Source organism: Canis aureus, chromosome 19 (assembly GCF_053574225.1).
Source record: "Canis aureus isolate CA01 chromosome 19, VMU_Caureus_v.1.0, whole genome shotgun sequence".
NCBI classification, from domain to species: domain Eukaryota; kingdom Metazoa; phylum Chordata; class Mammalia; order Carnivora; family Canidae; genus Canis; species Canis aureus.
Window position 1 is genome coordinate 43646860 of NC_135629.1, and position 142298 is coordinate 43789157.

The following is a 142298-nucleotide window of genomic DNA, read 5'->3' on the forward strand; positions in this document are numbered from 1 at the left end:
TTAACTTTGATGTTGATGATTTCAATAGTCTCCTTTTTTTTTTTTCCAAAATAATGCTTACCATTTGTTGAGCCAATAAGTGGCAACCAGTGACCAATGTCACATTTAACCCATCAACTCTGCAAGATGAGTGTCTTTTCCATTTTACAGCTATGGGAGCTCTAGGCCCCAGTGTCTTCCAGACTTGCCGGAATTTCAGGATTATCTGGAGTGATTGTTTGACTTACAGTATCTGAACCCATAGGCAGTGGCTCTCAATCTTGGCTGTACTTGGCGGGGAGGGTGGGAGAGGGGCAGAGACTTAAAAAAAAAAAATCCCAGTGGTCCAGGCCTACACTCTGGGCCAATTAACCTGAAATCTCTGGCTGTGAGGCTCAGATATCAGCATTTCCAAACTCCCCCAGTAATTCAGTATAGCCCAGATTGAAAACCACGGACTCTGAAGATGCATTCCTTCCTGGTTCTGGATCTGACCAGTCCTTAATACTATGCCTGGAACATTTTTGCAAGCTGCTCAGGGGCACAGAATTGAATTGGATGTTTTCCTCACCATGGCATGCTGCAGGCATCGGCCTATACCAGGTTCTTCTATCTCTTTCTTTTATTTTGTTATGTTTTCTCCATTACTCAATCCCAGCCCATTCCCTCGTCATTCCTACGTGCTTCTCTCTCTGGTGTATTAATGTATATTCTTCTCATCCAAGTTACATATGAAATATATATTTATAGTCTTAAAAACCCCAGTGTGCATGCATTTAGTTTATGTGAATGACACCATGCCATAAGTATAATTTAGAATACTTCTTTCTATTCAATGTCTTCAAGCTACAGCCATGCAGCTGTCATAAATCTATTTCTAGTTGCTGCTTTGTATTACTGCAAGTGCATAGACCAACATTTTATATATCCATTTCTTAGTGATAGACACCTGGGTTGTCTTCAGTCTTCATCATCAAGCACAACACTGCAGCGAGCATCTCCTCACTTGTCTCCTTATGGCCTGTGCAGTTTCTCTGGATAACCACCCCCCAGAGTAACACTGAGGGATCAGAGGGTATATGCAACCCTAACTCCTCACGGGTTGTCCTCCAGGTGCTACATGGGTTCACACTCCCACCAGCCTTGCCCTGAGGGTCCTCATGTTCTCCCTTCTCGTCAGCCTTTGATATTATGAATTTCTAATTTCTGCCAAAGACATGGGTTAAAAAAATGATGTCTGTAGCTTACATTTGCAAACACCAGATCACTATTGAAATCCCATGTTCCTAGAGCCATTCTGGACTTGAATTCAAAGAGCTGTACAAAGGGGAGTTTCCACCGAGAAACAGTAAAACGAAACAGATGGCTAGCACTTGACCGGGTGACTGCATCTACCTGCCTGTATGTGTGGCTTCCACCAGCCCTAGTACGTTCTCACAGCAGATGAGGGAACCGAGACTGAGAGAGTGAAGTGGGTTGTCCACAGTTATTGCTAGAACCAGCATGAGGATCCAGGTGTCCTGACTCCTCACCAAGGTGTTTCCCACTCAACTTGGGTGGTACCTGGAGCCCATGTAGAAGAGAAGGCCTTCCCTCCAAACCCTAGGATTCAAATGTGTGTGAACAACTGGGGTTCTGTTTGTGTTTCTGTTTTGTCTCTTTAACCAGCTACACGGAGATCTAGAATTCACATATGATAAAATGTACCCACCTTAAACGGACACTTCTGCAAGCGCACACCAGTGTAACCACCACCAGTCAACATATGAAACAATTGCAATGCTCCAAAAAGTGTCCTTGTAAACCCCCCACCTTTCGACAAATCACGACCGCAGGCACTTCCTGATCTGCCTTCTGTTAGTATAAATTAGGTTAGTCTCTTCCAGAATTTCTATTACCGTGGGTTGGATTTGTCTTTCCTAGAGTTTCCCAAGTTTTGTTCAGGATGTGTACTCTTTTATATATATATGATTTTATTTATTTATTTGAGAGAGAGAGAGTGCAAGCAAGGGGAGCTGCAGAAGGAGAGAGAGAAGCAGACTCCCCACTGAGCAGGGAGCCCAACGTGGGATTTGATCCAGGATCCTGAGATCATGACCTGAGGTGAAGGCAGACAGTTAATCAATTGAGCCATGCAGGTGCCCCAGAATATGTCCTCTTTTGTGTTACTCAGCATACTGTTGCTGAGAGTCACACATATGGTTTGCATGTATTAGTAGCTTGTTCCTTTTCATTGCTGACCACTATTTTGTCATATGACTATACCACAATCTGTTGGTCCATCCACTAGCTGCTGGACATTTAGTTGTTTCCCGTTTGGGGGTATAATGAATAAAGCTGCTACAAACCTTTTTGTCCAAGTCCGTGAATGGGGAGCAGAGCCAGGACCAGGGGTGGCAGCTAAGGTACAGAGTTTCAGCAGGCGCTCACTCTCAGATTCAGGAAGGTGCCAGCTCTGGACTTGCATGGACCTGAGAGTGAGTGCCTCCTTAAATATCACACCCTCAGCTCCTTGCTTGCCTTACCCTGGTCCTGGACCCGGGGAGCAGGGGCTCTGTTATACAGCAGAGTTTTTACTGCCAACCAAGAGCTCAAGAGCAAAGCCAGAGTCTGAGATTCTCAGCGTATGAGCTCAAGACCCCTCCTGATTACCTGTTGAGCTCATTAGACACATGGATCCCTGCCCTTCCCCACTACCTATTACATTGGAATTTCTGGGCCAAGGGCCTGGGGATGGGCACGTTTAGTGCAACAGAAGTGATACACAAACTCTCTAAAGTTGCGAGCCACTGCTGTGGGCTGTACATAATTGTTGAAGCTTGTAAAGCCAAGCAGTAGCAGGATCATTGCTTCTTTGTTTGTTTAACTTTGAAGTAACTGAAGAGTCACAGGAAGTTGTAAAAATAGCATAGAGAAATTCTGTCTCACCTTCATTTTCCACCAATGGCCGCATCTTCCACAGCTCTAGTGCCACGGCAAAACCGGGGATTTGACATTGGTACAGTGCATATGTAGTTCTGTTCCATTTTATCAGATGTACAGATTCCTGTAATCACCACCTCAATCAAGATGCAGAACTGGGGCAGCCCGGGTGGCTCAGCGGTTTAGTGCCGCCTACAGCCCAGGGTGTGATCCTGGAGACCCGGGATTGAGTCCCACATCAGGCTCCTTGCATGGAGCCTGCTTCTCCCTCTGCCTGTGTCTCTACCTCTCTCTCTCTCTCTGTGACTCTCATGAATAAATAAATTTAAAAATCTTAAAAAAAAAAAAAGATACAGAACTGTTCCCTTGCCACCGCACCATCCCGATATCCCCTGGCAACCACTGGTCTGTTTTCCATCTCTACCATTTATTTTGTCATTTCAAGAATGTTATGCAAATGAAATTGCACAGCATGTGACCTTTTGAGATTACAGGTTTTTTTACTCATCATAAAGCCCCTGCAATCCAAATCCATCCAAGTAGTTGAACACACCAAAAGCTTGCCCCTTTATATTACTGAGTAGTAGCCCATGACGTGCAATGGAGCCATTTGCCCTTTAAGAGACATTTTGATTGTTTTTAGTTTGGGATTCTTAAGAGTTAATCTTCTATAAATATTCATGTATAGGTTTTTGTGAGAACGGAAGTTTTCATTTCTCTGGGATACATGCCCAAGAGTGTATGTTCAGTTTGGTGAGACACTGCCCTACTCTTTTACAGAGTGGCTGTGTCCTTTCACATTTCCAGCAGCAATGTATGGAAAACCTAGTTTCACCACATCCTTGCCAGAACTTGATGTCGCTGCTATGTTTGATTTTATCTACTCTTATAGGTATGTGGTGGTATCCCATCATAGTTTCAATTTATATTGCCCTCATGGCTAGTGATGTTAAACATCTTTTTGTGTCCTCTTTTGCCATCTGTATATCCTTTTCAGTATGATGTCTCTTCAAATCCTTTGCCAATTTTTAACTGAATTGTTTGGGGTTTTGTTTTTTTGTTTTTGTTTTTTTTTTTTTACTACTGACTGTCAAGGATCTTATTAATATTCTGAACATATATATTGAGAATCCTTCGTCTCATACGTGGTTTGCAAGTATTTTCTCCTGTTTGGGGCATGTCTTAACAGGGTCATTTGCAGAGCAAACATTTTTCATTTTGATGAAGTTTCATTTATCTGTCTTATGCTTATTACACTTTGGTGTAATGTCTGAGAGTTCTTTACCAGACTGTGGATCCCCAAAATCATCTCTTATGTTTTTATAATTTTACATATACATGTGTGCCCATGATACATTTTGAGTTAATTTTTTGTATAAGGTCCAACATTTGGATTGGGGTTCTTTTCTTTTCTTTTCTTTCTTTCTTTCTTTCTTTCTTTTCTTCTTTCTCTTTCTTTCTTTCTTTCTTTCTTTCTTTCTTTCTTTCTTTCTTTCTTTCTTCCTTCCTTCCTTCCTTCCTTCCTTCCTTCCTTCCTTCCTTTCTTTCCCTCTTCCTTTTCCTTTTCCTTTTCCTTTCCTTTCTTTTTTTTCCCCTATAACTATCCAATTGTTCCAGCACCATTTTTTGAAAAGATTCCTTCCTCCATTGATTGAATTCCTTTTGCTTGCTTGTCAAAAATCCATTGGCCATCCTCATGAGGGACTATTTTGCATTTTCTGTTAATCTTTGTGTCCACCCTTCTACTAGTAGCACGCAGCCTTGACTACTCTCACTGCATGAGAAGTCCTGAAATAGTGACTCTTTCCCATTTCTTTCTTCTTCTTCAAAATTTGTTAGCCATCTACTTCCTCTGCTTCCCATATCTACTTCAGAATAAACCTGTGTATGCCTATAAAAAAATATTAGGGCATTTCCATAGGAATTGCTTTGTAACTATATCATTTTGGAGAGAATTGGAACTTTTACTGTGATGAATCTTCAACCCATGAACATGGGATGGCACTCCATTTATTTAGATCTCCTTTGATATATCTCATCCATATTTTGTAATTTTCAGCCTACATGTTCTCTACATGTTTTGGTGATTTATGCACAAATATTTCTTTCTTGAGAGAGAAATCATAGATGGCATTGTATTTTAATTTTGCTTTCCATGTGTTTATTGTTAGTATAGAGAAATACAATTAATTTTTATATGTTGACCTTGTATCATGCAACTTTCCTAAGCTCCTTTATTGTCTTAGGAATTGTTTCAGTCTTGATTTGTTTTTGGATATTCCTTGGGATTTTCCAGACAGACCATCATACCATCTGCAAACAAGTACAATTTTATTTCTACCTTTCCAATCTGTATGCCTTTTATTGACTTTTCTTGCCTTGCTGTACTGGTAGGGCTTCTAGTACTATATTGAATAAGCGTGGTGAAAGCAGACACTTTTCCCGTTCACAGTCTTAGTTGAAGCATTCAAGTCCTTTACCACTCGTGTGATGTTAACTGCTGGTATTTGTGGTGGATATTCTTTATCAAATTGAGAAAGTCCCCCCATCCCTAGTTTTTCTGAGAGTCTTATCATGAATGGGTGTTGAATTTTTTCAAATGCTTTCACTCACTCAGTTGTTATGATCATATGATTTTTCTTTGTTAGCCTTTTTATATAGTTAATTACATTGGTTGACCTTGAGTATTGAGCCAGTCTTGCATCTCTGCAAACCCCATATTCTGTTTGCTAATATTTAAAAATTCTTTTTTCAGTGATATATGTAAGTGATATTGGTCTGTAGTTAGATTTATGTGTCTTCTGTATATTTTTGTCTAGTTTTGGTATCAGAGTAATATTGGTCCCACAAAATGAGTTGAGAAATGTTATCTTCTGTTTTCTGCAGCGGATTATGTAAAGTTAGTGTTCATTCTTCTTTACACATTTGGAAGAATTCTCCATTCAAATTATCTGAACTTGGAGATTTCTTTCTCAGGAGTTTTTAAGTTATGATTTCAATTTAATAGGTATAGGGCTAGTCGAGTTACTTCCTTTTGGGTGAGCTATAGTAACCTGGGCTCTCTGTGTAATCAATCTACTTCATCTAAGCTGTAGAGTTGTTTGTAGAATTTGATTACTATCCTATGATGTCTGCAGGGTCTCTAGTGATGTCTCCTATTTCATTTCTGATATTAGCAATTTGTGCCTTTCTCCTTTTTTATTTTGGCCAGTCTTCCTAGAAATGTACCACTTTTATTGATCTTTTCAAGGAACAAACTTTTCTTTCATTGCTCTGTTGTTTTTATGTTTTCAATTTTATTAATTCTGCTTTTTTTTCATCTACTTACTTTTAGTTTATTTTTGTTTTTCTTTTTCTCCAGCTCTTAAGATAGGAGCCTAGATTATTTATGTGAGAGTTTCTTTTTTCTAATGTAAGCAATTAGGACTATAAATTTCCCTCTCAGTGCTCCCTTCCTGACTCATTTTTATTCCATTCAGTGTGTTTTTTTAAATTCCCCTTGAGACTTCTTTTATCTTTGGATTACTTTCAAGTATACTGTTTCTTTTCCAACAACTCCCTTAGTGAATTTTCAGGCACTGGAAGTTGGTTTACTATTTTTATTATATTCTTTCAGTCATTGGTTTCATAGTAAGGGTGCACTGGAAGGAGAGCCACATCTTTATTTTTGAAGGAGCCCAGAGCTTTTTTAGCTAACTTGTGTTGACATAGAAAGATATAGAAACATAAATGAACCCCCACACACACATGAACACATGAATGCATACAATCCCATAGTACACTTATACCCACACCTAATCAGCAGAGCTCATTTTCAAAACCAAGGCAAGCGTGAGACACCATGGTAAACAAGAAACAGGAAAAGGAAGCAGTTTAGGGAAAAGGTATCAAGTCAGCATTGCATTTCTGAAAGAACTAGGTCAAACCAGAAACCTCCAGCGGAAGTATCAGGGTCTGGGTTGATGGTAGACAAGGTGTATTTCTCGTATATTGGCAATACCTGCCTTCAAAATCCATCCCCTTCTCCACTCCCACCATCACTGCCCATATCATGACAGGTCAGTCCAACTTAACTCTGTTTTGAAAAATTGAAAGGAAACAGAACACTACATTTAATACAACATTGGAATAGAAATTCTGGCAACTAAAGATGTATCAGGCAGAAAGAAAGCTAAGTCCTGCAAAACAACAATTCAGTGTGTGACAGATAATAAAGCCCTTCTCAAATGGCTTATGCTGAGGATCACAGACATACTGTATTTATGATTTTATGCAATATATATATAAACATATAGGTAAGTCTTTCCCCATCCATCTGATAGCTATTTCTGTTTTCCAGGTTTTATGCTTTAATTTCCTACATTTCAGTCTATCCGGAACTTCATGGGGTTGTAGCTTGATCATTCACTTATGAATCTAGCAGTGTCTAGGATGTCTCAGCAGGGAAGCCATGAAACTAGATCTTTGGGCTCCAAGCTCCCCATGTACAGTGAGAGGAGGCAACTTCACCTCCCCATATAAGCCAAAGGCACCCTATCAGTTTAGACCAGGGTTTCTCAGCCTTGGTGCTCTTGCTATTTGGGTAATTTTCTTTCATGGAAGTGTGTTCTTTTTGGCAGCGTCCCTGGCCTCTACCTACTAGATGTCAGTAGCTTCCTCCCAGTTGTGATAACCAAAAATGCTCCCAGCATTGCAAAATTATTCCCAATGAGAGCCACTTGTTTAGACATGTGCCTCCTTATTACCTGCTCTGGATGCTGTACAAAGCATCTGGATGATGCTTTGTGCCACAGCATTCATTTTGTAAGCATGAAGAATGATTCTACAGAGGTGTTGAGATAGAAAGGGCTTTGGTTCTTGATGACATTGCTGAGTTTTTGCACCCATCCTGGCATTACCTTCCCATGGGAAATTAACAGCCTCCCATTACTCAAGCCACTTTAAGTGGCTTAAAGTGTACTCTGTCACTTGCAGCCAAGAGCATCCAAGTGAATCTACTGATCACCTTATTCCTCTGCTTAAAACCCTTCACTGGTTAGGATGAACTTCAAACTCCTTACCTTTGCCTCCCTCTCCTATCTCATCTACCATGGCTCCTGCCAGGACACAATTTCTCCTCCTGAGCCATAATTAGAGTCCTTTGAAGCAGTCTTGAGGCTTCCTGCCTCCTGATTTCTACATGTGCTGGTCCCCAAATGTCATGTTCCTCGTCCTCCTCTCTCTCTTCACTCCTACTCACCTTTCCAGACTTAGCCCATGTCATCACCTCCAGGAAGTCTTTCCTGAATCTCCATGTGGTAGTTTTGAAACAAGGACCCCAAATTATTTAACACTCCTCCATTTGAAGGGGATCACATGTTGCCTCATGTGATCGAATTTAGACCTCTGTGACTTTTCATACTCTGAGCACCAAAACATACTCTGACTACTGATTGACTAACCTAGACAGAGTGCCATTCAGTGACACACAAGGTGACTTTTAAATTTTTTTTATTTAAATTCCAGTTAGTTAACATAGAGTATAATATTAGTTTCAGGTGTATGATATAGTGATTCAGCATTTCCATACATCACCCAGTGCTCATCACAAGTGGACTTCTTAATCCCCATCACTTATTTTACCCATTCCCCCAGCCACCTCCCCTCTGGTAACCATCAGTTTGAGCAAAGGGGGAAACAGAGAGAAGGTGACTTTTGTGGTAAGGATGCACAGTACATGAGATGAGCTAGCCAGAACTGAAGGCTTTGGGCAACCAACTCAACCCACCAACTGATGCTGCTCATCTTGCAAGCCACAAACCCTGATAGCCCTGCCTCTTATGCACGTACCCCACTCTGAATCACTGGGTGGTCCAGAATGTGCACTATTGTATAAGCGTCCCCTACACCTGGTGTTCAGCACCCTTTCCCTGGATAACTTTTATTCATCCTCCAGATCTTCCTTTGACATCACCTCCTCTAGGAAGCCTTCCTTGCCTTTCCAAGGCTGGTGTACCTAGAGCCTGTCCGCCACCTCACACTTTACACATTGCACCCATTTCCACATCTGTGAGCCCATGAGCATCTCAAGGGCAGGGACCAATGTGTTCCTTTAGGAACACCCAGCAACTGGGCACTGGGGTGGTTCAGTTGGTTAAGTGTCCAACTCTTGATTTTGGCTCAGGTCATGATTATCAGGGTTGTAAGATCAAGCTCCGAGTCAGGCTCTGTGCTGAGCATGGAGGCTTCTTAAGATTCTCTCTCTCCCTCTGCCCTTCACCTGCTTGTGCTCTCTCTCTCTCTCTCTCTCTCTCTCTCTCTTAATTAAGCAAATATATAGGGAATAATGCCAGGGCTGGCTGCAAAAATAAATGCTCATGGCATAATTGTGCCAATAGGGTGGCTAAGTACATTTTGCTTTTGTCCTCCACTCAGACATGCATTAAGATCTGACCAGGCACTGAAGGTGTAGCTTCCTGCCTTGCATCTACTACCACCATCCAGGTAGCTGGAACTAGCAGCTACTGAGCATTCACTGGGCATTGTTTAAAGTCCCTAACCCATTTACTTGATTTAATCCTCATTACAAGCCAGTGAAATTGATGCTGTCATCATCTGCAATTCATATAGTTGAACCGAGGCACCAAAATTACATGGCCCCTGTATCCTGGGACCCAAGTTTGAACCCTACAGTCTAACTCCAGAGCCCATTATACTAATTTCTACACTGCTGGCTTCCTTCTCCTGACCCACCTAGACATTTGTTACAAATGCAGAGGCCAGATCTCACCCAAAGAGCTTGTTTCCATAGGTCTAAGCAGGGCCTGGGAAATTGCATTCCTCATGAGTCCCGCATACTGCAGTTTCCACATTGACTTCCCACTAAGAAGTGATGGCTGTGCCCTGGGAGTATCAAGAAGTGTCCAAGACTACAAGCTCTGGGCCTGACATGCATGTCTTGCTACACATCCAGTACTTACTCTTCTCCAGTCTCTGTGATCTCTACCAGGAATGCTGTCACCCACGCCCCACCCACCCATGTGTATTTGAAGAGCCATGAGGGGGTGAGGAGAGGGTGGATTTCCTGCTCGGAATGAGCTGGCAAATGCCCCACGCCCTAGGGACATCCCCACACAGTGCCTTCCAGAGGTACTAGAAAAGCCAAGAGCCCTCAAGCTTCTTAAATGTCTGTTGAGGGGCACCTGGGTGGTTCAGTAGCTGAGCGTCTCTCTTTGGCTCATGGTGTGATCCTGGGGTCCTGGGATCAAGTCCCACATCAAGCTCCCTGTAGGGAGTCTGCTTCTCCCTCTGCCTGGGTTTCTGCCTCTCTCTGTGTGTCTTTCATGAACACATAAATAAAATCTTAAAAAAAAAAAAAAAGTCTGTTGAGTCCTTGGCACTACAGGAAACCTTCAAAAAACTCCATCCAGAACTCTTTATGCTGTCAGAGCACACCTACCAGGCTCTAGCTTCTCACTGCACCCTATATCTGCCCTCTGAAGCTCCTCACAAATCCTGGCAACTCCAGCAGGGCTTTGCTCCTCCTGGGACAGGTCCAACCAGGGAACAAGGCAACAGCAGAACCAGGGGTGGCCCGAGCCAGCTGACTGTGCTTCCCCAATTCTCAGTGTGAAACCACCTAACAAGACTCAAGCCTGATCAGGTGGGCACAGCAGATTTCAAAGGAATAGAGCCTCCACCTGGGAGTCGGTGATTTCACTCTCCTCTGGGGTTGAAGAGGGCCATCTGATGATGTGGTAGGACAACGCAGCTATTGGAGCTTTGCCACAGAGCAAGGCAGGTCTGAACTTAAGGGTTTTCCCGGCAGTGTTGCAAATGGAAGCTAAGTAGAAAAGGTACCTCTCTGCAAGCCACATCAAAGGTAAGTTGCCGGAGAGTTAGCAAGACCCCGGTGGTGGCAGTCCTCAAGGGGAACCCAAGGGCGTGGGATGAGTGAAGGTGAGATGGAAAATCAGCCTGGGGATTTCCCCCTAACCACAATTGTGTACTTGACTAATGTTGTATAATGAAGCACCCCAAACAGAGAGGCCAAAATAAAAGCCCTTTAATTCTATCTCATAATTTTGTGGCTCAAGAACCTGTGCAGGGTTTCTTTTTCATGTGGCTTCAACAGAGACTCCTTGGTGCTGTTGAGCTGGCTGATGCTCCAGGGCAGCTTTCCTCACGTGTCTGGACCTCAGCAGAGAAAGCTGGATAGCTGAGCTCAGCTGGAACTACCACCCATCACACACACAGCCTCTCCAGCATGGCAGCCTCATGCAGTTGAATCCATAAATGATGGTTCAGGGTGCCCAAAGAGAATGTTCCAAGTGACCTCGCTGGAGGCAGCAAGGCTTCTCATAACCTAAAAATCCCAGAATGTCACTTCCAGTACATTCTTTTAAGTAAGTCACCAAGACTGACCCACATTCAAGGAGAGGGGAATTAGACTTCACCTCTCAACTGAAGGAACAGTAAAAGTAAAATCTTTGCAGCCATAGTTAGTCTAATACTACAAAAGCACTAGGGGACACTTGCTAGGCTTTTTGTGGGGATTTTTACTCTATACTTGTTTGTTGAGCTTCTAGTATATTCAAGACACTGTCCTAGGCCCTGGAGAGATGGAGACACAAACACAACAGGGGATGAACCCTGCTCTTATAGAGACTATAATCTAGAATAAACTCTAACAAATAGTTAACACGGTGCTTGGCATGTGGTAAGTGCTCAGTAAATATTGGCTGCTGGCATTATGATTATTAAACAAGTCACTATTGGATAAAAATGTTGCCATAAGAGAAATGCCTTGGTACAAGACAACACAATCAGCAAAGAGCCTGATATGTTCAAGAGGATGAAGTTTATGCCAAGGAGGGGTGGTAATGAACTGGGAGAGAGGAAAGCAGGAGAGCATTAATGTAGAGGAAACAGCATGTGTGGTGGAGTGCAGTGGGCAAATGCAAGCATGCTTCAAGGGAGGCTGGACTGGGATGGATCACCCAAGGCTCTGAAGGGGAATCTCATGTTTATCCCTCCAGGTCCACATTTGGTCCTCCACCTGTATGGGCACCAAGCCACCCAGCCAAAGACAGGATGGAAGTTCCAACAGAGAGGTAGGTGGGCCTTCTAAATACTGTCAGACTCCTCATCCTGCTCCTCTCCCAGGGCCCCATGCCAGACTTGAAACCCTCAGCTGGCCTGTGAGGTCCTGTTCTCTTGGAATTTCAAAAGCAGACACCAAGTGAGGATCAGACATACAAAAGATGTATTGGAGGAAATGCTTGAAAGGATAAAGGGAGAGGGGGCAGGGGTTAGCTGGGAGAGCCCTTAGATCATGACACACATGCTTCCACATGTGACACATCACAACGATGATTCCATTGAACCAGAAGTTGAAATGACCACTTTGGCCACTTTGGCATCCTCTTGCCTCTGAATCAACAGACAAAGAAGGGAGTCACTGTGCTGGCTGGGTGATTGATCCTGGCCACCAAGAGGAAACTGATGTGTTACTACATCAGAGAAGAAAGAATAAGTCTGGAGTAGAGGAGACCATATCTCTTAGGGAGTCTCTTACCATGTATTACCATGTCCTGTAATTAAAGCCTGTAGGAAATCACAACAACCCAATTCAAGCAGAAATGCTAATGGTCCAGGTTTTAGATATGAAAGTTTGAGTCACCCACCAGGCAAAGAACCATGACTGGCTAAAGTACTTGCTGAGGGCAAAGGAAATATGGAACAGGTAGTGGAAGAAGGTAGCTGTAAATACAAGCTTATGACCACGTGACCAGATACAGAAATGAGAACTATAATTAATATGAGTATTTCTTCCTTGTTTTGATATGAATGTTTATATACATATATATGTTATAAACATATTTTAAGCAAATATTTTTATTTTTCTCCCTCTCTTACTCTCTTATCTTCTAACATGAGGTGTCACAATAATAATAATTAACTTTACATCACATATTCAAGTTACAGAGTTTCAAGGAAAAGAATGAATATCACCCAAAGACTTTGCAACCTGCCCAGGGAAAGAGCATATTTGCAGTTGCATGCAAGACAGTTGTGTCATGTCACATGGAGGTATGACTTTATTATTTTAAATGTATGCACATATGTTATTATAAATATATATATTAGTAAATGTACAACATACCTTACAACACCTCATAAAATTGTATCAAGGGAAAAAACCTTGGGAGGGGACGTTGGTTGTGAGTACTCAGACCTTAGCCAAGTGGAAGTGAAAAATGGCCAAGCACCCTTTCCTCTTTTCGGTAGAAGTAGGAAATGAACCTGTAAACTGCATGTTGCATAAAAGTGACAGAGTTCTTTACCTCTCTAACCCCAAATGTGGAAATCAGGGATGTAATATTTTCTTTCTGAAGTCAACTAGCAAATTTGCTATGTACAGGACAAGGTCTGTATGGACTGAACTCAGAGGCTGTCTATAAATAACAGTACGTGGCATTTGAGTACCTATTTCTCCTTCCAAGCAAAATCAGCAACCACGTGCAATGTTCAAAGATTTTGCTCACAGGGAGGATTTGCCCTCAACACTGTCATTTGGGGATTCCCAGGGAGGGATGTCACCATTTGTGGGTGGTACCTGCATGTCATACAGAACCAGCCTTAAACCAGACATGAGTTCTTTTCTTCATTCAACTGGTCCTCGGAAACTGCTCATGAGGTTATAAGTGTGGGGCTGGAGAGAGAAGGCAGTGTAGCAAGAATAGGGGCCCTGGGCATTTGGGCTACTTCCTCATATGTTATACTTGTGCCTTCAAGGACGGCTTAAGCCTCATTTTATATATACCACATCCATTTGATGATGGCTTGTCGATTCAGACAGAGCTGGAAGGACTGCTTTTGCTGGCAAAGAAGATTCAAGAGGATGTAGGGATTCTATATCCTCAGATTCCTTGAGATCTTCCTATATGTCCCCACTTCAATTTTCAGAATCCCATGCCTTCCCAACCAATGCCCTCACTTGAACAGAAGACACTTTGCAATACTGTGGATTCGATTTACATTGTAATTCAACTACTTGAAGGTTGAGAGTTGGTTTGGTGTTCAGAAATCTCAGCTATGTGGCTATAGGAAATAAGATTTCTTTAAGGATAGATACAGAAGTTTTCAGGTCATTAATACAGAGCTTGAGCTGGTAAATGAAAGCCCTGAGCTCATCCTTTTCTTTGTCCTCTTTCACATTATATACCTTAGTTTGACCAAAATGTCCTAAGATATCAAATACATGATCATCCAGAACTTTACCTGTGTTAAGTATTTGATTAAGAGTATACATTAGTGGGGCACCTGGGTGCTCAGCTGGTTAAGCATCTATCTGACTCTTGATTTCAGTTCAGGTCATGAATCAGGGCCATGATCTCAGGGTCTTAAGATTGAGCTCCACATCTGGCTCCACACTCAGCAGAGAGTCTGCTTGAGAGTCTTTCCCTCTCCCTCTCCCTCTGCCCTCCCCTACTTGTGCAGGCATGCTCTCTCTGTATATAAAATAAATAAATAAATCTTTTAAAAGAATACACATTAGTCACATTTTGCATTTTTTTACCACCACATCAGCTAATGCCATTTTTACCACTGAAGGTAGAGTCATCAAAGTCTTTAAATGTAATTGTATTGGAGAACTAATAGAAAACCCAGCACCAATTCAGAAAATTCTTCCCTTAGAATCTGTTCCCTTAGAACCACTTCTATTACCAAGATCTATATATAAGTCAGGGTTCCACCAAAAGGATAGAGGAGAGGGGTGGGGGAGAGAGAGAGAGAGAGAGAGAGAGAGAGAGAGAGAGAGAGAGATGATAGATTTATTGCAGGAAATTATCTCACATAATTGCAGGTACTGACCAGGTAAATCCAGCCCCTGAGGGACAGGCCATCAGGAAGGACAGGTCGGAGACTCTAGCAGGAGCTAATGTTCTAGCCCACAGGCAAGTTTTCCTCAGGGAAACTTTAATTCTGCATTCAGTTCTTTCAACTGATTGGATGGGACCCATCAGGTATCAAGGATTATCTCCTTTATAGAAGTCAAACTGACCATAGATGTTAATCACACCTACATCACCTAGCTTAGTGTTTGACTGAAAAACTGAGTACAATAGCCTAACTAAGTTGACACATAAAACTGACAATTGCAAGGAATAATTAAAGAACAATGACACACACGTATTTAAAGTGCACCATTTGTTCATTTTGACACATGTATAAACTCATTAAACAATCACCAAAATCAAGATAAAACCCCCCAATTTCCTTTTTTGACCTTTGTAATCGAACCCTCCCTCCATCCTCATCCCAGACAACACTGGTTTGCTGTTCCCATGTATTAGTTTGCATTTTTTATAACGTTATATACATAGAATCACACTGTGTGTACTGTTTCTCACTTGTTTCACTCAGCATCATTATCTTGAGATTCATCTGTGTTGCAGCATGTATTAATAGGCTGCTCCTTTTTATTGCTAAGGGTATTTTGCTGTACAGATATTCCACAATCTACCCAGTCGCCTGATGACAGATGCCTGGGCTGCTTCAAGTTTTGCGTTATTGCGATAAAGCAGCTATGATCATTCATGAACAAAATTTTGCCTGGACACTGTTTTGGGTTATCTCGAGTAAATCACTAGGGATGGAATAACTGGGTCATGTAGTTATGTGCTTAACTTTTTCAAAACTACCAAACTGTTTCCCAGAGTGGTTGTGCCTCCCTTCAAGTTTTAAAGGTGTCACCAAATAATCTTTTGTTGTTATATGGGTCATAAATTTTGTATGAAAAGAAAAATTCATGTTGAAATGAAATCTTGCAATGCTAGTCTGGCACTATAATGAAGGCTACATCTGTGGCAGCATTTTAAGGGCTGCTGGAGGATGAGTGGAGGAGGACTATCCACCCCAGCCTGCAGAGTCAGGACGGTGTCACATACCCACTCCGGACCTTGGACAGCAGTGTGGCTTAAGCCAAGACTTCTCCCAGAAACCTGAGACCTTGGAGCCAGATAAGCTGGGTTGAAGCCCACTTAGCTACTATTTTCTTGCTCTTTGTCTGTGGGCAAGTGACTTCACATCTTGGTACCTCTGCTAGCTCCTCTGTAAAATTTGAATATTAATAATACCTTCTTCAGGATGTTCCTTATGATCAGGTCAATACTTGGCCGAGTAATGGTGGCTCCCTAAACGGATGTTTCTCTATGCAAACCCTCCCACTGTACAGGTGAAGATTCTAACTACCTTAGGCATCTTGAAGTAATGGAATCAGAGTTTCCAGAGGGGCGTCTGAGGATCTCTGTTTCCTTCTTGCTGGCCTGAGCCCCATGCTTCAGAAGGCACCAAGGAATACAACTTAGGAGAAACTCTTTTTCGCACTCCAAATTACAGATGCCTTGGCTGCCTCATTTCTTTAGGTTGGTCATTCCAGCTTTTGGCTGATTATCAGCTCCCAAGATTTGCTTGATGAGTCATGTCTACAGACCACTGCTTTAGATGGGCCTGATGCTTCCTGAGATGAACCAGAAGAGCTGTGGGTCCCTTGCCTCCACGGGAAGGAGAAGGCAGGATGTCATCATGATTTGGCATTTGTTATTGCTGACTCAGCGAAAGGGGGACACTCCTGCATGTTATGCTGATAACAAAGACTAGTGGAGAAATTAAAAAGGAAGACCCTATAGGTGTGGCTTTATGAGAGGCTGAAAAAAATCTCTAGATTGTGACATTAGGCAAAAATAACCTGAGCATAAATATCCATGCTTGCCTGTGCTTGCAAAATGACACTTTAGAAGGAAACACAAGGAATTAATACAAATGGTCTGGGAGTGGGGGCAGATTGGAAGTAAGATTTTACACAGCATACGTTTGTTTTTTAAAAGCTTCTTCGCTATTCATTTGAAAAATAATTTCAAACAGAAAAAAATTGACAAGTATAAGGACCACATCAACAGCACCTCCAAACTCTTCTCACAAATTCACTTATTATTAACATTTACCACACAGGCAGTATCATGTGCACTCGGTCCAACTCTCCTGAGCTATTTGAAAGTAAACTGTAGAACTCATTACTCCTACATATTTGTGTGCGCTTCCAAAGAATGGGAACATTCTCTTATGTAAACTACGTAACTGCACTGTAGTTATCAACATCAGTTGGCTCAGTGTTGACCTAGCACTTGTATCTAATCTGCTTATGGGTGTCCCAGCTTAGTCGGTTGATGCGATCATGTTCTGCATCAACACTTTTGCCTCTAGCACAGGATCCAATCTAGGGCCATGCACTGCACTCCTGTCCCTTTACCTCCTTGAATCAGAAACTTTCCTCAGCCTTTTTCACCTTTCTTGACATTGACATTTTTGAGGAATAGAGCTCCCTGCTTTTTAACAGGACATTCCTCACTTGAGTCTGTCTGATGATGATTCACCATCTTCAGATTCAGGTCATGCATCCCTGTCTGGAATATTATGTGAGCCATATTGTATCCTCCTCAGGACATCACATCTTGAAGCACATGGCATCCACCTGCCCCTTGTTGGGCATGTTGAATTTGATCATTTGGTCAAGGAGTTGTCCAATACCTCTGCTATATAATTACAATTGTTACCTTTGTAACTAATAAGTAGTCTGTGTGGAGACACTTTAGAACCATGAGGATATCCTGCCCCTCCTTAAAAGTTTCCAACCCTAGAGTTAGCAAAGAGGCTCTTGCCCGAACCAACCTTCTCTGTGGACAGTTGCAGTGATCTTCCAACCCTAGCTCCACCTCCACATTTACCTACTAGCTTCTCCTGTAAGCAGAGCCCTCCTCGCTCACCTATTTACTTATCTACTTGTTATTAATTGGAGTTGTGAGTTCTTGTTTTTTTTCAATATGTATCTTTGATTTTGATCTATGATCCGCACTGACTCCTGTGATTCTTTTACCTATTCAATAATAATAATATAATTAATTGTAAAAAATAACTTTGAAGCCCTATTGCACGGTGACATACTGTGACCTTCATGGAGTTATGTCTGTCTATAATTCTTGAAACTAAGACTGTTTAATTTCCTCCTGTAGATCTAACTCTGCCTTAGACTGGTATAACTAGAGGGACCCCCAAGCTCTTCAGCCTGTTTCAAATAAGATCATGCTAACCTCAAAGCCCAGATTACAGTGGCTCTAGCACACACTCCTCTCCACTGACAGGACCTCAGCACTTGTCCTCCCAACCCCACAATGCCGACTTCAATTAATGATGAGGTACATGAAGTGGTCTCCTGTGTTGTCATCCGCAAACTCCAGTGTTCTTTCCTTCTAACCCTTCCATGAGATCTTTAGCCTCTGTGGCTACTCAAAGTGGCCCTCATCATTTTTGTGACTGAAGATATTCCCTGTGAATGTACCACCCAGTGAGGCCCTTGGAATGTACTTCCAAGGGCTCCCAAAGTTGCAAGACCTCCGATGTACATATGCTTATGCCTGGTCTCCTGTGTGTGGACTCAAACAGAATCATCTATCTTGTATGTGATCCAGTTAGATTATGAGACCCAGGGGATCTAGAGTCAGCAGTTCCTGTTACAGCAATTAATACCTGTCAAGGGTCCCATTTTGATGCTGATGCAAAAGACCTCTGATGCTAGTCTCTGCCCTGAATCCCACTTCTCTACACTTGAGTCCAGACTCTAACTGTGGTGGCCAGGCCCCTATCTATGTTGTGCTGTCTCCAAGACTGGACTTCCCCCTTCTGCGTCTCAAGTCTATATAAGGCTAGAACTCAGTTCCACCTTCATCCAGCCTGAAACCAAATATGAGGAATTGTGAACATCTTAGTTTCAAGTTGTGTCTTCATATTTAGGGAATAAACATTTGTCGAACACTTCCTATATGAGTCCTCTCGATAATTATCTACTTTGGCAAAGAAAAATCACACACACACACACACACACACACACACACACACACAATTGGCCAATAAAGCTGTGGGAAAGTATGCCCAACTAAAAATAATATAAAGTTTGAATCAAAACAACATGATACTTCTATACTCCTTTCAGAATGACTAAAACTTTTAAAGTTAGTAATGTCCATTCATGAGAGAAACAGAGAGAGAGGCACAGAGACACAGGCAGAGGAAGAAGCAGGCTCCATGCAGGGAGCCCGACGTGGGACTCTATCCCGGGACTCCAGGATCACGCCCTGAGCCGAAGGCAGGCACTCAACCACTGAGACACCCAGGCGTCCCAGTAATGTCCAATTTTGATCAGGTGCATGGAAATGGGGACACCATCAAAAGATGAATGGATAAAGAAGATGTGGTATATGTATACAATGAAACATTACTCAGCCATTAGAAACGACAAATACCCACCATTTGCTTCAACATGGATAGAACTGGAGGGTATTATGCTGAGTGAAATAAGTCAATCGGAAAAGGACAAACATTTTATGGTCTCATTCATTTGGGTATAAAAATTAGTGAAAGGGAATAAAGGGAAAGGAGAGAAAATGAGTGAAAATATCAGTGAGGGTGACAAAACATGAGAGGCACCTAACTCTGGGAAATGAACAAGGGGTAGTGGAAAGGGAGGTGGGGGGGGGGTTGGAGTGACTGGGTGATGGGCACTGAGGGGGGCACTTGGCGGGATGAGCACTGGGTGTTATGCTAAATGTTGGCAAATTGAACTCCAATAAAAAAAATTTAAAAAGGAAATGGGGACACTTGCACACTATTGTGGAAATGTAAATAAATACAACCATAATAGAGGACAGTCTGGCAATATGCACCAAAGTGTAAAATTCACATATGACCCAGAAATCCATCACTTCTAAAAATCCATCCTATAGAAATATCAATACCAGTGCATTAAAGGTATATAGTCATTGATGTTCTCTATATCATTGTAATTTTAAAACTTGGAAGCAAACTGAGTGTGCATTGACAAGAAAATAAGTAAAATATGACACCTCAATGCAGTGAAATACTTTTCAGCTGCTAAAAAGAATAAAATAGGCTTGGAAAGATGTTCATGCCACTTTGTTTAAAGGAAGAAGGATAAATAAGTGTGCATAATATGATTCCATTTTTGTAGAGAAAATCAACAAAACCAAAGATGGTTCTTTGAAAAATTTAATAAACTTAATAAACTTATATACTCAGACTAAGAAAAAGAGGATTCAAATTTCCAATACCAGAAATGAAAGAGGAGACATTACTACAAACTCCATCAACATGAAGAGAAAATAGGGGAATATTATGCCCACAAATCTGATAACCTATGGACCAATTCCTTCAAATACATAACCTGTCAAAACATACAAGAAGAAACAGACAATACAAACAGGCTTATAACTATTAAGAAACTGAATCAATAATTAATAACTTTCCAAAACAGAAATCACCCAGACCCAGTGAATTTAAAGAAGAAATTACATCGATTCCCTACATTTTCTTCCAGAAGGTAGAAGCAGAGGGAATACTTCCTAACTCATTCTGTGAGGCCAGCATCACCCTAATATAATTTATCACAGGAATGAAAAACGTATATATAAAATGTATGTATGAATTAAAAGCTTTTGTGTATGAAAGGACACTATCAACAAATTTTAAAATTACTCACAAAATGGGGAAAGCTATTTGCAAATCAGGTATCTGAGAAGACTCTAGTTTCCAGAATATATAAATAATGCTTACAACTTAATAATAAAAAGCCAAATAACCCAAACTTGAAAAAGGCAAAGTGTCTGCATAGATACTTCTCAAGGAAATACCAACTGACCAATAAGCCCATGAAAAGATACTTAACATTGTTATTCATTAAGGAAATGTAAATCAAAATCATGGTGAGCTACCATTTCATACCCTATGATAGAAAGAAAGAAGAAAGAAAGAAAAGAAAGAAAGAAAGAAAGAAAGAAAGAAAGAAAGAAAGAAAGAAAGAAAGACACTTAACAAGTGTTGGTGAAGATATGGAGAAACTGGAACCCTCATGTACTGCTAATGGAAAATTAAAATGGTACAGCTCTATGAAAAGCAGTCTGGCAGTTCCTCAAAAAATTTAAACATAGAGTTACCATATAACCCCGCAATTCCACTTCAGTACATACACAAGAGAAATAAAAATGTATGTCCATACAGAAACTTTTACATAAATGTTCAGGGCAGCATTATTCATAATAGCCCCAAAGTAGAAACAACCCAAATGTCCCTCAGCTGATGAATGGGTAAATGAAATGTAGTATAACCATACAGAGGAATAGTATTCAACCATAAAATGGAATGAAGTAGTGATACATGCCGCAATATGGATGAGCTTTCAAAACATTATAGTAAGTGAAAAAGGCCCATCACTGAAGGTCACGTATTGTATGATTCCACTTGATGAAATGTCCAGATTAGGCAAAACCATAAAGACAGCAAGTGGATTAGCAGTTGCTGGAAGATGGAGGGAAACGGGAAAGGGATTGACAGCTAACAAGTATGGGATTTCTCTTAGGGGTGCTGGAAATGTTCTGGAATTGAATAGCAATAATGGTTGTAAATATTGTGAATATGCTAAACACTATAGAATTCCACAACTTAAAATGGACAATTTTTTGTTACATGAATTTTATCTCAATTTAAAATCATCATCATCATACATGACTGATATGCTAATAAAATATAATTTTTGCTAAAATACAAATACAACTTTTAAAAAATTTATCCTTTAAGATTCCTTCCAACTCCAAAATTATCTCACTCTATTCTCAGTGGGACGCAGGGGCTCAGATGACCCTTAAATTGTTGACCCCACCGGCCTTTGGAGACAGGCCAGGTGACCAGTGTTGGGGCCAGGTTCTGACCTGAGATCTTGGATGGGAGTAGGGTTGGGGCGGGTCAAGCCTGGAAGCCAGGAGGGAAGTAGAGGGATCAGTCAAGGTTCCCTGTCTCCCTCTGAAACTGTACACAACAATCTTCCCCTACCTTCCTCTAACTTTCTGGGCAGGGCAGGTGTTTCAGTTTCTTAGAGCACAAATATACAACAGAGAAGCACCATTTCTGCCTCAAGACGCACGTAAAGAGGTGTAGATGTAGGTGAGTTCCTTAACAAATATTTCTGTTTTCCTCTCATGTTAATAGCTTGTACCAGGGGTTCTTAAACTCTAGGTGGGCATTAGACAACTGGAGAGGTAGTAAATATATGGAGTCCTGAGCCCTACATCCAGAGGTTCTGAGTCCCCAAGTCTGGGGATTCCCTCAAATCTGCATTGCTAAAAACCTGGTCTGTGTACTTTGAACAGACCTATCATGTACATGTTTTTCTTTTCCTTCTACTGAAGAAAGTATAGGGGGTTATCTGGTTCCAAGCCTTTAGGTAAGACACTGTTATTATTGGTGGTTGGATAATTTAGACCTGGGTGTCTTGATCCAGAAACATACTGTGGACTGGAAAGCTAAATTTGCTGTCTTGGTGTTGAGGTGGGCGAGCAGAAACAGAGAGGGAGAGCAGTGACAGGTGAAAGGGACCCAGGCTTCTAGAATGTAACTCACAGTGGTTTGGGGTTTGGCACCATTCTCTCTTGTATCCCCAAGACCTCCCAAGCCTAGGCCAGAAGTGCCTGTGACATTTTGCGTAAAGGAACAGAAAAGTGGAATAGCTTTTATAGATGTCCAACACCCCTTTAATTTCTGATTTGCTGAGAGTTTACATCATGAATGGGTATCGGGTTCTGACAAATACTTTTCTGCACGGGTCAAAAAGTGTCAGATAGTTTTTGTCTTTATTCTGTCAGTGTGGTGACTGATTAAATTGCTTGATTTTGCAAATGTTAAGCCATACCCATATTTCTGGGATAAACACCACTTGGTCGTGATATATTATCCTTCTAAAATATATTGCTGGATTTGACGTGCTGATACTTGGTTGAGGAATTTTGTGCCTATGTTCACAAGGGATGTTGGTTTTGTAGTTTCCTTTATTGTGATGTTTTTGTCTGGTTTTGGTATCAAGGTTATGCTGGCCCCATGAAATGATTTGAAGTATTCCATCCCATATCTCGGATTGTTTGTATACGATTGATATTATTTCTTCCTTAAAAGTTTGACAGAATGCACAAGAAAAATCACCTAGTCCTGGGGTTTTTCTCTGTAAGAAGATTAAAAAAATAGTTAATCAAATTTCTCTAATAAAGGCAGGACTTTACAGATTTGCTGTTTCACCTCATGTCAGCTTTGGTAGGTTGAATTTTTAAAGAAATTTGTCCATTATTTAAGTTGCTGAATCTAATGTAAAATTGATAATATTTCTTTGTTAGTCATTTAAAATCAGTAATGCACATTCTTTCATACCTGCTATTCAGAATTTGTGTCCTCTCTTTTTCTGCTCTCAATCTAACTAGAGTTTTAAAAAACTTTAAAAAAAAACATTTTAAAATACTTTTTCAAACAACTGCTTTTAGTTTTGTACATTTGCTTTCTTTTTGATTCCCTGTTTCTCTATTTCTTCTTTTATATTTATTTCTTTCCTTCTACTTTCTTTGGGCTTAATTTGCTTTTATTTTTCTAGCTTCTGAATCGCTGATTTAGGTAATTAATTTTAGACCTTTCTTCTAATAAAAGCATTTGAAGGTATACATTTCTAAGTATGTTTGGGTTGTGTGCCATGGATTTCGATATGTGCTATTTTCATTATTATTCCATTCCAAATATTTTACAATTCATTTGTGGTTTCTTCTTTGACTCAGATTCTTTAGAAGTATGTTGTTTTACTTCCAAATTGTTTTGGCTTTTCTATATATCTTATTGTTATGGGTTTCTACTTCCTTTTGGGTCTTTCATACGGTTTGTCTTTCTCTGCTGAGATTTATCTTTCCACTTATTAGGGATATATTTTCCTTTAGTCCCTTGAGCACAGTGAAAAGAATTGCATTTCCATGCTTATTTCCAAATTCTAGCATCTAGGTCATCTCAGGATCAGTTTCTTGACCATTTTTTTCTTTTGAGGATGGGCCATGTTCTCCTATTTGTCCACATGCCGAGGGGTGTTGTATTGTAGCCTGATCATTGTGGATGCTATGTTGTGCAGACTGGATTATTTCTTTCTTTTGAAAAGTAATGATTATTTTATATACTGTTCACGTTATCACACAACTAAGATGCCCAGCTCAGACTCTAAACTCTGCCTCCCCTGAAGTGGGCAGCAGCTCAATTTCAATTGAGTGCCTCCAGCATTCACAGGGGCATTCGTGATTCAGAGGTCAGCCAAGTATTTGGGCAGAGTAAAAATACAGATTCTGGGGCTCTCACTCTCTAGCCCTTTCCTCCCTGTGATCTCCCCTCTTCCCCTGTCCAGTGGCTGTAGTTACCCTAAACTCAGCCCTCTGGTTTTTCAAGACCAAAAATTTGTGACTTTGCTACTGGAATTTTAGTTGCCCCTCATGATTGGCTCCTGCCCCAAAGCCAAAGACATAAAAATGGGAATCCTACCATTCCATTCAGCTGCCCTCCTCTTTCAAATGCCTGGTCTCTTCCAGGATTCACCATCTTCTCGTAGCTCAACAGTTCCCAAAAGAAGGTTCTGGGGTTCTGTTTTGGTTTCTATTCCAGAGTTTATGGGGTTTTTTGGGGGGTGGGGTTTATGGTTTTTATCTGTAGAATGCTTGGTTACATCTGAGCTTACTCAACCGTTACTGAGAAGTGACACCCACTTACATTATCTTCTCCATAGTAAATAATTCAGTATTTGCCAGTCCCTGGCAGAGCAGGAATTAGAAAGTCCTCTTAGCAACTCAGTCAGGCTGCATTATTCAGGACCACAGATCAGAAAAAGACTAGGTAAGGTGGAAGAAATGGAAGTCGAGTAGATTGGTCACTGGCTCCCTGTCATCTCAGACCAGCACAAGGACTTCTTTTATTCTGCAGATATGGGGAGAAAATGTGAACTACACTAAATGTAGAGATGTGTGATTATTCTGTCTTGGCGATGCAACACAAAACATCGGCCAAGGAAGCCAAACCATCTCCCTGTTGTTTTGTTCTGTATTCTTCAGAGATGTTACAACACTGAGAGTATAAACCTACTTGTTTCTAGTAAATTCAAATAAAAGAGGGACAAGATACCTTCTCCGTCAGGAGAAGCCATTTAATTTTGAGAAATTTCCAACCACGCAGCTGAGGTGTTGATGTTAAGAAGATGGGTCAGCCCTACACTGGCTCTGGGTCAGGGGAAGACAAGAGCTACACAGCAGACTTTAGGGATCACCTGTATGATATGAGGGGTTCTTACAAGGCCCTGTCCCCAAATATCTGCATTTCCAACTAGGCACACTACAGGAAATCCCAGACATTTGTACAATTTCTAATTCATTCTAAACTATAAGGCTCTTGCAGATAGAGACTATTTATTAGTTATGTTTCCACCCTAGAATCCAGCATCTGTCACACGGCCTGGCATAGGTCAGAGGTCATCAAGCACAATTGGATTGAGTCAGATGAGCTCCCCTTTAAAATATAAACTCTCACTTTCTAAATGTCAAAAAGTAAATAAATAAATAAATAAATAAATAAATAAATATGCATGGACAGAATTAAAAGCTAAAAAGCACAACAGGTTGACAAGACTAAAATTTTTCCAAGCAGAAAAATAAACAAAATCCATAAACACTTTCAAAATAAGAAACACAAGTAGACAGTAAACATACAAAAGTATATGTATTCTTTGTTGGGAATCAAAAGAATACAAAAGAGACCAACAATATGTAATAGTTGCAATCATCTCCACTTTGGTCTTTGGAGACATGATTGACTTACTACCCAAAACAGGACTCATCAGAGACCCCCTTATTATTCTTTCCACCCAAAACTAGGTAAGTGAGAAACTCGGGCTATTCTTCTGATTTTCCTCCTCCAAGCACAAGGCAGGAGAGCCTATGTTCGGCTCCTAGCTTGGCTCTCTCTCCTTCCTGCTTACTGTCTTTATTCAGTCAAGAGGGTCACTTCACCAGTCTGAGCCCTGGTTTCCTCTTCTGTAAAATGGGAGCGGCTGTGCCTTACAGACAGAGGACAGAAGGAGCAGGTGTGTAGCCTACGCTAGCACAGTGCCTGGCACGTAGTAGGTGATGAGAAGGCTCTTACGTGGTGAAGACAGCTCCTTCACCCAATCTCCTATCTTTTTTCCCAAGGGCCCTATATCTTCACTCACCTCTTTCAACCAGAGTTCCAGCTTTTCAACCACTTTCCGTCTCCTCCCCCTGGTTTTGTAATCTCACCATTTCCCAAACCTCACTAACTCAGGGGATTGAATCAATGTGACTCATTGTAATATAGTTTTCTTACCTACTCCCCTCTAACTGGATGCTTAGGTTATTGCCATTTGTTTGCCTCTATAGGATGTTCTGTGAACTAAACTCCCAAATAAGACAGCTTTCTGCTCAGAGAGTTAATCCTCTGTGTTAGTGAGTGTATGTAGCAGCCTGATGCCATCTTGGACAAATCCATCATGATGACTGCTCTGTGACCTGGAGCCCTCTTGAGCACGGTCCTCCCCCCCACCACACACCACCACCACCACCATCATCATCCTTTCCTTTTGTCTAACCAGTTGTATAATAAATTACCCTTAAGGGTACACTTGGGGCATAACATCCTTGGTCTGCTCTGGAGATATGGCTATGACACACAACTATTCTCAAACATCTCCTCCCAGTTGTCTCCCATTACACATTCCTTAGCCTCTAGGGCTATAAAATCAGGTCTTATGGGAGGTGGGGTGCAGAGAGCTACTCATTTTGCAGTCACCCAAAACACACCTGTGTCCATAAGCCCCTTTATTAAACCATTCTTGGCAAGCTGGACTTGGTCAGCCTTTTTCTTTGGCCTCATGGTTTCTTTGGCCTTTGGAAGTCACTTGGCATATACTTCCTTTTCAGGGATCATCTGTGTTAGTGACGACTTGGTCTCCCAGAGTAGTCTTGAGATTATTTCATACCTGAGTTTACATGAGAAATGCTTGCTCCTTTCTTTTTCAGACCTGTTCCAAGAGACAGCAAGTTTCCTGCCATCAGGATTTGTAGACTTTATGGAAGGAAGAAAAGGAGGGAGCAGAGGAAGAAAGGAACAGAGGGACAGAGGGAGAGGCAAAGGAAGGGAGGCAGGCAGGCAGATGCTCACGAGATATTTGTTAAATAAATGAAGGAGCAGTTTGGGGATCATTAGTCCTATTCTATAGATGAGGACCTTAGGTTCAGGAAGGGTAGACAGCTTGCCCAGAAATATAGTAAATTTGACTTGAGTTCTCTGAATCCAGTTCCATTGCTCTTTCTTGTACACCTACTGGGAGAACGGTCTAGCTTAGTGCTACTCAAATGCCAGTCCCAAGGGGCATATGACCGAATGTAAATGAATGTGCCACTTCCTTCATCAAAAGAGCTTTGCTAAGAAGAAATGCTCCCCAAACTAAACAGTATGTTTTGTGACTTCGTGTTCTGGCAAATTTCCCAGTCTCATTACATATAGTTCATCACTGGTAGCTAGACCACGGACCACACTTTTTTTTCTGATCCTCACCTAACCACATGGTTTGAAATTCTGCATCTCTGTCATTTCAGATGCTCTCCATGTCTAGATGGAGCCCTCAGGCACCCCAGAGTCCATCACCATTTATTATGATTATCAGAGCCTTCTGTGTGAGACCAAGTCCTTCACCTTTGCCACCTTCAGCACCACCATCTTGTACTTCCTGGTGTTCCTTCTCAGCCTGGTGGGCAACAGCCTGGTGTTGTGGGTCCTGGTGAAGTATGAGAGCCTGGAATCCCTCACCAATGTCTTCATCCTCAACCTGTGCCTCTCAGACCTGGTGTTCTCCTGCTTGTTACCAGTGTGGGCCATGGGGTACCACTGGGGCTGGGTGCTGGGGGACTTCCTCTGCAAGCTCCTCAACATGATCTTCTCCATCAGCCTCTACAGCAGCATCTTCTTCCTGACCATCATGACTATCCACCGCTACATATCAGTAGTGAGACCCCTCTCATCCCTGCGCGTCCACACCCTCCAGTGCCGTGTGCTGATGACCACATCTGTGTGGGCAACCAGCATCCTGTCCTCCATCCCTGATGCCATCTTCCACAAGGTGTTTCCCGAAGGCTGTCACTACTCAGAAAACAAGTGGTTCCTCACCTCGGTCTACCAGCACAACATCTTCTTCCTGCTATCCATCGGCATTATCCTGTTCTGCTACGTGGAGATTCTCAGGACCCTATTCCGCTCAAGATCCAAACGGCGCCCCCGGACAGTCAGGCTCATCTTCACCATCGTGGTGGCCTACTTCCTCAGCTGGGCTCCCTACAACCTGGTCCTGTTTCTACAGACACTGCTGAAACTCGGGGTCATCCAGAGCTGTGAGCTCAGCCAGCAGATAGATTATGCCCTGCTCATCTGCCGCAATGTTGCCTTTTCCCACTGCTGCTTCAACCCAGTGCTCTACGTTTTTGTCGGGGTCAAGTTCCGCAGGCATCTCAAAAGTCTGCTCCAGCACTTCTGGCTCTGCCAGCAGCAGGCACCCAGCACTCCCCCTCACTCCGCAGGTGCCTTCAACTACGAGGGTGCCTCCTTCTATTGAAAAGGAGTTTGGTGGTGCCAATGGAGGTGGACAGAGCTGCTAGAGTGGGAGCAGGAAGAAGCATCATGGAGGGCACGCTGGGGAATGCCATGGCCATGGCGATGGGGTGAGAGAAATAGCTTCCACCTGCAGAGGTTTCATGTCCCATCTCCTGCAGACAGTGGCTCCCACCTGGAAACTTTAGATCACCATCCAGAAAAACACTTCTTGGATTCTGAGTTCACCATCCATTCCTTCATGAATTCATTCATTCGGACATTGCTTAGTCCAGAAGACTTCCAAAACTTGGAAGGATTCCCAGAAAGGAGGGTCCTTCAAGACTTTATGAGGTCTGAGACTCAATGTGTGTGCTAATTGTACAAATGCAGGCTGCTGGCAGATGATCTGTCCCCTGCTCCACTGCAGGGTTGTGCCAGCTGACTTTGGAGGGATTGGCTCTGCACTCCTCAGTGACTGCTGGATGAGACTATTCTGCAAGGCCAAGATAAACACATCCTCAAATAACAAGTCAGGACGCAATCAGGATTCTGAAAACCCACAATTAGATGGGAGACATGTCCCATATCATAGCTCCAGTGTCTGCCACATGAACTGGCACCTGCATATTCAGTCTATAAATCTTTTGTGGAAAGAATGAATGCAATAAGTGCCACCTTCCACATGAAGCATTTATCTGCAAGACATAAAGATAATGAGATACTATTGTAATCCTCCAGGTACCAACAGTCCACCTCTGAAGGTCCAGATAAAGAAGTACCCGCCTTGGCTAAGGCATCCAGGGTAAAGAGTCCTCTAACATCTTATCCTCTCTAGTTGGATATTGAGCTGATGCTTTAGCTTCATCACTGTCCACCTAAAATGTTCTCCACCTGCTTGGTTGATGGCACCAGCTTCCTCCAGCCACTAATGCTCCAAACCTGGGTCATCCCTGAGTCCTGCATTTCCCTTCCCTCTACTCCCACAGCCCAGTCCTGTGGACTCTGCCTTCTCCAAGGCCCTCAGAGATATCCTTGCCTGTGTTCATCACATGCCTGTGGTTCCATCCCCAATGGCCTTACTTCCTCAGCATCGTCCTACTGTTCATCTCTTTTACCACCTAAATGGCCAGTTCCTCAGGAAGCCCTCCTCTATCTGTAAATCAGAAGAGCACTCTCTGGGGTGCTGTGGCACTCTACTTGTCCCCTATAAAATAGCATTTGTCACTCTCCACCATGTGTCATAGTTACACTTGTACATGTCTTATCATCCTGCCCCATTGGACTGCAAACTGTCTGAGGGCAGGAACCTGGTCTTTCTTGCACTCTGCCAAGCACTGGCCCTGGTGTTCTATCACTATATATTGCATGGGAGCGAATAATGACAATTGTTATTATTCTTCTAATTTATGCATTTTGGAGACCCGTGCCTAGGGAATACAGTCTACCTTTCCTGCCCCAGGCTGCTAGTTTATAGATATTTATCTTTCTTCTTTAGTCTATACCCTCAGAGCACCTTGTTTATCCCTCTCAGTGGAAATAGCTATACTTGACCTTGCTTTTTAGTTAGTGGTACACATGCCTGCCTCTTACACTGTCCCATAGTGTCACATCCAAGGACATAGATAAAACTCACCTTCTAAACTTTCCCATATCACACAGACCTGGTCCCAATCTGACTTAGCTCTGGAGTGGAGCCTTTGGAAAATCTCCCCAAGTGATTCTGACCTGCATTCCACTTAGATATATTTGGCTATAGGTCCTTGAAAATGAGAATTCCAAAGTCTTCCATAGGTCCTTGAGCAGGGCTTTACACAGAGTAGGCACTCAATATATGCTTACCAAATAAAGTAGCTACTATTACAGCCCTCAGCTAGAGCCTAGAGAGCACAAAAGCATCCACTCCTTCAGCTCCAGCTTCAATTATGCATTTGCATTTGGGTGGCCAGCCTTGGAGGCATTTTACTTGGCTGGGAAAGACAGAGGTCTAGTTTTAAGAATTAGGCCAGTAGCACTTGCTGGAGAGAACTAGGTGGTAACCAACAAAGGGATAGAGCTCTTATGGACTTGCCAACTAATAGCTGGGGACATCACTTACCACAGATAGAAAACAGCAAAAGGAAGGAGATGTGAGGTAGTAATGGGCTCAGAGCTAAGCCCATAGGCTTCCGATTGGGGTAATCATTCAGTGCCCCTTTCAAACTAATATTATTAAAACTCCATTCAATGTTCATTCAGAAGGTGGGATGAGCCCAGGGATGAGAAGAGCAGAAGACTCTTGCTCACACCCTCCAAAACCAAAGCAGTGTAGCCTTAATCCCACTCTTCCTAGAAGGCAGGTTTGGAGGTCTTACATCACTACAGAGTATGCCTTTTGAGAGGTGTGCTTCATTAGCTCCTCATTCCAACCCATACCTTCACATCCAAAGATGCTTATCTAAGTATTTCTTTCAACACATTTACCCATACCCCCAAGAGCATATCACTAAACACTAGTGTATCCATCTTCTTAAATTTCTAGTGATGTTTTGTCATTCCCTAGAGTAGAGAGTAGAGCATCTTCTCCCAGTCTAGTTCCTTGGGAAGACAAGGGAAGAGGCACAGAGAAGGAAATGTATGAATGGGATGACAGAGGAGCATTTATCAGAGAGGGAACTGTGGGTAAGACTCCTGAAAAAAGCAGCCAGAAAGCTACAGGCTAGTGGCTACTCCCTATATACCTTGACCACACCCTCCATTGGCCACAACCTCTTGCCTTCCCCTCTCTCCACCCACAGAACCATGATTCAACCTCAGCTAGTCTCTTGTGGACCTGTCCCTCCCCTCTAGTCAATAAAAGGTGACCCGACCACAGGGCTACCGACCTCCTGCTGCTTCTGCCGCTCATCTCATTAAAAAACCACAGTGATTCCTAGGGAAGATGTCTTCACAGCATTGCTACCTCCCTTTACTCGGACAAAATCAGGAAAGGAGGAACTTTGCTCGTCTCTGAATAGGAACTCTAAGCTCAGGGCAGCCCCAGACCTCAAATGACCCCAGCCAGAGTAGAAGTTCCTCAAGGGCACAAGCCTCATATTGTAGCTCAAGAGTCTCCCTCTGTGCCCAGCAATGTTTGTGGTTGGTTGAGTCAGTAGATAGGAGACCATCTTTTTGGCTTTTATCTACTTCTATTTTTTCTTTCCACATTTGCTTACATTATATCTTCCACCAGGTAGAACAGTGGGGACTGTGGGCCCCAGCGTGGACGGGGCCTGAGCCTGGGCCCTTCGGAGTTCTCCAAAGCTCAAAGCACCCAACTGTATCCCCGCCCCATCCTGTGTCTTCACTGCGGCCTAATAGGGCTCATTCCCAAATTTTCTCCATCTCCTTCCTGTGTCATCACTAGGACAGCCCCACTGTCCCTCAGGGACTCCAGTGGGGACCCAGTCAACTTTTACCACCTAATGGCTTCCCATGAACTCTTCCCTAGGGCCCATCAGCCCAGACATTGCCCAATTGCTGAACTCCTGACAGCTTTCATTTGTGGAACCTACATGTGACAGGACAAAGAGGCCCACACGTCTAGAAAAGCACAGCAGAATAGATCCCAAAGTAGACTATCTGAGAAGGCTCTCAGGACCTGAGCCCTAGACCCAAACCCCAAAACTCCTTTACTGACTCACTATGATCTTGGGCCTCTCAGACCCTCAGTATCCTCATCTGTAAAGCTATATAAATGCCAATGATGCAAAGACAGACTCTACCCACACTATGGAGATGCACATGAGGTCACATGCATAAAAGTACTTGCTTTGCCAATGATTCAGCCCCAAATAGGAATTACTACTGTAATCATCTCATAAAGACAGAAAGCATCATTGTATCATATGCACAAATTAAAAATTAGCATGTATGGATGCACCTCTGGCTGTATTTTCTTCATTTCTGCCCAACGTCATTATATACAACTCCCAAAAGTTCTCTGCTTATGGGCGATCTGGGTTAGGATTTAGGGTGGAGGGAGGAACACAGGAGGAGGACTGGATATTGACCATGGAGATACAGAGTGGAACAAGGGGCACCTGGGTGGCTCAGTGATTGAGTGTCTGCCTTTGGCTCAGGTAGTGATCCTGGGGTCCTGCAATCAAGTCCCACATCAGTCTCCCTGCGAGGAGCCTGCTTCTCCCTCTGCCTATGTCTCTGCCTCTCTCTATGTCTCTCATGAATAAATAAATAAAATCTTTTTTTAAAAAGTGTGGAACTTATGTGGGTCAGGATGGTAGGAAATTGACTCCTTTTAGGCCTCAGGCAAAATCCAGGAGGCCAAGTGTGTCCTGAGTGCTCCAGGGTTCAGTTTTCTGTCCCCATCTCTCCCTTGGCCTGCCTGGCACCTAAGTTGACTGTCTTCAAGTCCAAGGTTTTTTCCTATTTTGTGATCAACATTGTGTCAGAACAAAGACTTTTCAGAGATCAGCCTTCCAATCAGAAGGAATGGCACACTTCCTGCTGTGAATTTCAGGTATCCTGAAAACTTGGTGGGAAACACTTTACAGGTCTTAGGGAAGTTTGGGAAGGGTTATCCTGAACTCCCCTCTCTACCCTGAGGCCAGCCCAGATTTTAGGTTACAGGGTGGTTGTAACCTCCTCTCCCATACCCGTAATCCCTCCACAAAAGAAAGCGTGGCCAAAGGGACACAAGGAGGACAATAGCAGCTTGGTTCCTTGACTTGGGCCATACCAGAAAATCAGACTTGAGCATCACTCATGGTCAGAGAGAAGATATAGGCAATGGATGGGCATGGAGAACTGGGTAGTTATAAGCATGATATCGGGCCAGAGGGTGAGAGGGGGGCACATAGACCTCAAGGATGTTCCTGGCCACATGTGTAGAGGCCCACTCTGGGAAGCAGTGGAAAGCCCATGCTGGGAGGTGGAAAATCACAAAGACAAATTAGCCCCATTCTCAAGTTGGCCAGCCTCTGGTCATTCCTATTTGGGGATAGATTTCCATAGGACTACTCTAGTCCCAGGGAAGTGCTGATCTTTTTCCCAGGTGATTGGATGAACCTTCTTGACTCAGAGAAAATGATATGGCTCCATTGTCCACACAACTGGAAATGCACACCTTGAATATGTCACCTTAAATGTGTCATGGAAACCATTTCAAAGCATTTTGCAGCAAACTATGGTAGTTTAGGGAAGGAAATACCCATCTGTATCTGTTCCCCCTACTTTGGTTACAATTGGTACAACAATCTGCCTCTAACTTTTTCCAGAAATAAGGATAATGTGACTTTTAAAAAATACTGAACACTACTAATTTTTCAAAGCATCTTCTGTTTAAAGATTAGAGGAAACCCACACATAGTGGTCTTCATAGGAAATCACATTCACCTTTCTGGTTGGGTCCTCAGCAAGCCACTTCCTCTCCTTATTTATTTAACTTAACTAGAGAGGTTTAAACTAGTTATCTCTAAGATCCTTTCCTGTGATTAAGAAAATGAGATGTGTGGGCCTATAATCTCATGAGTTGCATTTCCATGAAGTTCTTTAGGGAACACAAACCTATAGCTTCAGGCATGTTATGGGTTGAACTGGGTCCTCCTCCTCCTCCTTACCAAATTCTTAGGTTTGAGTCCTAATTCTCAGTACTTCTGAACGTGACCTTCTCTGTAAAGAGCATTACTTCGTGTATAATTACGTAAAGAGAGATCATATGGGTGAGGGCAGGCCCATAACCCAATATGACAGGGGGGAAAGGGGGAATTTGGACACAGATCTGGACAAAGGGAGAAAGCCATGTGAAGATCGGAGTTATGCTATCATAAGTCAAGAACACCAAAGATTGCCAGCACCCACCAGAAGTTAGGAGAGAGGCATGGAACAGGTGTTCCCCCACAGCCTCAGAAGAAGACATCCCTGCAGACACCCTGACCATAGATTTCTGGCCTAGAGATCTATTTAGGCCACCTGGTCTGAGGGACTTTGTTATGGCAGCATGAACAGGTTAATACATGGCACCAATCTCAGTGGGTGTGCAAGGAATTCTAGTGCATCTCAGAGCTCCTCATGAGGCTTCAGTGTCTACCCTGCCCACATAGAAGATTGGAAGCTGACTTTTACTGAGATCTGCTCTGTGCTGGGCCCATACATTTTTACACCTCACGGCCACCCTGGGAAGTTTCTATTTCCACTTTGACCAAGGAGGGTATTGAGGCTTAGAGAAGTCACACTCCCCAAACATGTGGGGTCACTGCCTGAAGCAAGGGGTCATAGCCCCAGTCAAGTGGGGCCTCAGGCCCTAGCACAAGGCTCACGACTTGGAAGACATGGGGTCATGAACCTGAGCATGAAGTATCACAGCCCTGAGGATGTGAACTCATAGCTCCGATAAAGTGGGGACATGGCCTCAAACACATGGGGTCACGACCCCGGGGACATGAGTTCAAGTCCTCTGGCATGTGGGGTCATGACCTATTCACTGGGGCCACAGCTTTGAACATGTGGGGTCATAGCCCCAATCAGGTGGGGGTCACAGTCCTGAGGATGTGAGGTCATAGTCCTGAAAAAAGTGGCACTAAAATCTGACTTTAAGATCTTTCCCATCCTTAGGGCACCTGGGTGGTGCAGTGGTTGAGCGTCTGCCTTTGGCTCAGGTCATAATCCTGGGGTCCTGGGATCGAGCACCGCATCGGGCTCCTTGCAGGGAGCCTGCTTCTCCCTTTGCCTGTGTCTCTGCCTCTCTCTGTGTGTCTCTCATGATTAATAAATAAAATCTTAAAAAAAAACAAAAAAAAAACCTCTCCCATCCTTGATATGTCATAAAACCATTCAGACCGTGGTTGGAACAATGACTATTCCTCTGCCATTCTCTCCCTCTTTCCTCTTCCTTTCACAGTTTTTAACAAGAAGAATAGAAATCACTTTTCATGACCCCCACAAACTGACTAGTCTAATCCATCTAATCACTGACTTATCGATACCTAATAATTTCTAAAAGAGCACTAATGACATGCCATACCCTGAACTTAATGAGGACATCTTTTTCCTTTCCTGCACTATTCCACCCAGGTAATGTTGGGGCCATGGTGCCTGACTGGACAAAACCAGCTAAGTCCTGTGAGATAGAAAGGTATTTCTAGGTTAAACGGTGGGAACAGGGGCAGACAGTAAAAGACGGTGCAGCCGGAGCTAAGGAATGACAAGAGCCCAGGCCTCAAGCCACAGGCCGAAGAGCCCCGTGTGCTTGCTGTCGCTTTTCTGTTAGATGTCACTTGTTTGCTTCTCTTGAGTCCAGCCTCAGAATGCCTTGCAACTCATTAACAGAAAATAGAACTTACAAACAGAAACCGGGCCGAGCGTGGAGCAGAAGGCAGGGGCGGTGCTTCATTCATCAACACATACTTTTTGAGCACTGCATTCAAATAGGTCCCTGAGTTACCGAGAGAGGGGATCAAAAGATGGGAAGCCCCAGCAACACACACCGCTTTTCATTTGGCCTGCCCAACGTATCAAAAATATTACCGTTTCAACACGTACTCAATAAAAAATAATAATAATAATAATAATAATAAAGTAGTGATAAGCCGTCTCACATTATGTTTTCCATACTCAGGCTTTGGAAGTCAGGTGTGTTTTGCACTCACGGCCCATGTACGATTCAGCTCGAACTAGCCGCATTTCAAGTTCCCCAAAGCCGCCCGGGGACAGCGCTGCTCTCGGGTGCCACAGGAGCCCGCGGGGACTGCACGGCTGAAGCCGGGGCCGGGGTGACACCGCAGCGCCCCGGGGAGATGCAAACCTGAGCCCCCGCTGGGCGAGCCGGGAGTCGTAGTCCGCGCCCCCGGGCTGTGGGGTCCGACGGGACTTGTAGGCGCCGGCTGTGCGGAGCATGCCGGGAGTGGTAGTCCGCGCCCTCCTGCGGCGGCTCTGCGTGTCATGGCGGGCCGCGCCGCGCTACCGCACTCTTCCGCTGGGCCCCAGAAAGTTTCGCTTCTGCCCAGCGGTGGACCCTCGAGCGCGTAAGTGCGGCGGGGGGCCGGCCGGACCTCGGGGGAGCCTGGGCCGCCGTCCGCCCGGGAGCCGAGAACTTGGCTCCGGGCGCGGCTGGTCACCTGTTGCCCTCCGCGTCCCCGCCCCTATCCCCGGGTCTCCCCCGGACCCCGCCGGAGCCCGGCCGGCCTGGGAGGCACCTGGAGCCGGGGCTGAAACGGACCCTGGGCCCCGGCTGCCTCCGCCGTCAGTGAGGAAGGCAGACCCCCGAAGCACCAGCCCCAGGACCTCCGACGGCCGACGGGCGCCCCCGGTGGGAGCCTCCCAAGGAGCCTTGGACCCTCCAGGCACCGGAGGTCCTGCTCGCCCTGCCCGGGAGGCCGCTGACCTCCAGGGGCCGGGGCTGCCCCGACCTCCGCATCCCGCGCTGCCGCCCAGCAGGGGACAGTTTGCCCACCCGGGCCGCCTTCAGGCCTTGGCCCATTCTCTTTACCTTGTGTCCCAGATCGCGGGACAGCCTCCCCCACCCCGCCCCGCCCCCGCCCCCGCAGTGATCCTGCCTTGAGACACCTGTGCATTTGGGGTGGTGGCGTGGCCGCCTGGGACGTGGGCCAGATAAGACCCCGGCTGTAGGGGGAGGGCTGGGTTCTGTTGTATTTTTGTGTAAGCATGGGCGGTTGACACATGAACCACGTGGCTCCCCGTGAATGCACCTGTGCCCTCTGATGTCCCTTGTCACTCTTGACAGCTCCCATTGGCTGCTCCCTCCAGAAACCAAGAGAGCGTGGATAGAAAGTGCCTGTGTTGGCCGCAGCCTCTGCCCCCTCTGCTTGTCTGTCTTAAACCGCGCGGCCCTTCCCTTTCCCACGGAGAAATGGGTCAGGGGCTCTTTGAGGGCAGAGGATCAGGCTGTAATCTGCTCACTGCCGTCCAGGCCCTGCAAGCCCTGTGGTCTCTGTAGCAAGCTTTACTCCCCTGCCATCTGCCTAATGCGGCTTCCCCTGTGTGCCCGTGCCAGGAAAGAGCTGTCTCACTGAGGTTAAATGCTTTCCGGGCGCCCCCCCCCCCCAACTTCTGAAGTGGGCCCGTGTTGATGGGGCTCCACTTGACCGTCCCTTCTGTGACAGTCACTGTTCATCAGTTACGGGATGCCCTGTGCAGTTGTGGGCCACCGTTGTTATCACCCTGGAAATTAGAGTTAATTGTCTCGGTGAAGGGACCTGACCTTCTTGAGATTAGGAGGATCCGCACCAGCTCTTGCTTTGGGAAACAGGTTTTCTGCTTCTGTTAAAAGTGTTCATCCTTGTGTGGTGCCGCATTTAGTTTCTAAGCTGTTTTCCTATTTTGGTAGGAAAATAGTTAAATATAATCATCGAAAGGATTGTCGTGAACTTGTGCCCACCTGTGAGAATCCACAAGTCGTATTCGACTCTGATTATTTTTGGTAGTTGCTTTAGAGTCGATCTTCTAGCGGCCCCTCAGATGGTTTTTGCTCCTTGCACCTGGTTTTGGGGCAATAGCATAGATGGAGGAGCCGTGCTTTTAGCGTGGTCCTTTTGGGCAGATGTTTGTGATGAGAGGAAGCACCCCACACAGACAAGATCAGAGCAGCTAGTGATGTCAGTGTTGACCTGTATCAGTCACCGAGGCTGGGGGCTGCTGCCTCCAGAGCACATAACAGGCACCTGAGAAATGGCAATCCCTCTCTTCCCTGTAGGGGAGAGGTTTGGCTGATGGGTAATCTTTATTTTCAGGTGATTTTGAGAATGACTTTGGTGGCTGAAGACTAGAATGTCTTTAAACACAAAGCGGAGGAAGCATATTGTCTAGCTGTGATCTCATAATGAAAATCACTGATAGGAACTCCGAGTTTAGGGCCACATTCACTGTAGTAGCAGCCCCAGAATGCATAGCAGGTCAGGTGCACTAACTGGTCCCTTGTAACCAGCCAGATGCTGCCTGTGAGCAGAGATGAGTGGAGTTTGGCCTCGTCAGCATCTGCTCACCTAGTGCTGGATGTCACTGTGTTGCTCTAAAGATGAACAATATTTTCTATTTGTGATCTCAATGCCAGTTTTTTTTTTTTTTGGGGGGGGGGTGTTTGTTCGTTTTTGTTTCTAAAGCTCTTGATTGGTATAAGAGCCTAGCGTGGATACTGAAATGTTTCCATGGGTCTCTATCCTTTTGCTGCTTTTAGACATACTGTTTGTTCATCACTGTACTGCCCCATAATAAGAGCTTCAGCCTCAGAGCACATGGGTTCATGGCTTTTACAAGATGAGCATGGTGGAGCTGTGCTCAGTTGGGTAGGAGGTGTTTTTTCCCCTCTTCACATGTTGGAGCCAGCCTGATGGTTTTTGTGACCACCAATGATCCTCCCTGTTCACAAAGGTCTTTGTGGCATTTGAAAGACACCGAGCACCTGCATCTAGTTTGGCCGGATCCTGTTTTCCAGGACGAGGACGTGTACATCAGTGTGGTTCTGAGGGGAATCTGTGGTCTGGTTATAGTACTGTCACCCTGCAGTTGATTCCGGGGCCCAAGGGCAGGTCTGGCTAACCACCTCAGGAGCTTGGGGTACTGCATCTTTTGTCTAGGGTGGAAAACCGAGTTAGGGGACCTTATAGAATCCAGAAAAACCTGAGGTAAAAAAGCAATCCAAACAAACCATTAGTATGCAGGGGGGTATACTGCATAGAGGAGAATCCTGTAGGAGGTCCAGGGTGGACTGGACAGCCGAACCAGAGGTGGTGGTTTCACAAGGAACCAGAGGAATTTCCTCAAGCTGAACCTGTAGTCCCGTGGGCTTCGTCAAGAGTGGGGGGTGGGGGGGGCACTTAGAAGCCTCTGCCAAAGTTAGCCACTGGCAATGTCTGCTCTTCTCCTTCCCTACCTCTTCCTTGAGGAAGATAAAGGGTAACCTCCCCATGTTGTACATGGGGGTAAAGCCAAAACTAAAAAACAGGAAAAAAAAAAAAAAAAAAACCCTCACACACAGAAGATAGGAAAAGGTTAAATAACTTCCCCAAGATAAGACAGATTTGCTTAAATTCCCTGAAAAGAGTTTGGTGAGCTAAATATAGCACAGTCTCACCCGATCATAGCACAATCTTTATCTCATTACCCACTGAATGCTAGGGAATGGAAATTTCACATGGCTAGTCTGATTCCAAAATCCAGTGTCCTACGTGGCAAGCCTCAGCTACAATTGGTAAAAGAGAAGACAGTTTTCTTGCCCATTGCCAAACTCCAGCGTCAGAGCCATCCTAGGTCTTGCTCACCCTTCCTGTCTACCAGCATAGCCCCACCCTCTGCCCTGTCTGCTTCCAGGATGCTGCTAATGTCACCCAAGGAGCACAGCAGAGCTCAGGCCCATCAATACCTCCCCCACCAGGAGTGTTCCTGGTTGATGGTGCCGGATCCAAAGTCCCAGGGATGCAGAGAGGGAAGGGCTTTGGGAGGGTTGGGAGCGCAGGAGAGGTGGCCGTGGTTTTCTTTGTCTGCATAGATGGAGGAGGCTTCTGGGTAAGGCTGCCTCAGGCCAGAGCCATGGGGCGCACTTTCTCCCATAGACACACTTAATCCATCCAGTCCCTAAATACATTATTCCATTCCTTCCTAGGATAATAATTCCGTAGCTTTTCTACAATAACGACAGTATAACGTCTGCAATTACAGTGTGATTTTTTTAGTGTGTTATTTTAGTCAACATAAAACTAATTTATGTCCAGTAAAGAGGAAAATTGAAAAATCAGAGAAATCGAGTTTTTGGAAAATTTACTCACGTTTTCCCCCATTGAAGGATAATGGCATTATTTACATGCTGGTACATTTCCATGCCTTAAAGTTCAGTTCAGTCTGTGGAGCAAGAGTCTATGTGTTTGGTTTTGTCTAACTCATTCATTCATTCAACAAATAGTTTATCTTGGGCTCGCCACAGGTCAGACCTGTCCTAGGTGCTGAGGAAATGGTGAGTAGAAGTGGAGCTTACAGACAGGCGGGAAGAGCAGGTTAAATGAGAAACAACCGCACTGGCGAATGGCCACAAACGTGGAAGAAAGGCAGTAGGGGCTTAGCATCTTGTGCCTCCTGTGCTCACCTGCTTTCATCAGAGCCCATTTCAGGCCTCAAGTGATCTCTTACTCATCTATAAGCTTAGGAGGGTGTATGCTGTCTCTTCTCCCTTCTGGAGCATGGGTTCCTTGGAGACTAGGGCCCACCGTGGCCTGCCTGGCTCACAGCTGTAGTCCCAGCTCCTGGGTCAGGTCTGCGTCTCACTAGTGGTGCCCAGCAGCCCCCTCTTGCCGGCAGACAGTCTGTTAACACAGATGGGTTACACACGGGCTTCCTCAAGGCCCTGTTTAGTGCCTAGAGCATATTCTAGCAGAGACTCAGTTGGTAATTCATCATTGGCTGGACTGACATTCCTCCCCCCACCCCCCCAAAATACTCTGATCAGGAGAGTCCCCCTGAGCATTTGGTTTTGGAACTCTGCAATTTTCTCCATCTGGGTGGGGAGCAGGAATAAATAGGTGCCCCAGCTGGGTTCTCAAGTGTTTGCCCAGCTGTTCTGGAGACTGCCCAGAGTTTCATGCATGCACTCACCGCCTCCTGGTTCTTTTGTCTGGGCTTCAGTGGCAAGACCTCAGCCCCACAGCCCCAGGTATGGATATGTTGCTCCTTCTAGAGCAGCTGCCCCCCTTCCAAAAAAAGACAGCTTCCCACAGGCTCCCAGAGGCAACACCTCCTATCCACAGGTCTCTCAACCCTGCCTTCCTGGGGCAGCTGGAACTGGAGCCAGTTTTGTGTGTGTTCCAGAGGCAGTGACCGAGGAGCCTGGAATAGTTGGTGCGAGAAGGAGGCCCAAGGGAAGTTTCAAAAAGTAATGGCAAAAGCTCAAGTCTCCATTCCCTTTAAGAAAGAAGATCACAAGCAAGGAGTGTGGGAAAGATGACCCAGGCATGCAGTTGGTCAACACTTTAATTAGGTCTGAGGGGTTGGGTCGCCTCATGAGCCTCTGCTCACATGTGCTGAAATGTCTGCCTCTGACAAACTCCTGAGCACTCTCCTCGGCACCCTCTTGAGGCCCTGGTGAGGGCAGCCTGCCTACCCACCGCTGCAGTACTGAGCCAGCAGGACCGCCGGGCCTTCAGAGCTGCAGGTACAAGGCAAGTGCCCCCCTCTCCAGCGGTGGCAGCTAGATAGATACTGTTGATTGTGCTGAACCAGGCCAAGGCACTGGACTCTTCCAGAAGGGCTTTCTGCCTTTGGCTGATCCACAGTGTCCTTGTTAACATTCTTTCTTGGTCAGAGTAGAGTTGACAACTGGTCTGCTTCCCCTTGTTTGGGAGTGGAGGAGGAGTCCAACTATACGGTGGCCTCTCTGGGTCCCTTCTCAGCTATTGGGTCAAGAACAAGTACAAAACATTCTGAAGACAGGGCGAGCTTGTCTTCCACGCCCCAAACCTCCCCGACTTCTGATCTTTATTTCCTTAATGTGACTAGTCAGCTGCTGTACTGCTCCTGCCAGAGCCAGTTTCTGGGCAACATTATGAATATGAGTCATTAACACCAGAGTGTAAATAAGTTTACAGGAGTCAGTTGGTGTCTTTGTATCTTAATTTGGGACTAAACTGCTATCGCTATTGTTAGGGCATCTGGACAGGTATAGGAGGAATTTGGAGTTTGGGGAAGAGTCTTTACCTCTAATATACCTCCTAAGCTGTGATTAGGAAGTCAGACAATCATCCCGGGTAATAAATAAGAATTTTTTTAAGAACGCACTTAGCCCCTTTTGCACTTTATCAGAATATTGGATGCTTTTAGACATGCTGGATAAGCTTAAACACAGTGTTGAGTTGTTAGCAAGAGAATTCAATGTTCCCCCCAAATTTTAAATAAAGTGAATTTCTCTGGTATTTGAAAGAGCTTGCCAGAGACACGCGATGGAGGTTTTTACATGTCCTGCAGCAAGGACCCTGGGTTCAGGGAGGTTGATTGGCGCTTCCGGGGTTTTGTGAGGCGTGGGAATCCTGGCATCCTTCCCCCAGTGCTGAAGCAGCTGTGGCTGCTGATGTGAATAAAAGCTCTAAGTGTCCCCTGAGTTATGAGAGCAGTTTGCTAATCGGTTGTCAGGATCAGGCTGCTTCGGGCCTGAAGTCTGTGATCTCTCTGATCCAATAAGAAATACTTGTTTGCTGTTTGTCTCAGGATCCTGCCGCAGAGCTTCAGGAACCCTAGGAATTTCCTGAGTAATGGGAGCGTCCTTTGTTATTCATAACAAGCCTCTGAGTTTATGCTAATATGCTAATATGGTGACTCACTGTGGGCGCCTGGACAGCTTCGGGATGGGGCTGGTTGCCAGAGAAACTAGCCACGTGATTGGAGATTTGCCCTTTCAGCCCCACCCCAGACCTCTGGGACTGGAGAGAGGCTGAAGATGGAGTTCATCGCCAATGGCCCGTGTTGAATCAGCCGTGCCTCTACAATGAAACCTCCTTTCAAAACCCCTAAGTGACAGGGTTCTGAGAACTTCTGGGTCCGTGAACACCTGACGTGCTGGAGGGTGGGGGGAACTCTGAGGGCATGGAAGCCAGTCCCAAATTGTGTTCTTTAAAACAAACCGGTCACCGCAGTGTTTTTCCAAGTTTGTGACCTCTTCTAGCAAATTATCGAAGCTGAAGAGAAGGATCCTGGGGACCCTTGGTTTATAGCCAGTTGGTCAGGAGTACAGATAGCAGCAGCCTGGGCCTTGGGACCAGGTCTGAAGCCAGGGCAGTGTGTGGACAGAGCCCTGCACCTGTGGCGCACTAACTCCAGGTAATTAGTGTCAGAATTGAATTAGAGAACAGCCAGTTGGTGTCAGAACAGGTTACTGGTGTGGAAAAAATCCACAGTGTTGGTGTCAGGAGCGTTGTGAATAAAAAATAAGGCATCCCTCAACCACAGGGCAGGTTTATCTGGAGACACAGGGAAGTTAACCAAGGCGTGGAGAGGGACAGTGAGTGCCTCATCCCTCACCCTCTGGTGGTTAATAGTTGCCTCAGACCCGGGAAGAATGGGGGCAAAATGCCAAGAGCCATCCTTCCCAAGTCCAGGAAGGTAGCTTCCCAGTGGTAACCCTGATCTTCCAAGGAATCTCTGATTAACTTCCAGAACCCCAGTGAGGTGGGACCCACCCCCACAGCGGGACCTGCAGCCCTGGCCTCCCATTTCCTCGGGCACATTACCTGGGTGGTGACTCAGGCTTTTTGGAAAACCAGCTTGTGTAATCAGCAGCTGGGCCCAGCTCACCCCGTGACCCAGGAGCTTGGCATCAGGCGAGCACGCCCTGAGGGCCAGGCAGAGGAGGCCTCCCGCACATGCGGGCCCAGGCCAGCTTTCCCCAGAGCACCAGCGAGTCTTGAGGAGCACCTTTGTGTCTGTTGAGACCCGTCATGCCAGGGTGCCCGTTCGGCCCGCAGACCTTGTCCTCCTGCTGGGCCTCAGAGAGGACTGCCTTCCACTGTTCATGCATCGGCCGCTGCCAGAGCCTAGGGGAGGGCACTCAGGACCAATTGCTGCTGTTGCATCCTGCCTTCTTCCGTCTGCGAGGCTCTCACCCTAGTTTGAAGCATGCACTCAGACCCGGGGGACTGCTTTTGAGGACTTGGGGGGCCGTGGGCTGTTTATCTCTCCCAGAGACAACCAGGCCCTCTCCTGGCAGCAGATGAGAGAACTTGGGGAGGGAAGCAGCCTCTGTGCTTGCCACACACCCTCCCCCCGACTCCATCCTGGACCCGTCCCTCTTGGATCTCTTCAGAGACTTCATCCTCACTTTGCAGGCCTGGCACAGCTCGGTTGCCACCATCTCTCACCCTCTCCCGCCCCAGGCAGAATTAATCTTCCCTTCCTGAGGTCCCATGGCATCTTTCTGAATCCATCACACTACTGCCTTTTTTGTTGAGACACCATTGACGATCTGTGAGTTTTGACAAATACGTGCTTGTCAAACACATGCTATCACATAACCACCACCATAATAAGCAAGGTGCGGAACAGAACTGCCTCTCCAAACTTCTGAAGGCTCTTTGAGCCTAACCCTCCCTTCACCCTCAGGCCCTGGCAACCGCTGTGGGGAATCTCTCCCCGGAGCTCTGCCTTGGCAAGAATAGCACCCGAGGGGATCCCTGGGTGGCTCAGTCGTTTAGAACCTGCCTTCGGCCCAGGGTGTGATCTTGGAGTCCCGGGATCGAGTCCCACGTCGGGCTCCCTGCATGAAGCCTGCTTTCTCCCTCTGCCTGTGTCTCTGCCCCTCTCTCAGTCTCTGTGTCTCTCATGAATAAATAAATAAAATCTTTTAAAAAAAGAATAGCACCTGGATGGAATCATCAAGTCTGTACAGAGCCTTTTAGGCTGGCTGTTTTCACTGCAGAAAAGCATTGGTTGTACATATCCAGGGCTCAGCCCTTTTCGTAGCTGTGCACCCATCACCTTTTATTCATATCTCTGCATGGACTGCTTCTGTCATGTCCACATATCTGGATATTTTTTTCGTCTTTCTGCTCAGTGCACAGCCGAGCTCTCCTCCAGGGATGGACTGTGTCTTGCATGCCTTTGTGTCCCCAGCCTGCACATAGTAGGCACCTAACAGAGCGTGGTGCCGGGGCTGCTGTGTGTCAAGGGAGAACCCTCGACTCTCTACCTCCCCGGGAGGGGCAGAATGGCCCCTGCACCCCTACCCCCGACCCCGCCCCGGGTAGCAGAGCCCCTGCAGATGTGAGTGAGCAGGCCTGGATTGCGGCTCTAGGCCCTTGGCTGGTCCCTGCTCAGGCTCTGTGCTCAGCAGGTGACCTGGAGAGAGATGGGCAGGCTGGCTTCTCGAAAGCCCCTCCCAGCCTCAGTTTGGTGTCTGTGGTGGGCAGGGTGCTATCACTTGTAAGGGGGCTTCGGAGGGCTCTTTGTGGATCCCCAGCATCTCTTGGGCTCTGGGTCAGGAATTACTGGGAGCCTGGTGTGTCTGTATGTGCCTGTTTCATTCCTCCTAGGCCAGAGAAGCCCTCTTTGGGCCTTGTGTGCACTGGGTCACTGCTGTACTAGTTTTGTTAAAAATAGGCCTTGGCATATCCACCCCATGACCAGCCCTTCTTGCTTCAGGCCCACGCTGGAATGCTTATGTAAATATTTGGAGGAACTTGAAACCTGGGACCATTTCTATTCCAGAGTCTTCTCTCCTGGACTCTTGGAGCAGGGAGGGTAATATTGGTATGAGAAGGTGAGGGCCAGCACATGTTAAAAACACTCAGAGGGGCAGCACATTATTTGGGAGATGCTAGAGAGAGGGTGGTTTCTAAAAGCCAGTGGAAGCAGTTGGTTATTGGCAGTAACGATGGCTATAAATCCACAGGGTTTAAATCTGACTGACCAGGGTTCAAGCCACAATTATTCTCCTTACTGACCCATGGCCTTAGACAACTTACAAGACTTCTCAAACACCAGGTTCTCCTTTGCCTGTTATCTACCCCACTGGAGTGATTGTGAGATTAAAATGATCATGTGTCAAGCACCTAATAGGACCCAGCACACAGCACACAGTAGGCCCTCGTTTAGTGCTTGCTGCTCCTACGGCCACTTTAGTCTTGCTGTCAACTTTTGCCCACAAGCATTGCACAACCTTGCGTTCAATACCTACGGAGAGAATTGGAGGTCCTAAAGGAGGAACACAGGAGTGTCCCAGTGCTTCTCTTCAGTGCCCCTCCTGCCTCCTCACCTCCATTGGTCTTCAGCCACTCCTATGTCCTGAGATCACTTCAGCAGCTGCCTGAGCAGGGCTGGTAACTCAGGACTCATCAGCTGCAAGAGGACTGTAACCAAGCTTAAAATAGACACACGTCCCTTGACTGGACCGAGGGCTACGCAGGCTCCCAATGCAGGCCAGACGGTGTCTGCACTCCAGGTTGAGCTGGACTCTAGGCAGCTGGAGCTGCTGGGCCCCCAGGAGGGAGCTGCTTCCCCCACCAGGCAAGCTGGGCTCCCCTCTCAGCCTCTTGCCTCCACTGCCACCTGGCCAGAGGTTACTGACCGATCCCGATCTTCGGAGGACACGAGCCTGGAGAGGACACAGGGGGGCTGGGCATGGGGGAGACAGGGATCTGGTGGTGGCCAGCACTTGTCGGCTCAGCAGGCCATCTGAGTGTGGGTTGGGCTGGTTCTGGCCTTGGTGTAAGGGGGTGAGGGGAGCCACCGGGAGGCATTTCTTCTTCTTTTTTATTCATAGAGATGCAGAGAGAGAGAGAGGCAGAGACACAGGCAGGGAGAAGCAGGCTCCATGCAGAGAGCCTGACGTGGGACTCGATCCCAGGACTCCAGGATCATGCCCTGGGCTGCAGGCGGCACTAAGCCACTGCGCCACCTGGGCTGCCCCTGGGAGGCATTTCTAAAGGTGGAAGGAGACTAAGGCTGTCCTGCCTAAGGGTTGGAAGAGGAGAGAAGCTCAGGGTGAATGAGTCATGCTGTTTGGTTGAACTTGCTGCTTTTTAAGCCCCAACCCAGGTCATTGTGTCTGAATAGAAGTACGTCAGAAGCCAGCCAGATGATGCCCACTGAGCCAGGCCCACAAAGAAAGATCAAACCCTTCCTCTTGAGGAAAGATGCCCCAGTGGGGTAACTTGTGCCCAGAGCAGCGCCCCTCTCCTGCTGTCTTCACGTTGTGTCTGTGACTGCTTCCTCCAAGGTCTCCCTCTTCCCCTCCTGTAGGTGCCAACATGGAGTCTGACCTCTGCTGACTGGACCCAGGCAGGAGGCGTGCCACCAAGAAAGGCGGCCTGTAACCCGTCCCCATGGCTTCCCCCATGGCAGAGAGCCAGCTCCAGAGAATCATCCGTGATTTGCAAGGTACAGTTTGGGGGGTGGAGAGGCACATGGGGCTTGCTTGTGGGGGAGCTGGGGCTGTGTTCTCATCCTGTCACACAGGGAGTAATTGGAGCCCTTGGGACACATTGTGTAGAAGCACTTGGTGCTCAGGTGTCTGCCCTGTGTCAGGCAGGGAAAGCTGGCCTGGCTTCCTCTCAGGGCTCTGTGAAGCCAGTCTAACAAAATCTAATCCCCTTTTCTGGGTCTGGGTCTGCCTTCTGTTGGTGAGTGTATGTGTGTTTTCCAGCCACCTGTTAAATCTGTGGCTGAATCATGAGCCTTTGGGCCATAATGGAGTTGGCTCATCTGAGGAGGCATGTTCGCCTTCCCTTTGAGCAGGATGACCAGGCACTCGTCTTTCTTATTTTGCTGTCCTACCTAAGCCTGTCCTACCTAAGCCTGTCTCCTGTGATGCCTGCTGCATCCCTGATTTACCTAAGCTCAGCAAACTACCATTCCCCCCCTCCATCCAAGACTTGTAGCTCTTATCTCCCTGGAGAAGGGCAGGGCCGGGGAAGGTGCAAGTACAGTGAAGTAGACTCAGGAGGAATAGGCTTTCTCCACTGGCTGCAGAGTCCAGGGCCTGAGTTCACCCTTTCAGATGATGCCCCAAAAGTCAGAATTTTGGCAAGTTTCCCACCCCCTGCAGACCACCGGGGCTGGCCTGTAAGCCTCTTTGGAGCTCCAGCACTTTGGCTACAACACAATCTGAAGCCGCCACTTCCTGCATGTCGCAGGGATTACAGTGATACTTTCCTGACAGGCTGAAGATCCAGGTTCCTACCTGCTCAGGCACAGCGATGACCCAGGGCAAGTGGCAGCCACCATACACTTTTCATTCTGCAGGCAAAAGTTGATGTGGTGAAAATCACTCTCAGGCTTATCTCCCACTTATATAGCATTTTGGGCCTTGAATAGCTGGATAATCACATGGCATTTCACACGTGCTGGGCACTGTCCTACACATGCCTTATAAATGATAACTCATCGAGTCCTCACATTTGGTCTGTGAGGCAGGAACCATTACTCTAATTCTGCAGATGCAGAAACAGGCACAGAGAGGTTAAGCAACTTGCCTAAGGTCACACATCCAGACGGGCGGAGCCTGGGTTTGCACACACACCCGGTGCCAGTCTCCACTCTTAACCACAGCAGCCTACCTCCAGCTAAAACACTAGATGTTTGCTTGTTTTTTAAATTTTATTTATTTATTCATGAAAGACACAGAGAGGCAGAGGCAGAGACATAGGCAGAGGGAGAAGGCTCCCTGCAGGAACCAGATGGGGTTCCATCCCAGGACCCTGGGATCATGACCTGAGCCAAAGGCAGAGGCTCAACCACTGAGCCACCCAGGTGTCCACTGGTTTGGTTTTTTTTCTTAAGTCTACACACACACACACACACACACACACACACACACACGGAGGAAGTCAAATGACAATCTCTGCAAATCTGAGTTCACCACTGGTCTTGAGAAGCAGCCACAAAGGAGACCATTTTTTTTGTGCATGTCGGCCTTTGGTTCTCCAGAATGACTTTGGGACCCAGATGTCTTTATTGGGAGGGAAGAGAGAGGACCCCCTGCTAGCACTTCTGATCCAGGGAGGAGGACAGGCATTGGCATTTGTTCAGATGGACCTTCCACCCTTTGTCCTGGCTGGTCTGGTCATCCTCGACTTCCCAGGGCCATCTCAGTGTCCTATACTCAGCCTGCAGAGTGCTTTGAGACACCACTTTCTCAAGACCCTTCCCTTGCAGCTGTTGGTAATTGTCTTCAACGGCACATAATAATCTCCACCATGTAGCATGGGAGTGGTGTATCCCTAACTGAGGTACCTCGGGCAGTACATAGCCTTCATGCCTCTGCAGAATAGCCCACTCATCCTCCTGTGACAGCAGTGATGAAGGCTTTGGGGTCAGCTCCTGGCCCTGCCTTTTAACTCTGGAAGATGTTGGACAAGTTTCATCACCTTTCTAAGGTCCCGTTGCTTCCTTCATGTGCTAGATCAGCTTGATGATGACACCCACTTCCCAAGATTGTTGGCAGACATAAATATATAATTCACATAATGTATAATTCATATAAATATACATGCAAATGTAGAATTCACATAAAACTAAGATTATTCATAAGTAATGCATTTGGATTACCAGAGATTGAAACTTAGAACTTCATATTTCATACCCAAGGCTCCTCCTTTCAAAATTTCAGGAATTCTCAGATCAGGTTGTGAGCATTAACCCTGCCTGAGAGTGGGGGAGGAAGGCCGTGTGTCTTCCCTTGTGCCTGGCCCCCCAGCTCTCAATGCCAGCTGTAGCAGATGCTTCTAGAGTATCAGTGTCGATTAAATTTTAGCAGCTCAGGCTCAGCTTCAGTGCTGGACAGGTCTGCTTTCCAGGCATGGTTCTAAAGAGCAGGGGCTGTGGGCTTCTCTTCGTTATGAGCCATCGGAGAGGAAGATGATTTTTGTCCAGCCTGCCCCAACCATCTCAACGGGGGTACTTTTCCCAGTATCTACACCAAATACTGCCATTCCTCTGTGCCACAGCAGAGGCTGCGAGTGAAAGTAAAGGTGGTTTTCCCTCTTTTCTGCAATAGGAGGTCAATTGTCTTAGAAGTGGAGAGGTGGGCGCTGGAGTCAGAAAGCCCTGGAGAAACCAGGCTTCTCATTCCAGCTCTGCTGTATGTAGCCCATGGTCTTTGGCCAAATGCTCCAACCTCTCTGGGAATTCCTTATCTGCCAAAGGGGATGGTAATATCAGCCCCCATCATTCTCAAGTTGTACAACCCCACCCCTGCCCCATTTTAACAGTACTGAAATTGAGATCATCTTAAAACCTTTTGCGTGTTGAATTGTTGAAATAAAACAATTCAGGTCTCTCTTTGCTGTTGAATGAGAAAGACATGCAAAGGCCTGCCCCCTGGATGGGCACCCAGCTCACAGAAGCAGGTGTCACTGTTGTCATTCTTGGGATTGTTCTCATTACTCTTATTTGCATATTCTGGGTCTTCCTGAAGCTGAGACAACCTGTACTGAGTAGTCAGGTTATAATGAAAGAACGACAAGAAACAGCCAGCATGAAGGATAAAGCTCTCTGGATGTCACTATGAGGGGCCTGCTGAGTGATTCAGGCACGTAGCAAACCTTCGTTGACCAAATACTGCATGCATATTATAAGGCCTTCATGGTGGGCCTTCAGGGAGGACCAAGGAATGTGCCCGGTCAGGGAGCGCTTGTAGAGTACCTGTGGGCCCTGTGGACTGCCTTCAGAGTTAGCATTCCTCCTTCCAGGGTTATACACCATTTTCTGCTTCCCAGGGGCTCTGCCATCATTGACTGCTTACTCCTCGTGCTTCCCAGTATGATTCTGCTTCTCTCTCTGAGGCCAGTTACGTGTTCCTGTTTGTTGTCTTAAAGATGCTGTGACAGAGCTGAGCAAAGAATTCAAAGAAGCAGGGGAGCCCATTACGGACGACAGCACCAGCCTGCATAAATTTTCTTACAAACTTGAGTATCTCCTGCAAGTAAGTGACTCTTGTACTGCATTGATTACTGCTCTGTTCTCTTGTTTTCCTCTCGGTGATTCATCAGCATTCAGGATGTGGTTCAGACAGCTCCGAGGAGCCATTAGGCCCTCCTGCTTTAGACAGAAGGTCGGAGCAGTCCCCCATTGCTTGGAGCTTGAGCCTCCAAGTGTGAGCCTTTGGAGAATCAGAGCATTGCCCCTTAGGAAGGCTGTGCGCATCAAGAACATTCTTTAGAGATTTAGGTCATCCTAAGGCAGTTCACAGGTCACTGGATAGCGGGGATCTTAACTTTGGGGCAGCCACATATCCCTCTGAGAGTCTTGTAGCAACTGTGAGTGAGATCTCTCCCCAAACAGACACGCATATGCATGCACCCATTCTCCAGGAATGTGTGGACCCTCTGAAGATTATCCAGAAGCCCCAGTTTTAGAGCCTTGCTGCTCAAAGTGGAGTCTGCAGACCAGTAGCAAAAGCATCACCTGGGAGCAGGTGAAAAATGTATTCTCGGTGTCCATCCTGACCTGCTGAATCAGGATCTCTTGAGATCAGCCCAGGAAGTTTTTTTTTCAGCATGCGCACAGTGTAATGCTTATGTATGTTAGGTTCGAGAAGCACAGATCTACAGAACTCTACAGATGTGGAAGAATACAATCACAGGAGGCAGGGAGGAAACAGACTAAAATGTTAACAGAAGTTATCTTAGAGAGCAGGTATTAGGCATTAGCATTTTTTCCATCTTTCATTTTATCCACATTTTCTCACAGTGTATGTATCTGACTTCCATAACCAGAAAAAACACTATAAAATATTACATAGTAGAAAGACACACATTTATCCTTCTGAACACCTTCAGTTTGCAACGTCACATCCCAGCAAGGTCCAGCTAGAGAATGAGCACCTGCTGGAGACAATGCCCCAATGTGTTGAGAGACTCATCTTTCACACACCTTTCCGGTTACTTCTGTTTTACACTAGGAAATGATTTGTGGACTTTTTTTTGTTTTTAGTCAGCCCATTTTGGTTTTGGATTTGAAATGACTCATGGTTGGCATTAATTTGAATTTATTACATAGATATTAAACAAGTGTTGAAACTTGAGTTGAGTAGCCAGGGTAGGATGTCACAAACTCATTTTGCTAAGTTGAGACCAAGTTAACAGTCTTTGTGGTGCTCTCAAGACTTTTCTCTTGGTTGTCTCCATCCTGTGTGAACAGCCCCGTTGGTGATCTTCCACCCAGTTCAATGCACAGAGATCCTTTCAAGGGATAGTCTTTCCAGGGGCTGTTACTCCTGAATTCCACTAGCTGTGTGACCCCAAGCCAGCTACGTAATCCCTCCCAGCCTCAGTCCCCTCATCTGTAAATTAGGGGTTGAAACACCCACATTTGCCAGTCAGTAAAAATGGTGCCAATAAAGGGCCTTGTCCAGGACTGGGTAACTAGGAAGCTGTTGCTGTTATTGATCATTTAAATGGCAGGATGAACAGCTGCAAGTCTGGTCCTCTTCTCTCTGTCCCTTTCTCTCCGCAGTTCGATCAGAAGGAGAAGGCTACCCTTCTGGGCAATAGGAAGGACTACTGGGATTACTTCTGTGCCTGCCTGGCCAAGGTGAAAGGAGCCAATGATGGGATCCGATTTGTCAAGTCGATTCCTGAGGTAAGCAGAGCAGCCAAGGACCTCACACCTTCCTCTCACTGCCTTAAGCATCTCTTGCCCGGACCTCTGCTTCAGACAGCCCCATGAGGAGGTGGGGGTGGAAGGCTGATGAAGCCTCTCCCTTCCCCGCCTCCTTCCCTACTCCAGCCTAGTACCTCTGGCAGTGAAGAACCATGCACACTTAGGAGTGAGTAAACCCCTAGATTTGAGGTGGGAAGCCTAAAGGGGTTCTACATTTCATCTTTCTTCTCGGTATCTCATCAGTATATCTAGAGTCATTTTAAAGCCAGCAGCCATGCTCCTTGGCCGGCCTCCCACAGAGGCCACAGAGTCAGGTGCTCTGAGATCTCTTCCCAATCCCTACCAGCTGGAGCCAGATGGGTTTCTTCTTACAGAGAATGACAGCATTTGATGCACTGGCAGTAAGGGCCAAGCATTTTCCACCCTCTGACATCTGAGAAATTGAGGAAAGACCTTGGCTGTGAAGATTTGCTGCTTGGATTTCTTTAACGTCCAAGCAGCACCACAGTCTTACGAGATCTTGCCTGGTGGGATGGTTGGGTCCCTGGTATAAAGCATTTTGATGTGTCAGAAACCTGGAGAAGGAGCAGCCCGGGTGGCTCAGCAGTATAGCGCCGCCTTCAGCCCAGGGCATGGTCCTTGAGACCCGGGATCGAGTTCCACGTCGGGCTCCCTGCATGGAGCCTGCTTCTCCCTCTGCCTGTGTCTCTGCCTCTCTCTCTGTGTGTGTGTGTGTGTGTGTGTGTCTCATGAATAAATAAATAGAATCTTGAAAAAAAAAAAATAGAAGAAACCTGGAGAGGGATCTTATTGTCTCCTCTCCAAAAGCCTGGAAGAAGTTCTTGGTGTCACTGTGCTGTCTTCCACTCCTGAAAGCAACAAAGGCCTTTGACCTTATGGCTTCAGACAACTGAAGTCTGGAAATAAGTTTAACTTAGTCCTCATGGCCCAGGGTTACAAAATGCTTAAATCTACTTTTTGGGTAATGGGCAAACCTTTAGACAGTCCAAGGCCAGGGAAACTGACTTCTCAAAGCAGAAAGCATCCTCTGCTTGCACAGATATTGCTGGTTTCCCAGTGGATACATGGGCTCTGCTTTCCAAGGGCTCCAGTTGTCTCTTCCCTTTTGAAGGCTCTGCTCTCTGGGGCGCCCTTGGGTGGAATGGCTTAGAGTGGCATTGGGCCATGGAGCTGCTGGCTTAACTGTAATGATCAAGTGTTGTCCAGGCTGCCAAGCCAGAAAGCAAAAGTTAATGGATAAGAAACATTGCTGGGCCCCTCAGGCCCTCTTGCGGTGGGAGGCAACCTTTTGGGCTAAAATAGTCTAAAGCCATAATCAGCCACTTATAGAGGTTCAGAATAAGCTCAGCCAAAGCTGCGCGTCTTCCCCTCCAGATCCTCAACAGGGTCTGAACCAGGGTGCAGCTTGGCGTCGGGCTGTCGGCACAGTGGCCTGGCTGGAAGCAGAATCCACTCTCGTGCAGCCTGCAGACTTCCTGCCCTTTGCTGCCATTGGATAGCTTCCTGGAGTAGTGCAGATGAGTTTGGGCCAGATGCTAAACATTTAAGGAGTTAGGTCACGAACCTAGACCCATGATCTCAGAACATAAAAAATTAAAAAGCTGGGCAGTGTTTTCACTCACAGTACAAGAGAACTATTGTTTGTCTCCCTAAAGGATGTTTCAAGATACCTCTTAAAATAAATAGCTCCATTTATATATACATAAATAAAATCAAGTTGATTAATAGGGCTAATTAAAAATATAGCTTCAAATATTTGTCACTGAAAAAGTCTTAATGTTCAAAATGCTGTTACAGTGGCCATTTTGCTCATAAGGATATGCTCATCCCTTGGGAGCTCATGGACATGGGCTGTCTTGTGAGGTTCTTATTACATTCTGCAGGGCCTATTTGTGGATGTGTCCATCTGACCAACACACTTGGCTTCACAATGCCTTGCTCAGCTGTTCTGGGCTGCCCTGAGTTTTCTGGGTGTCATCACTGACTACCCCGTTTGCCCTCACTTATCAATGGAAAAACTTTTTGGATTTGGGGCTGTCATCACGATCCTCCCCTGGGCATCTGTCAGATGTCAGATCTCAGACATGCTACGGTGGTTTTTATAAAGCCAGTTTGTCAGGCTGCCACCCACCTTCACTTCTAGGTATCCTGACCATGCCCTGGACTCAGAAAGCACACACAGAGACGGCTTATAACCATTCTACGTCATGACATTTCACACCTTTTTATTTTTTAGAGCGACCTCCTGCTGTAGTATCATTTCCTTGAGTCAGCAGTAGGAAGACCTACAGCTCTGAGCTGAAAGGTGCTATATGCTGGGATGTTTACACCTTCACTAATAGGTCAATGCTTGAGGCTGTACCACACGTTTCCTGTCTCAGTCCAGTGCCATGATTGGTTTCTCGATAATACGGGGTGTTAGGACCATCTGTCCCCGGGGCCCCACTACCAACTTAAAACATTTCTAACCTTTGAAGGGCTGAGAAGAGTATGGGTCTTTAACTCATCTGACCCAGACTCTGAACCTGACAGAGCTGGTAGGTTGAGAGGTTTTGAATTCCTGCCCCCTGATCTTGACCCTCTGGGGCTGAAAAATTGAGAATGAATCCTGTTTGGCAAGCTGGTTGTGTGTGCCCCTAGCCAGCAGAGCCCTGCTTTGGCAGTCTCAGGGGGGTGTCTCTGGCCAGTACATCCCGCCTCCCTCCCAAGAAGCATCCAGAAATCTCTTTAGAAGCCATGTTTTGGCACAGTGGGGGTGAGGTTTCAATGGCAGGCCTGCACCTAGACCCTCCTGTGTTGTCCAGCTCAGACTTCCTGAAACAGAACCACCCCCATTTTTTCTCTACCCTGGTGTGACCAGGCCATCTAGCGACACCCTGCTCTCTCTCACCACCTAGGTACTATCTAACTAGGCACAGTGAGCTGGTATATCTTAAATCCAACCAGGAAAGGATGGACACATAACAGGTTTTATGAGAATACTGAGAAGGCCCTCATACATCATCCATCAGAACTTCTTAAAAGTCCCCCTGATTGCATCCCTGCCTTTTGGTTCCCTCACACCCCTCTCGCACAGGGGGTCCAGCCAAGCCCCTGGCCTCTTCCCCTGTGCCTCTTCTCCCAGCACCTCAGACACAAGCCCAGACATTAGCCAGACTGAGACCATCTCTTGCTCAAGCTCACTTCTGGTGTGAGGAGCCCTTCTTTTACCTGCCAAGTTTTACTCTAAATATTCCAAATTAAATCAGTTTCACATGTGACTCAAAATCCAGCGCTTCTGATGGAGCAGGGGAAGGAGGGTGACATTCCTGGAGCACCCACAGATGTGTCAGAGCCTCTTGTGAACAGATCTGCCCTGACCTGTTCACTAGAGTCTACAGACTATTCTCAAATGGCGGACTGCAAGAAGTCAGCCTGCTTTAGGCCTCACCCTGTGAGCTGACATGAGGCCAGGGCTATACTTGGAGTTAGGCCAACAGGTCTTTGCTCCAATATCATCTACTTTTTCTAGCTCCGAACATCTTTGGGAAAAGGAAGGGCATTCATTCGCTACTCCTTGATGCACCAGAGGTTGGCAGACACCTTACAGCAGTGCTTCATGAACACCAAGGTGACCAGGTAAATGCATGGCAATGCTGGAGTTTCCCCTGTGAACTCGGGTGCCCACATCAGTACCAGGGAGCACCCCACAGGGGAGCCCCACAGCAGTCCCTGGTGCACGTGGGGCGGTGGCACTGCATGTTCACAGGTAAAGAGATGAAGCTCAGAGGGGCCGAGTGCCTTTCTTGAGGCCCCACTGATGCTTGGTCACAAAGCAGGAGCTTGGATCCAGGTCTCTGAGATCTGCTGCCTACTGGTTTTCCCTAGCAGGTGGCATGCCCTTGATGCCAGCCCTCATGTGTGGATAGGCCCCCCCCTGGCCACCTGGAGCCAATGGCTGCAGAGCCTTGGCCTCCTCAGCAGAATCAGCTGTGGGGTTTTTAACATCTCTAAGGCCAGGGCCTCACCTGAGACCCCGAGTCGATGCCTGCTGGGTGTGTCTGGGCTTGGTGGACATTGTGGCAGGCAGCCAGATTGGAGCCCAGGTCATCGGTGGGGTCAGCCTTTGTGGGGCTGGTGCTAATGTCTGGGCAGGGAAAGGGACCGAGCATGGAAACAGGGTGTCCCAAGAGGAGCTGCAGCTCAGGCCCCTATCAGCTGAACCTCTTTGGGTCCCCCAGCCCCCTTTTCCAGTGCTGCCTCCCCTCTCCCTAGAAGAGTCTTCCAGTTAAAGAATCACTTGTGGAGTTAAAAAACAAAAAACAAACAAAAAAAAACTGTTTGGGGGAGAAAATACCGTGTTTCATTTTGTCACCTGTAAAATTGATTTGCATAAAGACCTATTCCTCTTACGTGTGACAGACTCTGGATTCTTGTGAGTTGAGAACTTTCACACATTTGATCTGAAGGTTATTTTATTCTAGATGTATAGTGAGAACTGTCACAAGCAGCTTGACTTCCAGCATGCCGCATTTCACAGGCCAGCCAAGTAGCTCTTTATACTTAGCAGTGTTACCTCGCTTAATTCTTGCTGCTTCATGTGGAGTGCAACAACTGGCACCTCGTAGTGCAGCTGTTTTGCTTCTTGGCTTTAAAATTGGTGTCTGGACAGAACTTAGCCACGAGCTCAGCATCCTGTATTGAATCCTCTAGAAAGAACAGAAGGGGTGCTGGCCCCTATAACTGCCCCTTTCCTGGCAAATAATTGAGACTTAAGTTTTCTTGTCTCCTTTTTGGGGACTAGATATGATGTAAACAAGAGATGAATGAGCATTTAGTTCATTTCAGTGATTTCCTTGAAGAAGAGCAAATTTATTTGAGAGTTGAGTGCTCTTCCAGTGAAAATCAAATTGGGGTGGGTGGGTGTGTGCTCACCTGCCTGTCTGTCTGAATTTTAACTCATTGGTAACCGGAGTTAGAATTTGATAAAGCAGAGCCATATCAAATTTACTCTTTCCGTATCTTTATTATGTTTGTCATCAATCCCTTTCCTGCAGTGACTGGTACTATGCGAGAAGCCCCTTCCTGAAACCAAAGCTGAGCTCCGACATTGTGGGCCAGCTCTATGAGTTGACCGAGGTTCAGTTTGACCTAGCATCGAGAGGCTATGACTTGGACGCCGCCTGGCCCACCTTTGCCAGGTATTTTGAGGAATTGCTTGGGGGAAAAGACGGGAAAGAAATGTTTGAAGTTCTGAAGGTTGAAGTTCAGTCACTCAGTAAATTACATAAAGCCTTGCAGCTCTTCTGCCTGCTAATTTTCTAGACACTGGTGAGTCCTGACCAACGATAACATCTGAAGTCTCCAACCCGAAACTCTCTAACTCTCCTAATCAGCCAGCTGGTATGAGTCAGTGGAGATGCATATGCAAAACCTGAGGTTTTTGAGTGTGTTAAGGGACTTAACTGGGTGGCCAGCCAGGGAGCTGGTGGGCTTTTTCCTGGTTGTGTTCTTGCAGGGTTACCATAGAGGCCTTGCAGGCAATAGAGAGGGAACTACAGCTCACCCACGGAAGGGTTGCTGGGAAAGCACACTCACCTGCCACCAAGAGGGAAGTGAGAGGGGACAGGCTCAGACAATGGGGGACTTCCCACAGCCACCCAGCACAGCCAGGGTGCCAGACTCAAGTTTAACTCCAGTCCAGCATTTTTTTTTTTTTTGAGAGAGAGAGGGAGAGACGGGGAGAGGGCTTGCATATGCGCACGTGGGTACTGTGTACTTCCTAAAGTCAAGGACACCCTCTTATATATAATCGCAGGGCAATTTTTAAGATCAGGAAATTAACATGGATACAATGCCACTGTCGTACAGCCCTATTCAGATTTTAAGAAGTATCCCAATAACGTCTTTTATAATCCAGGAGCCAGCCTAGGAACATATGCTGTAGTTAATGCCATGTCTTTCTGGTCTCCTTGAATTTGGAAGTTTCTCATTCTTTGTCTTTCACAGTGTACATATTTTTTAAAAGCATTGGCCAGTTACTTTGTAAAATGTTCCTTCATGGGAGTTTGTCTAACATCTCCCCATTGTTATATTCAGGATAAACATTTCTGGGGGGAGTACCCAGATGTTGTGTCATCCTCAGCACATTATGTCCGGAGACACTTGATGTTGATTTGTTTCATTACCAGGGTTATTGACCATGACCATTAGGTTAAGGTGGCATTTGCCAGATTTCTATAAAGTTATTGTCTCTTGCTTTGTAATCAGTATGTTTCTTATGGGAAGACACGTTAAGATTAGGTTGTTACCTCATTTTTTCCTTATTATGTATGTATGTATTTTTGTGAGCTCTGTGCCCAATGTGAGGCTTGAATTCACAACCCCGAGATCAAGAGTTGCATGCTCTGCTAAATGAGCCAGCGAGGGCCCTTATGTATTTATTTCTTTACTTATTCATTATAGCAGAGTTGACTCATGGGTTCTTATTTTGGTCAGTGGGTTATAATCTGTCACTGTAATAATTTCTTTTGAGGCCTAAACTGTTCATATTTGGCCAGCAGAAGCCCCTTCAAGCTGGTTCTTTTGGGTTGGTGTTTTGTTTCGTTTTTGGCTGTTGTTATGTCTGATACCATTTGTTTAGGAAATAAAAGATTACAGATCCAAATAAGGCCCCACGCTACTCTCATGCTATTTAGTTCCCATCTAGAAGTAATCACAGCCTTATAGTTGACACCGCTCATTTCCAAATATTTTTGTGTTTTACTATGTGCGTATCCATAAATATGTCATAGATGTATAGTTTTGTTTTATGTATTTATAAGTTTGGCATATATTGAATCATAAGTAGCTATCCTTTTGTAACTTGCTTTTGTCGTTTCATGTTTTAGAGATTTTTACCCTTGTTTGTCCATGGATTTCTATAGCTGTAGAGTGTGGGTTGACCAGCCATAGCCCACAGGGCGAGGGAGGGAAGGGGTCACATGGCTTTGCCCATTCATTTACATTTGTCTCCAGCTGCTCTCATGCTGCCACTGTAGTATGAGTTGTTGTGACAGAGACCATAAGGCTGGCAAAAATAAGATATGTCCTGTCTGGCCTTTCATCAAAAAAAGATTGCTGCCGCGTGGTGCGGGGCATTCCGTTGTACAACTAAACCCCATTTTATCTGCTTCCCTGTGGTGCACTACTTCCTTCGCTGCCACAGTGCTGTACCCAAGCACAGTGCCACCTTCACATATCAGACTGATGGCTACTTTTCCCTCACTAGCAGACAGACCGTGACAGGCACCAAAGGTTGAAGGAAAATTTAAACCCCAAATTGGGAAATAATATGTCCACTCAGTTCTTCTTTGGCAGCAGGTGGAAAGGCCTTACATGTAAACTTGGCAGTGGAGCCCGTCAGCTGCAAACAGGTGTACAAGTACCCATTGGTTATGAGCCTTTTTATGCTCTCTCTGAGACGGCCATGCCCCCTGTCACCACCCAGGTGACCTGTGATAACCAAGCCCTTGGTGCGTGTGAATGTGGTTGTGTGTGTGTGTGTGTGTGTGTGTGTGTGTGTGTGTTTCCTGCTCTGAGACAGGTTTGTCTGTTCTGTGGCCCTGCAGGAGGACGCTGGCCACTGGCTCTTCTGCTTATCTGTGGAAAGCCCCCAGCCGAAGCTCCAGCATGAGCAGTTTGGTGAGCAGCTACCTGCAGGTAATGCCAGAAAGCCCCAGGACATCGCCACTACAGTGTCAACCAGGGTGTGCCCTTGCCTCTTGCAGCTCAGATGTTCTCAGACACCTTTTGTTCTAACTAGAGTCATATAAATCCTCTGTTATACCCATTTATTTCCTAGAGTCCAGGTGTTTATAATGCAATAGAATTTAAATCTTTTAAAAATTAAATTCCGTTTGAAGCTTTTCAAGTATTTTGAAGGAAGCAAGTTGTCACTTGGGTTAAAAGCAGTAGAGTCAAAAGCTGACTATCACCCACCAGTTGTGTGACCCTGGGCAGACCACTCACCCTCTCAGAACTTCGACTCTCTCATCCAGAAAATGGGGCTCATAAAAGTCATTCTAGCTCAGAAGGTGATGGTGCAGATTGAGTGAAGAAGCACTTGAGGGCTTGATATCAGCAAGTAAGTGCTCCATAAATGTTCATGGGTGGGGTTAATTTTCTTAATTGTGTTATAAACGTGAGTGTATCATAGCTGCATATAGTTTTATAGGAAAGAACAGTGCAGCTAATCAAGACAAAATAAAAATAAGACAACATAAAAACAAATAGAAGCATTAAGAGTGGAGGATAAATTGAGCTTGATCCCTTTTTTGTGGTCACACCGCAATAGGAATTGTAGGTGCGGTGCAGTGGTGAACAGTGGTTTAAATTTAACTTCATGAATCTAAGCACCAATGTCCATTATGCTCCCAAAGCTGTAGGAAGCTGGATGGGACATGCAGGTTCTGAGAGCCTGGGAGAGCTCATGTGTATGGCATCATGGTTCTGGGATGTGCTCTGACCTCCTTTGGCAGATGCTTCCAGCAAAGTGCTTCTAGCCTTTTAAGTAGCTCAGGAGACTAGTCTCAGGCCCTCTCCTTACTATATTCTGACTTCTCTCTGACTCTAAAGCTTCTCCCAGTGGCCATGCAGCTTCTATCCAAGAGCCACTTTGTGTTTTGTTTCTCCTCCCCAGACTCAGGAGATGGCCTCTGGGTTTGACGTGAGCAGCCCCTTAAACAACGAGGCACTGGAGGGCTTTGATGAGATGCGGCTGGAGCTGGATCAGCTGGAAGTACGGGAAAAGCAGCTGCAGGAGCAAATGCAACAGCTGGACAGAGAGAACCAGGAGCTGAGGGCGGCTGTTAGCCTGCAGGAAGAGAAGCTGCAGATGGAGAGGGAGCGGGGGCGCACCGCTGCTGAGGACAACGCCCGCCTCACTCACATGATGGCCGAGCTCCAGAAGCAGTGGGAGATCACCCAGGCGACCCAGAGCACCGTGAAGGAGCTCCAGAAGTGTCTGCAAGCCCTGGAGCTGGGGGCAGCAGAGAAGGAGGAGGATTACCACTCGGCCCTGCGGCGGCTGGAGTCCATGCTGCAGCCTCTAGCGCAGGAGCTTGAGGCCACACGGGACTCGCTGGGCGGGAGGAGCCAGCATTCAGCTAATGTCCCCAAGCAGCCAGGCATGGCTGAGCAGAAGGCAGATATGGCACTGGACACACAGGGGCAGCAAGAGCTCCTCCCCAAGGACTCGGCCCTGGCAGTCCAGGAGCTGCAGGAGAAGCTTGGAGCCCTGGAAAGAGAGAGCACTGAGGTCCAGGAGCTCAACAGGCAGCAGAGTGCCCAGCTGGAGCAGCTGGCCAAGCAGCTGCAGCTGAAGGAGGAGGCCCGAGCCAGCCTGGAGCACCTGCTGAAAGAAATGGCCCCGCTCCGGGAGGAGCTGTCTGGGAAGGGGCAGGAGGCAGCCCAGCTCCAGCGACAGCTGCAGGATTCTCTCGCCCACTTGAGTTCCCTGGAGAAGGAGCTGGCAGAGGTAAGGCAGGAGGAGCGGCAGTGGCGGGAGGAGAAGGAGCTGCTGGAGCAGGAGGCCAGGTCCCTGGCACGGCAGCTCCAGCTCCAAGAGACCCAGCTGGCACAGCTGAGCCAGCATGTGAGTGACCTAGAGGAGCAGAGGAAGCAGCTCATCCGTGACAAAGACCACCTCAGCCAGAAGGTGGGGATGCTGGAGCAGCTTGCCGGGCAGCCAGGCACAGGTCTGCCCCCGGCTGGTGAGAAGTTTGAGGCCCCGGGCCTCCCAGATCCCACCCCACAGCCAGAGGAGGAGCTGAGAAGCCCACAGGAGGGACAGACAGGTGATACCCAGATGCGAGGCAGTGGTCGGGAGAAGGAGCTCCAGCAGGCCAACAAGGAGCTGGAGAAGGAGCTGCAGAATGTGCGTGAGACCAACAGGCTGCTTGAGGGCAAGCTGCAGGCCCTGCAGGCTGATTACCAGGCCCTGCAGCAGCGGGAGACAGCCATCCGGGGCTCCCTGGCCTCCCTGGAGTCCGAGCAGGCCAACATCCGGCACATGGGTGACCAGATGGAGGCAAGCCTCCTGGCTGTGAGGAAGGCCAAGGAGACCATGAGGGCCCACGTGGCAGAGAAGCAGGCCGCCCTGCAAAGCAAGGAGGCTGAGTGCTTGCAGCTGCAGGAGGAGGTGGAGAGGTGCCGGCAGCTAGCAGAGGCCCGGGAGAGGGAGCTCAGAGCTCTTGAGAGCCAGTGCCACCAGCAGACTCAGCTGATTGAAAGCCTCACGACAGAGAAAGGCCCACAGGGGCTCGGCCCACCCAAAGACAGTGCACCCCAGGAGCCAGCAGCCCAGCTGGCCCTGTGTCAGGCCCCAGCAGAGACCCAGCAGGGGGAGGCTGGGTACCTGCAGGCTGGGGTGATGGACCTTCAGGCTAAGCTCCAGGCAGCCCTGAATGACCAGGAGAGGGTTCAGAGCCAGTTGAGCATGGCTGAGGCCGCTCTGAGGGAGCACAGGGCCCTCGTGCAGCAGCTGAAGGAGCAGAACGAAGTCCTCAGGAGAGCCCATGGTCCAGAGCCCCTGCAGTGCTTGGAGTGTGAAGGGGCACCGCGGGAGGAGAGGGATGAGGAGGAGCAGTCCCAGGCAGAACACGGCACCCTGGAGGCTCAGCTAGAACATGCCGAGCCGCAGGAACAGCTGTCCAGGGCCAGCACGGGTGTGGACGAGCCAGGCGTCCGTATCTGCTCTCAGCTTGTGGAAAAACAGACAGAGGTGGCCCTGGCCCGTGCCGTCCAGGAGCTCCATGACACCAAAGAGGTGGCTTCGAGGGAGCGAGAGGGCCTGGAACAGCAAGTGGCAGGACTGCAGCGAGAGAGGGACAGCTTGCAGGAGAGGCTGAAGGTGGCGGAGGAGGTGGCCCGCTCCCTGCCCAGCCTCCAGGCCCAGCTGGCTCAGGCCGAGCAGCAGGCCCAGAGCCTCCAGGAGACCGCGCACGAGGAGTTCAATGCTCTCAAGTTCCAGCTGAGCACCGAGATCATGGACCACCAGAGCAGACTGAAGGTAGTCCTTGCCTTGACCCCCTCGGGCTGCGGGGATCCCCTGTGGTAGGGCCCAATGGGTCCAGAGAGGATAGGATGTGCCCTCAGCCACGTGGCATGTGAGAACCTAAGAATGTACAGCACCCTTCCCCCTACAGGGACACATTAGGGGCTCATGTCAGGAGCAATGCCATACTCAGAAGTCTAAACTCAGGGTGGTTGCAGACAGGTTTCGCTCATACAGAGTGGCTTTTTTTTTGTTTTGTTTTAAAGATTTTTATCTATTCGTTCATGAGAGACAGAGAGAGAGAGACAGACAGAGACAGAAGTAGAAGCAGGCTCCCTACAGGGAGCCTGATGTGGGACTCAATCACGGGTCCCCAGGATCACACCTTGGGCCAAAGGTCCCCAGGATCACACCTTGGGCCAAAGGCAGGCGTTAAACTGCTGAGCCACCCAGGATCCCCAAGAGTGGCTTTTTAAAATCAGTAGCCAGCACCTTAAAGAGCAAGATGTTTACAAATTCATTTTGGGGGCTTCCTTTGAAACCTCAGGAGATTGTAAAGACTATACCCTCATTCCCACCCTACAGAAGTCACCAGGAGCTGGGCAGTGGCTGCCCCCTTTAAAGGAGGCACGGGTCACCTGGTTCTTTCATGTACATGCCCAGCCCCTCTAGGCCTGTGGGTTTGAGGCTCTGGCCCTGGCTTGTAGAACCTACTGCAGATACCAACAGCTCCTGCCTGCAAGTCCCATCTGTAGGTTTTCTATCCCTTCAGGTGCCATCCTGAGGGCAGGCACTGTTGCGGAAAGTGGCCTGGTGTGTTTTTGCAAAGCTCTTGAGGTAGACGGGCTTATGAGAACAGTGGGTACCATGTGCCTTTGGTACCTGCCGCACAAAGGAAAAGGGTTAAGGGTGGCTAAGGCGGAGAACACAAGCAGGATGGCCATGGGGCTTTGGTTTCTAGAGCTTATCACTTGCCCACTTGCACTGTAGTCTGTGTGCACTCACAGACACCATTACTGCATTTCTGCAGAGGAGGCTCCTGCACTGTGGCCCCCATCCTGTGCTACTCCACATGGCTTATAGGGCACTTGTCTCCTTGCAGAGATTAAATCCTAGGTTTGGGGACCAAACTAAGTTTCTTAGTAAACTTGAAAAGATGTCACCAATGAAGCCCAAAGCTCATTGAATTTGGTGAAAAAGAGAGGGTTAGCTTGTTTTTACCCATATGGGGGGAATGGGGCTGGTGGGGGGGTCTCAACGCAACAACCCTACTTTCATGAGCCCTCTCTCATCATCTCCAGACTGCAAATGAAGAGTGCAGGAGCCTCCGGGACCAGCTGGAGGAGCGAGGCCGGCAGCTGCAGGCCTCTGAGGAGGCGGTGGAGGAGTTGAAGGTAGGCCCCAGGGAGTGTGCTGGTCTGCAGCCAGCCCCACCTGGCTAGAGGGGACTGGCATGTCCACCTCTGCCCAGTCATCCCCACCCCTGGTGCACAGGCCTATCAGGGAGAAGGGTCTGCTTTGGTTTTCACTGGACCCTTTAGGAGGGCTGCGTGCAAGACTCCTAATTCCCAAGCCAAAGCTCCTATCCAATCACCTCTGTGGGCATCCTGAGTGTACACATCTCAGCCCCTTCTGTTTCCTGGACACCCGGCTGGAGCCGCCAGATATGTTTCTCAGCCAGCTGTGTGGAAAGGAAACTGAGTTGTCCTTCTTAGCTGCTTCTGTAGGCATCCCTGAGTTGGTGGTCCAGAACCGAGGGGGTGCAAGGTGGGTGCTGCAATCACCATCTCCAGGGAACCCCACTCCCTGCCACCTGACCTCCACCCCTGCCCCAAGATTCTGATCCCCTCTGCCCCTTCAACCTCCACAGCCAGTTGCAATTAATACTTGAGCAATAGGATTACAGACAGGAGTGGCATCACATTCCACAAATACAGAACAAAGGTTCTCAGGCTCTTGAACTTAAAACAAAACCCCCTCCAGGGAGAAGTGACCTAGCCGGGTAGGGCAACCAGTCCTTTTATGGCCTGCGGCACGGGCTCTCATCGCCTGAGTGTGTTCTCCCTGCTGTCCTGTGCCAGGCTGCCCAGGCCGATCTGGGAGAGCAGCTGAGCAGCACCAGCAAGCGCCTTTCCGAGTGCCAGGCTGCCATGCAGAAGAAGGATGAGGAGGGGGCCGCCCTGCGTGAGAGTTTGGACAGGTTAGTGATGTGATCTGCCCAAACGGTGGGCAGCCGAGGTTTCGGGGAAGGGGGTGTTTGGTGCAGTCATTTAAAAACTCAGCCACCATTGCAGATTACAGTCCTTTTGCAAGAAAAGCTACGGACTTGGAAGGCACTTTGCCAGAAGCATGCCACAGGCGGGGGAGGTGCACTGCCTTTCAGCCCCCTGCGGGCAGCTGCTCAGCCTTTCTTTTTTTTTTTTTTTTTTTTTAATAAATTTATTTTTTACTGGTGTTCAATTTACCAACATACAGAATAACACCCAGTGCTCATCCCGTCAAGTGCCCCCCTCAGTGCCCGTCACCCATTCACCCCCACCCCCCGCCCTCCTCCCCTTCCACCACCCCTAGTTCGTTTCAAATACCCACCATTTGCTTCAACGTGGATGGAACTGGAGGGTATGCTGAGTGAAGTAAGTCAATCGGAGAAGGACAAATATTATATGTGCTCAGCCTTTCTTGATGCTGGTTTCCTATGTCTGGCAGGGCATGTTTCTGCTTTAGAAGAGCTGACATGAAATAGAAGTTGGAATATAATACTGCTAATGATAACAGCAAACACTTAAATAATGCCCCAAATGAGCCAGGCACTGTTTTAAACACTTCACATCTATTTGTCCCTTTTATCCTCCTGACTGTCCTTTGAGGATGGAATTATTACCTGTCCCCATTTTATAGACAAGGAAAGTGAACCTCAGAGGAGCTAAGCCGTGTTCCCAGTGTCAGCACACAGGTGATGGCGGGAGGAGTGTGACCCCAGCCACTTGGCTCCAGAGTCTGTTTCCTCAACAGTAACCCTCAGAAGTACACGGACAGATAGTTCTGTGTCTGGTCTCCTGTCAGGTCCTGGGGTTTGTGTGTGTTTCCCTGCTGTGAGTTGTGACTCGCGCTCTCCCTGGTTTCCTTTGTGAAATGAGCCGCAGGCCTGGGAATGATGGGGTCTCCCAGGTGCATGCCAAGGGTGAGCAAGTGTGTCCAGCACCAGGCCAGCTTGTCTTCCTGCAGACTCTGCTGCTGTGTCTGTGAAAAAAGAGCACATCGTGCCATCACCCTTCATCATGATTGTCCCAACTTTGGAGTATGTGCAGCCCGAAGACTTCCTGAAACCCCTTGTCTTCAGGCTGGAGGGCCACCTGGAGTTATGAGCATGAGCTCACCATTTGGTGCTGAGGTCAAGACAGTCCTGCCAGGGATATTGGAACCCAGTTACCTGTGCCCCCTGGCAAAGATTGGCACACTAAATTGTCCCAGGCCTTTACCTTTTCTGCCCATCCCTTATTGCCTCCTACCACCTGGCTTCTAGGGTGGGCCTAGGCTCAGCGGGAGATCCAGAGCATGTTGGGTATTCGGCAACCCAGATGAACATTTCTTCTCATCTGACTTCCAGAGTTCAAACACCATAGGGCTCTGGCTGCCCAGGTCATATTCATGTGACAATGTAAATAGCAAGAACGTCCTAAGTTGGTGGCATTTTTTTAAAAAAATACTACAGCAGAACTTATTTGTAAGATCTCAGAGCAATTGTTTGAGCTGCTCAGTGTTGCATAATCTGTTGCCCTGGATTGGATTTTACTTTATTTATTGTGTGTGTGTGTGCGTGCATGCACATGCCTGTGTACACCCATAAGATCATTTAGGTGGACAATGTCTAGTAAACTACCTTCCAACAGCTGTAGACTGGATGTGGGAAGGCTGGATTGGAGCAAATTAATTAGTCTCTGCAGAGCCCTCTGTTTGTAATGGAGTTTTTATGAATGCCTTGCTGGACCTTGGGGTTTGTAGAGCATCCTTGGAACACAACTGTCCTTGGGGACAGGCGAGCAGCAAGGGGAGCAGGCAAAGGCAGGACCGTGCTTTGGCCAGCCCCTCGGCCGTAAACTCAGATGAGGGAACAGAGCTCCTTACGCCTCTGGGCTGTCAGGTCAGTGGCTGGCAGTGCACGTTGAGTGCCTGCTGCATTCCAAGGACCTAGACCTATGCTTTCTGTCCCGACTCTGTTTTCCTCTGGCAAACCCCTGTCGCCAGGCCATGCATTGCACCCTTGGGCTCCTCCCCTAACCTCAGCCCCTGTCCCAAAACCAGTGGTGCAGAGTTCAACTCACCTGGGGTGCTCCTAGCAGCCTGAGGTCACCTGTTCTCCCAGAACACCTATTGTATTTGGTGTAGGGGGCAGTGTGTGAAGAGTTTGGGTGCATGAGGGGTGTTTTGAAGGCCAGGGGAATGAGCAACCTGTAAGTTGGTAGTGCTGAGGGGCGCTACCACTGGGAGTGGGGGGTAGGGAAAGGCTCAGATGGCAGCAGACCCTTCGTTAGCCCAGAGGCATGGGAGAAGCTGGAAGTAAACTTCTCACCTCTCCACCAGGACCCAGAAGGAACTTGAAAAAGCCACAACAAAAATCCAGGAGTATTACAACAAACTCTGCCAGGAGGTGACAAACCGGGAGAAGAATGACCAGAAGATGCTCGCGGACCTGGATGATCTGAACAGAACCAAGCAGTACCTGGAAGAACGTCTGATTGAACTGCTCAGGTGAGAGTTGGGACCCTCCCAACCCTCCCCACCCCCCGGGCTGGGGTTTCTCTTTAAAGAAAGCAGCTGGTCTTGAAAGGCCTCTCAAGAGCAAGTGTCTGCTTGTGTTCTGTTGTTGTGCACACTCCCCTATCCCCTCCCAGGCCCTGGGCAGCCTGGCACCAGTGGCTTTCATAGCTCCTACCAGTGCTCAACTGGGCTTGTGTTTTTGTACTGCTGTGTCACTGTTGTCAAAACCTGTGTGCTTAGCCACAGGTATGACAGTAAGTGATGTCTCGTATCTTCAGGAATCTCTCTGTTCCCTTATCCCTCTTTCATGAGTTCTTTTCCCTTCCTCCATCCCGCTTTCCCCATTAACAGGCCTCCCAAACTCCAGTGCCTGCAGGTAGCAAACCACCAATGCAAGTGTGTGAGTGGGGCCAGGAGGGCGCTCAGGAACTCGCAGGCATGCGCGCTCCGCTCCTGCCACTGGCTGCCACACAGGCAAAGGGCCCAACTTGCCAGGTTACCTCACCTCTGAAGAGAAGGTGGAAATCTACATTTTTATGTGAAATTGGCTTGCCTTTTCAGTGTTAGCAAGTTTTTTTAACTTTTTCTTATGGAAATTTTGAAATACACAAAAATAGGCTAGCATGGGGCACCCTGTGTACCTGCCACCCTCGTCAGTGACATTCACTTTGAAGCCAGTCTTGTCTCTTCCAGAGTCCCATCTCCCTCACCTCCCCAGATTATTTTCAAGCAAATTCCAGTGATTATCATTTCATCGACCAGTATTTCAGTATGTACCTCCCTAGGACAAGGACTCTCCATTTTGCACCACCACGGGATCATCATCATGCTTAAAAATTTACTTATTAAAAAAAAATTGGGATCCCTGGGTGGCGCAGCGGTTTGGCGCCTGCCTTTGGCCCGGGGCGCGATCCTGGAGGCTCTGGGATCGAATCCCACGTCGGGCTCCCGGTGCATGGAGCCTGCTTCTCCCTCTGCCTGTGTCTCTGCCTCTCTCTCTCTCTCTGTGTAACTATCATGAATAAATAAATAAAATCTTTAAAAAAAAAAAAAAAAATTACTTATAGTTCATGATATCATCAAGCATCTGGTCGTTTCGGATTTTTCCATTTGCCTTATAATTTTTCTAATGAGGATCTAGATTAGATCCATACATTGTACAATGATATGTTAGATCTCTATTACTTAGTCTGCAATTTGACCATGATCTCTCTAATGTGTTTTTTTTCTTTGCAATTTACTTTTAAGGATGCTAGGTCATGCAGCTGGTGGAGTTTCCCACAACCTGGGTTTTGTTGATTGCATCCCCAACGTGCCATTTAATGTGTTCTTCCAAACTTTGTATTTCCTATAAATTGTTAGTTAAAACCAGACCAGTGGTTCTACACTGTAACCGTACATGAGAATCATGATACCTGTGTCCAGACCCTACCTGGACCAACCCATTTAGAATTTCTGGGACTGGGGTCCAGGCATCAGTGAGCCAGAGTTGAAAACCACTGCTCTACTAAAGGCTTACTCAGACCCAGTTTCAAAATTTTCTCAATAATGCTTCATAGAATTGGTTTATAGTTTGGGTCTTTTCTTTCCTTCAAGAGCCACATAGGATCTGATTTGCCCATTCTTTGTAATATTAGCGGCCATGGATGAGCAGTGCCTAAAGCTACTAATTCATTTGGGGTTGCAAAATGATAGTACTTGGAAGAGTAAAACCTCTGCCCATGTTTCATCAATTTGCAGACTTGGAATTCAGGACTTTTATGACCTCTGAACTCAGACCTCTTCCTGAGGTGTGTGATGGAAAAGTCCTGGTCCTCACAGCTCCCACATTCCAGGGTGTGAGTGCCTGGCCTTCTGGGGACAGAAGAGATGGACTGTGGACCAGCTGGTAGGACAGTGCTGGTCCAGGGCATGAGACATCCTGCTTCCTGACAACTTTGAGCATCCTTGAAGGGCCATCAATTCCTGGCTTTTGAAAATTTATTTACTTGAGAAAAAGAAATAACAGGGAGGAGGGGCAGAGGGGAAGGGAGAAGAGAGAAAGAATTCTAAGCAGACACAGCACTGAACACAGAGCCCAACATGGGGCTCGATCTCACGACCCTGGGATCATGACCTGAGCCGAAGCCAAGAGTTGGATGCTCAACCCACTGAGCCCCCCAGGCACCCCTGTCCTGGCTTTTGTCTTTAAATGAAGAGTTTTATGGATTTGGAGTCCCTGATTCCTACTGGTGTCAATTTCTCTCAGGATCTTAGTGGCTCTGGTGTTGGTCTTCGGGACTGAGGTGTGGCCAGGGCTCCATCTAGGAAGGAATGAAACCTTCCCAAGTCAAAAGACATAAGCCTCGAAAATGACCATGGGCAGCAATACAGAAGCCTCTGTGCCCGTCCGCGCTGGTGCATCAGGTGTGTTCTGACACTGCCTGGCCTTTCTGAGAAGCCTTCGTCCTCCTTCAGTCTTGCTTCCTGGAGTGCGTCCTGTCTCTCTGAGGAGAAAGGGAAACTGATGTCCCACCAGACTTTCAGGCAGGATGTCTTTGGTCTTCTCCAATGATCACTTGTTACTTAAATCGTTAAACGTAAAGGTTCCTGAACACTTGTAAGATTTGTGTGGGCAATACGTTTGTGGTCATTGGGCTCTCAGCACGCAGGCTGTCATGTCATTGTGACAGCCTGTTACAGCTTAAATTCCAGGTGACCATGTGCACTGTCATTTGGACATCGGAGTGGTGTTGTGACCCTTGTGGGTGTATGTACCTCATGGGCCTCCTCTGCCTTCACCCGCATGCCATCAGCTGAGTCTGGGACTGACTTGGGGGGCAGATGAGTAAAGCAAATTTTCTGCTCATGTCTTCGGAAATTTGGAATCCGGCTTTGGAAATGAATCAGGGATGATCCTATTGTTTTCCTGGAATCTTCTCTTTTTCTAATTGGTTTTGTCTCAGGGACAAGGATGCTCTCTGGCAGAAGTCAGATGCCCTGGAATTCCAACAGAAGCTCAGTGCTGAGGAGAAGTGGCTCGGGGACACAGAGGCGAGCCACTGTCACAACTGCAAGCGAGAGTTCAGCTGGATGGTGCGGCGGCACCACTGCAGGTTAGCGGGTGGGACCCAGCACCAGAGCAGAGGCTCTGAAGCAGGCATTGCTGGCAGGCACGGGCCCCGCACTGTCTGTCTGAGAAGAGCACATTGCCATGTCTTAAGGAAACCAGGCGAGACGGTTTTATTAGGCAGGGTCCCGGCAGGACTTGGGGATCCCTGAAGAGGAAGAGAGTTTGATACAGGGTTTGATACAGGGGTATGCGCAGAGTCAAGGGGACCCACTGGGCTGTGAAGTACCCAGAGACCAGCAACCTTTGGCTTCCTTTAGCCCACAGGGACCGGAGGGCAAGTGGCATTACTGGAGCCCAGGGAGAGCAGCAGCTGAGGCTTGGCTGGGGGTGAACACAGACAGCGGAGACCCTACTAGGGCCCAAAGAAGGATGGGCAAAAATAAATCTCAGCTGGGGCCAAGGCATATGGAATATCATCAGCACAGGCCCATGTAGGTCTGTGGTCCATTAGAGCCTTAGCCCCTGAGGCATGGAATGTACCCCTGTGTTGCTGTGGCAGAGAAAGTGGGCTCAGCCACATACTTTATTCCCCTGCCTCCCAGAACCTTAGGAAATAAAACATTTTCTTCCACTGGCCTTATCAAGATGGCTCTATTGTAATCTTATCAGATTGGCAATAAGGCCTCACTCCTAAGTGGGGGTAGAGCCAGGTCTAGTAAGAGCTGTGTGGCATCTAGAGTCCGGTGCAGGTGTGGAGCAGATCACAGGACCTGAGGTGCATTGTCCTCATGACCCATGCTCATTTCACCCCAGGATCTGTGGCCGCGTCTTCTGTTACTACTGTTGCAACAACTACATACTGACCAAGCACAGTGGCAAGAAGGAGCGCTGCTGCCGAGCCTGCTTCCAGAAGTTCAGTGACGGCCCTGGCTCCCCTGATAGCGCCAGCTCGGGCACCAGCCAGGGGGAGCCCAGCCCTGCACTGTCACCAGCCCATGCTGGATCCCAGGCTGCCAGAGGCCAAGGTCAGGCTCCTGCCCTCTGTGTTCTTAGGTGCCACCCCCACCCCCACCACTACCCCAGTGTGGATAGTTAGTTGTAATGGGCTTAATTCAGGGTTTTCCAAACTTAGGCATTAAAGAGGTCTTAAAAATGTTTGTACTTATTTGAGACTTTCTTTTTTACGTAATTAAGTTTGAAAGAGAATTGAAAAAGGAATAACTTTCTCTTGATATGATTCAATATTATGTATTTAATGCAAGGTCTGTGTACCTCTTAACTCACAGGCTACCAGTGAAATGTACCCCACACCTTGTCTCCAGAGCCTCAGCCCTGATATACCCAACCCTACTACCAGAGTAACCAAAGACCAAGAGTTGTGTGTGTAAATGATCACATCCTTCACCTTCTACCACTGGCTCATGCTGTCTCTCAGTGACCATGGAGGATGTATTCTCCTTCATGTCCTTTCACTCTGCTCAGTAAGAGGAAGTGGGATCTGGTTCCTGCTGCACCTGCTCTGAGCAAAGTCCTGCAAAGCAGGCCAGACTGTCCTCTCATGGACTAGACTTGAATGTAGAATACCAAGGAGGCAAAGCCAAGATGGCAGGAGCAGGAGCAAGTCTTGTCTTTGCTCAGCCACCTCCTGTAGCTGGTCCCTATGGACTCCTGCTTGGCCTCTGCTTGGATGCAGATCAGCCATCCTTCAGAAATACTCTTAGTTTGTCTTTTGTTTAACTGGATCATCAAGGAGGTTGACTGGCCCCATTATTAATATTTGGTATGAAGAACTGCTCAGGGATGGTGGAATGTACAGCATTCCTGTATCTTCTTCAAACCTATTTTTAATTCTTTTTTTTTTTTTTTTAGGTTTTGAGAGTTCTTTATACATTCTGGATAGAAGTTATTTTTCACATATGTGTTTTATAAATACCTTTTTCCCAACCAAAAAGCTCTTTTTACTTTCTTTCAAAGAGTAGAACTGTTCTTCAGAATGCAAAAGGTTGTCATTTTGATGAAGTACATTCCATTTTTTTCATCCATAAGGGTATGGATCAACTTTTTTCTTTTGGTATCCTATCTAGCTTTACTTAGCCCAAAGACCCAAAAATCTTCTCCTGTTTTCTTCTAGAAATTTCATAGTTTTAGGTCCGTGATCCATTTTCAGTTAAATTTTTATATATGCTACAAGCTTTGCATAGAGATTCACTTTTTTGCATATGGTTGTCCCAGTTCTAATACCATTGGTTGAAAAATCTGTTCTTGTCTCATAGAACTGCCTTTGCACCTTTGTCAAAAATCAATTGCCTTTACGTATGTGGGTCTGTATCTGAACTTTCTGTCTTATTCCATTAAATCAATGTGCCTTTTCTCTCATAAATACCACACCATTGAGATGATCACCATGGTTTTCTAATGAGTCTTTAAATCAGGTAGAGCAGGTCATCTAATTTTGTTCTTTATCAAAGTGTTGGCTATTCTAGGTTTTTTGCTTATCCATATAAATTTTTAGAATTGTCAATTTCTGTAAGAAATCCTGGTGAAATTTTGATTGGGATCACACTGAGTCTCTAGATCAAGTTGGGGAGAATTGACATGGTAACAAAATTGCATCTTCTGATCCATGAGCATGGTATAGCTCTCCATTTAAGTCTTCTTTGATTTCTCTCCTAATGTTCATTGTCCCTTCCTTTCTTGTCCTCCTTCCTCCCCTCTGCCAGCCTCAGAAGGCAGATTCAGAATTGTGGCTGGATCTATAGAAAGAAAGCAGTCCCTGGTCCCCTTTGTCAGCCTGTGTCCCAAACCCTCCATTATGTAGAGCTCAGACAAGAGGAAGGATGCTTCTCCTAAAGCATGGCCTGTCCAAGTAGCCCTGCGGTGGGGCCAGCTGGGAATTGTAGCTTGTATGAACTGTTCTTGCTAACTCGTCCAGGAACCTAACCACCTGCCCTGACTCACTGGCAGCAAAGACAGAGCGTGGCACTGTGCCAGAGTACTGAAGTCACTTGTTTTGATTTCTGACATTTCCTGTCTCCTTGTCTGTCTATATTTCTTTCTGTCTTTCCTTCTCTCTGCCTTTCTTTCGCCTCACGCCTACCATCACATTTTCCAGGATATAGGCAGGAGAGTATTTGCAGGTTGGTAACTGACACAGTAGTGTCCATACAACCTCCTTTCTACTGAGTGGCCTGCAAAGTCAGGCACAAGGCCCCTGGCTGGAAGCCCAGTGGTTGCTACCACCTTGAACAGAGGGAGGTTCTTGTCTACCCCCAGTGGATGGAGGTAAAAATGTAGGTCCTATAGAATCTTGCATTCAAAGAAGTGTGAATGAGTCGTGTCTGTGCCTTAGGGAGCAAGGAGACAGTGGCATAGAAGTGTGTTTACTTTTTTGTTAGGTTCTTACCTTATAAGGTTTTAACAGGGTTTTTTTTTTTTTTTCTTTTCTTCTAAATAAGAGGTCTTGGAGAATATGTAAGAGGTTAGAATTTCTTTAGGGCCCAACTGGGAAGCTTAAGATAAATTATGTAGGTTGTGTGTGCAGTTCCACCTATCGTCCCTGCTGCTTTCTGGAATGCCCTAGCAGCCAGTTCTCTCACACCCAGACAGCATAGCTGTGGGTCGAGTGGGCCCTGAGGGCATGTCCTGGTGGCTCCTCCCACACAGCTACAGCCCCTCACTTCCCAGCATGCTTCCCCACTGTGCATCACTATATGTGTCTCTTCTCTCCCCTTCTGCCTCTACGGCCCAGGTGTAGACACAGACTACAGGCCGCCCGACGATGCTGTGTTTGACATCATCACAGATGAGGAGTTGTGCCAGATCCAGGAGTCTGGCTCCTCCTTGCCTGAGACACCCACTGAAACCGACTCCATCGACCCAAACCTGCCCGAACAGTGAGTAGACCTCGCCTTTATTTCCTGCATGCTCACTGAGTGCTGGGCCCGTATGCCTGCTGATTTAAAGGACCAGGAAAGTGAGACCTTGGAAGCAGGATCGGCCGTTTGTGCTTAAGGAAAAGTGCCTCAGAACAGTGCTCAGGGTGATTCTGGAGACCAGAAGGCCAAGATCAGGGTGTCGGCAGGGCGCCTCTCTCCTTGGCTCTTGGACAGCCACCTGCTAGCTGCCTCTTTACACCACTGCCCTGCTGTGCGTGTGCCACAGCCACTCACTCGCCATCTCATCTGCTTTCCAACAAGGTTTGTGAGGAGAGGTTTGCAAAGGCCAATTTTTAAGTACATGAAATAACCACACAAAGTGCCACTACATTGGAACATCGAGAGTTTGTGCCCGGAAACCCGTAGGGAAAGGCCAAGCCTGCCCCTCTGCCCCCCACAGCAGCCTTGTGGCTGGTATCTTTCAGACCCTGGTATCAGGCTTAAATGCAGTTTCTACAGCAAAGAAAAGCCAAGAAGCACTTACCCACTTTCCCTCTAGTTATGGAGTTTCATGATGCTCTTGCCAACACCCACATTGAGATCCCTGTCCCTCTCTTCTTGCCCAGAATTCAGGAGGGCTAAGATTAATCATCGGGATTTCTGCTATGTGGAAGGAGATGTATTTAATCCTCATGAAGCTCTCAAGGCAGGGAGTTTAGGCTTAAGTATATCCCTCCACATTCCCTGTTCCCTGGCTAGAGGGTGACTGAACTCCCATGTCATGGCCTCTGGGGAGCACCGACACAATCACCCAGCCCGTCAGCCCCTTCGCACTGGCTACCATGACTTTGGACCTTGCCTTCTCCTTCCTGGAACCCCCTGCCTCCCCTTCTGAAGCCCCCTGCCCACACAGCCTTTGGTATTCTCCCGAGGACATGTTCCATTCCAGCAGCACTGAGCCAGTCTGCCACCATAACCTGGCCACCGTGCTCCTCGCCAGGTGGTTAGGTGGTGAAGGGAGCAGGACTGTAGCCTCAGTGACTCCTGCAGCTCCCTCTTTCCCTCACTTCTCACCTTCCCCTTTCCCAGTAAGAACAAAAACAGAAGGCACTGTGATCGCTGACAGTTAGGTATGTTTTGGTGCTGGGAAATCAGGAAGTGTTCCAGGGAAAGGGAACTACCAGCATGCTGGCTGTGGCCCCCAGGGTGGATCGGGGCCTGGGGGACAGGAGCTGCAGCCCCTGCACTCCGTCTCTTGGGGGAAGAGCCTGCCCTCACCATCAGCTAAGGTCAGCTAAGCTAACTGTTTCCATGCATCAAAGAAGACTCCGGTGTCCCTGTTCCTTCCTAGGCTTAAGACCAATCAGAAACACCAGGACTCTGAGAAAATGTGAGCAATCTAGAGCCCTGGATACATGTCACCCTCCCTGACAGGAACCTTCGAGAAAGAAATCAGCAAGTCCAAAGTAACAAGTGGTCCAGGAGATATTAAACACCGAGTGTGTCCAAATCCTGGAAGGAAGGGAGGCTGCTTGGGAGCAGTGTTGTTGAAAGTGACTCTGCCAGACACCTGCCCGGTGCCAGCCACGTCTACGTGTGGCCTCACTCAGCCCTTGCCCAACCCTCCAGTGTGTAGGGATTAGGATCCCCATGTCACAGATAAAGCTGCTGAAGCCTCAGGAAGCCAGAGAAGCCGCTCCAGGTCACGTGGCTGTAGGTGTCAGCACTAGGCCTTGAGCCCAGGGGTTCCCTCCCTCCATCCACAGGCTGAAGGTTCATTCTGCAGAATTCCTCCAGGTTCCACTTCCCCGTTTGCACATCAGAAAAACCTGCCCACCCTCCACTGACCCATGACCACCCCTCCCCACGTGTACCCATGCTCAGGCAAATGAGGCTGTCTGCCTTGCCCCTCCTGGCAGTGATGAGACAGGGAGAGGTCCCCACACCTCAGAGCAACTGCCCGCTGGCCCCCGCACTGGTTCAGAGCCAGGATGGTGGCAAGAAGCAGAAACACAGCCCTTCACCTTGGAAGAAAAGATGGCATACTTTAAAGCCCTCCAGACATACCTATTCACACTTGCTCCCCACACCCCTCCAGGCCCACCCTCCACCTCCTCCGTGGCCCAGTGTACATCCATGCTCTGGACAGAGGTGGTGGGCAGAGACAGAAGGAGAGCTCCTATCAGCCAGTAGCAGGGCTAGCTAGGCCTTGGGTCCCTTGGCCTCTGCTCAGCTTCCACCCAGGCCTGGCCTCCCCCCTTGCTACCAGACAAGCATACTGTCCATGAGGAGCTTGAGCCCTGGAATCAGACACCAGATCAGAGTCTGAGCAACCACCGCCAGGTTCCATGGCTTTGGGTGCTGCAGCCTCCTGAACGCAGGTCCTGCCCTGGACAAAGAGATGGGGACCACCCACCTCATAGGAATAGTAGGAGGATTTGATGAGAAGGATGTGTGTCAAGCACCGAGCCCAGTGCCTGGTGCCTGGGAAGCCATCCACGGAGGCACATTGTTTCTGTGATGCTCCACATGCAGTGTGTCAGAGGCTGAGTTGTGCCTGTCTCTCCTGTTGTGCACTGTACCTAGTTCCCCATCCCTTCTCCAAGGCAAACTATTCAGGTGCCCAGTGATACTGAGCCAAACTCAGTCACTGACCCTGAGCCTCAGAGCACCTTTGCCAGTAATTGCTTTATGACTGGGGCTTCCTGGGGGGGTGCTATGGTGAGTTTGTCACCAGCCAGGAGATGTGATGCCTGCATCTCAGAAACAACATGAAAACAGGATATGGTAGTGATGGTTGAGGTTAGAAAGCTATCTTGTGTGTGGGTTAACCCACCATCTCCACCCTTGATAATGAATATAGAGCTGGTGGGTACCTAAGTCCATCAGCTGGAGGACACCTCTGTTGGCCAGCAGAGAAGAAGGCTACTCATTGGAGTCCTAGCCTTCTCTCTGCTGTGATGAGCTTCAGCAGGTATTTGTCTCTCAGAACTATTTTCCTCACCTAAAAAATGTGGGTGATGGTGCCAGGCCTCCCCCTTAAAGGCATTAGGAATTACCCCAGACTGTGGAGGACCAGGCCCCCCAGAACAGGCACTGCCTGGAGGGGTACTTGGTAGAGATGGTCAGAGCAAGCACTCCCTCCACTCCTGGACCCTGTGCTCCCTGCCCTGCCTCCACCCCTCCTACAGGGGCAGCTCTAGCTCTTCCTGCATCACTAATGCCTCAGTCCAAAATGCCTACTGCAATCAGCAGGGCTTCTGGCTCCCAGGCAGCCCCTGGAATCGGGGTCACCCCCTGCTCACCACGTCTCAGTTCAGTGCAGCCGTCCAGGACCTCTAATCCTTCCCACCCCCTGAAGTGTTGGGAACATGGGTGGGAGGGGCAGCGGGGGAGAGACTTAACCCTCAGACCCTGAAGCAAAACTCAAGGCAGCCCAGCCCCCTTCCGCAGTCCCCCCACCTTTACCCCATCATGTCTGGTACTTGGGAGCAGCAGAGTCAGGGGTAGGAGCAGAGCAGGGTTGAGGCTGAGAACTTGCACCTCCTGGGGCTGTTATGTGGACAGAACAAAGTCAAGACGTAGAAGTCCTCTGTAACTTATGTGGGCTGTGGCAGCCTCTGTTGCTGGTGATGCTGTATGTCCAGGGGAGGGCTTGGGGAAAGATCTGCTCTCAGGTGTAGCAGATAAGGGCCCAGAGATACAGGGATGATGAGTGACAGAAGACACAGGAAGGTAAAGAAGGTTCCATGGCTGTGCTGTCCTGGGTTTTCCTAAGGTGCACAAGGAAGGGCACAGCCTTTGTGTAGGGAGCCTGGAGAGAGGGCATATAACATAGGCCTGGGGTGGGGCATGGCCTGATGGGTGCCTGGTCCTGTTTGGCTCAGCCTGGCAGGCACCTGGTTAGAGAGAAGCCAGCAGCCCCAGCAGCTGCCCCTCTAAGGTCTTGGTCAGGCAGGCCCCAACCTGGCCCACATAGTGTACTATCCAGGCCTCATGAGTGCTCCTGGAGGGAGGGTGTGATGTGGTGTGGATGGAGAACCGGGCTTGAGGAGGTGGAGTGGCTTGCCCAAGGATGCACAGAGCTGGAGCAATCACCGAGCTAGTGTCCAAGTGCCCCCAGAGCCCTGCTTTGCCCATCACACCACACTGCTTCCCTTGTGGGCATGTGTAGAGGTGCCGCAGGGCCCCTGGCTCCCCACCTCTTCACATCCTCCTTTCCAGGTAGGGACTCTGTCTCATTCCATGGAAGCCAGGGGCTGGAGGCTCCTCTATCAGAAGTGCTAAACTTTTAAGATGAACGCGCAAAGGAGGGTGATGGAAACTCCTAGTTAGAGACCAATTTCTTTTTTTTCTCCCGTTGCTCTTATTTATTTTTTTTGATATTTGAAGCCAATTTAAAGATGATAAAAGTCAGTCTTGTCACCATAGAAAGGGTAGATTTTGTTGAGCAAGGAAGGTCTCGGTCCACGTGGCCTGTATACAGTGGAAGTAGCTGTCCTCATGAGTGCATTTAAGCATGAGTGCAAGACCGTAGGGAGGGTCACATAGACACTGCCAGGCCTGACCTGTGCTCATTTGGACTGGGGTGCGTGTGCCACGCTCCCGCACCTTGCCAACTCACAAAGGACAACTTGCAGTCTCCGTGTGTCACTGGTTCTTGTCCCACTACTGCCATCTTTGGAGCCCCACCCCCAAATGTACCCTGTGCTAAGTGTAGGCATTATCTGAAGTTCTCCCCACGCCTTCCCCAGAGGCAGGTGCCAGTTATGATCCATGTTTCACCAAAACAAAATCAGTTAAAGACATTACCAACTGGTCTCGCCAACTAGTGAGAGCCAGAGCTAGGATGCCACTCTTGTCAATCCAGGCCCCAGAGCCAAACTGTTAAGCCAGGTCTGGCCCACCACCCTGTGCAGTCTCTTTCACTGTTGGTGATTGGTTCTCTCCATTTTGATGAGTGGTTCTGGTGAAACATGAGCCAAAAAGACGACTTGACTTGTCAAGCAGATTGCTAGGATCTAATAAACATACGCAGGTGTCTGACATTTAGAATCACCTCATCCTGTGACCATATTACTGAGGTTACACAAATGTACTTCACATTTTGGTTAGAAGGTTGAAAGCCACAGTGAAGGGGTGATCACTGGTATATTTCATTTCCTTCATAGAGCAGCACCTAGAAGATTACAACTTTAACTTGTTTCCTATGCTCTGAGCCTATAAGTAATCACTTTCAGTATATTCCAAACATACCACATTAAAGTAGAATGTGCCTAAGGATAAACTAGGTTAGAGACTTTAAAAAGCTTTTATTTCTTAGTCACAAAAATCATATGCTCTTTGGTACGTGCGTGTTGGTATTCTATATACAAGGATACATGATTTATATGTGCTTGAGTGTGTCAGGCATTGGACAACTTAGTTCTTAAATGAGCAAACCCACCAAAGAATCCATTTCAGAAATGCCGCTTCGATTCATGATAGTCTTTAACTCTGCACGTTTTCCTAATATTCCGTAGACCCCTGGACTCCTCAGCTGACTAATTTGTTTGGGCCCTCTCATGTTCTTTGGTGTTCCTTCTTCCAGGATTAATCAAAGAGAACAGAAACATCTCTCTCTATAAAGACCCAACCCCAAGGCAAGACAGAGCCTCATCTCATTTCTATCAGGTGCCTGGTGATTGAGGTCTGAGCCATGCAGCCCAGCACTTACTTTCATGGCTGCTCTAATTTCTCTGCTTCCCAGTGGCCAGAGGAGTCTTCTGAACTGGGGAGCCTGGAGTATCACCTGCCCTCAGGAACTGTGTGGACACGCCCTCCCCCCCACCCCTTTGGCATCCGGTTCCAACCCTGTGAAGGAGAACCTGAGGTCTTAAGGGCCACACATCATTCCCTTGGAGCCAGCATTCTTGGGGATAGAGGAAGGAAAGCCCTTCTAGTTTTTAGAGCTTCCCTGCTGCCACGCCCCCCTCCACCCCCACTGAGCTTTAGGCCTAGGGGTTCAAGAGCAGAGCAGAATGTGTTCATGCCCGAGAAGCAGCGTCCCACACCAGCTACAGCATTCGGTGACTTCTCCATGAGAATGTGCAAGCCATAAACAAAGCCCTCCTCCTCCTTTCCAGAGCACACAGCCGTGCTCCCATAAGTTCTTGAGCAGTTCTCCAAGCCCAGGTAAGGCCTACAGCTGGAACATGTTGGTGGCCTCCACGTTGTGAGAGGCAGAATAGGTCTTAGAAGCATCCTCAGAAGACTTCCATTGACCCAAGACCCCCAGGTAAGGGAGGCAGCCAATATCCTTCATAAGTTTCCAGAAATTCCTCCGAAACTTCAAGCCAACGAAGGCATAGAGCACAGGATTGAGGCAGGCCCGCAGGTAGGCGATGGCCTCTGTGATTATGATGGCATAGTGGAAGCTGGTCATGGTGTAGTGCTCCCATCTTGTGCTACGGATGAGCTTCACAAGGTTGAAGGGTGTCTGTGTCAGCAGGAACACAGCCACCACCAGGAAGATGATCTTTAGAGACTTGTGCTTCTGGAAGCCTCGGGCATGTAGCAGGGTCTTGATTATGACTGAGTAGCATACAATCATGGCCAGCAGTGGCAGAAAGAACCCCAGTGTCATCTGGGTGGCAAGAACTACAGTGGATATGTCCTCGTCGTGATAACCACAGATGAGCTTGTCGAGATAACAGACTTTGCCATAGATGATCTGTGGCAGGGAAACCAGCAGGGAGATCACCCAGATGAGCAAGCAGATGGCCTTGCCCCAGGCCATGCGCTTGGCCTGCTGGTTGTAGGCCTTGGTGGCCTGAACCACGGCAATGAAGCGGTCCATGGTGATGCAGGTGAGAATGAGCATGGACGTGTAGAAGTTCAAAGTGTAGATGCCCAGTAGGGTTTTACACATGACCTTGCCAAAGACCCACTCGTGAATGCTGGCATAGGCCCAAAAGGGCAAAGTACAGACAAACACCAGGTCAGCTAGGGGCAGGTTCATCAGGAACACATCTGTCAGGCTCTTCAGCTTCTGGTAGAAGAGATATATGACAAGCACCAGGGAGTTCCCCAGCAGGCCACAGATGAACACCACCACGTACACGCAGGGCAGAAAGAACTTGTGGAACTCCAGGAAGTGTTTGTGCCCCTGGCTGCTGTCACTGGACGTGTTGAAGAACTCAGAATCGATGTAGTCATCGTCAGCCATGGCATGCGTTCACGTGAACACCTGGGAGGCAAACACAGGGATTATGGTCAGGGCTGAGGGTGATGCCTTCTGCCCTCCTGCAAACCTGTTGCCCCCCTTTAGGGGGCAAACAGGCATCTCTTGAACCTACTTATGTTGTGCCCAGCAACAGCGTGGTCCAGTAGCCTGGAGACAGCCAGTGCCGAGGGGTAACTGCTCAGGCAGGATGAAGAACCCATAATTAGCCCCCTGAATCCTAAGGATCTCACCCACCTGGGAGATAACACATAACTGACCCTGCACATGATCTAGAAAACCAACTGGTCTTGAAACAAAGGTGACCATGTACTAGAGTGGGGGCAGTGCCCTTCTGGAAGTGCAGAACTGCTCCATGGTGGGCAGGCCTGCCTTCCCTACCCATCCTGTGCTTCATTTACTGTGAAATTCGACCCCTGAACTGCTCTTTGTGGAAGCTAAGGCATTATCCCCTTCCAGGGGGCTCCACTGAGGAGACTTATGGAGACCAGAAGGGGCTTGGGAGATGACCAGGACTTTTCCACCTGGGGAGATAGTCCCACCTCTCTTTCTTGCCCTCCACTGCCTAGATTTAGATGCAAGAGAAGCCAGGCACAGGAAGTGCATGGCTGCCCAGCACTGTGACTGAGCCAGTGGTGGCCAGGGGGTCAGGCAGCTCTGCTCACAGCCCAGCCCAGCTTGCTCTCCATCACCTGGCATGCCACGTTCCACCACCAGGGTCTGGTTTCCTGAAGATTTCCTCATCTTCAGGAATCTTTTAAGATCCCCGGAAGAGACCATTACTTTAGCTTTTGTGACTAGCAGCTTAGATCCAAAGGGTCTCCCTTAACAAATGAAAGATCTGGTTGAAATGGGATGCCAGATGGGTGGGCCACTTGCAGGGGGGCCAGGGCCAGCCTTGCAGAGAGGCTTGTAGCAAAAACCAAACAGCTGCCTTTCTTGCCTGGGGCTCCCAGCCTTTCAAGACCGTCACTTCCCTCTGGCATGGGAGCAGGGTTGGCTGTGGCAGCATGGGCCTTGGGGCTCCAAGCCAGTGACGTGCAGATACCAAGAACCCAGAGGCTCATTTCTGGTGACCCAGTGCCATATCCCACTGGCACCTCAAGGCTTCTCAAGAAAAACAGGCATTTGGTTTAGCAAAGTCAGAATACCAACTGGCCAGATAAGAGCGTATATAAGGAGACATCATGCCTCCTTTTTAATCTAATGGAAGACTTGTCCTGACTGGAGATGTTATCAGCCCTGACGCTACCACCTTGGTCCTCCTGGGGACAGAGCGCCCTTTCTCTCCAAGGAAGGACCTTGCCTTTGGGATTAGATTACTCAGCGAAAGGTCCCTACTCAGACCGCAGAATGTAAGATGTGTAAGGGTGATAGGCTAGCTGTAGTCCTCATGCCCCACCAGCTCTGTGGGCTGCTAGGTTAGGTAGGTCAGATGATGATGTTTATGTTCCTGCTTCACGCAGGGACAAAAACATTTGTTTCACCATTTAGAATATGAAACAGGTGGCTTCACTTTTCTTGAAAGTCATATCAAATCTCCATTATTGCCTGACTTACTCTTGCCACAATTAGCATTGGCTGTTACTATCACAATGAATAGATGACCAAAAGAATGTGAAGTTGATCATGATTCTTAACTTTCTTTGATCATAAACCCTTTGAGAGTCTCATAAAAGCTGCACAAATTTTCCTCGGAGTTAACATGTACCCGACTGTAGTTCTGAGAGCTTGTGAACCCTTTGAGTCCCTCCGCCACATAGTCTGTGGAACCTTGAATCCACGATGATGGTGTGCATGGGTGGCTCAGTTAGTTAAGCATCAAACTCTTGGTTTAGGCTCAGGTCATGATCTCAGGGTCGTGAGGGTGTGGAGCCTGTTTGGGATTCTCTCTCTCCTTCTCTCTCTGCCCCTCCCCACCAAAGGAAGAAAAAAAAGAATCCATAATGAGCTGTGTGATTTTGATTATATATATTTTATAGTATATATTTTAAATACATATATTTCTAAAATATATTTATAATTTGTGTATATACACACGTGTGTGTGTGTGTGTGTGTGTGTGTGTATCTTAAAGTAGGCTCCATACCCAACATGGGGCTTGAACCCATGATCAAGAGTCGAATGCTATACTGGCTGAGCTAGTCAGGCACCCCAATTTTGACTGTATTTTTTAAAACATTGAAAAAAATGCACAGTTGAGCAGCAGTTTGCCTTTAGCTGTGAAATTCATAATGACTTATTTCCCTTCTCCCTTTACATTTTTCTGTCTGAAGTTTTTGCTGTGACATATTGGCTTAACATTGAGAAAAGAAAGTAAACAGCTATCTGAGAACCTTTTATAATGCAAAAGAAACAAAAAACAAGAATCAGATTATTCACTGAGCAGATATGGCCAGTGGCTAGACTCTCCCCATCTCCTTGGAAGGCACTACCAGCACCATTAGCTTACAAGCACTTGCAGTGCTAGAACCTCGTTCAGTCGCTTTTACAATTCTCTAATTGTGGTGCGGTTGTGGAATTCGAACCGAGAGCATCGGCCAAGCTCTAAAGCATGGGCATTTTACCCCGTACTTCACTGCAGGCAGGGATCAGAGGACCCCAGCAACCTGAGGTTAGTACCTGCCTTTTAACTCTAAAAATCAGAAGACTCACCAGCAGAGAGGCTCTGTCACTTTGTCCCAGAAATGAGCTTGTTTGAAGTAGTAAAGTCTGCCTCTCTCTCTCTGTGATGTGGTCCGTGTTTCCGTTGACTATCTTCTGAGAGCCCTTGGTTGGTGATCGTAAGATACCCAGCCATCCCCACCCCTACCTTGTACATCAGAATCCACATGACCAGCCTGTACCCATGTAACTTGGGGGAAGATAGGAAGCAGTGGCTCTGATGTTCTGCACTCCCTGCTACCTGGCTGTGGACGTAATCATCTGTCAGGACCTAAGAGGGTTTTTATTTGTAAACTGAAGAGGAGCAACAAGTTGGTCTGGTTCAGGCAGCCCACTGAGGACAGTGGCATTTGTACCCTAACATTATTTCATTCACTAGTCTTGTCTCTTTGGAGCCATTTGGGTCTGGACTGACACAAAGTTCATGCTGTGGCCTGAGTTCTGGGTATGCATGCAGCCCTAACAGGATAGCCACTGCAGCCCCATAAAGTAGGTAATATCCCCATTTTATAGACAGCAACACTGAGGACCCTGGCCAAAATAACAGCCCCATGGGCACACAGCTAAAAACTGGCACATCCAGGAAACAAACCCAGGTCTCTGTCGTTGCCAGAGCACCAGAGGGCTTCTAGGAGATGGGTCAGCCATCTCCTAGAAGCCAGACAGTTTGACGCAGCTTTGCCACCTAAACCCACGTGACTCAGAGTCCTCTGGTTCCCTGACCCAGAAACACTGATGCTTCTGGAGAAGAACACCTGGAAGATAGGAGTCAGAGGAATGCCTGCTGGGGTCTATTCCTCAGCACCTCCCCCAAGCAGAAAAGGCTGCTAAGTAGAGGAGCAGACTCCACTTCTTTCCCAGAAGCAGCTGCCCTTGTGCTGAGTCACTGGGCCTCTGTCCCCTGACTCTGCACCCCATTCAGCCACTTCCTGTCATGGCTGGTGCAAGTCTGCTGGGCATACTGGCTCCTACGGCTCTTCCTAAGGGCAAGGTGTCAGGCACTGGGTGGGCAGCACCCAGCTGTCCAGCCCTCATCCTTTATAGATGAGTAAGCAGAGGGGTCAAGAGATGAGCACACTTGCCCAAGAACATTCATGCCCCTGGAGTCACCCAGCAGCTGTCTGGCTGCAGAGCCAGTGTTCCCTGCACTGCGTGCTGAGTATGGACCTATCCCAGGGGCTCTAGTAGAAACTTTAAAGGCTGCTAGTGGATCTTCAAGGCTTTTTTGAACGAACTAGTTCAAATCCTTCCACCACACTGATACAAACAAATGAGATGTTCCCTGAGGGCAGGAGCCGTGAGGCTATGTAGCGTGTGTGCCTCTGGACATAAGGCAGGTACACACAAGGGCTAACGGATGATGAACAAGTGGATGGGCCAATCCAAATACTGAGGGAGGTAAGCCAAAGCACCCATCCTCTGAAAGAGACTTTTTAAGGCAAGACATCCCTTCGGGGTGAGCCAGCCTTTCATTTGGGAATCTTTTGGGCTTTGAGAGATGAGCTTTTCCCGGGGACAAGCCACCTGTGTCATTTGGGACCCGTTCACGGAACAGAGTTAGAACATCCTGAGCCTTATCAAACGCTCATGCGGCCATGCCCTCTGATCTGGGAAGTACAAGCACTCATCCTCCGTGGGAAGAAACAGGCCTCGCCCTGGCCCCTCCACAACTGTGTGCAGCCTTGCAGGGAGGGCGGGGACGCGCATCTGAGAAAGCACAGCTGCGTGGTCATCGTGGTCATTGCCACTCTCCAGCAGGAAGCTCTCCAGTCAAAGACTTGGAGCTCAATTGGAGGAGGGAGCCACCGCCCATTCTGGAGGCCAGAATCTTATTTCAGTCACTTTACAAAATGCCAGCTTGTCTTTTTTTTTTTTTTTTTAATCTGCCCATTTGTAGCACTCAGCATTTTCAAGGGCATTACGACATTACTTTTCTTTGAAACAAAACTCAAAACTTAACGACAACCACCCAATCATATGTTTTAGATTGCCTCTGGAATACTTAACACACTTTCTAAATAGAACTAGGGGAAGAATAGACAGGAAGCAGCGGCCCTGCCCACTACAGGTTTATCTTGCAAGTCAGAGTGCATCAACCTGCTTGCTTTTCCAGAACACCCAACGTTCCAGAACCAGAGCCCTAGATGGACCTTCAGGACCATTCCAGGACCCAGGAATGAGGCAGTCCCTGCCGCTGGCAGAAGCCTAACTGCAAAGCACTGGTGGTTAATGGGGGGCCGTGGAGGTTGAATTAGGACCCGAAAGCCTCAGAGAAACAGCCCGACCAGCAGGCGGCTCCGACTAGAGCTGGAGAGGCCTGCACAGTGCCGCCTGGCTGTCGGCTCTGAGGTTGGGCATGCAGGTTTGGGTGTTGTGGTCAGACCATGGTTACTAAGAAATCAGAAATCAAAATACCAGAGGTGCTCTTCATCTCTCGGTTTTTAGGCAAAAAAGGAAGCCCATGACTGAAAGAACTACCAGGAATTAACTTTTAATAGTAAAATGGGAAAATGCCCCCCAGATGCCACGGGGAGTGTGGTCCGTGGCATGGCTCAGCGCTGCGTTCCAAGCCCGAGCGGCTCACTAGCACCATCTACGGGACGGACCTGTCCCACGTCTACGCTGTCCCACACAGTGGCTGTTGAGCACCTGAGGTGTGGCTGGTGCAACCAAGGAGCCAAATTGTTGGCTTTTTAAAAATTGTGGTGAAGTTGAGTCCAGGTGACCCCATGAGGCTGGTGGCGGCTGTACTGAGCAATGACTTGTAAACAGAGCCATCCTCTGACCACGGGTAGAAGCTGGCCTGGGGACTCTGGACCCTGGGTAACTGGGCGAAGCAGCGCTTCTCACCGTGCTCTTAGTGAGGCCAAGAAACAGCCTGAGGAAGGCAGTCTGTCAGCAAGACATTTGGACCTGAGGGGCTTTTTAGGCATCCTTTCTTCTTCAGCCAAACCCAAAAGCCAGAGGATCTGTCCCCCCGGCATTCTGCAGGACTGAAGTTGTACAGTAATTCCATGAAAAAGCAGCTGAGGCATTTTGATTTGAGAGAGGAAGCTATTAAAGAGACCAGGCCAGAGGGGACACCCCACCCCATGACCCCTCATCCAGGCAGGCATGGGCCCCTGGACTGTATGGCTGGGGACTTCCCCACCGTCTGCCTTGTCCCTGGCCACCACTTTATTCTCACTTGGTTCTAAAGTGGACCCTTGGTCATGTGCTCTGTTGGGGGCACGTGGGAAGAAAGCCAGCTCAGCCAGAGCACGTAATCTGGACATTGATTGAGCGTAGACAGCGTGCAGGGTGGGATCCCCAGGGATGCCAAGGTGACCAACCCCAGAGGGACGGGAAGGAGTTGGCCAAACAGACGTGTGCCTTGAGACAAGTTCAGCTCTCCTGACCACAGACAGGCTCAGGGACGGAAATTCAGCAGGAAAGGGTGACATGCCATCAGCGGTCACCATCGCCAGCAGGAGGCTCCAAGGCCCGAGCAAGGGGAGGAGGAAGGGCCCGCCTTGTGCAGTGCATTCGTCTCCACTGCTCAGAAAAAAACGCCCCAATGGCAACAAAAGGAAACGGTTCTGGCAGGAGAGAGGGTGCCCCCTCGTGGCCGTAATTTTGTTCCGCGTCATCCTCAAGCTTGTTTTTTTTTTAAATAAATTTATTTTTTATTGGTGTTCAATTTACCAACATACAGAATAACACCCAGTGCTCATCCCGTCAAGTGTCCCCCTCAGTGCCCGTCACCCATTCACCCCCACCCCCCGCCCTCCTCCCCTTCCACCACCCCTAGTTCGTTTCCCAGAGTTAGGAGTCTTTATGTTCTGTCTCCCTTTCTGATATTCCCTACCCATTTCTTCTCCCTTCCCTTCTATTCCCTTTCACTATTATTTATATTCCCCAGATGAATGAGAACATATAATGTTTGTCCTTCTCCGATTGACTCATTTCACTCAGCATAATACCCTCCAGGTCCATCCACGTTGAAGCAAATGGTGGGTATTTGTCGTTTCTATAGGCTGAGGAATATTCCATTGTATACATAAACCACGTCTTCTTTATCCATTCATCTTTCGTTGGACACCGAGGCTCCTTCCACAGTTTGGCTATTGTGGCCATTGCTGCTAGAAACATCGGGGTGCAGGTGTCCCGGCGTTTCATTGCATCTGTATCTTTGGGGTAAATCCCCAACAGTGCAATTGCTGGGTCGTAGGGCAGGTATATTTTTAACTCTTTGAGGAACCTCCACACAGTTTTCCAGAGTGGCTGCACCAGTTCACATTCCCACCCACAGTGCAGGAGGGTTCCCCTTTCTCCACATCCTCTCCAACATTTGTGGTTTCCTGCCTTGTTAATTTTCCCCATTCTCACTGGTGTGAGGTGGTATCTCATTGCAGTTTTGATGTGTATTTCCCTGATGGCAAGTGATGCAGAACATTTTCTCATGTGCTTGTTGGCCATGTCTATGTCTTCCTCTGTGAGATTTCTTTTCATGTCTTTTGCCCATTTCATGGATTGTTTGTTTCTTTGGTGTTGAGTTTAAGTTCTTTATAGATCTTGGAAACTAGCCCTTTATCTGATACGTCATTTGCAAATATCTTCTCCCATCTGTAGGTTGTCTTTTAGTTTTGTTGACTTTTTTTTTTTTTTTTGCTGTGCAGAAGTTTCTTATCTTGATGAAGTCCCAATAGTTCATTTTTGCCCTTGTTTCTCTTGCCTTTATGGATGTATCTTGCAAGAAGTTGCTGTGGCCTGTGTTCTCCTCTAGGATTTTGATGGAATCTTGTCTCACATTTAGATCTTTCATCCATTTTGAGTTTATCTTTGTGTATGGTGCAAGAGAGTGGTCTAGTTTCATTCTTCTGCATATGGATGTCCAATTTTCCCAGCACTATTTATTGAAGAGACTGTCTTTCTTCCAATGGATGGTCTTTCCTCCTTTATACTTTCAGGGATCATTTCTATAGTTTGTTACTCAAGCTTGTTTCTCATCCTTTGACGGCTGGAAGCAGTTGCTCTTACGCTGCATCCCATGGTAAGGTACCCGTTTTACCCAACTACACAGGGTGCGCACGTCCATGTAGCACGAAGGCAGAGCAAGAGCCCCGCGAAGCGGTACTGCCCTGACCACATGCAGTATGCTACTGCTTCGGCATTTTCCATTCGATTTCTTCTAATGTGAGTCACAACTTATGAAGCTGATTCACGAACCCCACAATGGGCCACAACCCACAGTTTGAAAAGCCATCAAGAAGAAACCTCTGTGCCCTTCATCCTTACACTAGGGACAGCATCACCGACCCCTGCCCACCCTGCTTCCCACCCCACCCTCCTTCCTGTGCAGGACCTCAGCCTACGCCTGCAAGGGCTGGGGACCTATCCTCGGAAGCACGTACTGGCTGGTCATCAGGGCTTGTCTGTCATCGTCGTCGTGGCCAGAGAGGGGGAGCTGTAGGAGGACAAGGAGTGACAGGTTAGGACATCGCTGGAAAAGCAAGAGGCTTCAGAGTTTGTTTTGTTCTATCGGATGTCATTTCTCTTTCTCTCAGTCGGTATTTGCACTTGGCACAAGGATGAAGACAAATGGCCTGAGGCAGGCCCAAGTGGCCTGGGGCCTGCCCCGGCTCCTCAGGACCCCACATCCATGACCACCAAATGGGGGGTTGTGTGGTTGATCCCCTGAACAGCCTCTCACATTGACATTCTGTGATTCTCTTTCTCCCAGGAGAAGGATGGGGGATGTAGAAGCCAGTGGTCTCAAGAGCCATGGAAGGAGGTGGGCAAGGAAGACGTCAGGGGGTGAAGGGGCTGGGCCAGGGAGGAAGAGGGGCAGTGAGGGACTAGGCTTCCCCTCCATGGCAGCAGGCGAGTCAGGCATGTTCTTGCTGTACCTTCCCTGGGAAGAGCGGAAAAGGCCGAGGGAGGAACCTTTTCCAGCCGAGCCTGTAGTTCGGAGTGGAGCCTGGAATCCACCTGGTTCCGTCTCCTCCTCCCATGTGGAGAAGAGAGAACAGGCCTCAGAGGAGGGAAGGGCATGCAGAGTCACAATTAGTCATAAAGCCAAGACTGGAACCACCTTGGGGTGGCAACCCCACCAAGAGCCACACCGCCTCTCCTGCCCTCTGGAGCCCCGAGGAGCTCCAGCTAGACACGTGGAGCCCCCACCGCTCAGCCCCTGGAGGGCTGGATGTTCATGAAGACGACAGGCTCTCCTGTTTATCTTGGACTGAGGGGGACTGTGCACAGAATGTGCACACCCAGTGCCGGCTGGGCAGCTGGGTGCCAGTGAGCAACTGGTTATCTAGGCAGCCTTGCTGGCTCCCCGTGCCGGCCTCCACCCCCACCCCCTCACAGTGGCGCCCTGAGAACAGTCTCACCCCCAGTGGCCTCAGCCCTACAGCAGACAGGGACAAGGCCAGGACAGGGAGCTAAATGGCAGGAGGGCTGCGGGCCTGCTGGTCAGTGGGCGTGATGTGACGTCTGTGCCACTCCAGTGAAGCCCCGTCTTGCACTCAGAGGTTTCCCCAGAGGACAGAGGCCTCTCCCTGGGCGGTACCTGTCCTCCTCTGGGCAGAGAGGCCTTAGAAGTTAGCGGTGGCTGTGCTGCTAAGCCAGCATCTGCTGCTCCACGCTCCATGCGTGACTCCAAGTCTTCATCCCCCAGGGATCCAGCCTCGGTTCTATCCTCGACTTTGTCAACATGCCTCTGCCCCTTCCTGAATTTCCACACTAACGTTTTACACCCCCACGTATACCACTTAGCAAGTAGCACATACGTTGTTTGGCTCCTGCAAATGACACCGGCCAGCCCGCAGCATGCCGGTCCTGTGAGGTAGGGACACCTCAGCTGCAGCCCCTGCTTCCAAAGGGCACTCAGTCTAGGAGAGAGAGGACTCAAAAAGAGATAAGTAAGGCCCTGCGTGACCAAGGCTGTGACAGGAGTGGGAGGAGCATGCAGGGTGGGAGCAGGCCGCAGATGCCTGTGCATGAGCGAGCCTCTGGTGAAGCCGCCTGTCCCAGACTCAGGGTGCAGGACCGTTCATGCAGGTGCACTCCCGACTCCTTGCAGATGTTCCCATCCCCACAGTTGAGTGACGGCCAGGACAGGCTTGGGGGAGACTCGCTGAATTTTGCCACCTCTGAACTACCCGTGGGTGCTCAGCCGGTGGACCTTCAGGTCCTGTGAGGTCCTACCAACGGAGTGTGGAACCTTGGCCTGAGACACAGGACGTAGACTGGTAGACTATCTGCAGCCCCTCCCGTGGGCAGGTTGTACATCCCTACCCCTTGGTGTCCGTACCTCTCCCTATGGAAGGAGGAGCCCCCATGGCAGCGGGCTTGGCCATGGGACGCTCTGGCAGTGAAATGAGCAGCAGTGTGCTGGGAATCACTTCCAGGAAGAGGTGGTAGTTGCCGCCTCCAGCAGAAGTTCTGTGAGCCTTAGGGTGCAGCTGCTGAGCAGTCTTGAATTTCTGACGTCCCAGAGATGGTACGAGGGTAGGTCCTGAGCTCACCTGAGTGCAGGAATTGGCTGGGAATCCTGCAGAGCCCATCCCAGGCGCGGCTCTGGGTGGCACGCCATGCAGTCCAGACATGCTGTCATTTGCGGGCACAAGTCAAGGCCGCACTCCGGGTGGAGCTGTGAGCTTGGTGCCCGAGTGGGTGCGAAGGCGGTGGAGGGGGAGCCGTGCGAGCACGAGATCCGGATGCCTGCTGCCGGCCTCTGACCTTGCCTGGGCCGCTCTGTGTGCCGAGAGCACCTTCTTCCAGCTGTGTGTGCGTGTGCTGCTGACTCAGACGGAGGGCGTTTGCGGGGTGGGGCTCGTGCCCGCATCGGTGTCCTGCCCAGCCCCCACTCCAGTGTGGACCTGGGCCGACATCGCCGGGCACTTCACCGGTGGGTGGGGTGGAGCAGGACTGAGTACGCTCCGTTCCCTCAGGGCCTCAGGCGTCGAATGAGTGTCCCCAGGGCCAAGCTGGTGAGAGCCCAGGGGTACCTGTCGCAGGTGGGAGGGGGACAGTTTGGGGCACGTTGATCTCACCCCAGAGACGTCTGGGAAGGGGGTTATTGTGACATTTTAGGAAGAAGCTGTGCTAGGTGGGAGATGTTCTTTATTCACACTTAGACCCTGGGGCAGATAATTCTTCCTTTCTGGACTAAGCTTCCTCTGAGCAGAGCACCTCGAGCTGGTTCAGCTTGACGCCCCAGAGATGACAGACGCTGAGCCAGACATGTGGGGCTCTGGCAGGATGCGCAGTGAGCTGGAGTCGGGGTGTGGGGCTCTGGCCTCCATCTCAGGAGCCGCCTGGGCCCCTGTGTCCCTGTCCTTGAAGGGGACCTGCCGTCTCTGTTCCCAGAGTAAGCAGTTCAGTAGGAGTTTAAAATGTTCCGTGATCAAATAAATACAGGAGCGCTAGGGTTCAAGTCCAGTAGATGTCCTTGCTGCCTTCCTAGAGCCTCGACCTTCCTGTCTAGTGTGCAGGGGCTCCGTGAGGGGGAGCGTGTGGGGCCCTCCGCCCCGGCCCTGGTGTTCCATGGAGCGCCGTGGGAAGCACGCTGTGTCCGCGCTGACTGGGTCATGAGTGAAAGACGACGTGTGGCGTAGGCCCACTCTCTGTCCATGGCTTTGTCCCACTGCTCCCCCTTGGCCCATGCTGTTTCCTGGGGGTCTGTCCTTGTCCCCCAGAGATGAGCCAGAGCAGGCTTGGCTGGCCAGGCAGGACCCCAGGGTGCTGCTGACCGTACTCCACTGGCGTGGGGTAGGAGGGTGGCCTGAGTTGTGTGCAGCCCCTCCCCACACCCACGGGAAAGACGCTGGGGAAGTCACGGCAGCCCCATTGACTTTTCCCTGTCCTGCCTGCTTGGGCCGGGCCCCTGTGCCAGTCCCTGGAGAGCCTGCCAGATGCCCTCTTGTGGCCTCTGTGACCAAAGGATCCCATGCATTCTGCGGTTGGCTACTTGACCCGGAGGCTGCGGACCCCAGGGTGTGGGACCCTGCATGCTGATGACCAAATGGCTGTGCCTTCTTGTGTATGACATTTCAGGGATACCATGTCAACCTCGCTCACCCCTGAGGACACTGAAGACATGCCGCTGGGACAGGATGCCGAGATCTGCTTGCTGAAGTCCGGAGAACTGATGTAAGTGACAGGTGTCGTCCCCATCCCCCCCCCCCCCCCGCCTCCTGCCCCTGAGCTGGACGCCCTAGGGCATCACTTCTGGGGAAGAGCTGGAAGCCCTCAGAGGCTCTGACGTGGCACTGATAGTGGCTTTCAGTCTGTGCTTAAAAAAAAAAAAAAGTACAATTTATATACAGTAAATTCCCCCTCTATGTGTACGATGCTTAGATTCTGACAAATAATACAGTATAATCACCAGTCATCCTGCTGAGCCCCACGCCAGATTCAGCCAGGGGCTTCTATGATCTCAGGGGCCTCAGAGCCCAGCTGGCTCCACGCCCCAGTGTGACCCAGAGTGGGGACACAGGTCTAGGATAGGTCAGTGTCACCCCCGTGTGACCACAGTGATGCCAGAGAACAGTTCCCTCACCTTCAGAAGCTCCCCGTGCCCCCTAAGCCATCCCTTTCTCAGGCCTGTGCCCTGTGTTCTTCTTTTTTTTAAATAACTTTGTTTTGTTTTCTTACTGTAAGAGCAGTCCATTTTCATTGTATAAAATAGGAAAAGACAAGCAAACCACTTCAGTGTATATAGCCTTCCAGTTTTTAAAAATACATATCTACATAATTTTCAACACAAAATATTCTACATCTCATTTCATAGTTTATTTATTTATTTGAGAGAGAGAAAGAGAGCATGAGTAGGGGAGAGGGGTAGAGGGAGAGGCAGACTCCCCGATGTGCAGAGCACCCGACGCAGGACTTGTTCCCAGGACCCTGAGATCATGACCTGAGCCAAAGGCAGACACTTAACTGAGTGAGCCACCCAGGCACCCCCACCCCCATAGTTTTTAAAACTTACCACTGCATGAGTATTTTCATGTATCCTATTCTTTTTCTCCTGTGGTGTGTCTAATACCTGCATAATGGCTTAATAGTCACTGACTAGATTCACTCAATCACTCACAGATACTCAGCACCTAGCAGGCGCCAGGTATGTTCTGGGTCCTTGGAGTATGTCAGTGAGCAAAACAAAGATCCCTGCCTTCATGTTTAGTTTATATCCCAGCAGGGGTGGACAGACAATAAACATAAGTAAACAAGTGAATCACATAATGTGCAACAAGGTGTGCTTGCTGTGGGAAAGAAACAAAGGAGGATGGGGAGGGTGGAATTTGTAATTTTAAATAAAGTGGCACTAAGAAAGTAAAGACTGGAGGGAGTTGCTGTGCAGCTCTGTGAGGGAACAGCACTGAGGCAGAGGGAACAGGCAGTACAAAGGCCCTGGGGCAGAATGGCAGCTGGCATGTTCAAAGAACAGGGAAAGGGCCAGTGTGACTGAAGCAGAGAGATTGAGAGAAACTGAGTCAGAGAGGGAAGGGGGCCCTTGTCACATCAGGGCCCCGTTGTTTGCTATTGACAGGACTTTGGCTTTTAATCTGAGGGAAATGGGAGCCCCAAAATGAGGTTTGGAACAGAATGACTTAATCTGATTTACATTTGAAAAAAGATCGTTCTAGTTGCCATGTGGAGAATGACTAGGGAGTGACAAGGACAGAATTGGGGAAACCAGGAGAATTTACATTAATGATGTGGGTCCTGTAGATAGTGGGCTCCTTTTATTTAAAGTTATATTTGAGGGGTGCCTGGGTGGTTCAGTCATTAAGTGTCCAACTCTTGACTTCAGCTCAGGTCACAATCTCAAGGTCATGGGATCGAGCCCGACATTGGGCTCCATACTGGGCATGGATCCTGCTTAAGATTGTCTCCCTCTGCCCCTCCCTCAATTTGTGTTTTCTCTCTCTGTCTCTGTCTCTCTCTCTCTCTTAAAAAGAAAAAAAGATTTGAGCAGAGATGGCAAGGTGTTGATTTGTTTTTATTAACCTCTCCTTTGGGAAGACTGAGTATCATCCTTTCAGTGAACAGATGAGGTCTAGAAAGGTAAAAAAAAAAAAGAAAGAAAGAAAAGAAAAGACTAAAAGTACAATCTAAATGACTGGATGTGAGGGAATGTAAAATTATAAAATGGCACGGCATCGGTAGGGTGTTCTATCAGGGTGACTGCGCATAGGGTCGTGCAGTAAGATTCACTCCTTACAAGAAAATAGACCCTTTGACTAACTCTCAGATTCTTGAAAATTGTGAATGTTGGACAAGGCTTTTTGTACATACTTAGAAATAAAACCTAAATCAACACATGGGAAAATGTTAGGTTGAATTAAGGCTTCACAAAAGTGGAATGACTTTGCCAGGGCTGCTCTGTAGGGCATTTTGGATTTTTTCGTCCTTGATTACTCTTCTTACTAGCACAGCTTTGGGGGATATTTCCATCCATCTCCACAGCTTTGAAGGCCGACGGAACTCGGCCCCGTAACCTACTTGCTGTGCAGTCATGGGCTAGTTACCTAACCTCTCTGAGCTTTAGCTTCCGCTGCTGCCTTTAGGGGAGCAGTAATAGATTTTGACCACAAGAGGCAGCTTGGTGTAGCAGACAGGTGATGGCTTCTTATCAGCGCCCCGGGGACCTGGACCAGGTTTCTTTTCTTTTCTTTTCTTTTTTAAGATTTTATTTATTTATTCATGAGAGACACAGAGACAGAGAGGCAGAGACACAGGCAGAGGGAGAAGCAGGCTCCTTGCAGGGAGCCCGACGTGGGACTCGATCCTGAGTCCCCAGGATCAGGCCCCGGCTGAAGGCGGCGCTAAACCGCTGAGCCACCCAGGGCTGCCCTGCACCAGGTTTCTTAACCTGTTTGAATCTTGGCTTCCTTGTGTGTAAAATGGGAGTGTCATGCTCCCTCCCGTAGCCGTGGTGCTAGCACAGGAAGCCTGCGAGCAGAGGGCCCTGGCGTAGTGGCTGCCACCTTCCCGGTTCACAGTTGAGGGGAAGAGACTCGCCCAAGGCCTCTCCCTGCTGAGGTGGCACCCTCCCCTGAGGCTGTCCTGGTGACCCGCGCCAGCGTGCTCTGTCCAGGAGGGGGCGCTGCTCGGTCAGGAACCAGCTGCAGCAGCTCTGCTCCCATCCAGCTCATCCTCGGGCCCTCCCCACACCTGTCAGCGGATGGGCAGGGTTGGCCCTGTTTGCAGGGGAGGAACCTCAGGCTTCCCGGGGGTGAGACTCCGCAGCAGACAGGTTCCAGGGCAGGTCCTGGAATCCGTTTAAGAAAAATCAGGGTGCCCCTTTGGAATCTACCAGCAGGCCCCAGATATCCACTGAAAAGAGGGACAGCCGGGAGGGCTGGAAGTTTCTAATGATGGCTGTGCTTCCCACCCCTGGGCGCGTGGAGCACCTCGGGCCGGCCTTCACCTCCAACAGCCCTATGGGTACGTGCCAGCCCCACACAGGCAGGGATTGTCATCCCTGTGGTTTACTTCTGTGTCCCCGGGGCCAAGAACCATGCTAGGCACACAGTCAGGGCTCATACTGTGTGAGCTGCACATCCAGGTTTCCACCACAATTAAGCCTGTCTGTCAAGGTAACCCAGGGGTTGGCCTCCCAGGAGCCTCCAGGGCTTCCGGCCACCTCTGAGCCACAGATGACCTGGCCAGCGGACTCAGGGCCCTATCTGCATTTGGATCTTAGGATAAAATTACCCCTCACGGTAGAAGAGATCGCCAACTTTGGGGAGAGCAACAGGGAGCTGTTTGTGCGGTCCAGTACCTACAGCCTCATCCCTATCACCGTGGCTGAGGCAGGCCTCACCATCAGCTGGGTCTTCTCCTCCGACCCTAAGAGTATCTCCTTCAGTGTGGTCTTCCAGGAGGCAGAGGACACACCGTTGGATCAGTGTAAGGTAAGGACGGCTCCTACGCTTGCTCATACAGCAGGGTGCTCGGGCGGACCTCTCCTACTGCGGGGCTGTAGCCACCCCACCTTCTGCTGGGCAGGACTCACCTGGAATGTTTGGGCTGCAGCTGTGACAGGGACACAGAGGAAGGCAGGTGGGAAAGCCCTCTGGGCTGCATCCCATGCAGCAGCCGAAGCACCTGGTCTTGGCCAGCTTGGGGAGGGAGGGACCTGCAGGCTAGAGAGGTCTGAAGGTGCCTGAAGGTTGCTCCTGGGTCAGACAGCTTCCCTCTGACCTTGGGACAGATCACTAGAGAATACAGATTTGGGATCCCTTTTTTAACAGCCTTGGAGAACCCGAACAGGAGAGCCCGAACAGGTCACCATTAGAAGGGTTATGAGCTTGGGGTGTTTGGCGTCTCACCTCAGAGACCTCAGTAGACATACCTAGACATTGTGTCACTTGGGTGGTGGGGCTTGAAGTCTTGGTGGCATATCTCAGTTCATAAGCGTGGGATGCTGATGATGGCCTGGACCATGGGTCCCAATCTTGGCTACACATTAGAAATGCCCACCTCCGAGGCCATGCCACACTGCTCAATCAGAAGCCCTGGGGCTGGGACACAGGCATCCCAGGTAAGTCCAGTGAGTGACTAAGGTTGAGAGCCATGGGCCTGGCTCATGGGGTTGGAAACCAGAGAAGATAAGATGGGGTGGGATCCAGAGCCCGGGAGAGAAAGTCGAGCAGGATTCGGTGGGAGGCTGACTCAGCATGAGGGAAGGGGGAGCTGGTTTGGGTAGAAACTCAAGCCCCATTTGAATCATTGTGGGTGGGGGGAGTGGAAAGGATAGACAGGAGCTTAGAGTGGACCTCAGGCTGCTGCCCCATGCAGAAACCTTCATGCTCCAGAGATGGCAGGAAGCAAGGTGGGGGAGAGCAATTTGAAGTCATGTAGAAGGAGAGTCTTGTGCGGTCTGTGTGCAAATATCCCTGAGTCCCTCCTGCATGTGGGCTGCTGGCTGCAGGGGGCTCTCAGTGAGGGCCGGGATGGACGGCGGGGAGCTGGCTAGCTCTCCTGCCATCTCTGCCCCATTGGTACTGCTCACTGCTATAGAGACTGCTTTGTCATTTTTGTCCTCTTCAAATTCACTCCTAAAATTGAATTCTAACCTCCTTGAGGTGGCCTTGTTTTGTGGAGTTTCGTGTTTATTCTTATTTAGAAATCACTCCACCCCCCCTTCCCTTTGGGGGCGGAGCTCATGGCCACACCACATACCCAGCTTGGAGCCCTTCCTTCCTGAGGTTCCAACTCTGCCCCCAGGAGGTCCTGGGCTTGCGGTGTGGGAGCAGGTGCAGACACAGCCCCCGCCAGCTGCATGGAGGGAGGGTGACGTGGGCCAGGCCTCAGTCCTCCTTTGCAGATGAGGTAACCGTAACCTGTGTGCTTGTCAGCCCCACACTGACCAGGACCTTGCCGCCAGCCCCCTGGCTGTTCATCCTCATAGGCCCAAGGCCTACCAAGTAACAGCACCACTTCCTCCCACATTAGACACCAGTGGGTGTCAGTGGCAGGGAGGGGGAACTAAATCCCGTGTCCAGGCCTTTGCCGTGCCTGCTGCTCACATGTGGCCAAGCCGTGGGCCTCGCCTTTCTCGGTCACTCACCCACCAAATCCTCACAGCCCTGGGTTCTCCTCCATGTGGTTCCTCCCAGGATTCAGGGCTCTAGCTTGGAGACCTGGAGGAGGAGCCTTCCTCATCTGCAGCTTCCAGGTGGTCTCTGGGGCTCAGAACTACCAGTGTGTTTCTCAGAGGGGACGCCAGGGGGCAGAAAGAGCCCATTTGCGGGGGGCAAGCAAGAAGGGGGATCAGGTGCCCTCAGCCTTCATAAGCCCAGCATCACCAGCCACCATGGAGTGGGTGTTATTTCTGCCAGAATGTCTCCTGGACAGACATCAGCCTAGGAACCTATTCCCAGATGCGCATCCTCCGCATCTGTCTGGGGGCCTTCCCTGTGGGATCCCCTGACCTGCCTGAGCCTTACAGGAAACCATGTACAGAACTGATTGAAGCACTCGGGTGTGATTATGGAGGTGTAGATACAAGGGACTTAGAGTCTGCTCACAGCCATCTGCTGAGCCTCTGCTAAACCCTGGGCTCTGTTGTTTGCATCAGAGCTAGAGAGAGAAGGGACAACGTGGGATCCACCCTTGAGGAGATCCACCCTCTAGTGAACAGATAACCACGATTCCAGATAGAGAGTGTCGTGCTGGGGGAGGGGAGGCACCTGGGGGACAGCCATCAGGGGAGGAGCCTTGGGCCAAACCAGGAGACACCCCGGGTAGAGGAGCCACACTGAAAAGGCCAGCCCCATTTCTGGAGGCACCCAGCAGATATTTCCCCGCCCCCAGTGCTGCCTCCTCTCCAGAGGGCTTCCTTCCAGAGGTCAAGGTTGTGTCTCAACACTGAGATTAGAGATTGTGACTTTGGGAAGATGCTTGACTGAAGAAACTGTCCATCAGAGTCTTGAGGCTGCCCATGGGCGTCTGCTGTCCTGAAGCCTGGGGATGGAGCAGGGAACAGGACCCAGGCCCTGCCCTCTCTCTGGGCAACGGACCCCTGTTTGGCCAGAGAAACTGGACAGCCTGCCTGGGGCCATTGGGAATCAGAGGAAGAACCAGGACTGGGAGCAAGAACCCTTGACTCGGTGTTTGTTAGACAGCGTTATTGAGATATAATTCATATGCCAGATAATCGACCCACTTAAGATACACAGTGCATTCACAGCGTTGTGTAACTGTTGCCACTCTAATTTGAGATCATTTTCATCATCCCCAAAAGAAACTGTACCCACTAGCAGTCACTTTCCAACCTTCACCCCCAGCAACCACCAACCTGTTTGTCTATGTAGCCTTTTATGACTCACTTCTTCCACTGAGCCTAGAACCCTTGCTTTGTACAGAGCCCAGGGCCATGGGAGCCCATCTGAATATCAATAAAACCATTTTGGACTGTCTTGCTGACACATGACATGAATCAGGGCACCGCCATACGGGCACTGGAGGCTGGGGGGAGGCGCTCCCAGAGCCCACCCAGCAGAGACCTGCCTCAGGTTTATTCCAGAGACCCCCATCATCTTCCCACCACCTCATCTGTGTGAGCTTTGGCACCTGAGAAAAATCTCATAGATTTTGACCCTGGTGGGAAAAGCAGAGCTGAGATGAATGAAAGGTCTGTGGTGCAGAATGTTTTAAGGAAATGAAGCATATTGTTTTAAACGTACTTTCCTCAGAAGACACCCTAACAAGCTCTCTGTTGTTGCTCTGCAATCAAGGTAGTAAACGCTGAGGTTGAGGTGTGGGGTGCCCAGACACCCTTGTATAAACAGCCAGCCTTCCTATCTAGTGGCTCCTTAGAGTGCTAGCTGGAGTGTCCAGGGTCAGAATTCTTAGGTTACAGATCATGGAAGCAAACCCAAACTCTCAACCTCCCAGAATTCCCAGTCCCCAGTGGAATTTGAATACACTAGAACATTAGTGGAATTTAATGAGACCACCTGCAGAAGTGGCTACCCCAAGTCCTACCCACAGTAAGCTCCCCATGTATTTTTTTCCCCTCCAAGCTTGTTTTGGGCTCTACTCCCTCACCACCACCAGCTCCCAACAAGAGCACATGTACGGTGGTGTCAGGAACGTGCTGTGCATGCTCTCTCCCATGCCTGTGGGGTCTCCGTCTGATTTTTTATTTCTCTTTGATCCATGTGCTATTTAAAACTGTTGCTTAGTTTACAAATATCTTTATTTTCCAGAGACCAATTATTTCTAATTTCATTCCCTTGTAGTCAGAAAACAGACTGTGTAACTTGAATCCTTTTAAATATGAGGTGGGCTTTTTTTTTTTCTTTTCCAATGGCCTAGAAGGTGGCCTACCCAGGTGTCCCCAGTACACTCAAAAAGAAGGTGTGTCCTGCTGTAGTCAGGTGGAGTGTTCCATAAATGTCAGTTGGATTGAGTCCATTGATACTATTCTTCAAGTCTTCCATCTCCTTATTGAGCTCCTGTCTGTTATTCCATCAGTCATTGAGGGGTATTGAAATATCCAACTGTTAATTATGAATTTACCGATTTCTCCTTGTAGTTCTACTACTTCTTGCTTTGTGTGTTTGAAGCTCTCATTAGGGACATAAATGTGAAGGACTGGTCCATCCATCTTGATCCATTAACATCCCTGTCATTATGAAGTTATCCCTGGCCACATCCTTTGGTACCAAATCTATTTTGTCTGATATTAATATAGTCAATCCAGCTCTCTTTTGATTAGTGCTACCCCAACATATCTTTTTATGTGCTTTGACTTTTAACCTATTTGTATCTTTATATTTAAATTGTTGTTTCTTATGGGGTTGGGTTGGGTCAACCTGATAATCTTTGCCTTTTACTTGGGATGTTTAGACTATTTATATTTAATGTACTTAGTAATCAGCTTCGGCTTGAGTCTGTCATCGTACTGTTTGTTTTCTGTTGATCCCATCTATCTGTTGCTCCTTTCTCCTTTCAAAGTGGTGAGCTGGGGCAGCTGCAGGCCTCACCTTGTTCTCTCAAAGATCACTGTCCTCCATTGCCTGATGTCCAGTGTCTTGTGTATTTTGTCTATTCTTGGTTATCTCTTGAGAGATCAAATCTTAGCTCTTCTCCCATGTCTTTGAATATGTTTTCCCTTCTCCCTGGGACAGCCAGAGCTCCCTCCAACTACCTAACTTGTCCAGGCTCAGCGTAGCCTCCTCCAGGATGCCCCCCCCCCCCCACTACCGCACAGCTGCAATGGGCAGCCCTCCTGGTTCTCCCCTCATGACATGCTCACTGTTATAACTGAATGTTTCCTTATCTGCTGTCTCTGTTAAACCACAAGATCTTTGAGGGCAGAACGTTGTGGAAACTTACTTTACTTTGGGAACTCTGGCCAACACGTAGGGTTTCAAGAAATGTGCCTTGGTATTCAAGTGTAAGTTGAAAAACCCATCACATTTTTATGAGCATTTTGGATTCAGTCCTTTTGTACAGGGCAAAAAATGTTTCAAGGGAATGAACAACTGAATTTCACAAAGCTATATTTCTGAGAGTGGAGCTAGCACTTAATTTTGCAAAGAATAAAAATGCTCACTTGTGGGGAAGCTTGCCACATTAGGAGCTTGAATCAACGAGGTGTTAACTGTGGTCTCTAAAGCCTCTGGTCTGTGTGACCACTTATGTGTAGTCAGTCCTGCGTGAATGGCCTAAGGGTGCTTTCTGAGACAAAACCCACTGGGGTGTTTATCACCTCTAAAATCTTTTAAAATCTTGGTTGGCTCTGTCTTATTTTCCTATGTCCTCATTTCCTATCATATGCTCTACTGACTGAGTCAGCCAGGTACCCCTCCATATCTTTGGTTTTAAACTTTCCCTCATGGGAAAGGTTGGCCATCCAAAGACCCTTCCCCCAAACACCTCCTGGCACTGTTCAGCACGCACCTGTCCTCAGATTTACCCCCAACACCGAGGCCCTTAGAACCTGCCCTGGAGAAAGCAAATATTTCCTGGGGCTCATTTCTCATTCCTGGGGAAGGCAGAAGGTAAATAGGAGGCTGAGGATTAGGCCCAGAAAGTTGAGAGGGTCCTGGGGCCATGGAGACATATGGGGTGCAGTAGGACAGGCAGCCTGCTAGGGCCAAGTGAGAAGCGATTGGAGGAGCTGGGCCTGTTCAAGCCAGAGGGCAAAGCTCAGCAGCTCCACAAAGTGCTTGAGGGATGGGAGTGGGCAGGGGCTTGGGGCTTGGCCTATCCCGTGAAACACCCCTCACCCAGGACAGCACTAGGTCCCACAGGAGCCCGCCAAACACAAAGATTTCACCTAGAATAAGCCCCCGCTTCCAGACCAGAAAAAGGCCTGCTCCTCCAGATGGTGGAACATTTCAGCTATGGTCAGAGGAAGCTGGGGACCACTCCTTTGGGGCCTGACTGGCTCATGATTCTGGGTAAAATGCATGTCCACAGCCTCCTCCCGAACCACAGGTTATCAACAAATGCAGGGCATGTGGAAGACTCCCCCCAACTCCTGGGGCTGATCCCAGACACACACATCTCACAGCCTTGCTCAACTGTCACCTCAGACAGGGCACCTAGCCTCCCTGGGCCTAGTTCCCTCCCCAGAATAAAAGGTCTGCTTGGAGGCACCATAGGGCATCTCGGCTTCTGTGACACTTTTTCTGATCTTCTCTTCCTCCTAGGTCCTTATCCCCACAACCCGATGCAGCTCCCACAAGGAGAACATTCAGGGCCAGCTCAAGGTCCGCACACCAGGCATCTACATGCTCATCTTCGACAACACCTTTTCCAGGTAGGTGTTTCCACCTTACTCATCAGCATCTTGGAGAATTCACCTGCCACCTGGCTGTAAGAACAGAAGTGAACATTTAAAAGAGACTATTTAATCATCAGTAATTGATTATTAATAGTTTTTTTTAATCTTAGACTCCTATACTGTGGTGGTCTAGTGTCTATTATAGATTTTATAAAATACAGGCTAGTACTTAACAGAGACTTAGCATATGTCAGGTGAGTTCTCTGCCCTCCACTCTTACTGATTCATTTAAGCCCCATGGCACACCCATGTCATAGGAACTGCCTTTCTCCTCGTGGCACTGCTAAAGGACTGAGGACTGGGGTGGGGTAGGAGAGGGGGTGGGTAACACACTCCCAGGTCACACAGCTGGTGGTGGTAGAGCCAGGTTGGAACCCAGGGGGCCTGCCTCCAGGCTCCAGGCAGAGCCCTCCTGCCTCTCAGATGTCCAGGCTCCCACTGTCTGGCCCAAAGGAGGGCCTCAGTAGAAACAGAGGAAGGAAGGGAAGAAGGGAGGAAGGGAGGGAAGGAGGGAAGAAGGGGGGGAGGGAGGGGGAAATGAAGGCAAGGACCAGCTGTTGAGGGGGAGCCCTGGGGCCTTCTTGTCATGGCAGTGGGAACAGTGTGGTCTTGGGAAGCACTGCATCACAGCACCAGATGTAGATCCAGGAGTGAAGGGCTAGGGAAGCAGGAAGTTGGAAGTGTAGGGAGACAAGCTGGAAGGCAGCCGGTGAAGGAGCTGGGGAGAGGAACACATCGGTTGAGATCTGCCATGAACCAGGGCCCTCATTTCTTGAAGGCACAGAACAGGGGTGGTTAAGGTTGCTGGGACCCATCCCTTTTGTGTCTTCTGGCTTCAGCATAAGCCCTTTGTTGGGGCCACCTTTTTTAGGAGACCTGCCTGACCAGCACCCAACTACATCCTCTGTGAGTGGGGCCCTGAGCTAGGGGCCACATACATCCCCCCACACAGGGACCCTTCCCAGCCCACTTGGCTTTTAGCAGAATAACTAGAAAGCTGTGCCATCCCCGCCCCTCACCATATCCAGGCCTTCAACCCCCAGGGACTGTGACCAAAGACATCCACCAAAGGAGGAGCTAAGAGAAGGAACTTCCCACCTCTCCTCGTCTCCTGCCCCTCCCCTACACGCCCTCATGAGCACAAATATACCTTGAATTAGCAGGACTCATGGGCACAGGCCCAGCATGTCCAAAGATCTGCCTTCAGAGCTCCAAGTGGCTGTGAGCCCCGTATCCTCTGCAGAAGCAGTGAGCCTTATCACCACCTCATTGAGATTCCCTACAAGTTTTCGGAGGGGCCAAGGAGACGCCATTGAGGACAGAAGGCAGTCCCCATGCCCCGACCAGACTCCTAGTTCTCACTGAAGACAGCCAGAGTCCTGTGACCAACCCCAGCCTTATTCTGTGCCAGAGATTTCTAAACTGTGGGTGGCAGAATGGATTTCAGTGCTCCAGTGGGAGCCTCCCCAGAAACCTCTCCTCAGAGTCTACTCCCTGCACTGCCCCCCTGAAGCCCCCACATCCCCCAGCAGCTTCAGAGCAGCAGGGGCCGGGGTGTTGGTGTATCAAGCCCCAGGGAAGTCGGTGCTGACATCCCAGGACCCCTGTACCCTTGCCTGGGTAGAGCTCTGCTGGACAGGCAGGAAACAAGGTGAGGGACCTAGGCCTCTGCCCTCCCAGAGGCCCCCCCCCTCCGCCAGCCCACATGCATGCAGCCCCCACGGAAGCCCCAGCAGGCACCGCTGCCCTGCCCTTGGGCTTTGGGCGCTCTGAGTGATACCCTCCTTTCCCACTTCTGTTTCCTCAGGTTTGTCTCCAAGAAAGTGTTTTATCACTTGACAGTTGACAGGCCTGTGATCTACGATGGAAGTGATTTCCCGTAGCCTCAAGCACCTGGATTCTAGATTCTAATAGTTTCACTTTATGCACAGGAAACACTACTCTTGCTCACCTGTCACATAAAGCACTAAAAAAAAAAAAAAAAAAAAGGCGGGGGCCAACCGCTCCAAATCTAACCAGTGTGTGACTCTGGGAGACAGGCCTCCGGCCGCCCCTCAGAGCTGCATTGTCTGGAGCGCTGTGTACTTAGCACTACGCACAGTCACTCTTAGCCTCCATGGCTTTTAAGGGCTCAAGCAATGTTTCCAGTGATTAGGGATCCACCTGTCCTCACATCCAAAGGGACATTCTGCCAAAGGTTTAAACACTCAGGAGACCTTCAGCCTCTCCTGGAGCCACAGCTGGCTCCCTGCCTCCCGAGGAGAGTTGCCCAGGCCAGATCAGGGATCCCAACTTCTGCTCCCGGAGAGAAGCGCCCCACTCTGCCCAGCGGGGGACAGGCATCCTACGTGACCATGAGCCGGGATGTCCCGGCCAGACCCTGTGAGTCCTCAGGCTGCGAGGCCTCTCACAGGGCCATCGTGACAGTCAGGGCACCCTGGGGTGGACTGGGGAGCCTCCTGAAGCCCCAGTCAGCCTCTTGCCATTAGGCCTCTGTCCCTTCCTGCCCCCATTAATTTGGGGCTGCTCCAAAACTCGGCAGTTTTGGAGGGGCCACTAGCTGCACTTTCTTCCTGGCCCTTCTGGGAAGGTCTGCCCTCATGCAAAGCCCTTCACTCAGGCAGGCCCCTCAGTAGTTCAAAACATGGCCCTAGAAATCAGAACTAAAGACTGCCGGGGAAACCAACGCCACACACAGAGGACGTGTCCTGCAGTGGCTGTCTCCACACTGAGGCTGAAGCCCCCGCTGGCTCGCGGCGCCGCCCTCAGCACAGGCAGTGCTGTGCGCTGGCCCTTAGGACTCACTCCTCAGCTGATGGGCTGTCTCTGTATAAGAGCCTCTGCCTCATCCGCAGACGTGTTTACTAATGATCATAATCAGGGTAAGAACCACTTTCAGAAACTTCAGCCTTCTTATCAAAAGTCTTTGGTAACTCAGGTGCAACAGGCATAATTCATGAATCTGTTTTGAGTTCCCTCCTCGGCCCTACTCCCCATTGGTCTGTTCCCCAGCACCCCATGTGCCCACTTCCTGTGGCTCAGCCCACCCCTAAGAACCAGGAGCCATCTCCCCTTGAGGGCCGATGAATCCCGCTTCCCTTTGCTGGCCTCTTTGGGCCTTGTTCACGGAGGCTGGAGCCTGAAGTCAGGGCTTAGACACTTTCACAGGCAAGCAGGCCATCTGACAACGCAGACCGCTTTGGCCAGGTGAGACGCACCAGGCAGAGTGTCTGGGGATCTGAGTGCTGGGCCCAGCCTGTCCCCCAGCTGGTCTGGTGACCAGTCAAGTCACACCACACGGATGCTTCATCCTGTCACCCGCAGGCTTGGTCAGGCTGGTACTGAGAGCCTGAGCACAGGTCAGGGCACCCAGGCCAGGTCCAGTGCAGACCCCTCCGGCCACCACCCAGCAGAGGGGACTCGTGCAGCAGGGGGAGGGGGAAATAACCTCCGTGATGGACTCAGAACTTTCACTCAGATAGGGGACTTGGCCACTTGCAGTTCATTTTAGGCAGGGCAGCGGGCAGAGTGGTGAATTTTCCCAAGAGATTAACCCAGAGAGAAGCCGAACCTGTCCTGCTCTTTCCTTGGAGCAGCCGCTGCCTCTAGCAGAAAGCCACCAGGCGCCCTAGCATCTCCCAGTGGCCAAGGCCTTGACCGTGCTCAGCAGCCAGACTCCCAGAGACTCTCCCTAGCCTCACACTTGTCCTCACAGGTGTGCTACAGGGCAGCGGATTGTTCCAGAGCAAGTTGTCCTGCCTTTGAACCCACCCTCTCCCCTGGAAAGGGTCATCGGAATTAGTGGTCTGCCACAAGAAAGAAACTAACAAAAGAACCCAAAGCAGTCTGGAGTCTTGTTTCGAGTACTTTCCCAGGATGCTATGGAGACTGGCCAGCTGATGGTGTCGCCACCATCCTGTGCAGCTAACAGCTCCTGTGTTTCCTGTGAAAGGCCTGGAAAATTCCATCCAACCCCCCCCCCCCCCCCCCCTTGTGAACCTCTGTCACTCAGCCGGCAGGGGACCAACTACACCTTAAAGACGACATGGTTCTCACGAAGCCAGCCCTGCTGTAGGAGAGCAGGGGCCCCTTGTGGTGTGCACCCTCTGGGGCATTGACCATAGTAGTTCAGAGGACCTGCTCTCCCCCAGCGGCCATGTCCTGATGCCGTCGCCTATTTATTTTCATGCTGGACAGACTTTTCCTTCATTATTTTGCCGTGTGAGCTCGAGTTTGCTGTGCATTATGCAACTAGAGAACATGGTGGCGTATTTCAGTGTGGCTTGTATGAATAGCTTTATTCCTATTTTAAAGAGGTTCCCGACTTTACTGAGGTTTTGGGGGTTGAGGTACTTTTAAAAAATGCAGATGACAATGAAGAGCAACTATTGAAAGTGGTAGCCCCAGCCGGTAGACTGACACTAGAAATCATCAATGGGACCCCAGATCACTATTCAGCACAAAACAAAACAAGACGAAAACCCGGCAGCCCCTGGATGGCCCAGCTCTCTGAATAACAGCCACTTGCTCTGTAGTACCGATCCCGCTACCTTGTTCGTCTCTGCCTCAGAAGCCACTAAGCAACCTTGCCGAGAATTCAGCCTCTCAGACATGCTCACTTGCAGCAAGGAAGGGCGTCAGGATAAATCGTGGCATCCACGGTGCACTTGTGGCCGGAGTCCGCTGGACTCCAGGTCAACCAGACCAAGAAGGAATCTGGAACTGAAAAACCCCACCGGGTCTGTAAAGTAGAAAAAAACCACATAATATAACTGAAAAATCAAGGGAATGGTTTTTCTGAAATTTTTCAGTTATCCACTCCCTGTTCCTCCCCCCAAGGTGGTTAAGCCATTCTAGACTCAAATGAAAGGAAATCCCCATTTGGAGGTGAAATCCCAGAATTTGTGCTTTACAGGCCACTGGTTAGATGTCTGCCCATTTTTAAAGTTTTTTAGGAGTTCCATTTTTTAAAGTTCGCCTTTATAACTACATGTAAGACCCCCATTCCTGGCTCCAAGGGACTGAGAGTGAAAGCAGAGAGAAGCTGTCTGTGATTCCGAGAACCAGCGGTCACCCTTACAGAGACCAGTGAGCCAGCCAGCCGTGTTTACAAAACACAGAGCGAAAGGCATTGCTTAGAGGAAACCTGGAGTTTTTCTCATTGCGTTGTGATTCTTCCAAGGAGATAGGGAATTCTTAATTAATAATGCCTTTTCCCCCATAATTGCTTTTTAAAGATAATAAAGTCTATCTTTAGATTTCAGTAGACATCGCCAATGAACAGGCTTCCTTAGAACCTCATAATGAGTGTTATCCAGAGATGCTTCTGCCTCTGGGGGCTGCAGAGCAACATCCATGCCTCCGTTGAGCAGCTCCAAATCAGAATTGCATTTTGATTGACAAATCCTCAATTCTCGAGGCCTTATGGGGTAGTGGGTCTGGGAACCCATTGCATTCTTACCTGCCAAAGAATTACCCAGAAGCACATCCAATGCCAACACCCCACCTGCGCAGTAGGGGTGAGAAACTTTTATATCTCAAATGTATCCCTTTATAGCATCTGCTGCACCATTGGGAATGGTTTTATTTTTAACCTCAGGATTTAAATAAAGCAAACACTATGACATGGGGGGAGTAGCCTTGTCTTTCATTCTCCTGGGACATAAGGCCCATTGATGAAGTTACCCAGATCAGACTCATAGTTGAGTTGCCCTACCAGGAGACGGCCTCAACTGGTACACTCCGGATTTTCAAAAGGGTTCACACCAGCAGATACCCTGAGAGGTTGCCATGTGGCCTGGTATCCAGACACTTTCCCATCTACCCTGAGGTCAGTACTCAGACCTGCTGGAGCCAAGGTATCATTCCAAGCTACCCCCTCTACCACATGAGCTGCCTGGCTCTCTTGGGCTACTCGGAGACACTGCAAGGAAAGAGCACACCTGCTGACCTACCAGAACAGCAGGGTCAGGGGGGACGGTCATGGATGCCCTGAAACCGTGATCAGTGGAGCTGTGGTACAAAGCTGGGCAAGACCATCAGGCCAAGGCAGCTGGCAGAGGAAGAAGTCGCATTCCACTGCTATTTAGCTGCTGGCACTGGGTCAGCAATGACCGGACATGGACCTGGAGGGGATGTGACCCAGACACTCCTGGACCGCTCAGATCGAGCTCGGGCTGGACGGTCCATCCACACTCGCCCCACACCCCACATGACAAGGGCTCCTACCTTCGGGTGCCTCGAACCTCACAGAACACCCCGAGCCCCCCTTCCCTCCATCTCCCTTCCTTCCTCCTCCAACTGTCCCCCTGTTCCCAAATTCTCATGCGGCCTCTTCTTGAATATGTTATAGGGGAATAAGTTGTACTTTCTGTAACCATAGCCATGCTCTCCCTCAAGGTCAAGGACTGTATTTCCTTCTTCATCTCCCTCTTTTCCCTCAACCGCACTGTGTCAAGCACCATGGCAGATGCAAAAGTGCTCAACACATATGAGATCAAAGAGGATACTGGTCAGTCCCCATGCCTGGTCAGCTAGAAGGCCATCAACAATCCCATTGGCCAGCTTGGCCAGGGGCAGAAGCTCCTGAGATTCCTTTTTTTTTTTTTTAAGTTTTTTTTTTAAATTTATTTATTTATGATAGTCACAGAGAGAGAGAGAGGCAGAGACACAGGCAGAGGGAGAAACAGGCTCCATGCACTGGGAGCCCGACGTGGGATTCGATCCCAGGTCTCCAGGATCGCGCCCGGGGCCAAAGGCAGGCGCCAAACTGCTGCGCCACCCAGGGATCCCCAGCTCCTGAGATTCCTATGGCAGAGAAGAGCAAAGAGCAACCCTGCAGGAGGAGGTGTGGGGAGCATGGAAGTGAGCTGGTCTCGATCCTGCTCCCCTTGCATCCCCATCTTGTACTAATGATGCCCTCAAGTCAAGCCTCTTACTGTCCAGTTGAAGTTATGGAAGATTGGTTTCTCCAAGTGCCCAAAGCAATGCAGCAGGAGCTCTTTGGTAAGAGAACAGTCCTTCCAGAGACTTGGTGGCCACATGGGCTGGGAGCTGGAATGAGAACCAACTGAGACACAGAGCTGTGTATGTGACACTGGAGGCTGGGATCCAGGGGCCTTCATGTCAAAATCCCCATTGCACCCCCACCCTACTCGCTAAAGCACGGAGTAACTCAAGGTGACCAAAGTCTGGTCCAGGTTCTCCAAGCCCTACATTCAATTCCAAGAACCCGAGCCCAGCTTGGTGTCTGCAGGTTCTGTGTGGCACTTGGAGGTGCCCTGCCTCTCCTGGCCATGTTCCCCGGAGGTGCTGGAGGATGTAGAGGTTCCCCCAGGGGACTCAGAAGGAAACTCTCGGCAGGTCAGCCCTTTCGGTTTGAAGATGCGTGGGAAAAATCTGGTGAGAGGATCTTGCCACCCACACCCCTCTGAAAAGCAAATAGATTGGTGAAACCTGTCACCCAAGATGAGCAAATGGACTTTTTTTGAGAGAGCAGTTGACGCTTAAGCCATCAGAAACCAGGGGGAGAGCATAGCTATTATGAAAGCCATTCAAAGTGGGTTAGGGTTGACAGAAAGGTCAGCCTTCTACATTTCCCACACCTGTGGTTTCTAGAGGATGGTGAAGGCGAGCACAAGTGTGATCGCCAACCTCTGGTCTTTGATGTCTGTCCCCCGTCCCTCCCCCATCCTCTGCCCTCTGGGGGAGGAGGGGACCTGGTGTGGCTTCCTCACACTTTCTGGCACGGATGGACTATGGTTGTCTCCAACGAGGCTCCCCCACCTGAAACCTGGAATGAACAGTCTTCTTAGCTAAAAAAATGAACAAAGTGAGACAGGTATCGCCAAACCTGACACACGTGAGTGTCCCTGCCAAAAGGAAGGCCTCAGTGCCAGGCCAGGGTTGGCTTTGGGCCTGGGACTCCCTAGAATTGTCAAAGAGAAGGCAATGTTTGGTCATGGGGTAGGGAGCCTCCCCAGCTTTCCACTCCCAAGGAGCCCTCCGAGCCTCAAGGAGAGAAGGAACCTTCCCAGAGAGGCCGGAACACCTGTGAGCCAGGTCAGTGGGGCAGGCACTATCTTTTCCCAGGAAGGCAGGAAGGAAGGGGGTGAGGGGGCTGGGCAGAGCATAGGAGAGCAAACAGACACAGAAGGTGGTGGCTGCAAACATGGAAGAAGGTAATTGGGTTTGTAGCTCTGGCTCTGAGTTGGCTTCAGGGCTTCCCGTGCTCTCAGAGAAAGGCCCTGGGGCGGGGCAGCAGCCACCGTCCCACCACCACCGCCACCACAACTGAGGCCTCTGCACAAGAGGTCCATGTGTGGGGCCAAGATCTTTGCCGAGACGTCCCTTCTGCAGCAGCTAGGACCGCCACAGAACTGTGGGGTGTTCTCAGAGAGAGCATCACCCATCCACAGCCATGACAAGTCTGGTTTGTCAGGCTGCTTCCCTCACAAATCCACCAGTTGTGGTGCTGGTGACGGTGAGCCACGCCGAGCAGGCCCTTGAGGGTCACTGCTGCGTCACCACCTTGCTTAGAACTTGAAGGATTAAACGAGTTCGTGGATCCGTCCCCCAATTTAACTCCACCAGCGACCCTTAAATCTTGGAAGCAGGACCTCTCCCTCAGCCCGCTGGCCCGAGCACAGGGGAATCACCTGGAAGGAAACTGTTCTGCAGGTAAAATCTTTTCATGCCCATGGTTTCGTTTATGGCTTGCATTTGTCTTCGAGGACATGTTGCTCACTGGCAGATCATTTCTAGATGGAAAAACATTCCCTTCCTCCAACCCAAAGTGGCTCCACTCATGTCCAAAACTTAAGGATTACAGGAAGAAATGGGAGTTTGGTAGTGATGGATACTGTTGGGGGAGGTTGGGTTGAACGTGGACTCCTCACCTGGTCCACCTCCAGAAGTCAGAAGGCCCGTGAATATGGGGGGGGGGGGGGGGATGCAGAATGGCATCTTTCCCCTGACTGTGAACTAAACCTTTGGTCTTCGCTCCATCATGAATATAAAGAACATGTCACACTAGTGTTTGTCAGCAAGACCTGTGGCTTTGTCACCAATGGAAAGGACAGATATTTTCACATGACACGACAGCTATCACAGACTCTCAAAATGTCATCGCCACTCTGAAGTGAAGGCTGTCATTAGACCTGCTGGTAGATTCTATTTAATGCATTAATAATGAAAAGGCACATATATTAGTAGTTCATACATTTGTTCTGATTTTTAGAGAATTGTATCACAACAGAGGTTTTCTTTGTAATCCTATGTATTTTATCTTATTCATTTTACAACATTCTGAGAAGGGGCCAGTAGGCTTTACCGGATGCCAAAGTACATAAGGCCAAAAAAAAAAAAAAAAAAAGAGGAATCTAAGGAACTTTGGGTTCTGGTAGGTCTTTATGAAAAAAAGGAGGCAGATCAGCTCATCACAGCACCGGTTTATTAATAACAGTAGGTGGTAAATATCAATCTCACAGGCTCTCACCATACGTCAGCCCAAGACCCAGGGGAGCTGGTAAGTCTGAACCATTTATAGAGCTTGTTACTACGCCTGCACCAAGCTGAGACAGCTGTGGGAGTGGTTTTCTCTAAACTGTTTTCATTTCAAAACAAGAAAACAAAAAAACACCTCTCTCATAAAGCCGGATTTGCTATGGCAGCCCTTGACCTTGGTGTGTGCATCATCCACACAAAGGGCTGCGTGGGTTATTTATTGTCACTATAATACTGCATAACAAGCAACTCAAAACCAGCGGCCTCAACCCGAAGCATTTATTTAGCTCCCAGGTCTGCAGGTTGACGCAGGCATCGCCGGGAACTGACGCACGTCCTGGTCAGCAGCACATCACCCGAGCTCTCCCGTGTCCAGCAGGTGGCTGGCGGGCGGCGGGTCGCGGCCGGCTCCCTCTTGCGTCTGTGGCCAGCTGCTTGGTCAAGGGGGGCAGGGGGCGGCTGGCCTACGACGACCTCGGCCAGGTGACCGTGCCCTGCCCCTCATGGTCTCACACCCCCAGCAGGATGGCCGGGCCTGTTCGGGGAAGTGCTGGGCAGGTTTCCAGAACCGCAAGTGTGCATGCCCAGCCTCGAGCCCTCTCCAAACAGGCACAACATCACCTCGACCGTGTTCTGTGGGCCCGAGCAAGCACCGAGGCCCGCCCAGACTTGGGGGGTGGGAAGAGAGACCTCTCGCTGGGAGAACTGCCAGGTGGCTCTGCAAACAGGGACACGGGGCAGAGGCCACCTCAGAGTCTGACCATCAGACCTTCCCTTTCGCCCTGGTCCCAGCTCCCTGGGGAAAACGCTTGCTTCTCCTCCAGACACGCCCACCCGTGTAACACCACGGCACGCACGCGACTCTCCATGGACACCTCGTCTATGAGAGCAGCAGCGAGGAAGACGGTGTCGTGTGGGGTGGGGGCGGCTGGAAGGAGCGCACCCCGCACACCACACTAGGCAGCGGGGCGCCGTCCCGCATGTCTCTGCATGAGGACGCTAGAAACTTAGCAGTGGCCGTCCCTGGAAACGCGGCTGGGGGGTCTGTCCAGGATTTGGAGGTGGTGCCAGGGGATACCCTTCTGTGCCATAGAATTACATTTATTACACGCCAGATTAACTTTTAAAATCTGAAAACGGGAGCCTGGGTGGCTCAGTTGGTTAAGCGTCTGCCTTTGGCTCAGGTCACCATCCCAGGGTCCTGGGATAGAGCCCCATGTCGGGCTCCCTGCTCAGCAAGGAGCCTGCTTCTCCCTCTCCCTCTCCCTCCGCTCGTTCCCTCTCTCCCTCTCTCTCTCTCTCAAATAAATATAATCTTTAAAAATAAAATAAAATTTGAAAACAAATTCACATCAGCTCATGGCTGTCTCCGTTTCACAATAAACAACCAAACGCTCAGTTCCGACGAGCTCAAGTCACAACAAAGTTGTTACTATCTCTCGACATTCACCCAAAGGATCAACTACTCAACAGTAAGCATGACCGCATGAAGCCAGGAGGCGAGGAAGCCGGAGCCTGGGCAGGGCTCCTGCTCCCCTCCCCAGGGGCCGGCCCGGCCCACAGCCACCCCACCTCCTGACTTGGCCTATGTGGGACGAGAGCCACACACCTGGATTCCAAGGTGTGAACGGACCAGTGGGACCAGAGTGCCTGCACTCCAGTGGGGGAGAAAGTATAACAGAGCATCTAGGACATCAGATTCTAGGGATTCTAGGGTCAGAAAAACCTGTATGGATTCCTCCTAGCTATGGCTGGAGGCAAGGGACTGACCTGCTCTGTGCCTCAGTTTCTCCACCTGTTAAGTGGGAGACATAACAGTAGGTACTTTATAAGGATGCTGTAAAGACCATAAGATCAAAGAAAGGCCTTGCTGGGGCACCTGGCTGGCTCAGGCGGTGGAACAGGTGACTCTCAATCTTGAGGTTGTGAGTTCGAGCCCCATGTCGGATGTAGACATTACTTACCAAAAAAGAGCCTCACATAGTGGCTCCCATAAAGAATCACTCAAAAACATGAGCATTTCTTACTAAGAAAGTCATCTACATGCACTTTTTCCTCTCTTCGGCTCTCCTCTCTCTGGGTGCTAGTTAGCAAGACGGTTGGGGCATTGAGTGATCCGGGTCATTGAAAGACAAGTTAACTTACAGAGCAGCAGCTTGTGGTGGCTTTAACACCTGACCCCAAGGTTAGATGACACCGTTAACAGAAGAGGTGGGGCCTGCGGCTGCTCCCCAGGATTCTAAGCCAGACTGGCACTGTTCCAACCAGGGGAAAACAGCCCCAGGGATGCTCTGTGACCTCAGAAAAAGACCTGCCACTTCCTCCTGGTTCTCTCAGACCCTTGCTCAGGGGAGCCAAGTGCCATAAGTAAGCCCCCTGCAAGCTGAAGAGGCCATGTGTTGGTGCCCTGCATGGCAGCCAGCATCAAGTGTCAGCCACGTGGCCTGACCTCCCGTCAAGCTTTCAGGGGACTGCAATCCCAGCCAGTGTCTGACAACAACCACGTGGCAGACCTTGAACCAGCCATTTCCAAATCCATGACCCTCAGAACAGTAAGCACAATAAAGCAGCTACTGCTATATGCCGCCGGGTTCTGTGGCAACAGTAACAAGAACACAACTGGATGGAATACAAGCAAGCTTGTAAAATCACTTCTTTCATCAAAAAAAAAAAGCAAAGGTCCAAGGAAATTGTGAATGAGCCAAAAAGAATGCTATGTCAAAAATAACAAAATTACAAAGTCAATCACCCCAAACCCCAGTGGCTTAAGACAATAACGATTTTAGTACATCTCATGATTTTCAGGGTGAGGAGTTTGAGCAGGGCTTGGCTGGGTGAGTCTTCTGTTCCACATGGTCTCCATGGAGGCCACTTAGTGGTATTCAGGGGGCGGATGGGCAGGTCTGTGGGGAAGTGACCAGGAAAGATGGACAAGGGCCAGGGGTGAGGAAGTGGCCACCACCAGGTGTGCTGTGGCCCAGGAGTCTGCCCGGGCAGGGTGCACTGCTCTCGCACCTGCATACACACCTGCAGCTGACTTTGAAGCCTCACAGCTGTGTGTGTTTGGGGAGGAGCCCCAGGAGAGGGAGCAAGTAGGAACCTTCTCCATTCTGTGAGGATAACATCATCCTTTGTTGGCTCACCCTCCCAGCCCACCTTTGAAGGAGGTGTCAGCAAAGCCCAGGCTGTCACACGGCATCGTTTAGAGCTTGCATGCAGTGATGTCTGTCCATCTGTCCTTGCATCCCCTGCTACTCAGCCTGGTATTTGGCAAATCGTTGGTCAGCTCTCCAAAGCAATGGCTGGTTTGTCTGACCATGGCAGGCCAGGCGGGATAGCATCACAGGCAGAAGCCAAGGCTGTAGGGCCCGGCATACCCTGTCTGTGCACCAGCCTTACTAACTGCATGACCTTGGGTGACTTAACATGAGGCTCAGCCCCTCTGTCTGTAAAACGGGGTTGATCCCAGTACCCACCTGGCATGGAGTAAACTAGCCGGACACGGTGGCTGAAAGGTCTTGGCAGGGAGGCTGTCTGTCCTGCACACCAAGGCCCTGACCTGCCGTCAGTGCCCAAGATCTCCGCCCGTGAATTAAGATCGGACACAGCCCGGGCTCCCCAGCCTTCTGAGATGTGTTCTGGGAAGATGCTCACCACAGTATGTGGCTCGTGGACACCTGGTGCTCTGTACCCGTCTGGTCTTAAATGGGCTCTTAGAATTGGCAACCCCTGGTGGAAAGATAGTCACAGGCTGACTTCTCTCAAAGCAGACACTGAGCTGAGTTTGGGGTGCAGGATGTTTATCAGGGATCGACACTCATGAAGGGAAGTGGGAGGAAGCAGGATCGAGCAGAGGGAGACTCTGTGAAGCAAGCTGGGCGAAGCGTGGCCAGCCTGGCAGGGAGCACTGCAGCTGATGCCACCTACCAGATGGCCTCCATCCCCCACTTCTTGGGCACTGGATGCAGTGGCCTTGGGTGACATGGCTCTGGCCCGGGCTGCTACCTGCAGTACAGGCGGACCCTAGAGGAACTGGCAGCTGGAGATTGTGTGCTGCCCACAATGCCTACAAGCTCGTTCTGGAGGGGAAATCCAGTCGGTGCACCTCCATCTGACCACAGAGATTTCTCACTTAGCCTGTGGTACCAGGATTGAGTGTGACAAAGAAGTATGTTGAGAGCGGAGGGAACTCATAGAGTCAAATGTTGGAGAGACACATTTGCCTGTCTTTTGTAGGTTTTTATGATAGAAAAAGCCAGGACAACCCCAGTGGCCCAGCGGTTTAGTGCTGCCTTCAGCCCAGGGCCTGATCCTGGGGTCCCAGGATCGAGTCCCACATCGGGCTCCCTGCATGGAGCCTGCTTCTCCCTCTGCCTGTGTCTCTGCCTCTCTCTCTCTCTCTCTCTCTCTGTGTGTGTGTGTGTGTGTGTCTCGTGAATAAATAAATAAAATCTTAAAAAAAAAAAAGCCAAAGGAAGATATTGAGTGGGACATTCTCTGTTGGGGTATCTGTACCAACAAAATAGAAATGATTAGAGAAAAACTCCCGCTCCCAGGAGGATGCAGGCACAGACCTGAACTGCAAAAAGAGGGGCAGACGGGACGGGGGAGAAAGAGACTGCCCTGCAGAAGTACCGTGGCATCTTGGTTGTGATGATGACCACACTTTACAGCCCGGTACTCACTGATCATGCACAGTAAACGGTTTGTCAAATAAAGAAGGAGATTTCTTTTGAGCATCTAAAATGTGGAAGGTGAGGGTGCTAGAGGCTGTATTACCTCCCCTTTTTCCAAGCTGTGTAGAGCGCAGAGCACTGACCAGAGTGTAGGAGAAGGAGGAGCAGCTCCAGTGGAGAGAGGTCCACTCCAGTGCGGAACAAACACCTCTGAACACCAAAACCAGGGGTAGGGGGAGGCTGGGGATGCTTTGCTCACCTGGACCTGGACCCCATAGGAAGCTTCAACTTATAAGGCCAAATCAGAGTTGGGAAATCAAACTACCGCTCAAAGATTACAAACACAAAAGACCCGTCTGGACATGTGTGACAGATTTTCATTTGTTTGGAGTAGGAAGTCGGTGTCCAGAGGTGTCATGCTTCATGACAGCCTTCACTGGGTACTAAAACCCATCATGGACCTATTTCCCATCACCACCACACGACAGCAGTGATGGCCTCCAGCGAAGGGCCACCAGATCAGTGGGGCTGGTTGCTTCCTCATGCAGGACTATTTGCAATGACTGCTATGGCCAAAGGGAAGACGTTATGACCACACACCTCTCTCACAGGAGCCAACAGGCAGCAACCTGAGCTACTCTCCAGGCCAGGGGAAGGTACTGTGTCTGCCCTGCTCTAGCCAGCCCTCCCTCGACCACAGGTTCTTCTCAGGCAGCCCATAGGTCACAGGACACCATTATTACCCTCAGCACACACCATCTCATGACTCCAGGCTGCCAGTCTTCTGGGTTTGTTTTGTTTTGTTTTGTTTTGTTTTGTTTTGTTTTTCTTTGCTTTGCTTTGATTTGTTTTGTGGCAGCTGAGTTCTGATATGGGAAATACACACTTGAGAAATGACCAGTTTTAAATTTTAACAAGTTTATTTGTTCACTGTAGTGTATCTACTCCATAGAAGGCATTACGTGTGGAGTGAGGGTGTTTGGCACATACCCCAGGTCAGAAACTCACCCAAAGATGCTTGTTCAGAGGTTCACCCAAAGAGGCTATCATGTGCATTTTGTGCCGGGAACTATCTCCATACCCATCTTTAAGCCATACAAAGGCCTCCTCATGCTTTTCAGCCAAGGGATATCACCTGACAGAGGCTTCCATACCACCCTCCATACCTGAGTCCACATGGCGCTTGGCTTTTCCATATTGTCAGAACATAAACATCTTAGAGAAAGGATTATTGTAAACCTGTTACAGCCTCAAAGAGTTAGAGATGGTCCGGCTCATAGTACGTACACAAATGTTTGCTGAATGAATGAATGCTTTGCTGTCCTGAAAGACAGCCCCCAAAGAACAAATCCCCAGCCATCCAAACTGACTACTTCAAAACAACTCCACTTGAGTGTACATGTTGTGATGTGTTGACTTAAAATCAGTTTTTGAAAAAATTTTGGTCAAAAAAGACGATCTCTTTTTTTGATAATGAAAACACATCATATTTCATTCTGTGTCTTGATTTTTCTCATTTATGGAATTCTAGTAAAATGTAATTAGATATGATAACCCTTTTATCTGTATTTCAAAAAGTACTCAACACAGCATATTTCCTAGAAATGTTGAGTGAGTCACAGCTCCTCATGGGTTTCCCCATGTTGGTTCTTCCAACACTTTTATCTTAGGATAAATCTGCTACCAAAACCTAGATTCGTTTGAATGTGAAATGGTCCTATGTATGCAATCATTTAAAAAGTAAGGCAATTTGCCATAAAACATACTTAAAATCTTTATCATATAATTCAATTGCAGTCTATCTAATCCAATGTTGGAGCTGTGTTAGGTCTGGGACAGTGCGGTAGTGACAGTCATATCCCAATGGAAGCCGTTGGAACTAGGCATGAGTATTGCTCATCGGGTATGATCCAGGCTTTGTCATTCTCAGGGCATCCCTCATCCCCCTTCTTACAAATCCTAAAGGGAGGAAAGGTGGAGTCCCTGGTGTTCCATTTTGTTTCTTCCAACTAACATGCATTGATCAAAAGTACATTACCTCTCAACTCCTACTAAATCTCCATCACAGTGTATCTTTTTTTTTTTGTGTGTGTGTGTGTGTGTGTGTGTGTGTATCTTTTTTTTTAAGGTATTTATTTATTTATGAGAGACACAGAGAGACAGGTAGAGACACAGACAGAGGGAGAAGCAGGCTCCCTGTGGGCAACCTGATGCTGGACTCGGTCCCAGCACCCCGTGATCAACCCTGAGCCAAAGGCAAACGCTCAACCACTAAGCCACCCAGGCGTCCCTCCATTACGGTGTGTCTTAAGTAACTCTAGACCAAGTGTAGACCCAGCAAGCACAATGGTGGCTCACCCCCTTCTTCCTCCATCCCTCCCCACTTCCTCAGCTCCACGGGGTCCCCATGACACACAGTATCAGAAGCACAGTATCAAAAGAGCCAAACTCAGTCATGTTCGTTTCACCTAACTGCACAATGTTATTTAGATTTGGCCCAAGCTTGTTACTTACTCTCCCAAGTTCCTTAAAAGCCACCCAGGGTCTCCTGGAAATGGTAGCCAAGCAATGGCTGTGTCCATACACTGCCCTTAGGGACCTCACCTCCCCTCAGCTGTAAGTGGTGTTTGTTGCACTGGGGCCCATGTTGCTGTGCTGGTCCCAGACCGATGCTGGTTCATCCCCACCTGCCCACACACAGGATGAGTTAGCAAAGCCTTTGTATCACTGCTCATCTCGTGCTCCCTTATTGTTCACTAATATGTACATTAGACGTGGACAGGGAGGAGGAGGATCATGTGGCCAAGTCCACTGCTTCTGGGCCCCTTTTGGAAGCCACAGTCTTGGGACTGAAACCATGGTAATTCACAGCACACTGAGAAAATCAGATGCCTCCTCTAGAGCAAGTGGCAAAGCTGGGGGGTCTGTGTACTGCTCGAATCACTGCCCTGCCCCCAGCCCTGTCTTGGAAATTCCACTGGACTAGTTGGGACAAACCTGAGAAATAAGCTTGACCAGAGGAGAGATAAAAACCAGGCAGCCAAGGGGAGATGGGGTGGGGTACCTAGGTGATGGGCATTGAGGAGAGCATTTGTTGTGATGAACACTGGGTATTGTATGCAACTGATAAATATCTGGATTCTACCCCAGAAACTAATAGTACACTATGTTAACTAACCTGAGGTTTTTTTTTAATATTTATTTATTTATTTATTTATTTATTTATTTATTTATTTATTTATGGAGGGTGCAGAGGGAGAGGGAGAAAGAGAATCTCAAGCGGACTCCTTGCCAAGCAGGGAGCCCCATGTGGGGCTCAGTCTCATGACCCTGAGATCACTACCTGAGCCAGAATCAAAAGTTGGATGCTTAACTGACTAAGGTGCCCAGATACCTCTAACTAACTTGAATTTAAATAAAATCTAAAACCAAAAAACAATGGGCAGTCAAGATGGCTTTAAGGTATTTGAAGATTTTTATTTCCTTATTCCAGTCTTACTCTTCACACTCTAATGCGACTATTGGATCTTTAATTGGACACTTGTAAAATACAAAGACGATGAAGAAAGTGACAAATAATGGGTATTTTACACAGTCATCAAAAAGCACTTTTTTAGCCTAATCTCTAAATTGGAAGCCTTTGAACATGCTAGCACTCTACAGTAAGAAAAGGAGAAGCATGGAGCCAAATCCCCTCCAGCAAGCTCAGAAGCAAGAGGGTCAATGAAACAATCCTTTTTATAGGGAGCAGACGAAGGAGACCATCACAAAAGCCACTCGGCAGAGTGAGCCCATGACAGAGCCAGGGACAGTTCTACCAACTAGGACTCTCAGAATCCCTACACGGGCTGACAACGCCTGCAGCATGAGTGGACAAGCGGAGTCCTTGTGCAGGTCAAAGCTGCAGCCAGCTGTGGAAGCTCTGGCAGGGCACAGAAATGGACACAAGAAGCGTGGAGAATCGGGATGACATGCTGGTATAGTCATCTATACTATCCAGGGGCTCACTGACCAGTCATGCAGAAAGTTTCAGAAGAGTCACAAGGTTCCTCACTGGCCCAGAACAGATCAAGGAGACCAGAGGAGAAAATCTGAAGTTTTTTTTTTTAAAAAGATTCTAGATCAAGAATTTCTAAAAAAAAAAAAAAAAAAAAAAAAAGAATCTCTAAAACTTGGGATGGGCACCAGGCCCCAAAGCCAGGGGTAGAAATTCCCCCAAACTGGAAGTTTTCATGAAACCTTGTGGCTTTGTGGACTTTTTGGTGGCAGTGGCCAATGCTTCTGCATCCCCTTTTGGAAGGCGTGGCATCAGAACTGAAGCTACAGCAATTCATAGCACCCTGGGGATGTCAAATGCCTCCTCTAGAGGTCAGCTGCATTAATGCTAAAGCAAGTGGCAAAGCCAGTGTGGTCCACAGGACCGTGTGTTGGTCCTCCTTTGAAAATTGCAGCCATTGCAGCCAAGACCAATCAACAGTCTCGTGGGACAGCCAGTCAATTTGGAAAACTCTGGCTTGGAAATTCTAAATGAAGTAATTGTCCAAATTCATTCCTTTCTGGCTTTTTCTTTTTCCCCCACTTCTTTTTACTTCTTCATTGGTTTCCCTCTGGTAGCATCGGTGCAGATGCCATAGCTGTATTTCTCGTGACTTCTGAAAGGCCCGTCCATGTCGGAGCAAAGACCCTTCAGTAGGAGAGAGCTCCCGAGGTTGTCTCCAGCAACATAGATGACAGCTTCACGCTCCCCTCTCTCCTTGTGAATGAGACCCACTGCTCCTGGCTGATGCAACCCAAGCTCTTCAGGGTCTTCACGAGATCCCGGCGGAATCTCTCACCCACAAAGACATAGAGAACGGGGTTCAGACAACTGTGGAAGAAGGCGATGGTTTGAGTGACCTGGAAGCAGATGTCAACGTTGGTGGAAATGGCACAGTTGGAGAGGAACACAGTGTAGGCATCGATGGTCTGCACCAACAGAATGCAGTTGTAGGGGAACTGAGATAGGACAAAGACGGTAAGGACAGTGATGGTCACCTTCAGGGCCTTGTGCTTGGATGACTTCCTGGCTTGCAACAGAGTGTAAATGATGATGGTGTAGCAGCAAGCCATGACCACAAAAGGGAGGAAGAAGCCCAGGATGACCTTCAGGGTCAGGACAACCGACTTGACTTTGCTGTTCTGGTCACTAGGGTAAACCATGGTGCAGATGGTGATGTCAGATTCCTCCTTGAGTTGACTGTACAGGAGTTCCGGGATGCAGAGTGTGGCTGCCACCACCCAGACAGTGAAGCAAACCATTTTGCTGTACACAAGTCTCTTCTGCCTCCAGGTCTGTGCTTTCGTGGCCTGAGCAATGGCAATGTACCTGTCCACACTGATGCACATGATCAGCAGCACACAGCTGTAGAAATTCATCTTGTACATACTGTTGACCACTTTGCACAGGGGGGTCTGGAACTTCCACTGGTCGGCGGCAGCGATGGCCCAGAAGGGAAGCGTGAAGAGAAAAAGAAGGTCGGCAATTGCCAAATTCAAAAGGAACATGTCAGTCATGGTCTTGACTCTGGTGCAGTAGCAGTAGACGAGGATGACCAGACTGTTGCCCAAGGTGCCCACGATGAACACAAGCCAGTACAAGGGTGGGAGGAAGTGGCTCGCGAACTGCCGGACGTGGCCTTTCTGACAGAATAAATCAGGGAAGTTCATGTAGTCATCCACGGGAGACGTGGAGTGGTAGCTGTAGTCATCAGATATGTTAGAGATGAGGTTCTGCAAGGAGACACCAGATACCATTAGGTCAAGGACTATCCTTTGGAGGATTGCAGGATGGCAGAGGCATGGACCACGTGACCCTCCCCCACCCCAAAAGTCTATGACAAGACAGAGAAATGTATGCATGGAAAGTAGGAATTTCTGAGAGTATCTGCTTGGATCACACGATAGATACTTGTATTCAAAGAATCTTTCTTGCACACATAGGCTACGTCAGGTACTGTGTTTGTGCTAAAAATGCACGGATAAGTCAGACGTGGTTCCCACTCTTGTGGAACCCACCTCCTAGTGGAGGGCACACAGAGGCAAAGGAACATTTACAGGACATGTAACAAGCGCTCAGATGGGGTAGGACCCCTTTGGGACCGATGATGGGCAAGACTTTTATCAAACTCTGAATGATTCTAATTTCTCCTCTTTATTCCACACTCTCAGAAAGGTCCTCAGAGGCTCCTAAACTTTTCTGGGTCCAGATTTCTCTGGGTCATCTGAAAGCTGTGTATCCTCTGCTCATGAAGCACCAACACACATACACGCACGCACACACGCACACACACATTCATACCCTCTCAACGTGCATGTGCATGCACAAGCACTGGGGCAGGCTACATAGTTTTCAGGATCCCTTGTTCAAAATGTGTTAAGAATTTCAAGACAGCAGAGCATTAAATTAAGCAGGTGGCCCCTCTAAGGACCAGGGCCCTGTGCAGCTGTACCGGTTGAACGCCTCTATACCATTATGTGGTTTTCGTAAAGCCTCTGGCATGTTATGCAAGAAGCACTACTGATGGGATTACCAAGGTTTTTTTTTTTTTTTTTCAAAATGAATTATGGATTGACCTTTACCCTTGTTTGTCTCGATTTCAGAACAGACACATAAAATCATTTTAAAAAACACTTACTGTTAATAAGATCTAAACTAGCAGTTTCCTCTTGCTTCACCACATACCCCAAAGCTCTTCTGGTCTCTCATGTTTGTAAAGCCCTCTGTGCTGGAATCGACTGCCCATACGGGGCAGAGATCTCACCCCGAGAAACCCTCTCCAAAGCGGGTTTCTTCCCACTCCCCCCAAAACAGGCAAGATGAGAGTGAGTTTTGAGGAGCCTGAGGGGCATGGCTGTACTCACTGTGAATTCTGTGGGCACCATGATGGACCAGATGCAAGCCTGCTTCTAGAAAGAGAGGGCAAAAATCAAAAAGAGGTGTCTTACAAAAGAACAGTAATACACACCTAAAGGTGGAAATTGAATGTTAAATTTGTTTGTTTATACGAAAAGAAAGGATCTCAAGCAGGAGTTAGAGGCCATGTTACACTGATGTCAAACAGAATATTCTAGATTTCAAAACAATTTTGGTTGTGAACATAAAATGAGAGAAACCTCTCCCCTGAGAGCCCTTTGGGGCCCTCATGCTTTCCCAGCACATCCTTTTTTACATAAGCTCATTTTCTCTTGACTCAACTTCTCAATCATACTCTGGTTTAGTAAATGCCCCCAGCCCTATTTCATCAACCGGGGGGGAGAGGGCTCCTGAAGATCACAGGACAGAGCCTGACTTGAGAGCCCTCTGGGTCCAGACTCTGCAGGGGAAGGGCCTCTGCATAACCAGGTGGCAAGGCAGGGTGCAGGGGGCGGAACAAAAGGAGGAGACATCTGCCAGCATCGGGGCCCCTCTCCCAGAGGGGCCAGAACCCCAGCACCTACCTACAGGCTCCATTTTCAAGCCCAGGATAGGAAAATGGGCCCTATCTTCTCTGTCCCCTGACTCCAGCAGGAAAAGGAAGTCCCAGGATTTGTTTAGCAAAGAAAAGATAGTTGGTTCCCTGATGCAAAGGGCCTCCACGCTGACTTCAATTTTTTAAATTAATTAATTTATTTATGATAGTCACAGAGAGAGAGAGAGAGAGAGGCAGAGACACAGGCAGAGGGAGAAGCAGGCTCCATGCACCGGGAGCCCGATGTGGGATTCGATCCCGGTCTCCAGGATCGCTCCCCAGGCCAAAGGCAGGCGCTAAACCGCTGCGCCACCCAGGGATCCCCACACTGACTTCAATCAATCAATCAATCGATCAATCTCTGCTATTGTTCGTATGTGTTTTGATGTTTTGAATCTCTGTAAACCCACCTCAATATAACTCAGGGAACCACAGCTCACCTCCCTTCAAGGAAGGGTCCGTGCCTGAGCAGGGCATTTCTTTTTATACTTTTAAGCGAGAATATTCCAAAGAACCATGTCCAGCACCACACCCCAAGTTTCTAGAAGAAAACAATTCTCCTTCATAGATCCTCCCCTAACCTATTGGTTTCCTTTCCATAACACAACATCATGACTCAACCTCTTTTTCTGAAAGTACAGTGTTTTCCAGGACCCGGCATGTGGTACAACCACTTTGGAAAACCATTTTGTCGGGTTTGTAACAAGTTACATACCCACTCTCCATGTGATCTAACCATCCTACTCCTAGGTACTTACCTAAGAAAAATGCAAGCATGTGTCCACACAAAGACTGCTTTATGAGTGTTCACAGCAGCTTTATTTGTAGCAGAAGTTACTGGAAACAACCCAAATGTCTGTCAAGTATCGGGAAGGGATACGTGAACCATGGAATGGCCACCCAATGAAATCGGGATGAACAACGTGTACACACAGCAACACGGATGAGTCTCAAAATATTTATGCGAAGTAAAGAAGCCAGACCAAGGCATACATACTCTGCGACTCCACTCACATAAAATTGTAGAAAATGCAAACTAATCTATCCTGAGAGAACACAGACCAGTGATTTCCTGGTAAGAGAGAGAAGCAGCAGGGAGGGTGTGGGGGTGGGGAGGATGAGGTGCAAAAGTGCACAAGGAAGCCTTTGGAGGTGATAAATATGCTCACTGGGCTGATGGTGTGGAGATTTTATGGGCATATACGTACTTATCAGAACTTATATTCCGCATTTTAAATATGATCTTTGCACATGGACCTCAACAAAGTGGTTCAACTGAAGAAAGGAAAAACAACTGAAATCTAATGAAAAGTGATTTTCTTTCCTCCTCAGTCTTATCTAGCCTTTAGGAGGTGAGGAAGAAGACAATACAGCTGTTCCTTGCAACCTTCTTGCCAGCACTTCTCAAAAATGCCTTGGAGTCCCTCGTGCTATTTATTTGGAATTGAGGATTCAAGGTTAACTCATATTTTTAAAAAGTTAACTCCTTTAAAGATGAGATAGATAGATGATAGATAGATAGATAGATAGATGATTAATAGATAATAGAGAGATAGATGATAGATAATTTGTGCTTCACACACACATTTCCTGGCACTGTTTCCTAAGATGACCCAAAAGCAATGACACAGCAGAATAAGCACTGAGTGCCCAGATCTTAGTTTCTAAATACCTTCTTCCACCAAAAGGAAGCAGCACTGTGGAGAAATATCTAACTCCAAAGTGGGGCAGGGAATTTGCAAGATGAACCTGGAACTGATTTTTTTTTTTTTTTCATTAGGAAGCAGGTGTTTGAAGGACCATGAGGACTTGTCAAAAGACATAGGTGTCAACCTCCTGGGGCTCTCACTGGCCAAATCAGAGGTGATTTGGGCTCTAAGTTAAGTAATGATGGCAATCATTCTAGCATATCCAGCTACGTGAGGCTGCAGGAGTCCATAGTGATGAAAATAAAGAAGGGCACCTGGATGGCTCAGCGGTTGAGTGTCTGCCTTTGACTCAAGTCATGATCCCCAGGTCCCGGGATCGAGTCCTGCATCAGGCTCCCCTCAGGGAGCCTGCTTCTTCCACTGCCTATGTCTCTACCTCTTTCTGTGTCTTTCATAAATAAATAAATAAAATCTGTTTTTTAAAAAAAGAAATGAAGAAATGTACAAAGAGATGAGAAAGCCCTTCTTATGGCGCCACCCACTAAATACAGAAGGAATCCTGGGATTGGAAAATCGCCAATGGAAGCTGAAATTAGTGGGTGGACGTTTGATGGGGAGCAGGGGTGTTGACCTCATCTCAGAGGATCCCCTCTCCAAATTCCATATTGTCCCATTGACTTTATCATCCTCTATTTTGCTTCTTAATTATGGGCTTAAAAAATAAAATCTTTTTTTTTTTTAATAAGGCCCAGTTAAATGTGGAACTTCCCAACTTAGCTCATGTAATTCTAATACAGCGTGGGGAGCAGGGAAATTGGTTTTTGAGACACTAGCCAAAAAACAGTTCATATAGTTTTAGTATCCGTGGCTTCCTTTCTACCTACATAAAAAGACTAAATATTAATTAGATAATAACAAAGAAAACAAACTCCCAAGGAAAGAAGCCACATAAAGAAGAAAGAATGGCTTTGGTCATGGTTAGTTATAACTAGTTAGCAGAGAGTGTAAACTACCTGTCCCCATGCTCTCCAGCCTTTAAGGGCAAGCAAAAAAAAAAAAAAAAAAGTCCTCAGTGAAGCCCTCCTAGGCTTCCCCAGTGCCAGTGACAGGATGGTTGATCCTCAGTGAAGCCCTCCTAGGCTTCCCCAGTGCCAGTGACAGGATGGTTGATATTTGCACCGCTCCTGCCCTCTTGCCTTGCCCTGTGCAACCTTTTCAGAGGATGAAACTATATCTGTCAAAATTTACAAAGCACAATAGCTCTGACTCATCACTCGATCTGCTGGAAACATGTACTATTGCTATTCTCACAAAAGAACATAAAACTACATACAGAGATGCATGAGGCAGCTTTTTTTTTTTTTCAGAACAAAAAAACTAGAAACAACCTAAATACCCAGCAATTGGTAATATTTCGATACATTTTTCAATAAAACACAAGAAGTCCATAAATGGAATTAAAACAGACCTCACACGGAAATAAAGAGGTCACCAGGAGGATTTGGTAGAAATGCAAAGTAGAAGACTATGTTGCGTGATCGTTTTAAAAAAAAAATGTAAAAGTTATACACTTCACTGCTTATCAGTACTGAAACATTTTCTGGAAGAAGATTGAACAATTATGACCAGTGGAAAGTGAGACTTTCATTTTTTTCCTTTAGGTTTTGTAAACTATTTAAATATTTTACTTTGTGCATGAAATTTATTTTAAGAACTATAGTAAAAATAACTGCACTTTTTTTTTTTTTTAAAGCCTCAATGCTCTTCCGTTTTGTATACCATACATCTGTTTGCAAAAGCTCCTCCCCAGGAGGCACTCTCAGCCTGCTGCTGCTGGCCTGGAAACGCAGCCCAGGACTAGGAATTAAATTATCTGTGGCTACTTTTTGCAACCTTGAGATCCTGCATTGGCTTTTTATGAAGGCTTATCTTGCTGCTGTTACACATGTGTTTCTGACCCACGGAAAATTTAGAGAGAAGCCAAAGAGTGAAATCAAAACATATTCCTCCCAAGACCCACCATCAAAAGACACTGTAGAGGGCCCTCCATCCAGCTCCCCTCTCCTCTATCAGAATACTCTTGGAAGATTTTATTGCACCAATTGCAAAGTCTCCAAGCTTGCTTTCATTTTCCTCTCGCCCCCGAGTCGGAGGCAAACACCCACATATAACAAAACATACTGAAAGCAGGGCCCCCTGTGTCTGCTGGGAGCGCTCGGGCACCGGGCTCAGGGGTGCCCCAATCTCTCCTCGCCACCACGCTCAGGCTGCTTTCATTACGGGGCCGTGACTGTTCCCATCTAAAAAGTCTGCCCGTGTCCTGCAGCATAATGGACGGGGCGGGGGGAAACACAATGGACCTCCATCTGTCCCTTGGTCCAGCCCTTCCTGCCTGTGGGACCTTAGCAAGAAGTGACATGCCCTCGCCAAGCCTAGATTTCCTTGGCTGTAAAATGGAAGCAAGAGCCCACCCTGCTGCGAGGGCTGGTGGCAAGGGTCAAGTGCAATGCCCTTTGCAGAATGCAGAGGGCTGGGTGAGAAGGAGGGAACATTCTTCATCCCCCAGCTACTCATTCAGAGTGTCTTGACACCGGTACACCTGCTTGGCTTAAACACGGTATGAGACATGATCCATGTCCTCAAGAAGCTCACATTCAAACATCATCACTGCAAATACCAACCGTGGTAAATACTACCAGTCGCTTTGGGAATTAGTAGGAGGAAGTCCTGACTCCAGTGCTGGGGAAACCCAGGAAGGCCTCATTGAGGTAGTGACTTTTTTTTTTTTTTTTTTTGTGGCTGGAGAGGATGGGGACATGTAATGAGGGGAGAAAACCTTGCTCGAGGGCAGGGAAACATATGCACAAAGGCAGGAAAACTGGAAAGCAGGAGATGTGTACAGGGGCCCGGGTGGTGGTAGAAGGCAGAGCTGCTAATTCACAGAAGAAAGAAAGAAGAAAGAAGAGAAAAGAAAGAAGAAAGAAAGAAAGAGAGAGAGAGAGAGAGAAAGAAAGAAAGAAAGAAAGAAAGAAAGAAAGAAAGAAAGAAAGAAAGAAAGAAAGAAAAAGAAAACCTACATGTGAGAAAAGTTAGGCTGACAACCATTACTATACAACAATTATTTTTCTTTTTTCCATTGTCTTTAAGTAATCGACAGGAGAATCATCACGGAAGGGCAGCAGGCTGGCTAAGTCAGTGGAACACTGGAACTCTTGATCTCGGGGCCCCCGCAATGGGTGTAGTGTTTACTTAAAAAAAACAAAAACAAAAACACCTCATCATGCAACCCCAGCCTCCCTGCCCACTGCAGCCGTGCAGCCGTGAGTTGGAGACAGATACTAATGTGAGTCAGGAAAGTGGGTGTTGCTTTGATTTTTGTCCAATTCGCTATACTGAGATTGAATCATTTCTTGCATTTTTTGGTAGCTCTGCTTTCTCTCACCGTCCTGAAAGCAGGGTCTCCGAGCGGTCTACACGGCCGTCTGCGGGCCAAGCCTGGTCAGGGCCTCACCCCCTGCCCCACATTGGGGAGTCCTGGGGTGGGTGGGGAGCTTCGGGGCAGATAGATATGGAGACAAAGAAGCGTCCAGCGTCAGGGGCTGAAATGGCAGATTGACTTTGGCTCATTCTGCAGGGGATGGAGAAGACGGGCTCCAGCTTCTGTAGGCTGGTGGCCGCCCCCCAAGTCCAACTCCGGGTGCTGTGACAGCCCGCCTGCGGGGCCGACCCGCTACAGAGCTACTACGGCTCATGGTGATAGAGAACTGGAGAGGTGCGTGTGTTTGAAAGGACAAAGCCACAGTCACTGAGGAGTCATCGAAAATAGAAGAGCTGTGCTTTTTCCGATTATAAAGGAGATTTGAGGGACCCCTGGGTGGCTCAGCGGTTGAGCATCTGCCTTCGGCTCAGGGCGAGATCCCTGGGTCCCAGGATCAAGTCCCGCATCGGGGTCCCTGCCGGGAGCCTGCTTCTCCCTCCGTCTGTGTCTCTGCCTCTCTCTGTGTGTGTCTCTCATGAATAAACAAATAAAATCTTTAAAAAATTTAAAGGAGATTTTGTACATTTCATAATGTACAAAAGCAAACCAACAACCCCAGAGCAAATCGATATGATGAAGACAATTAAAAGTGCTCAAACAGCCCTTTCCTGGGCTGGCTATTTATTGTTCACTTTCTGAGGTGCATCCTTTTAGACGGTTTCTCTGCGACAGAGCCTCTCACACACACATACACACACACACTTAATGGGAAGGGAATCGGGCAGCCCCAGTGGCTCAGCGGTTTAGCGCTGCCTTCAGTCCAGGGCCTGATCCTGGAGATCCGGGGTCGAGTCCCACGTCGGGCTCCTGCATGGAGCCTGCTTCTCCCTCTGCCTATGTCTCTGCCTCTCCCTCTCTGTGTCTCGAATAATAAATATCTTTTTAAAAAATGGGAAGGGAATCGGACCGCACAAACCGCTATCAATCTGGCTTTCTAGTTAACACTCTTTCCCGGCCTACTTTTGCCCGTTAACGTGGAGCTGTCGTAACTGGAGGGCTGTCGGGTGTTCTGTTTTGTCTGTTGTTACAGTTCACTTAACCATCACCTCTTGGTGCAAAGTTTGCTTGTTTCCATATTCTCACTGCTACAGAGAGAGTGCTGCCCAGCATCCTTTCCATGGGGCAGTCTCTCGACCCAAGGACCTCATGGGGGCTTCACTGTCCTAGTCCTGACCACCTTCTTGTCACCTGTCCCAAGCACCTGCTTCTCCCTCCTGTAAGGTACAAATCACGGACTGCCTTGAACTTTTATTTCACATATGTAGGTGGGAGGGAGTCTTATTACTCATCCTAGAAGACTGGGCAAGCCACCACCTGATTCACCGTTGCCTCGCTGGAGGCACCTAGCAAAGTGCCTGGTGCTCAGGACCACTGCACAGATGAGCAAAAGCCTGAGTTTTAGAAGCCATAGAAGCAATGCACATGTGAGGGCACAGGAGATACTGGGCCGGGCAGAGGAGGAGGGTGAGTGATACTCACTGCGGAGGGCAGCCGAGAGACTCCAGGAGAAGGTGGCCCCACCAGCTCCGTCTAGGGGAGGGGAGGAGGAGGGCTGGCCGGCTCTCTGCCTGGGATGAGGGGCAAGGCTTCTATGTGTTATGTGCAGGCAACCTCGGTAAAAACACTATAAAGGAAGTCAGGCCACCCCTGCCTGTGTTGTCATAGGCAGGGTGGCCCCGGAGGGTGGGGAGTGGGGAGTCACCAGCTGCACCTCCAGCAATCAGCAGAATCGATGATTTGCAACCAGAAGCGAAAAACCAAGAACTGCTGGGCTAAGGGAAACCATCTTTTCTGAAGACTGGTCTACAGACCAAGAGTCTAAGAACAATGTCTTTTCCTAGACAGCACAGCTACTTGCAGGCAGAGGGGGAGAGAGGCTGCTGAGAGGGGTCAGCTTTGCCAGGCTTGCTATGGGTGTGCGTGTGTTAGGTCTCCCTGGGGTGGGGGGTCTGGCTGGTATGGGACCAGCACCCCCCAGCTCGGTCTGTCACCATGCAACCCTTTCTGGCCTCAACAGCTGTACCTAAGGGCATAGAACCATGCTCCCCATACAGTAGCTACTGCCCACCTGGGCCTTTTCAAATTCAAACATAACTAGATCCTTAGTCACACCAACTGCATCACAAGTGCTAGCTAGCTAGCCACCCGAAGCTGGTGGCGTCCACGGGAGACAGCACAGATTCTGAAAGTCCTATTGAATGGTGCTACTTTAGAAGGGCATGTATGTGCTGCATGTCTAGGAACCCCGGGGGTGTTGGAGAGTCAAGGATGCCTTAAAATTAGGGTCAGCTACAGTCAGATCTTATTCTGGCGTGACCACTATATATTAGATGCATGGATGCAGATAAAGCATCTCACCTGATATATTACAGGTGTTTCAATGACATTTTTATAAAAGCCTAAACATGCAAAATATTATATTTTTTTAAGATGTATTTATTCATGAGAGACACAGAGAGAGAGGCAGAGACATAGGCAGAGGGAGAAGCAGGCTCCCGGTGTGGGACTCGATCCCAGGACCCCAGGATCACAACCTGAGCCAAAGGCAGAAACTCAATCACTGAGCCACCCAGGTGTCCCAAAATATTATATTCTTAATGAAGTTCACAGATGTTTTTTTAGCCCCCACGGCTATGGGAAGGCCATCGACCGTGACACGATTGTACCCCCACCCCCACCCCTGGGCCCCAGGGTCAGGTGCTGCGCCTGGCAACTGAGAGGCCTTGACAGGGAGAATCATGGAATAGAAGCCGCAGCCCATGACCTCTGCCGCCTGTAGCAGAGAAGAGACCCAAGTGAGTTCCTTGTTGTCATTACAATACAGACCTCTCTTTTATCTTTCTGGGGGGAAATCACAGCTGTACTCTAGGGGAGGCCGGTTTCCTCTTTCTGGTACATTTGTCGTCCCCTGGACTCACCAGAGCGGCAGAGTGACCCTCCCCAGTCACCGTCCATTCGTGCAGAGCACGGTGATGCATCACATGCAGTCGGATTCATTATCTAAGTGGGAAAGGCCAACGAACGGCCATGTACGAAAGTTACAGACAGAGCGGGAGCAGTAAGAATGAAAGCAGCAGTTGATTCAGCAGCCTGGAGGGAGCTGTGAATTCCCTCGCTCTCGGCCCATAGCTGCTGAGCATCACGTCTAAAACGGTACGCCGGCCAGGGGCTCTGGCCTTTCACTTCTCCCTCGACCTTGCAATTATCGAAAGAAAAAGAGGGGCAATCGAATGGAGAAATGCTCCCCGAACTGATTTTTGGCCATTTTCGGGCGGGGGGGAGCAGTGCACTCGCTTCTCATCGGGGGGCTGGCCCGGGACCCCGGAGCGCTTCCAGGAGCCTCAGACACGTGCTATGCTGCAGGAGCCCCGGTGTCTGAGCAAGAGGCTGTGCTTTCACCTTCTTGTGACTTCAGCTGTTTCTTCGCCAGGTAAGGGCATCCCACATAGATGCTGGAGGGTTGGGGTGAGGCTGGCAGGCGGAAGGGAAGTCGGGAAGGGGGTCAGGGAAGAAGAGGAGGACAAATGAGCTGTCGTGGGGGAGATTGCCTCCACCATGTGATCCCCCGTGGTCCAGGCGAGGCAGGGATGCTCAGGCCGCACCAAGTTCTAGAAGGGCTGCTTTAGAATAACACCCATGCTCCCTCTCCAAGGATGCAGAGAGGGTGCTGGAGGCTGGGGTGGTAGGGAGATATGAGAAAGAAGAAGAAGGAGAAGGAGAAGGAGAAGGAGAAGGAGAAGAAGAAGAAGAAGAAGAAGAAGAAGAAGAAGAAGAAGAAGAAGGAGGAGGAGGAGGAGGAGGAAATTGATCTCTCAAAGGAGCCAAGACCAACATGGTCCTTTTTGGTGTCATCCAGTGTAGGGTCATTGCTTGCGGGGAGAACCCCGACATCTGTCCCCTCACCGTGTCTCTCCGTGTGCCGATGGAATTCGGAGCTGGGTGTCTAGGAGGCTGCAGGTGTCCTTTTACAGAGGTCATTTCTCTCTTGGTGTTCTCACCCCTGCAAGGGAGAGTTCTAAAGGCCCACAAGCCTAGCTGTGGGGGCCAACGGGAGCGCCACGTCTGGGTTCCCGCTTGCCCGTCCCTCTCAGTCCACGTGTCTGACACAGTCTCTGGCAGAGACCAAATGGGTTTTTGCTTGAATCCTGTGCTCTCCCGGTTCTCCATATCGTAGCTCAAGTGGTAATCCTGGCTCCTTCCCAAGCCTTCCAGACCTATCGGGACAGTCATATCCCGAAAGCTTGGTGGGGTCTTTGGAAGAAGCCATGCTCCATCTCTACTCTTCATCGATTAAGGCCTTACTAATTTTGGAAAGCCCAAAGTGCCTTAAAGGGCTTTACAGCAGTTTGGGGATAAGGATCTGATCATTGCAGGTACAAGGAGCCACAGGGCAAACTTCCGAGGAACAAAATTCAGGAGGACCCCTCTTGTCTGCTAACTCCACGAGGACACAGACCGTGGGGCCTTGGCCATGGCTGCAGCCCAGCAGCACATTCTAGCAGCTTACTAATCGTCTTCTGACTGCACTAATGGAAAAGACAAACCTCCCATAAGTGCTGGGCGTCCAGGACAGGGCCATCCATAGAGCTTTCTAAAGTGGTAGAAATGTTCTAGATCTGTGCAGTTCAACCGGGCAGCCACCAACCGCAGCTGATGAGGCCCTAAACCATAGTTAGAGTGAGAGACTGATTAATTGAATGTATTTATTTTATTGCAATTGGTTTCAACATACATGTAAATAACTACATATGGCTAGTGGCCACCACAGGTCTACACTGCAGCTAGTATATGTCCCTTAGGACAGCTCAGTTGGCTACAAGCCGGGGTGGGGGAAGGGGGGGCAGCTGGCCGGGGACAGAGCCACTCTCCTCTCCTGGAACACAGGGGCTTGGGGGCGGAGGGTGGGTGGGGAGTCGGGGGCAGGGTGCCTCCTGCCTCAGCAGGCTTAAAGCCAGCACAGGCTTTTGATCCACTGGCTTTCCAGCACACTTGTAGATTCTTTACTTTGCCCATATTTGGAGAGAAGGAACGAGAGGGATGGGAGAGCCGTGGGACCCCCGGGAGCCAGCAAATGATGGGATGTTGCCGGAGCCAGAGAGCAAGATCATTCAGAGGCTCTGGAAACACTCGGGTGCCTTCGGTAGAGAGGGCGAGGGAGAGGAAATGTCGGCTGCAGCAGTTAGGGATGCACGTGGCTTCAGGTATAAAATGGCAGAAGTACAGAGGCTCGGGGCAGGTCATGGGTTCACTGTGCAGCTGCAAGCTCTTGCAGGACACAAGCTACTTAGAAGAAAAATAAATGTCATCCACAGCTCCTGAGATTTGGAGCTGTAGCACGTGAAGCATGAGACCAGCCGCAGGATCTGCGATTTTATCCCATCTGTTAATGATAAAGGTCACCCCTCCCGCCCTGCCCCGCTCTGTCTCATTGGGAGATCTGGTTTCAATCCCCATGCAGCGCGGAGTTGTCGGGTTCCTACCACATGCCAGCACTGATCTCAGAGGTGGCGATGGAGCAGGGACCGAGACAAAGGATATTAAATAAGACTTTGGAGAAGTAAAGCAGAAGACATGACCGAGTGGCTGAGAGACCCCTTCATACCGGGTGGTTAGGAAGGGCTGGCCAAGGAGGCGACATTTACGACGCTCCCCCAGAAGGTGAAGATTGGGTTGACCATGCCTAGCAGCGGGAACAGGTGGCAGGAAGAGCCTGGTGCGTCTGAGGATGAGAAGACCAACTGGCCAAGACAAGAGAGGTGTGAGGGGCAGCCAGAGAAACAGGAAGGGCCCGATCATGTGGGGACCCGAGGCCAGAGGCTGTAGTTTTGATCTGATGCCAGGTGTGATGGAAAGTCCCCGAAGGGATTCATGTAGGCAATGACCTGACCCAGGTTCCACTGCTAATAGATCATGGGCTGCTGCGTGGGGATTTCAGGAGAAACAGAGAAACCAGGTTCCCGTGCAGCCTTTGGGCGTGAGTTCCCACCACCAGCCCGAAGCATTAGAGCTTCCCCTTTGCCGGGGCGGCCGCGGGAGCAGACCTCTCAGCTCCGCCACCACTGTCCCTTCTCCCACTTCCCCCTCTGGGAGGCAAGGGGTGCATTCAGAGGGCCCACCTCCTCCCTCCCTCCTCACACCCCAGGTGGAGGGAGGGCCCCTGCTAACTGCTGGGGAAGCTTCGTAGTAAATGATGACAACTATACACGCAGATGTGCTGACAGGGTTTTTTTGTCCTTGTTGTTTTTTAAATAAAAAGACAGCACTTTTAGGTTCACAGAAAAATTGAACAGAAGGTACAGGGACTTCCCACATATCCCCTGTTGCCACACAGGAGCAACCTCTCCACAATCAGTATCTTGCACCAGAGGGTACATTTGCTATAAGCAACAAACCTCATGGACATGTCATTATCCCCCAAAGTCTGTAGTTTACCTTAGGGTTCACTCCTGGTGTTGTACGTTCTGTGGGTTTGGACAAATGCAGACTGTAACGACGGGTAAGCACCAGCCCAGCGTCATCCAGAATAGTTTCACTGCCCTAAAAATCCTCTCTGCTCCGCCTGCTCATCCCTCCTTCCCCCCTCCCCACCCCTGCCAACAGGGATCTTTCTCAGTTTCCATAGTTTGCCCTTTCCACAATGTCATGGTTGGAAACCTACTGGGTGTAGACTTTTCAGATTGGCTTCTTTCGCTTAGTAAAATACATTTACGTTTCCTTCCTGTCTTTTCATGGCCTGTTAGCTCCTTTCTTTTTAGCACTGAAAAATATTCAACCATTTGGGTGCACCACAGCTTATTTAATCATTCAGCTACTAAAGGATTTCTCGGTTGCTTCCAAGTTTGGGCAATTATGAATAAAGCTGTTATAAACAATCCATGTGCAGGCTTTTATGGGGACGTAAGTTCTCAGCTCTCTTGGGTAAATACCAAGGAACCCGATTGTTGCATCAGTGGTAAGAATATGTTTAATTTTTTAAAGAAAGCCCCCAATTCTCTTTCCAGAGCACCGAATGGGTCTTCCTATCGCCCCACATGCTCACCAGCATTTGGTGTCAACAGTGTCCCAGATCTTGGCCGTTCTCATACATGGGTAGTGATACCTTATTGTTTGAATTCGCATTTCCCTGATGCCATATGATGTAGAGCATCTTCCCGAATGATTATTTGCCACCTGTAAGTCTTCTTTAGTGAGATGTCTGTTGAAGCCTGTGGTCCATTTTAAAAGCAAGTCATTTTCTTATTGGTGGGTCACAGTCCTTTTACGAGATGTGTCTTTGGCAAATCTTTTCTTCCAGTCTGTGGCTTATTTTCTTTCTCTTGACATTGTCTTCTGCAGAGCAGAAGTTTGTAATTTTAGTGGAGTGCAGCTCTTCGATTCTTTCTTTCATGGGTTGTGCCTTTGTCATTGTATCTAAAAAATCATCACCACGCCCAAGGTCACCTGGGCTTACTCTCATGTTGTCTTCTAAGAGTTTTATAGTTTTGCACTTTACGTTTAGACCTGTGATCCATTTTGAGTTAATTTTTGTAAAAAGTGGAAGATCTGTGTCCAGATTCATTTACTTTTTTTTTTTTTTGCATATGGATATCCAATTGTTCTAGGACCATTTGTAGAAAAGACTGCCTCTGCTCCATTGTACCTCCTTTGCCAAAGATCAGTTGACTGTATTTGTGGGGGGGGGGGGTGGGTTCTATCACCAGGCTCTCTTTTCGGTTCCATTTATCTATTTGTGTATTCTTTCCACCAATATCACACTGTCTTGATTATTGATGGGCTTTATAAACTTGGGTGCTTTTTGGTGACCCTAAAAATCAGACCATTAAACTTTTCACTCTTTTTTTTCCAACAAGAAATGTAAATAAAAATAGACCCCCATTCCATGCCTCATCCTGTTCCTCCTTCTCCCCACCATGTTGAGCTTTGCCCTGTCCTTCACCCCATGCCTCACCAATACATAATAATTTGTTCAAAAGCAAAATATTTAAAATGGCCGGTGTTTTTAAAAAGTCAGAAAATTTCCACAGCATTAAAATAGCTGTGTCAAAATGTCCTCAGTTTCAAAATGGCCACATCAACACAACCACATCAAAAGATCAGGTCCCTACAATGGAGCCCAAAGTAGAGCTTCTTGGGGGGTGAGGGTGGGGGCAGTTGACCTGAGGTGTCCAGGCTCCTATTTCCTTCTTAGCTACGTACCTCCCAAGCACACAGCCGCTTATTGAGCTTCTACCTGCCAGATGCAGAGAATCACGAATGATGATGCCTGGGCCCCAGACTGCTCACCATGGGGTTCTGTCTAAGAAATACAGTCATCCAGTTTCCAATATTAACCACATTTAGAAAAACATGCCCCAAAACAAAATAGTTAAGTCTCATGGCACAAGGTGAAACTGTTTGCAAAACAGGCAAAGCAGGATATTGAAGATTCTGAGAGGTCCTACAGGAGAGAAGGTCCTGAGGAGCCCTGAAATAGAGAAGGTTCTAAGAGGTCTTGCAGGAGAGAAGGTTCTGAGGAGTCCTGCAGGAGAGAAATCTACCTGATATTTTTTAAACTTGGAATATGTTTTTCAATGGTGTTGAGCATTTTATTCAATATATCTCAGGCTGCAAGACTTTGAGAACCCTCTTCATGTCCCCTTCTCTGACATGTATTGATGAAGCCTTTTCTCCCTATATTCCAAATGACATAAGAGGGAGACATCTGCTGTCCTGCATCCAGGAAGCTCTGAGGAGAGGTTGGGGGGATAGGTCCCCCCTCACCTCTGAGATGACCCGTTCGTTCTTCCTTCCTGTTGCCTTCAAAGACTTCACTCATTTCTCTCTTCTTCTTTTTGAGGCTCCTACTACCCACCCAATTTCTCGAGCCTTCCCCCCACCTCTGGGGAGAGCCAAGAAAGAGAGTCAAAGGTCCATACTCAGCAGAACAGTGATGGGGTGACAGCTGCTGTGTGCCCCAGGCAAGTACTTTCCTTATCTGTACAATGTAGCAATAGGATCCCCTCAGAAGGTTGCTGTCAAGGCAGAAAGAGCTAACACGGGCAAGAGCCACACCACAGCCTGGCACCTGGCTCATGCTCGTGAGCAGTACTTGCTGTTGGAAGGTGTCATCACAGAGTTATGGTTATATCTGGGTCGGTCTGATGCTACACTTACTGCATGGTGTTCATCCCAAAGCTTCAGTTTACTCTTTTATAAAAGAGAACATTAATATCTATGTCCTACCATTACCTGGTACCAAAGCAATAGTGCTCATCCTTTTTCTATTAAAAGCCTCATTTCTCAACACTACAGAGAGATCTGGTCAATGGTAATGCAAGGGATCACTGGGTGGCGCAGCGGTTTGGCGCCTGCCTTTGGCCCAGGGCGCGATCCTGGAGACCCGGGATTGAATCCCATATCGGGCTCCCGGTGCATGGAGCCTGCTTCTCCCTCTGTGTCTCTGCCTCTCTCTCTCTCACTGTGTGCCTATCATAAATAAATTAAAAAAAATTTTTTTTTAATTTAAAAAAAAATGGTAATGCAAGAACATCACTCCCATTCAATGGAATTAGCAGGCTTGCTTTGTTCTCTCAGCCTGGGTTCCCTTTCCCCCCACCACTCCCTTTCATCCATTGTGCCCCACCGCTGCCCCTTCCCCTCTGGCAACAATCGATTTGTTATCTGTATATATGGGTCTCCTTCTGCTTTTTGTTTGTCTGGCTTTCCCTTTCCAACAACCTTTCTTCCTATGGTTCCAAAGTCTTTCTGGGCTTTCTTGGGGATTTCTGGTTCCTGAGGGAGAAGAGCTCAGGCTTCCTCGCAACTGTGATCCTCACTCTTCTCTAAGGAAAGAGAAAATAAATAAATGTCCTGAACACCCTATTTGTACAGCAGCTTTATGAACATCATCCCATTAAGTACCATAATAATTCTACAAGATAGAGTGTATCCTTTTTAAAGATGAAGAAGTGGAGCCTTTGAGCAGCTAGCTGAATTTCATGAGAAGTGGTCTAAAGAAAATAAAGTGTATCGGTCAGCTATTGCTGCCTAACAAACCACTCCACAATTGCGGGGCTTAGCACAATGGTTATTATTTAGCTTCTGATTCTCTAAGTTTCAATTTAAACTTTAAGGGCTCGCTGAGCAGTTATGGTCTCAATCAACCTCAGCTGACCTCAGCAGGGCCTGCTCATGTGTCCGTGTCCACTAACAAGGTGACGGGGGCTGGCTGTGCATGACAGCCTTCACTCTTCACCCCTGTGGTCCCCAACCTCTGGCTGGCTAGCTTGGGTTTGTACACATGCTGATGGTGAGGTCCTAAGAGAGAAAGTAGACATGCACAAGGCCTCTCAAGGTCTGGGTTTGGAAGTGGCCACAGCCACATCTGTCATAGCCTAATGGTCAAAGCAAGTCATAGGTTTAGCCCAGATTCAAGCAATGGAGAAACAGACTCCACTTCTCAATGGGGAGACCTGCAAAGTCCATTTCAAAGGGTATGGATAGAGGGAACCTGGGTTTCTCAGTGGTTGAGCGTCTGCCTTCAGCTCAGGGCGTGATCCTGGGGTCCTAGGATCGAGTCCCACAACAGGCTCCCCATTGGGACCCTGCTTCTCCCTCTTCCTGTGCCTCTGCCTCTCTCTGTGTGTCTCTCATGAATAAATAAAATAAATGTTTTTAAAAAAACTACAAACGGTATGGATAGAGGGACATCAATGAAATTAACCTTCTATACAGGGTGATATAATAGAGGGCGACTGGCTGGTGGGGTAAAAAAGATAGGCCTACTTTGGGGAAGGGGGGTAGGACAAGGAAAGTCATTTTAAGGAGGTGACATTAATACTGAAGTATGAAAAGAAGAGCCATTCCAAGACACAGGAAAGAGCTTCCTCTAAGAAGTTATTATAAAAGATACAATCCCTATAACCAAATATCCATATCCTGCACATCAATCTATTTGGATATACATTAAATACGAGCACACAGGTGAGCAGCACAGCATAAACACAGCATCAACATGCTCACCCCTTCACCTCCCTCCAGCACCACACGG

At 48.5% G+C, this 142298-nt stretch overlaps 4 protein-coding genes across 8 annotated transcripts; 2 read left to right on the plus strand and 2 right to left on the minus strand.

The window, feature by feature from the left end:
• Positions 1–21812: 21812 nt before the first annotated feature.
• On the plus strand, positions 21813–32678 carry XCR1 (X-C motif chemokine receptor 1). The gene is made up of 2 exons (XM_077859176.1): positions 21813–21951; positions 27462–32678. The coding sequence occupies exon 2, from the start codon at positions 27479–27481 to the stop codon at positions 28469–28471; it is 993 nt and encodes a 330-aa protein (XP_077715302.1). The 5' UTR covers positions 21813–21951; positions 27462–27478; the 3' UTR covers positions 28472–32678.
• Positions 32679–36311: 3633 nt separating this feature from the next.
• Positions 36312–110044, plus strand: FYCO1 (FYVE and coiled-coil domain autophagy adaptor 1). 5 transcript variants are annotated; one of them, XM_077859177.1, is made up of 18 exons: positions 36312–36446; positions 47152–47289; positions 50727–50833; positions 52366–52491; positions 56045–56151; positions 57570–57713; positions 60123–60213; positions 61193–63562; positions 64849–64941; positions 65629–65747; positions 68129–68296; positions 71251–71400; positions 72171–72382; positions 75106–75250; positions 94161–94256; positions 97816–98026; positions 104282–104391; positions 106223–110044. In XM_077859177.1, exons 2-18 carry the CDS (start codon positions 47235–47237, stop codon positions 106296–106298), a joined length of 4380 nt encoding a protein of 1459 aa, XP_077715303.1. In that variant the 5' UTR covers positions 36312–36446; positions 47152–47234; the 3' UTR covers positions 106299–110044. The 5 variants fall into 5 exon arrangements, with proteins under 5 accessions (XP_077715303.1, XP_077715307.1, XP_077715304.1 ...); XM_077859178.1 differs by lacking the exon at positions 36312–36446 and adding an exon at positions 41434–41585; XM_077859180.1 differs by lacking the exon at positions 36312–36446 and adding an exon at positions 41439–41578.
• CXCR6 (C-X-C motif chemokine receptor 6) lies at positions 80525–85290 on the minus strand. Its single transcript, XM_077859182.1, has 2 exons — positions 85110–85290; positions 80525–82460 (listed from the first exon to the last, which is right to left on the minus strand). Exon 2 carries the CDS (start codon positions 82437–82439, stop codon positions 81414–81416), a length of 1026 nt encoding a protein of 341 aa, XP_077715308.1. The 5' UTR covers positions 82440–82460; positions 85110–85290; the 3' UTR covers positions 80525–81413.
• A 12046-nt stretch (positions 110045–122090) lies between the features above and the next one.
• On the minus strand, positions 122091–132873 carry CCR9 (C-C motif chemokine receptor 9). The gene is made up of 3 exons (XM_077857461.1): positions 132749–132873; positions 125496–125540; positions 122091–124364 (listed from the first exon to the last, which is right to left on the minus strand). Exons 2-3 carry the CDS (start codon positions 125514–125516, stop codon positions 123282–123284), a joined length of 1104 nt encoding a protein of 367 aa, XP_077713587.1. The 5' UTR covers positions 125517–125540; positions 132749–132873; the 3' UTR covers positions 122091–123281.
• Between the last annotated feature and the right edge of the window lie 9425 nt (positions 132874–142298).

Excerpts from the sequence above, each read along its gene's own strand:
- XCR1 (XM_077859176.1), top strand. The coding sequence starts at position 27,479 with ATGGAGCCCTCAGGCACCCCAGAGTCCATCACCATTTATTATGATTAT.
- FYCO1 (XM_077859177.1), top strand. The coding sequence starts at position 47,235 with ATGGCTTCCCCCATGGCAGAGAGCCAGCTCCAGAGAATCATCCGTGAT. Across the intron at positions 52,492-56,044 it reads TTGTCAAGTCGATTCCTGAG|CTCCGAACATCTTTGGGAAA; the intron begins GTAAGCAGAGCA and ends TACTTTTTCTAG. Across the intron at positions 63,563-64,848 it reads ACCACCAGAGCAGACTGAAG|ACTGCAAATGAAGAGTGCAG; the intron begins GTAGTCCTTGCC and ends CATCATCTCCAG.
- CXCR6 (XM_077859182.1), bottom strand. The coding sequence starts at position 82,439 with ATGGCTGACGATGACTACATCGATTCTGAGTTCTTCAACACGTCCAGT.
- CCR9 (XM_077857461.1), bottom strand. The coding sequence starts at position 125,516 with ATGGTGCCCACAGAATTCACA. Across the intron at positions 124,365-125,495 it reads TGGTGCCCACAGAATTCACA|AACCTCATCTCTAACATATC; the intron begins GTGAGTACAGCC and ends GTCTCCTTGCAG.